Below are 144,179 nucleotides of genomic sequence, written 5' to 3' on the forward strand. Positions count from 1 at the left end.
TAAACTGAGGTCCCACATGCATGAGTTATTTGTAACTCAGGCTGATTTAAGATCCCATGGCACTTACTCATAAGAATAGGAACTTGTATTGTTATTAACCACAAGGGTGGCCATGGTGGTGCAGTGGTTAGCATTGCCACCTCACAGCAAGAGGTTCTTTGGTTTGATTCTCGGCTGGGGTGCCTTCTGTGCAGAGTCTGTATGTCCTCCCTGTGGTCGCGTGGGTTTTCTCCGGGTGCTCCGGTTTCCTCCCACATCCCAAAGATATGCAGTAGGTGGATTGGACACTCTAAATTGGCCCTAGGTGTGAGTGTGTGTGTGTGTGTGTGTGTGTGTGTGTGTGTGTGTGTGTGTGTGTGTGTGTGTGTGTGTGTGTGTGTGTGTGCCTTCTGTGGAAGGTTGGGCTGGCAACTCAACACCATAAAACTCCTCTGCCAATCATGAGCGGACAGATGATCCAATGTGGCGACCCCTAACTGGGAAAAGCCAAAAGAAGAAGATTGTTGTTAACCACAAGAGAAACAAATAATAAAAACAAAAAAACTGAATTGCAGCTATCATAGCTACCCAGTTACTAGATGAAAAGCATCACAGTGTCTAAATCATTACTACATAAACTTTTTATAAAGACAATTTGCAGTCACTTCCTTCTCCACTCTCTAAATCGGCCAGCCATGACGTCATCAAAGTAATTATGCTATGTCTACTCCATTACAAATTTATACAATACTTGTATTCCTAAAATACAGTACATAATTCAATAACGCCTACACTAAGTGTGCACCGTTCTGAGTGAACAGACAACACAGACATAAATTACACCCTCTTCCTCCTAAGTTTAGTTTTCCTACTCATATTTTAGCAACTTTAAATATTGACAGGGGATTATAAAGGTTAACACAAAGTATAGACTACATGTACACTTAGTGTAATCTTTCTGAGTGACTAGAAAGCACAAAAAATGTGATAAGAATGCTCTTGAATACATATCGTGTTCACTTAAAGTAAGCTTTATTGAATCTGGTCCACAGATAATATTCTTAGCTGTAATCTTTGTAGCCTGTTGAATACCTTATGCTTTTCCATCTGTTCCCAAAATGAGTATGAGCTTTTACATTGCTTTTACATTGCACAAAAATGTGTTTAGTGACTTCTTGTTTATTACATCCCTCACCTAAGCATAATCTTGGGATACACTGTTACCCTATCTTTTATTGGTAACATATAAAGAAGAGGCCACCAAATGAATCCCACATTGAATTTTTAGTAATAATTCTTGCTCATTTTAGATGTATCATTGCTTGTAAATCCTCATGCAATGACACCAGTTTTACAAAGACAACCATGGATAAATCCAGCATTACCCACACCCAGAAGTGGGTTATTGCTATTATACAATGACATTATTTAAGGAAAAAAAAATACTTTTCTTAAATAATGGCATTGTATAATGCCTCCTTGCTGCCCTTCCGCAGCTGTCTGTTATTCTGCGGCAGTTCTGATGTACAGCGCATGCGTATGCTTACGCAGTACACCAGAGCTGTGGGTGGAAGCAACGGAGAAAGGAAGATCTTCGTTACTTTTTTAAAAGCTGTCTCGCTATGTTAAACTCCTTTAACATAGTGAGACAGTGTGTAAAAAGCAACGGAGATCTTGCGTTCTCCGTTGCTGTAAAAAAAGACATACTAATGGAAAAAATCCGGGCCACCGGACCTTTTTCCATTAGTATAAGTCTGATTTATAACGTCCATACTGACCAATCAGCGTGCACAATTTGGAATATTAATGGGGGGGTCGTTGTATAATGAATACAGTGCTTCCAATCTATTCTGGCAGCTTTCAGTTTTAATCCAGTGACAATCCTCTTCAGGAACTTCTGGTGTCTTTCTAATTGTTTAGTGAGCCACATCCCATAGGGGACAATGTATTCAATAACCAATGCTGAATATAAGGGGGCAATGACCTCTTTAGATCTGGATGATATTGCTTTGGTAATTACTTGTGCAAAGTAGAACTTTCTCACAACTGTCATTATAAGATGATCAAATAAGTGAGAAGTATCAGCCACAGTTCCAAAGTTTTTACAAACATTCTCATTTTGGAGTGAGGTGTTGTCTATGTCGTGTGATGGGAGAAGGAGTTGCCTACCAAATGTGACAATATTGTGGCTAGCCAGAAATTTTAGTTCATGGTCTGGAGACCACACAAGTAAATTTCAAACAAAAGAAGTCCCAGGACTGAACCCTATGGGACACCACTGGTCACCCTTATAAACTCTGATGAAGCACCTGCTACCTGCACCACGTGGGCTCTGTCCTTTAGCGAGTTTGCTATCCACAGCTATGTGGGGTGACATTACTACTGCTTTTCCAGAAACCTCAGGGGCAAAGCCTGTTGATAAACTCAGGTTAAATAAACAAAGGAGTGTCTCTGACAAGGCTTACTTAGTACTGTTTGTTAAAGAGCCAAGTATATCATCAGGTCCCATAGAGAAAGTATTTTTAGTCTAATAAAGAACCTTCAATACATGTTTTAGTGATGTTGTTGTGGGAGGGGAACAAAGCACAGAGAAGTCAGCTTTGAAAAGTGATTTCTGGGGTAAAATTCATACTGAATTTGCTTGCTAGTATTTGATAAAAAGTAATGTTGGATGCTATTTCTTAATTTTTTATCATAGCTAAAGATAGATTTATAATTGCTGTTAGCTTCATATGCTAAGCTAAGTACATGGGCTACTTTTGTAGACCTACTAGTATTTATCAAGTTTTTATTTAATTTTCTGCTGCTACCATTGATATGAGTGTCTTGTGAATGACTGTGGGCAGGATTCACGAAGGCTTGCATGGAGTATAAGACTCCATGCAAGCCTCGCGATCCAGGAACAGCCCGAAACTCTGTGTAAGAGACCAGCTAAAACGTCTCTTAACCGGACTGGGCGTGGATATGCTAAATACCTCACTTGCAGCTGAAAGGCATGCAAATGAGGTAGAGTAGCGATCCAAGAAACAGAAAGCAGCCCATGTAAGAGCCGTTTCTGCAAAAATCACAATGGAGCCATGTCAGCTCCAAATAAAGGGTGCATATGTGTCAGGCAGCATACCAATGGCCAAATATGTGGCCATTGGCAAGGTACCCCGATGCAAATATGAGAAATAAATTTTTTTTTCGGCGATCGCCGGTGTTTAAATGCAGCGCAGCCCCGCGCAAACGGGTTGCGCTGTATAAAACATAAAAATGAAGGTTATAAACCCACAAATGTGGGTTTTATGCAATACATGGATTTACAATGCAGGGAACAGCAGAACAAAAACAACATGGCCACTGTTTAGTGGTTGCTAAGGGGGGAAGCTGAGTCTAAGACATGTAACTAAGCATTAGTAGGCAATCTGATGTAAATGAGGGTTAGGATACTGAATCCCACTGTCACATAGCAAATGAGCACATTCTGAGTAGTGTAAGAGATACATAAGGGGGAGGAATAGAGTAGGAGATAGGTGACATCACAGGGGGGAATGGTAGAAAGAAATGCAGTTCATTGGAGGTCAGTGTTACATGACAGATGTCAGACACAGATCATGGAAAGAGGAGTGCCACAAGATAAGCATGGGAAAGTCAAGAAATGGAAGGTGTACACTGTTACTTACACCAAAGTTTCTTGTTGGGCATCTTGCATGCGTGTGCACGCCATGAGGCGCGGGTAGGACAGTGTGCGCGCGTGTAAGGCAGACTGAGCATGTGGGAGTGTGTTGGTAGACTTGTAAGACTGTTTGTGCTAGTGTGCGAACATGTAGGGCAGACTGAGCATGTAGGAGCCTGTTGGCAGAGTTGTAACACTGTTTGCGCTGGTGTGCACGCGTTTTAACCCGAATAAGCAGATTCTGAACCGTGTAAGCATGTGTGCGCACGTGTAAGCCACTGTGAGCGTGTTTTTGCTGGTATGCACGTTGCTCCCCCCTGAGGAAACAGAAAGGAAAAAGGAAGCAACAGAATTAGTAGGAAGCTAGCAGGGAATACTGCTGGAGCTAGCAGGTGAAAACAATTAGAAGCAGGCAATTACACAGGCAGATTAGTAGCTCAGCCAAGCACTTAAAACTCTGCAAACAGCAGTGCAGGATGTATCTCTCAAGAGACACTGCCAGACAGGAGTAAGCTATTAGTAGTGAAAGCTGAAAAAGCTGAACTCAGAGCAAAAATGCTAGGGGCTGCCATAGCTGTCATAAGGAAACATAGGCAACTTGCTGAGGGTGGTGACAATGCAAATGGTGCCAGACAACCCACAGTGAAGAGACGGAGAAGAGTGTAAAAGCCCAGGGTCACCTACCACGGGTTACATGAGCTGGAGATAGCAGAGCGCTATAGAGTGGACAGAGACCTCCTGCAGCAAATTGTCGAGCTGTGCAGGCCACGCCTCACACACAGAACCAACAGAGGGGAAACCATCCCAGTGGAAACCAAGGTATGTGTTGGCCTAAGAATACAAGCAACAGGTACCTTCCAGAGACCAACTGGTGATATGATGGGGATATCACAGGCATCAGCCTCCAGGGTACTGCACCAGTTCCTGGATGCCATGTCAGCACATGTGGGTGATCATGTATATTTCCCCAATGCCCGTGAGGTATTGGCCAGCAATATGCATCTCTTCCAGCAAATAGCGGAATACCCTGAGGTAGTGGGTGCAATAGACTGCACGCACATACGCATCAAAGCACCAGCCGGTGAGCGGGGTAGGGCCTACATTAACCGCAAGGGCTTCCCCTCCATCAACTGCCAGGTCGTGTGCGATGCCCAGGGCATAATAATGAATGTGTGTGCTAGCTGCCCTGGGAGCTACCATGATTCCCATATCTGGCATTTGACACAGCTGTACCAGACATTTGCCAATGGGGACATCCCACACGGACACCTAGTGGGGGATGCAGGTTATGCACTGGAGCCGTGGCTGATGACACCCATCAGAAACGCACACACACCTGAACAGGAACGCCATAATGAGGCACACGCACAAACACATAATGTAATAGAGCGTGTGTTTGGGCTGCTCAAGTCACGGTTCTGGTGTCTGGACACATCTGGTGGAGCCTTGCAGTACTCACCAACTACATGTACTCAAATTGTCATGGTATGTGCTATGCTACATAATATGATCTTGGGAAAACAGCTGCAGCAGGACCAGCATAGGACCAGGCCAAACAGCCCCCCACCATTGCCAAGGCCATCACAGGCAGAGCGTGACTCAGAGGAGGAACAACCTGAGCCTGCCCCAGTAGGCAGAAGGAGGCATGCCCAGTATGCCCTGGCCTTGGCAAAGAGGCAACGCATAGCACATACACTGGCTCAGTAGGAACTCTGGGAATGATACCCCTCTCTGACTCGCTCATATAATAACATGGATGCCTAAAATGACATAACCTGCTCTCAAACATGTACAGGGAGTGTAATATGTGCATCCAACAGAGGCAGCCCTGCAGAACCACCTGAGGCATGAATGCCATGTGTTAAGTAATGTAACACCATGTAGTATATGCACACTTGAGGACCCTGACTAACATCCTACCCTTACCAAGCATGATGCCACAATATGATGATGGGATGATCAATTGCAATAATTGGCTGAATTATTGCAGTTAGTCAAAGGGGATCCAATGTGTGCCAGCCTGGGATGACATGCTGAGCATGACATGATGCTCCACCTGCTAGGGGTGGCATGTGCCTATCAGTCCAGGCCTCACGGATACTGGCAAAGGCTGTCATTACCCACAGCGTGCTCTGAATAGGTAAGGCTCAAAACACAAACCCACCTCCATAGGTACCACAAGGGATAAGAACCTAGATGTAATGCTACCCAATGCCAGAAGTCTAAACAGCAAGATGCGTGCAGTGTAAACTCACCCAGTATGGAGAATGTTGATATCTGTCCTGTAACAGAAAACTGGGTCAAGGCTCACAACAGCACCCTACCAATACCAGGTTACACCTCATACTGTGCTGTACAGCCTCAAAACATGGAACAAGCTACGAAAGGAGGGTGACTAGCAATAATAGTCAAGGATAACCACACCCCCATGTTGGTACCACAACAAGAAGCAGCATGGACTAGCCATGGTCAAGTAACCGTGGCTAAAACTGCTTCCCATTGTATAGCCTGCTACAGACTACCATCCTAACACCAGGAACTGCACCTGGCCTGTTGGAATACATGAATATATCAAGCCCCCAAAACCACATTATATTGGTTGACTGAAAATACCCAGACATAGACTGGGAGCATTATACCAGCTCCAACACTGTAGGAGAAAAGTTCCTAGAATCCATAAACCAAAATGCCCAGGGACAATGTACTACTCCCACAAGAGGGGTAAGCATACTGGATGTGATAATCAGCAACATGGGTACTGGATGGCAAGATGAGAAGTGTATCCCTCACTGGTAAGACCAGACCATAGAGTAATCACACTGGATATACACATCCTGACCACAGTCCCTGGCCAGAAAACCACAGTGAAAAACATGTGTAAAGCATAAGTTGTGCCCCTCCAAACTGATGTGGAATCCATTAAAGGCCCTGTGCAGGTGCAAAATATGGGCCACACCTCAGAACCTGTTATACAGGCATTCCATGAACACAGCCAGGAATGCTTGGATTATGCAATCACAAATAACAACAAGACACAATGCCATACACTCAGGCATCTGGCATGCTGGACTCCAGCCATTACCAAACCATGCAAGAGAATGAGGAAGCCACGACATGATAGAGCAAATATAAAAAGGGAAGTAATCACTGATCAGTAGTATGGCAATAAAATATGTCTACACATACAATCAACTAAGGCCAGCTACAACAAGTTGAATCTGTGAATCCTAAGGCAATGTTATACCTGCCCCAAGTACACAGACAACCCTCAACACCCCCCAAGAAATACAAATATATGTGAGAGATGCAACCATTTATCCCAACCGGAGGCTGAGCTCCCTCAACTCAGTACTGTCAAAACTAGTCAGGAGGAGAAGGTAACCACACACACCACAAACCCAGTCCCACATAGACTTATCACAACTGCAAACCAAACACATAAACACAGGAAAACATTCCCGGAGGCCCTAATTACAAGCACACCACACCAACAGAGGCCTCCAAAGCAGGCCCCCAAGCAACCACAACCTCCAAACATAGCACATGCAACACATAGTACACAAAGCTGGTGTGCCAAACAGTCACAGGCCAGAAGGAGAAACAACATGCCTGATACAGTTGTAATAGGTGACTCTATAGGCAGACACACTGCTGTCCCGCTCACCAGACTGAACAAGGGAAAGGGTACAGTAAGCTTCCTGTAGGCTGCTACAATGCGCCACATAACACAGGTACGCAGGTCACCCCAAAGCAAGTAAAAATATGATGCAGTCATTGTCCATGCTGGTGTGAATGACCTGAGATGTACCTCCCTGGACTACATGAAAAGAGACATAGATGAGCTCTCTGAGTATGTACTCCAGGCCGGTATGACACTGCCCATTTGCAGCATCCTACCCTCACCAAGAATAATGCCACAGTGCAAACACAGAATGATCAGCTTTAACAGGTGGCACAATTACTGCTGTCATTCCAAGAGGATCTAATGTCTGTCTGCTTGGGATGTCATGCATGAAAAGCCATGCTGCTGTTCCAGGGATGGCTTGCACCTGTTACCCCTGGGCATCTCGATATTGGATAAGGCACTTGCCACCTCCATAGAGCCTTACGTAGGCAAGGCTGAAAAGACTAACCCACCACCCTAGAAAACATAAGTGGTAAGACACATAAGGGTAATGCTGACCAATGCCAGATGTGTAAACCGCAATATGCATGCTCCTGAGGCCCTCCCCAGTATGGAGAACATTGATGTCTGTGCAGTGACAGAAACCTGCTGCAAGCCTACTGACAGCACACCAGCACTACCAGGTTATACCTCATATCATGCGTTATGGCCCCAAAACCTGGACCAAAACATAAAAGGAGGGGGAGTATCCATATTCAGCACAGACACCCATACGTCCAGGTAACTGACAATGCACAAAGCATCGGAGACCACCCATGTGCACCTAACCATAGGCAAAACTGCTGTACAGTCTGTAGCATGCTACAGACCACACTCTCACACACAGGTACCCCACCCAGATCTCCTGAAGACACTGGACAGTATGAATGTCCCACCAAATACCAAACAAGGTACTCACAAATTACCACATAGGTGTTAAACCATTATGTATGAAAGGAGTAATCAGGGACCTATGGACACAAGTGGACCGTAACCTGTTATGTGACACTCACATTGCCAATGTGGCTAGGAAGACTGTCTATATTGGACACCGTATCATGAAAGGATTCACATCTATGTCAACAGAGGTCATTGTGCCCCTGTACTGTTCTCTTATCAGACCCATAATCTAGTACAATGCCTCATTTGGGATGTACCTTACCTGACACCTGCAGCAGTTAGAAAGACCTCAAAGGTACCTCACCAAGAGGATAAAGGGTCTCAAATATATGTCATATGCTGCCTGGCTGTAGACACCCCAGCTGAATGCAGTCACATACTGCCTACACAGAGGCATTGTATGTCTGTTGTACAAGGCCATGTCCAACACAGGAGTAATGGACATGCTCCACCCCAGAAAACTCAAAGCCACTGGAGCTGTGAGAGTGAGAGATGTCATCCTCAACACATAATGAAATAGGATGTGCTGGAGGGACAGATACATAACCCAGAGGCTCCCCACACCCTGGAACAGAATCCCACTCCATGTTAGGCAGAGCCCCTCACTGACACTCTTCAACAGGAATATTGCCAAGTGGATGGATGATCGTAGATGTACACTGGGGCTCTTCACTGTGTCACATCCAGACAGAGGCACAGTAAAGTAAATAATAAATGGCCATAATATTCACATAGCAAGTGGTGGTGAAAGACACACACACTCTGGCTAGGCTTACAAATGCCCTAGGGTGGATAGCCTAGTATGAACCTATGAACCTATGAAGATACAAATTGTACAGGACACTAAGGATAATCCCAAGGCTTACTCAACTGATGGTAGGAACAGTGTTGGTAATTCACAGATATGCTCTGAATCACACAAATATTACAAACAACATACCAAACACCCACACATATTGCCAACATACAACCTGACAGGTGCAGTGCAAACCCCCCCCCCAGAATGCAAAATATCTATCCCAGCAGACTGCTGGCCCCCTGACATTGCAGATGTTGAGGTAACAGCCAGCATTTACAAAGCAAAACACACAGCAGCAATGGTATGAGATGGTGTCCTGGACTGAGTCCAACATGGACTCCAAGAAGAATGGAATGCAAAATCACACTACTGCTCAATGTCAGCCTTACCACAGGATATGTACCCAAAGAGCAGTGTACAACAACAGTGGTCCTTCTCAACAAAGGTGTTGCCTGAATGGATACTGCAAACTATCACCCCAGAATCCTGACAAGCATGGTCTGCACAGCTATGGAAAGGATCAGCATGTACCGCAGACATAAAGATATTGGGGACCTACTGGCACTGGACCCTACCCAGTGTGGCTTTCTGAAGTGCAGATCCTGTCCCTAAACATGTTTGACTCATTTGAAACAGTCATTAAGGCCATTGATGAGGGCAATGTGGTCCACACAGCGTAGCTGGACCTTGCAAATGCTTCCATACAATACCCTACGTGTTCATTATAGATATGCTCACCAGCTTAAATATAAACCCCTATGTCAGTAGAGGGGTTGCAAACCAGACCAAGGACAGAACTGACATGGTCAGACATGCTGCAGCCATGTCAGACTACAAACCAGATATAAGTGGCATCCCACAAGGCTTGGTCCTGGGACCTCCCTCGTTTGGTATATATGTCCCATAGGTACAGGCCAACATGGAAGGACTGTGTCTGAACATGTATGCAGAGGACTACAAACTGCCCACCATATCTGACCCTCCAACTGACACAAGCATCCCACAAAAGGGCCACATAGAAACAGACAACTGGTGCCATAGCCATGTCAGCAAGCTAATTGCAGAAAAGTGTATAGTCAACCCCCGTGGATATACAGTAAGTGCCCACCAATTACCACATAGGTGTTAACCCATTACGTACCTAACATGTAATGAGAGACCTGGGGACACAAGGTGATAGATATCCTGCATTGGATAAACATGTGGCTGTAGTGTTCACAGAAACATACCATATACCCACCTAATCATGAAGGTTGTCAGATCTAGATAAGGGGAGGTCATTGTGGCTCTGCAGTCATCCTTCATCAGCATTACAATTGACTACAATAGCCCCTGTGGGATGTACCTCAGCAGACACCTCCATCAACTGTAAAGTCACCAACAGTACCTCACCAGGAGTATCAAAGAGCTTGAACAGATGCCATGTGTTGCCTGATTAAACAAACTGCAGCTCCACACACTGCCATACTGCCCACCCAGAGGCAAGCTGTGCCTGATGTATAAAGCCATGTCCAAGCTGGAATCAATGAACATGCTGCACCTTGCACAATCTGAATGGCAGTGAGCTATGCACATGAGAGACCTGAACCCCAGCACTGACATACATAGGACAAGCTGTACTGCATGATCCATAACACAGAAGCCACCCCCACTCATGAGTAAACTCCCAGTACAGGTAATCCATAGAGTCACCCATCAATTCTCCTCAAGAGGAATCGTGATGAGTGGATGGGAGATGGTAGGTTTACCCTGGGTATCACTGTTATGTCACAGGTAGACGGAGGCACAGTATAGTAACCATGACATATGTCATGGCAAACTCCACTTACAATGTGTGTTGAAGGACAAACACACTCTCTGACTAGCATTAGAAATGGCCTAGGGCACATCGCTACTGTTTGCCAATGTACACCTATGTTGTGGAATACACTACCAATGTTGGGCAAGCCTGGTATAAGTAGTTCATATCTGAACATAATGCAACATGGTCAGATGTGCACAACTGGCCCCTAACCAGGCTGTTGTGCTCACTATGGAAATGTAAAGCAGTGATAGGACTAAAGCCCAGGATACTGTCCACCACAGTGAAAGTACTGAACCAGTACACTATAGGGTACTACAATGTTAGGTCAGTATGAAAGGATGCTGACAACTGTATGCAATGTATCCCATGCAAACCCTGCAGGCACAGTATAATCCCTGTTGTGTTCACACACAAAGCAGTTGGACAGTAACTACACAACATGACACACAACACACAACCATAAACGGGAGATATTGTTGAAGTTCACACTCATCCACAAATGTGGTGGGCTGCAGAGTTCAACATATGGAAAGCACACACTGGGCATGCTCGCACACTTTGATAAATGAGACATATGTCAGACAACATGCCATGGGAAGGCTGAACTGGGCATGCTCACACACTTAGGCCAAATCTCAGTTTAGCAGTTGGCCACACATATCTGGTATGTGTACGTGTTATTCCAGGAACCAACCACATTACAGCAATCTGCCCAGTGCACACAGTTAAATGACTACAGAGACATATGTGATATAGTGGATCCCACCCATATGCAAACATCTTCCACAGATACACACGTTGTTCATACAAACAGGGAATGCTATGGCAATAAAGACCTGCAAACAGTCTATCAGCAACAAATAATGTGCATCTGACAATCAAACATATGGGCGTAGAGGTCAACACTAGGCTGTTTGCCCTAGGGAATGACAGCTTAGCCAGAGTGTGCTTGGCTTCTGCCTCCCCAGTACAGTAGGCTACTGTGCCACTGTAAAGTAGGTCACATAACGCACCGTGTGAGGCTAGTGTGCTGTGCCTCTGTCAAGCAGAGACACAGTGGAGATCCCAGGGTTTGAATGTGCTAAGCCGCATCCATGTTGTTAGTGTGTGCTGGAAAAGGGTTGCTGAGGACCTCTAACAGTAAGTGGGCATCAATAACAGACTGAGGGGAGCCTTATCTGCATTGTCTGGACAATTTCACTGTCAACACTGTGTCGTGATGATTATGTGGGATTGAAGTGTCGTGCTGGTACTGTTCAGAGATGTCCTTCCTCTGTGGGCTACTGCTCTGCAATGTATTAGCTCACTTTGTCTGTTGAACAGCTCATATATGGCTGGTGTACACCTGACAGGTGTCCTGTTGTGGAGCAGTCATTGGTATATTTGGGATAGCATGAACAATGCAAACCTTCCACATGCTCATAGAATGCAATTGTCAAGGATTATGCAGAGTGGCCAGTATACTTCCCCAGCATGGGTACTTTGAAGCCTTCCACCCCGTCTTCACAAGTGTAAAGTCTGCTTGTGATAAATACAGTTTGTTTGCAGTGACAACCTTGCCTGGGGTTGGGGATGGGATATGGATGTCCAGGGAAAGGTGGGTATGGTCAGATATCAACAATGGTGGTCTACCTCTGGTGTGGAACAGTGAGTACCCATGTTGCAGATGGTCAGGTGAAATATGTATTCCCCTTGTGGCTGTGGTGAGTGGTCTGCCATAGCACATGGACTCACAAATTGTAGTGGCTGTAGGGTAATGTTGTAGAAGCCTGAGTAGTTCCCACACACAATATACCTGTACCTGACGCTAACAACTGGAATGGTGTATGTGAACACCTGCATATCCTGGCACTGTACCCAGGGAAGCAAAGTGTGTGTCCTGGATGTGGGAGGGGTGGTCTGGACTGGTTGTGTTGTGTGTTACAGGTCCTGTGGTCACGAAGCATGGTATAGAACATAACCTGCCAGTGCGATGTGCATATCTGACCCTGAAGTAGGTGGCTGCAAATGCATATATATGCTATCCCCCACCCTGACAGGTAGTACTAGATGTATATACCTCTGTAGAAATAATGATGTCAGCACCCTATAAATACTGCAGGTGCAGAACAGATGCCCAGTAATTTGGATAATGTGCTCTGCTAATGCGTCTCTCTCAAGTGTCAGAATATAGTTAGGCAGGGGGTTGACCCCTGCAAATGCTCAGTGTGTGTGTGTTGGTGAGCGGGGTTGTTGTGTGTGTGAGGGAAATGTCCCTTTTGGCAACTGGGAAAACACACTACAGGATGCACATTCCCCTTTCTAAACACTGATGATGATGTCAGCACCCTATAAGTACAGCAGGAGAAGGAAAACCTCCCAGTAATGCGAATAGCGCACTCCACTAATGCGTCCATCTGGAGTGTCAAAACATAGTTAGGTAGGGGTTTGAATCCTGTAAATGCCCAGTGTGTGTGGAGGGGGGTTAGTGTGTGTGCAAGTCTGTATGAAAGAAATGTCCCTTTTGGCAACTAGGAGAACACACTACATGATGCACATTCCCCTTTCTAAACACTGATGATGTCAGCACCCTATAAGTACAGCAGGAGAAGGGCAACCCCCAGTAATGCAAATAGCGTGCTCTGCTAATGCATCCATTTCAACTGTCATAACATAGTTAGGTAAGGGTTTGAATCCTGCAAATGCTCAGTGTGTGGGGAGGGGGGTTAGTGTGTGTGCAAGTCTATATGAAAGTTATGTCCCTTTTGGCAACTAGGAGAACACACTACAGGATGCACATTCCCCTTTCTAAACACTGATGATGTCAGCACCCTATAAGTACAGCAGGAGAAGGGAAACCTCCCAGTAATGCAAATAGCGCGCTCTGCTAATGCGTCCGTCTCGAGTGTCATAACATAGTTAGGTAGGGGTTTGAATCCTGCAAATGCCCAGTGTGTGTGGAGGGGGGTTAGTGTGTGTGCAAGTCTGTATTAAAGAAATGTCCCTTTTGGCAACTAGGAGAACACACTACAGGATGCACATTCCCCTTTCTAAACACTGATGATGTCAGCACCCTATAAATACAGCTGGAGAAGGGAAACCTCCCAGTAATTCGAATAGTGTGCTCCGCTAATGCGTCTCTCTCAAATGTCATAACATAGTTAGGTAGGGGTATGAATCCTGCAAGTGTGTGTGTGTGTGTGTGTGTGTGTGTGTGTGTGTGTGTGTGTGGGGTGGGGTGGAGTGGAGTGGAGTGGAGTGGGGTGGGGGGTAGTAGGGTGTGTGTAATTGCAAGTGTGAGACGGGGGGTAGTAGGGTGTGTGTAATTGCAAGTGTGAGGGTGGGGTGGAGGGGTAGTAGGGTGTGTGTAATTGCAAGTGTGAGGGTGGGGTTGGGGGGTAGTAGGGTGTGTGTAATTGCAAGTGTGAGAGTTGGGGGGTTAGTAGGGTGTGTGTAATTGCAAGTGTGAGAAAACAGTTCCTTTTGGCAACTACTACAATACACCAGATGCTGCATATTCCCCCAGTAAACACAGGTGATGTCACCACACTATCAGTACAGCCAAACAGGGCTAATCACCCAGTAATGCAAATAGTGCGCTCCGCTACTGGGTCTATTACTACTGTCAGAGCACAGATAGGTATGTTTTGGAAACCCACAACTGCCACGTGTGTTTGTGTCACACAAAATGCCCATGTGTGGGTTGTTGTTCATAACAATGCATGACATTGCTTAAACCAGCAATGGCAATGCACACATGATGTATGTGTGTGACACATACACATATATACCTGTGACCTTCAATAGTTCCCATGTCTGACACGTGCCTCAAGTGAATAAATGGTATTTGCACTGCATAACATTATGACTGTGTCTTACTGTGCAGGGGCTGCATGCGGTATGTGTATATACAGTGTATGTTGTATATGGTATCATCCTAACAGCGGGGGATACACATCTGGACTACTGGGCCATATAGTCTACATGTAGTCGATGAACAGGTGCTGCATGTTCCCACCTGTTGTGGGAGTGGTAACATGTTGTTCCACTGCTATTCAGTGACTACATGCTGGGAACCTTTCAGCTAGTGTGTTGTTGCTACAGTAATGCTCACACACAATGTTCGGCTGGAAGCAATCCAGCCATATAAAGACATATCTAGAGACCATCATATTCCCAGTGTTAGGGAGAACAGGTGGGTTTCCTGTGTATGGGGGGGTTGTGTGTGCCAGGCTATGAATCAGAAGGCAGTCCAACACACTGTTAGCTGCACATGGATAGGCCCTGATGCTTTGTGCTGGGCCAACAACCGGGAGGTGTGTGTATCTGTGGTGCCTTGAGATACCTCTCCCCTGTTCATGTGTGGTACATGTGTAGAGGACGACAGGCATGGTATGAGGTATAACCTGGCAGTGATGGGTTGCACCTGTGAGCCATGAATCAGGAGTCTGTTACTGCACAGATATTGCAGTTTACCATGCTGAGGACAGTGTCCAGTGCATGCATCTTGCGGTGTACACTGTTGGTGTTGTGTAGCATTACTGTTAGTGTCCTATCCCGTGTGATACCCGCGGAGGTGGCTATGTAATCTGTGCCCTGCAGCAAAAGGCACTATGTGTTTATCAAGAGGCTTCGCCAATATACAATGGCCCATGGGTGACACGTGCAAGCTGCTCCTCGCAAATCATTGTGGCTTCCCTAGCATGTAAGCACACGCTGACGGCCATTGGATACCCTATGAATGACATTGGAGATTGAGCAGAATGTAGACATAGAACACCCTTCCTACATATTGTAGTAGCATACCTGGTGAGGGTATGATGGCAACCAAGGTCAGGCTCATACCAGCTCGTGCCACATGCTGAGAGAGCCTTTCTATGTTCCCTATCATGTAGTCCAGGGAGGTACGTCTCAGGTCATCCATAGTGGCATGGACAATGACTGCATCATATGTGTCCATGCCTCTGACTGACCTGTATGCATGTGTTATGTGGTGGACCATAGTGCCCCACGGGCATATCACTGTGACCTTCACCATGTACAGCCTGTTGAGCGGGACCCCACTGCACTGGCCAAGAGAGGTACCTGACACATCTGTAGCAGGTGTGTTATGTAGCCCTATAGGCTGTGAGTGTTTGGCACACGAGATGTGTGTGCCATGTGTGGCATGTGCTCTGTTCCAATTTAATGTATGCCTGTGTGCCAGCTGCGGAGGTGTGTGATGCTCAGGCAGGATCCTATTCTGAGGCTCAAAGTATGCCCCAGTGTGTTCATGTGTTTGGATTGCTGTCAGTGCAGGTCTATGTCAGACTGGTATTGTAGTCACTGTAGTATGTCATGCCACCTGACAGGGTATGGCAGTACTGGGTTCAGAGTGCTCAGTCCCCAGATTGGCTATGTGGTTGCATCAAACACATGTGTTGTACGTTCCTGGCCAGGGGAGAGGGTTGACTGCATACATGTGGCAGCTGTGACATTGCCACATGACTCACATATACCACAACTGGACCATAGAAATGATTCACAGGTTACCTTTGCACATGCTACCATAGTAGTGTGATTGCCATGGTGATTACCAACACATAGGGCCAATGGGGAACAACATACTGAAGGTGAGTATGTGTGGGTGTACTGCTTCTGATTTCATAGAGCTGGCATTTATGACTGCATACATGGGCAAATGCCAGGTAAGTGATATGCAATGTGTCACAGGTAATGTACATGCAAACAGGACAGACAGTGACGTTCTGTCAAGTGAGACATTGACATACGTATAGTACGCTATGCAGATGTCACTAGGAATCCACAGAAGCTCTGTAAATCTGCATTGCAGGTGGAATCAGTGTTCCAGGGAACCTCAAGCAAACATGCATGCAAACAAAGCTACAGTAAGCAGGGCTGGAAGTAGTCCATTGTACAACAAAGAAGGGGTACCACTTCCAGTAGGTAACAGTGCAAATATGCAGGCACTATAAACATGTACCCAGGAATGCACAGCTCAGATGTCCATGGTAAAACTGATAATATTTAATATTTAATTTAATTTAAATTAAATTGGTACTGCACACATATCAACATGCGCAAATATCCACATTGCATAGTCGTTGTGGGCAACATGCCACCATTAGTGTACATGTCCATCATTGCGTATCACTACTTGCATTACCTTCTCCCCTCTGCTACCTATGTATGTGGCTATCTGTTGACATCCTTACCACTGGTATGCAATAATGTGCAGCTGTTACACTATGGTACTTACTATGGGTGTAGATAACAATTCAGGACAGTCATACAGTTACTGCATCAGGCATGCTGGGATATACACACAATCATATCAGCACACTGTACTGTTACCAACATGATACTAGTAATACACTTCTATGTAGTCACCCTGTGCATCAGCAACATGTTAACCTGTTCCTGCACTGATGCTGGAGATTGCAGGAGGTGGCACAGTTTCATCATATGCACAGGGTGTGAACTAGGCATGCCTGAGTCTGCCACTGATACCACCAATTGACATGTATGTGTATGTGTGTTGGTGAGGGACAGCAGTACAGGGTGGGGCACTGTTGGTGCAGTGTGTGCATGTGTGTGGTAGCCCTAGGTGTTAACATTTCGCATGTGTGTATGCATGCACACAGTTCCACCTCATGGCTGCCATATACTGGAGTTTGTGGACAGCCACAGACTGCAACTGGCAGGTCATACAGATCAGTGTCTGTGGCCACGGACACAGTACCTGTGCCTGACAGGGGTGCTATGGACCATATCCGGTACTAAGCCAGACTGGGTACTGTCATCAGAAGCGGGTGTTCATTGACTGGACACAGGTCTCTGTTGGTTCTGTCCAGAGCCACGTGCACATGGTCTCCTGGGACGGTCTGATGACACCACAGACCTAGCATTGCTGGGGCTGCTGCTGGCACTATGGGGGTGTCCGCGGGCCTGTTGTCATCCGCGCCGACTGCCAGCTGCTGCTGTTGCTGGCATACAGCCACGTCGACGCCGCAACCGTCCACCATTGCCCTGGCTCATGGACATGTAGTTGTGGAACTGCTGTAATATGTCCCCACAACGTCTGTCTATAACATCGGTGAAATTACGGATAGCATCTGTGATGTCATGCATACTGTCAGTCATGGATGTGCGACATGCTCTCAGCTCCCTCAGACCTGTCTGGTGTACCTTTCCATACGTGACTGTGTCTGCATGACAGCCCGAAATATAGCTCTGCATGACAGACCTCTTTGGGCACATCTGCCAGAGGCAGTACGCCCACGGATACTCCCACGAGAACCCATGGGCAACTGTCTGTGTGGTACCATCTCAGGACCCTGCCTATGGCTGCTGTGTGGGGAAGCATGTGCCACAGATACCACATTACCCTGGTCAATGCCCACTGTATCCTGTCCATCACCTAGGGACATTGGTGACATAGCATGTACTGGCAGGATGACTGTGTGCAATGATGGGGTTGACAGCTGTGTACTGTCAATTGGCTGACCAATGACGGACCCTGACACACCTTCCTGTACCATTACACAGATATCATCATTATCAGTACCTGTGGCACCAGATTCAGGTTCCCTGCTGCAGGACACCAGAGCAGCACCAGAACCTGTGGGAGGAAGACAGGAAACACAGTTTACAATGTCTACACAATGTTACCGGTGATGCACATATGCACACATGCACATGTGGACACATGCACACATGCACACATGCACACGTGGACACAGGCACACATGCACACATGCACACATGCACACGTGGACACAGGCACACATGCACACATGCACACATGCACACGTGGACACAGGCACACATGCAGATGTGGACACAGGCACACATGCACACATGCACACATGCACACGTGTACACGTGGACACACGCACACATGCACACATGCACACCCCGCAGTATACACACATAGCACTACTGAGTTACACTAGTATTACTAGCACTCTCTGGACTATTATAGGTATTGTTAAAACACACTCACCAGCATGGACGGACTGCCTTGCTGTAACACCGGAGGGAACTGCAGATATGAGGGGATTAATGTCAGTGGGCACAACTGTGCCATTGATACTGCGTATGATATAGTTCAGTAGTACAACAGTTGCCTTTCACATGTCAGCTGCTGATATTGGCAATATCACACCTGCACAATTACATACTATGTTGACAGCTACATACCAAGGACACACCTTACACATGCATAAACTAACAGTGTACAGAACAATCAAGTGTACATGTGGCATATTACCTGCACGCTCCATGTCGTGTTGCTGTGTGGCTCCAGCCTCCATCATAATGCAGGTGGGTTGCTGTTGATGTTCCTGGGCTGGAGCCACAACACGTAGGAGTAGCCACTCCAGTCTGGTGAGGGGGGGATGTGTGGCCACCCCACCTCCTGTGGCGACCTGTTGCCTGTGGATATCCGACACACGCTGATGGACATTTCTGATTAAATCACTGCAGTGATGTCGTACCTGCTCATATGTCCTATTATGCGTGCCAATGTCATTTACCCTACGGACAAGGTCTTGCCACAGTGCAGCCCTCTCCTGCTGATTCTGACTGGTGTGGGAAAACAGTATGTCATAATCCCGCACCAGGCTCTGGTGTATCTCTTCATCTTCTGCAGCAGAGTAGGCAGGATTTCGCTGACGCGCCATGTCCCTGAAAGAGAACACAAACAAGATATCAGCAAACTATGTCAGCAAAATATGGCACACATACTATACATGATACTCAACTGTAGTGATATACTACTACTCCCATATGTAGCACATGTGTGTCTCTTGGTGGATACACATGTACATGGCCAGATATCAGTTCTCAGCCAACACCTGTGCAACAATACCTGCCACATTCCATACAACATAGTACCAAGCCCTATCAGTCAGCACACTGAGGCAGGTCCAAAGCACCACCTCACTCTGGGGGTTCATAACAAGGTACTGTATGTGGAACGTCATCCACTAGTGTGATCTGGACCAAAATAATCGGCCTGGTTATGCATATCCCACCACCACCACCAGCACAGTAGACTACTTTGATATATATGTGAATAGACAGATTTTCACTTGTTAGGACTGAGATGGTATCCATGCAGCCCACTGGGCCAGTGGAAGCCACAACCCACAATGCTGACTCCTTTGCAAATGCTTCCCATGGACATCCCAAAGAATGCATGGAACATGCACACACAATTCTAACCCAGACCCTATGCACAAAGGTTAAGCATCCTGTCTGGTGGACCCCAGCCAAAGACAAATTGTATAATGATAGAAGGAGGCTACTGCAGGACAGAGCAGAATCACATAAAGGGAAGGCATCTGTGGTCGGCACTAGTAATAAGCTACGTTCTCTCATAACAACATCCATGGCCAACTCTGAGAGGTAAATGGCCAAGGACACTATAGATAACCATGAGGCCTTCTTCAGTTTTGTTAGACACATGGACCAAAAGCCTCAGATATGCTCAGAGTTAGTACACAACTACATAAAATTCACTGAACCCACAGATATTGGCAACATTCTGGCAGACAGGTTCAGTGCAAATATCCCCCCTCCCTCTCCCCCAAAATAAGAAATACTTATCACAGCTGAATGTAACCTCCCTGTCATCTCAGATGTCCAGGTGAGGGCCGCCCTCAGCAAAGCAGAACACACAGCATCAATGTGACCTGATGGTATCCCTGGATGTGTGCTATGTGAACTCCAAGAGGAGCTACAACCGCATATAAAACTGATATTTAACCTTAGCCTTACTACGGGATATGTACCTGGACACTGGCATACAGCAACAGTGGCCCCACTCCACAAAGGAGGCACCTCTACTGACCCTGGGAACTACCGCCCCATAAGCTTAACCAGCCTGGTCTGCAAAGCTATGGAAAGACTCATTATGGGACTCATATACAGCGATATTGGGTACCTACAGAAACTTGATCCCACCCAGTTTGCCTTTGTGAAGGGCTGATCCTGCCTTTTGAACCTGGTTGACTTTATCAAAACAGTCACTACAGCCATTGATGAGAGCAAAGCAGTCCATACAGCCTACCTGGACTTGCCTAAGGCCTTCAACACAATACTCCACTCAGGCATCATAGACAAGCTCATCAGCTTAAATGTTAATACATATGTCACAAGATGGGTTGCAAACTGGTTGGACAACAGAATCCATAAAGTCAAATTTGCGGGAGCCATGTCAGACTCAAAGCCAGTCACATGTGGTATCCCACAGGGCTCTGTCCTAGGACCCCTCTTGTTTGGCATTTACTTCTCAGATGTGAAAGCAAACATGGGCGGGTTGTGGGTGACAAAGTTCCCAGATGACTGCAAACTAAGTGCCATAGTCGTTACACCAGCTGACACACACATCCTACAGACAGGCCTCACTGAAATGGACAACTGGTGCCAGAATCATGGCCTAACACTGAATGGCATGTAATGTATAGTCATCCCCTTTGGGTAAAACAACGTACACACAACTTATCACATAGACATACATATAGATACAGACCAATAACACATATGGAGGGTTCACAGTGTGTAGACTATTAAATTGTTACTTTACATTACCTGTGTTTGTCGCAGCTGGTTGCGTTACCGTTAGTATAGGTTCCTGCTGCTGCTAGCCCAGCTTGATACTGACACTGATGACAGCTTCAACTTAGTTTGTCTTCAGTGTGGTTTTTGTTTGTGTTTTTATTTTCTTTTTTTCTTTCTTTTTTCCTCTCTCTCTCTCTCTCTCTCTCTGCCTGCAGACGGTGCAATGAAAGTATTGCATGCATGGACTGGGAGTACAGGATGCTTTTGTAGGTATCTGCATGTGTCCATGTGATGGCCTCTGCACCAATTGTAAGCCAGCATTTGCTAATTGCATGCAGCCAGTTGTGTACTGATTGCAGTTCTCACTGTGATTTCAGGACAGTGCTATAAAAGGGTATGTGAGATAGGCGTTGCCCTTTCAGATTGTAAGGGCGGGGACCATGCTGGTATGCTGTGGACACTGTTCTGTGAGTGTAAAGGTTAGTATCTCTCTCATAATTCAGGCTGTGTTGTAGATTAACATTTCTCCATTCATCTCTCCTGTTTCCTGTACTAAGTGTGTATGTACACTGACACCTACAACTATATATATATATATATATATATATATATATATATATATATACATATATACATATATTTATATATGTATAATAACTGACATTATTACCTACTAGCTACCAACTAGAATAGCTGTTTCTGTTCACACACTACTATTATAGAAATCCACTAGATTTGACAGTAAATATACATGACATGCTTTGTGTACTACACATCCTATATTCCCTTTACATTCATTCCTACTATTACATGATATATTTATTGTAGCACAATGTTCTTATATAACAGTCATGACTTAGTGGTAAGTCATGCAGACTACTGTTTCCAAGGTCCTGGGCTCGGGACTGACAGTGGGATTTTATTTTGCTTTTGAACAGACTACAGGACCTGTCATTCAGAGTGACTAAGGCACTTTTAAGCAGTTGTAACTGGGTTAGTGCTGGTTTGCGCAGAGCTCCCGCATGTGCACTGGCATTCAGCTCCACGCACACCCGCTTACAACCGCTTAACAGTGCTTACTCTGGCGCACACCCGCGCTATTTTCTTTGAAAGAAATGAAAATGGGGAGACAGGAAAGTGGTGAAAAAGGGGTCACAAAGAGGGTAAGACAGTAGGGAAACAAGCTTGGGTTTTGCAGGAGGGATGTAGGTAAGGCCCATAGCTGCCCATTTCTTCATCGGCAACAGCTGTGCATATGTTTGTAATTTGGTGTGACATTTGAAACCTTCCACCCCTGAGAGAGGTGTCATGACAACAATAATACTTATTGTACAGCCAATTGTAATTGACAGTTTCCATGTCCAGCAGATATGTGTGTGAAATGGGCAGCTATGTATGGGGCATAATTTTTTTGTGGGTACAGAGTGCCCTTTTTTTTTTTTTCCAGGTGAGAGTGGTATGTCAGGTAAAGGAAGTCAGTATAGCTGGGGAGGTAGGTTGGATAGGTCAACAGACAAGACAAACAAGACGCATACAGGGGTGGTGTATGACACGTGTGGGGGGGTTACACAATTGACGGGGACAGATGATTGGATATCCAGAGCCCATGAGCCCACAGATGGCAACAGTGGAACTGATATCCCCACCCATGGGCAGTTGCCACTGTTCCTTCACTGCCCAGGACAGGGCTGTTTTGGGGGCTGTGTAGGCCGGGCAACAGGCATGCCCGTTAGTTGTGCCACCTGTGCCTCAAGCTGGCGTAGGGGCCCAAGAACAGATTCCTGGATCTCCCTATGCACCACAGTCCGGACGCTACGGAGGGTGAGTGGTGGTTCTCCTCCGGCCACACTTGCAGAGGGGAGATGAGCCCCATCCCCTGCAGTGGTTCCACCCGCAGGTGCCACAGGGCCACCGGAGGAGGGTCTGGACTGGGCACTACTGCCAGGTGCACTCGCCAGCTGAGGTGGGAGAGGTGGGTCCGCTGGAACCCGCCTTCCCTGTCGTCCTATGTTTTGCATTATGTCATGACAGTTTGGGTTAGTAACATACAATACCATTCACAATTAGTTGTAACAGCATGCATTTGTATTCCCATTAACCAAACACCCAGATATTCACACCATTGAACAGCAAGCATAACACATGCATAATTTGAACAGCAGTACACAGTCCAATAACATGCAGGGTTGATTGATGGCAACAGGCCATCAGGTTTGGATGTATGAACAGAGCAGATGCATCAACGTACATGCAAATATGTATGACCCAACAGGACAAATGTCCAGGAGTGTTAATTGTGATTGCACATACCAATTTCACGTGGAATGGATTATATGTGGTTATAGGGTAGGGTGAAGAAAATATAATTAACACCTTCAAATACCAATACATATGCTGTACATTTCTAATAGCTGCAGATATATGCACACTACTGTTCTACCTACAGTTTCCTATGTGATAACTACTTCAGGTTGGTGATAGGACTGTTACTGCTACATCAATATACATTTTATTGTTATTCATAAACATTCATATCTGGCTTTGTTCAGCTACATCATCCTGCTACATTTGCTTTACATAGCTATAGACAACTGTGGATGTTTGGCATTTCAGACAATCATACTATCTGCATATTGCAGACTGAGAGCAACATATCCAGATTTTGGGATACACATTCCAGCTGCAGGAACATTTTGAACACATTTCTCAGTTTGGTTCTGCTTGTCACATTCATTTCATTCTGTACTAACTGCAGTATACTTTATTCAGGGGTTATTACTACTTTATTGGTGGATTCATAACTCTTTCTCACACTCTCTCACTTGTAATTTTACAATTCAGGATGGTACTTACTTCTAGGCTTTATTGAAATGTTTTACCTATAGTTATTACAATCCTTTCCAACAGTCTCACTTCTGTCATATTTCAGTATTTCAACAGGGATATATTTCACACATGTGATTTGCTCATCTTCTGCAGCTGTACGTTTCAGCCTGCTGCAGGTTGTGTACTATTATATTACAGGTGGGGCATCTTTATTTCAGACTTTATTTCAGACATTTTCATTTTTCTGTTTGGATTACAGACTGCAACACACTTTTGTAATCAAGCAATACTTGCAAACACTCTTACACTGTTACTTGCACATTTTATTACTTAGTGACTACACTACACTCTTTTGCTAACTGTCATACTTTTATATTTATTTACAGTTACAGGGAGAGCATTACTGACCTGCCTGGTGGCGCAACTGCACCAGCCTATCGCCATAGGCTCTGCGGTTCACAGAACAGACACCTGCAGCTGTAATATAAATAAAGTAATATTGGAATACACATCTCCATAATATCAGCTAGTTTAATTTCTTACATACATAATTAAATGTAACTTACTCAGTAGTGGGGCGTTGGGCATTTGCCGGGCCTCCTGGATCTAAAAGTTCAGTTGGTCCTGCTTACGTCTCTTCAGGTCTGCATGGTGGTGATGGACCTGCTCACCAGTCCTTGGAATCCCTGTGGCACTGGTGAGATCATGAGCCAACCGGTCCCACGCCTCAGCCCTATATGCTCACCACAGGACCTGGCCCTGCATGAGTTGGGCCTCATGATTGTGGACAAGGAGCCAGACCATATATCTGGACTCCTCAATGCCCCACCTCTGTGCTCGGAAGCAACTACCCTCACCTACTCCTGACATTCTGGCTGTAAGTTAGTTCTACAATCGGTTATGCTGTGTATTCCCGCCTCTGGGGCTTATATATGCCATTTTTTCCCGCACTTATCTGTGATTGGCCATTTTGGAATTGTATCAGCTTCACAAAACCTGCTTTTTCATGCTCCTCTTTCTATTCATTCCTATATATTTGCGATTACTGCATTTCTAAGTACAGCTGTCATGGCTTAGTGGTTCAGTACCTTGACTATGGTGCATGGTATCCTGGGTTTGAACCTGGCCACTGCTTTTTATATTTTATGACTGTCTAGACAGGCTAGGGGGTGTGTCTGTGTAAAGGCAGCTTTGTTACAGCTTGCTCAACGTTGCCCGTCGGTTAGCTTGTTGGCACGGTGCGCAGCTCCGCGCAAGCAGGTTACGCTGGTTTATGCTTCATTTGGCTGTCAGCATGCATATTATGCTCAGCTCAGCTAGGGGCACACAGTTTCAGCGTGTTAAACCACGGCTCACCTACGGGCACTCATTTTGCACCTGTTGAACCATTGCTCACCTATGGGCACTCATTTTGCACCTGTTAAACCACTGCTCACCTATGGGCAGATGCACTCAACTTGTTAAACTATAGCTCAGCTATGGGCACATCTGGCATTTTTTATTATTTTGTTATCTCACATTTCTTCAAAATAAATGGCCTATTTCATTACATTTTACATAAAATATAATTTTATATGTGTACATATATGTCAGGGACTTGTTTCGTGCTTATTTCACTAAAAATAAAAATTGATGTTGAGGGGGCTCGAACCATGACTGCCTGCTTTTCAGCCGACATCTCTACTGCTACGCTATTGCTTTTTGGCTTACTTTGCATAGTTAGTTCTTATATGCTTTTCCACTTACTGCTAACCGTGGGTGAGCTACGGGCACACCCGCGCAAACGAGCGCACTCACGGGCAAACATCTTTATAGTTAAAAAATATATAACATGTTCATTTATATAATTTTATGTTCATAGTCTGTGGGGGCATGTGTTGTGTTGGGTTTTTTCACATTTCCATTACTCTGTCGTGGGGGTTTACTTTGGGCACTTTTACTCTTCTGGGGGTGTGTCCGCTTACAGGGCTCGGCCTACGGACACGCCCCCTACTGTCTTCCACGGACCGTGTTAGCCTTAGGTGTGATTCAGCATGTCCTCATGCATATGCATGACATGCTGACGTCACACCGTTTAACTGCAGCCTCCGTGTAAGCCTTGTATCTCTTACACGGAGGCTTCATGAATCCTGCCCTGTATATTTTAAAGAATTATTTTCTTTTGTTGTAAAGTCAATTTATGTTGGTGGACCACCAGGATGGTTGATTTTTAAATTTAACATATATATATATATATATATATATATATATATATATATATATATATATATAAAACATATAACTGACTGGGACTGCCAGTTCTAGACATTTACTTTTGTTGGTAAAGAATGCCTTTTTGAAGCTTTCTGCTGTGGCAGTGTCTGGAGTAATGCTGCTATAGGTGAATTTTTAAATGTTGTCATAGAATTAGATGAGATTCATACTTTAAAATCCTTGAAGTCTGAGTTATTAATTTCAGTGGGTTTATAGATTTTGAAAAATAAAGTTTACTAGTTTATGATCCAACTTAACAGAGGAAGGCGGTGCCCAGGGAGAAGTACATAGATAAGCTATATTTGTAAGGATCAGGTCAAGAATATCTTCTAGTGGGTTTGTTAACAATTTGTCAAAAAACAGAGATTTTCACCAACTAATAAAACAACCGGTGCACAAAATCAGTATAGACCAAACGAAAAGAAATACCAGCTTTACCACAGCAACATAATTTATTGGTATAGTAAGCACTTTCAGGGATCTAACCCCTTCATCAGACAACATGTGAATGAACATTACAAGGTTTGAATAGTGCCATCAATTAGAGACAATCAACCTTTAAAAATGCAGTAGCCTCAATACACTTAAAACCAATCAAACTTACTCTCTAAAAACAACTATAATAAATGCAATACAAAATAAATGCTCACTTATATACACATATATATACACACACATAAACATGCAAATGTATCCACACTTATGCACACATATGCATATCCATATTATATACACAAATATGTGCAAACTCTGCATATAAAAAGCTAAGCTAAACATAAAAATATCTAATAGAAAATATCTAAAGAACAATTTAATGTTTCAATGGATTAGCCTTTAAAAAAGGTTTCAAAGACATCTTATTATTCAGACCAGGAGATTTATCAGGTTTTAATGGTTGATTGTCTAATTGATGGCACTATTTAAACCTTGTAATGTTCATTCACATGTTGTCTGATGAAGGGGTTGGATCACTGAAAGGGCTTACTATACCAATAAATTACGTTGCTGTGGTACAGCTGGTATTTCTTTTTGTTTGGTCTATACTGATTTTGTGCACCGGCTGTTGTATTAGTTGGAGAAAATCTCAGTTTTTTGCCTATTTTTTATGGCAGAAGGAAGCATGGAAATTCTCCAACTGGAGTTAGCCTATAATCCCAATAAAAATGGTAATAATGAGCTTAACAAACACTCCTTTGAATGCTTCAATGACCTACTGACTGCTACTAACAATCCACTACTGACTGTTGGTTTGCAAACATCTGGCATTGCAGTAAGTAATGATTCAGAACTCTATGATGGCTTTCTTACTAAATACAAAGACTTAGAAAACAAGCTATATAAATTTAAGCTCCTCCAGTGGCAACAGTTTCATTTTGAGGCTTCACTCAAACACAATCTTGTACCGAGAGTTCTGAGAGTGTTAACTATGCCCACGTATGAGCAGAACTATCTGGAATTGCTAAGGCAATGGCAAATCATCAACCTAGAATGTAGTGCAAGATATCTACAACTTCCGATTGATTTTTTTCTGGCCATATGAGGAAGAGCTTGCCAGAGAGACCAACACTCTACATAATGAGATATATGATCGCTACCCCCCAGAGCTGCTTGGTGTTAAGAGACACTACAAGAAAATATACAGGGGTATCAGAAGAGACTATTGAATATCAAAACACATAATCTAAACAGAGATTTCAATGACTTTCAAGCATGGAACTTGTTTTCCTGGGTTAGAGAACAGTCTACTACGAATAACGTATAGCATGCAGCTACAGCTGATCCTACTACAGCTATCGGCATGGAGAGGTGTGACCAGACTGATCAAATTAATCAGACACCTTTCACTTCCACATCTGTGGGTGTACAAGTGAATTCCCTATTAACGGAGTCTACGGCTGAGAAGCAGGGCATGCACAAAACAGTTTCTGAACAAAGTTCTACTAGTAAATCATCTGTGAAGCCTATGAACAATTGGGAAGATTTAGTTGTTAAACCTAAAGAGCAAAGGAACCAGCATTTGCCTGTTAATGGCTCCAGGAGAGCTGATGAAGCTCAATCTTCGAATAATCTGAGCCATTTTTTATTAGAGAATCCTCTTCTTATCAGAGGACGCTCAAAGAATCGGAAGCCACAGCGACCACTGAGTGCAGAAGGGCAGAGTCGAAGTGGAAAGAGGTTCAAACAGGTTTAATTTTTAATATTTCCTCATATGATTTAACTGAGACTCAAATGTCACTACTTAATAAAGGCTTGAACTTTATACCGGCAAAGAGAGCTGTTCTTACAGATGTCTTAAAAGACTTGAGACTTTTTGGTAGGAATTTGACTTTACGTGCTATATTTTCTTCATCCACCCAGATAGATAAATGTGTTTTTAAAAGATGAGTGTTTATGTTCCCCCTAGTAATTCTGCCATTGATACTTTTATTGATGTTTGCAATAGACAGATTAGAGAAGTTTTTGCCTCGAATAATTGCTCCAAACAGTTTTTTTAATTTATCTAATGTAGAACACATTGCCTTAAATGACGTGAACGCTTTAGCTTCGGTAGAGATTCGACCTCCTGATAAGGAAGGGGGCATTGTTGTTCTGGATAAAGATTTATACTTTAAACAAATGTATGTTTTGCTGAATGACATGAGAATATATCAATGTATCTCACTGACAGTGGCTAAAGGTATTAAGGATAAGATATCTTTTTTTGATTTTTGATTTACTGATTACTGGAATAATAAATTAATCACTTTTTGAGTATTTTTCAGTTGACTGCCCTGTTATTCCTATTGTTTATGGATTACCCAAGGTACATAAGTGTCTGTATACTCCTCCAATGCATCCAATAGTGTCCAGCAGGGGATGGGCCACTGAACCCCTATCCATATACGTTGAAAAGAATCTACATCCTGTACTTGATGGCTGTGATAATGTTCTTAAAGACAGCAAAACTTTCTTAGAGACAATTAGTTTGAAGTGGGCCCTTGTACATACTGATTGTTTTTTTGTAACCTTGGATATAGAATCATTGTTTACGGTTATTCCGAATCAATGGGGCATAGACAATGTGAGAGAGGTGTTAAATAATGCAGGTATCACACCTAACAAAAGTGGTTTAATTTGCACCCTACTGGATATTGTTTTGAATAACAACATTTTTATTTTTGGTAGTGATTACTACATTCAGAAGGTTGGTGTGGCTATGGGCACAGCTTGTGCCAATAGCTACATCAACCTTTCTTTGGTACATCGGGAACGCTCTCTCATTTTTTCCAATGAGTCATATAGTAAGTACATAGTTTGGTATACTAGGTTTGTGGATGATATTTTTTGTTGTGACCGGGTAGTGAATTGGAGTTAAATGAATTTATTCGCTATTTAAATGAGACCACTGAATTTTTTAGATTCACGTTCAAGTACTCTATTCATGAAATTGAGTTCTTGGATGTGAAGGTGAGTAAAGACCAATTGAATAATGTTAAGATTAGCCTCTCTAGATAGTCTGTTAGAAAGAATAATTTCTTGCAGAATACAAGTATGCATCCAAATCATACTAAATGCAATGTGATTAAAGGGCAAGTATTTAGAGTAATGCGGCTCTATAATGATGATAAAGAGTTACAAGTAGCACTTCAGAAATTAAAATCTGACTTCTTAGAGAGAGGATATGATGCTGAATGATTGACAGGCATATAGACAAAGCTTGGAAGATTAGGGGTGACCGCTGTAAACCTTATTTTAGAGATAGAGTTGTCTCGAGTTCTACCAATGATATAGAAGTCAATAGTGCAAGTGCATACAAAAATGTGAGTGGCAACAAATTAAGGATGCCACTGACTTTTGCCAGCAATATCAGTACAGTTTGTGAGGTTATTAATAGGAATTGGGGCATTCTTTCCACAGCTGATGGATTAAAGGACGTGATTGATGCTAGACCAAATTTTACATTTCGAAACAATAGAACTTTAAAAAGCCACTTATTTTATAGGTCTGATACATCCAATATTTAGTGTAAGTCAGACAGGATAGGCACATATGTGTGCAGACGTTGTATAGCCTGTACACATATTCACACAGGCAGCACCTTTACACATCCACATATAGGTTTTAGTTTTAATAGTATGCAGATTGTAAAACATTGAATGTTTTTTACTTTGCATATTGCGTGATATGTTTTTCATTTTATATTGGTAAAACTAACAGACATTTTAAAGATAAAATATTGGAACACTATTGTGACATTAGAAATTGTAAAGAGAGCAGCGCTCTTGCTATGCATAATATGTAAGAAGGAACTAACCATATATTTACATTTTTAGTTTTGGAAATTTTATTCAGTCACATGAGATGAGGTGATTTAGTGAACCATACAGAAGCTGCTGAACAGAGATGGATTATGCTATTCAGTGCTGATAAACCTCCTGGTCTGAAAAATAAGGTGTCTTTGAAACCTTTTTTAAAAGCTAAGCCATTGAAACATTAAATTGTTCTTTAGATATTTTCTATTAGATATTTTTATGTTTAGGTTTGCTTTTATATATGCAGAGTTTGCACATATTTGTTTGTGTGTATAATATGGATATGCATATGCCTGCATAAGTGTGTATACATTTGTATGTTTATGTGTGTGTTTATATGTGTATATATGTGAGCATTTATTTTGTACTGCATTTATTATAGTTGTTTTTAGAGAGTAAGTTTCATTGGTTTTAAGTGTATTGATGCTGCTGTATTTTTAAAGGTTGAGTGTCTCTAATTGATGGCACTATTTAAACCTTGTAATGTTCATTCACATGTTGCCTGATGAATGAGTTGGATCCCTGAAAGTGCTTACTATACCAAAAAATTACGTTGCTGTGGTACAGCTGGTATTTCTTTTCGTTTGTTAACAATTTGGCCCAGGGAGTTTTTATCAAATCTATGAACTTCTTGAATATCCCATATTGGTGCAGGTACTCAAGTTTATTGAGGGGTAGATGAAGTCTCCCAAAGTAATGGAAATCTTGTTTATAAGGAGGTCATTAACTATATTTAGCAATCTTGCATGATTTTCTGGGAACATAGAAGGGAAACTGTTACAAGCTATAAACTGATAGCTGGTCATGTTTAGTGTATTTTGTAGCTCAATGAATTCCATATGTGGGTCTCTGAGAATGTGTCTAGAGGTGATATGGTTCCTAACAAATATGGAGATACCACCAGAGTTACCATTAGATCTGGAGACAAGGTTGGTACCAAACAAAGCTGTTGAGGGAGTGCTTTCTGAACATTTAATCCAAGTTTCATTCATTTTACAGATATTAATATGTTCTAAATGTAGGTGATACTCAACATGGCAGTTTAATGAGGCTTCTGACAATGAGCAGAGCAACTTTAATGGACCTCGTTTGTATTGATTATGTTAGTTATGCTGGGATGTTCATTAGATGTTTTTTACCTAAAAATGGAAATATAGGTCAGTAAAGGTTTTAGGCAGTATGCAGAAATGTTGGAATGAGAGGTGCAGGCCATCATTTGAAAAGCAAGTATGACTATCAATCATCTCATTCCATGCAGACAAATACTGGATCCCCTTGGAATGAAATCAAATATTCTGTCAATTGTTGAAGGTAATTATGTTTTTTTTGTACTTAGGTATCATGAATGAGAAGGAAGGATATAGGTTTCAGGACAACTATATCCCTGAAACTCATCTCAGGATATATGACATGCATAGAAAGTTCTAACATGTCTCCCCGCATATCCCTTCAAATTTTGCATCCCACATGGAATACTACGATGTTGCAGACATGTTTATTAGGTGAAAGGATATTAACATCCCTTGAGATATCCAGGACCTGGCACCTGAAGGACAAATCACTGTTATCCTCTTTTATCAAGCCTAGTGAAAGGAGAATTAGTGTGCTTGACAACAGAGTCACTGATTACTGAAACATGTTTATTTGTTGTGTGGTCTAGTGTGTCAGATTTAAGATAATTTAAGTGTTGGTAACTCTTTGTTGAAAGTGTTCCTGAGGTGTTGTGGCCCTGAAATTTCACTGAGACCTAGCCTTCATGGGTTTAGGAGGCTTTGACAATTATTTGGTAATGATTTTTATACAGCTTCAGTGTAAGACATTTTAGTTTGAGTTGGTGTAGACTGTAGTGTGTTTTTTTTGATTAAATAAATGCATTGAAAACATTTTCTTTAACAACAAAAAAGACCCAATAACAATAGAATATATGCTTTAAAACATAAATTCAGTAATGAAAAAATAACTATTTACAATATGTATAAAGGCCTGAAATAAATATAAAATGTCAAGCAAATAAAATAAAACATTTATATAAAGGAAAGAAAAATAAGTTTAGAAAGCATTAATGTCCATTTGGAATGTCTCAATAAATTATGAAACCATTATCCAAGGACTGTTGAGAGCAATCTTCTGATTCAGTCTGATCTCTTTAATTCCAGTTTCTTTGGATATTATTTTTTTAACAAGGTTAGGAAATCTTTAAAGCTTGTAGAGGTAACAGAATTCCATTTTAAGTGATACATTTTCTAGCTATAGCTAGGATAGTCCATATTAGATAAGAATTATTTTTATTCAAAGTGTAGCCCTCATTCACCTTAAGAAAAACAATAGTTTTAGTCAACGAAAAAGTGTCATTAAATAATGCTTTAACAAAATTATCAACATTTTCCCAATACAGAGTTCAATTGGTGCGATCATACAAAATGTGACACCAGTCTGCTTTACACTGTCACAAACATCTCCAAAATGTAAATTTTCAGTTTTATTAAATTTTCCTATTTTATCTGGAGATGAAAAAAGCTCTGTGGAGAAACTTCCAAGTATAAATTCTCCAGTATTGACTCCAAGATGTATATTTAACAGAGAATAATATTTTAGCTTTCTCAACTTAGGTGTAACTAGAAGAGACCTTTAATAAAGAAATTACAATGTTTAGAGGTTAATGTGGTCTTTTATTTATTAAGATACTATATAATTTAGATGTGATGTTATCACTTTTAAAGTAATATAAGATTTCAGATAGACTACTAGAGAATGTTGATCTAAGAAAGATGAGTTTTTAATGATTCTACAAAGGTCTTGTAAGTTATTATGCTCTGTAATAATAGCCAATCCTTTGATGACAGATTATACACCTTAATAAGTTGTTGGATATTCAGTGAGTTCATGTCTTTCAGACAATGCTGCCAACAAATGAAATTCTTAGTTTTCTATATATCTAATATATTAGTGTGTTGTTTAGCTGGAAAAATTCTTTGTCATTTTAAAAGTTGTTGATAAATCTAACCAGATTTTAACATCTATATTAGAGTTAACAAACTTCCTAAAATTAGTAATGATGTGATTTAAAGAATTTAGCTTTGTGGTTTTCTTATATTGCACTGTATAATATGATAAAGAAAGTACCAGAATTTATTAGAGTCACTACTTAGAGAAGTTTTTTCTAGCAGGTTATTTTTATTTAGTAAAATAATAATAGGTAAAGATTACCAATTAGATTTATATTTAGGGTCAATCCAATTTATAAAATCTTTAAATATCAAAGCTTTAATATATATATATATATATATATATATATATATATATATATATATATATATATATGTGTGTGTGTGTGTGTGTGTGTGTGTGTGTGTGTGTGTGTCTGGTAGCTTTATACCCCCTTGGTCCCAAGTCCTGATAGGATGTAAATGTGCAATTATTTTCTTATTAAGATACCATAAACATTTTATTAATAATTTATTTATAACTTTAATATATTTATTCACAGGAAAAACATTTAATGCTAAAGCTATATATAAATCTTTGGCCAGAGTTTCATTTTTAACAGCTGAAGTCCGTCTTCAAAGGCGAATAATTAATTATTCCATTTATCTATGTGAGTATTAATTAAAGAAATAATATTTTCATAGTTAATTTCAATTGTTTTATTTATTGAGCTGAATAAAACTATACCCAAATAATTCAGAACATTAATTTGTTCTCCAATTATATTATGTTGATTAGATTGATTTTTAAACTTATTATTAAGTATTATATACTTGGATTTTTCTTTATTAAAGCAAAGACCAGATATGCTTTGAAAGTAATTTATTATAGGATTTAGTTCATTTAAATCTGTATCAGAATTGGGCAAAGTAAGTAGGAACTCATCATCAGTGGCACAGGAAAATAATTTTCTTGGGTGGCAAAAGCCAGGATATTTTTTTGGCTGGGCTTGTATAGGCCCCAGGGCCGATAGCCTAGTACCTACCTATGAACCTATGAACCTATGAAGAGAGCTATTTTAGAATTATAGTGATTATAAATATTTATGCCTTTAATGTTTGTGTTATTTCTTATTAGATAAGCAAGAACTTCAATTGCAAGAACAAATAAAGTGGGGGATAACGGGCAAACTTGCTTGGTTCCTTTAGTTATTGGAATACATTTTGAAGTGAAAGGTCCTAATTTGACATAGGCTAGGTTATTACAATATATATATTTTAACATGGAAGTGAAAGATTGAGGAAATGCTAATTTATTCAGTATGCCAAAAAGACAATCCAAGTTGACTGAATCAAAGGCCTTTTCTATATTTGAACTAATTAATAAAGCTTCTTCATTTTATCTGTTTCAAAACTCAATGGGTGTGAGAATTCTTTTAATATTATCATGAGTATGCCTTATGTATGAATCTTGTTTGATCATTGTATATTAATTCTGATAATGGCACTTTCATTCTGTCAACAAAGATGGACATTAACATTTTGTAATCATTATTTAAAAGAGAAATGGATCTATAAGAGCTACAGTGCTGCAGATCTTTATTAGTTTTAAGTATAGGATTATTAAGTGAATATCTCCATGAGGGAGGTATTATATTATAGGTCTCCACTTCAATCAATGTTTTATGAAACAAAGATACAATAGTTGAAGGAAATAATTTGTAAATTTCGATAATAATACCATACATGCAATGAGTTTTGTTAGGTTTAACATTTCTAATTTTATCTTTGACTTCACTTAAAAATATTTATTTTTCAAGATCTAATTTGAGTTTCTCTGAACTTACCTCTAAATTAATAGAAGGCAACTCTGTATCAAGGTCCCTGTTTATTAGATTGTTTGAGTTATAATGTTTATCATAATGAAATATAAAGACATCAAGAATATCACCTATATCAGAGACTGATTTATTGATGCCATCATGTAATAATGTTGAAATATTGTTAGACTTAGTTTGAATTCTGTATCTCACTGATAGATTATGCATATGTTTTGGTGTAATTGCATAATAATTTATTTTCAGCCTTTCCAATGCTAAATACGTTTTATGGGTTAGGATATCTAGGTATTTTTGTGCAATTCATCTACTTTCTATTATTTAATGTTAAAAGTGTAGCTCTAGTCTTAATTATTGAAAATTTTTATTGTAATTTTGCATTTTTGTGTCCCATTCCTTTAGTTTGTTTTTATACCAAGTGACAGTTTTACCATAAATATATGCTTTCATGGCATCCAAGACCATTATTATATTTCTATCAGAAGTATGATTAACTTCCATAAAGGACTGTAGCTCTGCTAGAAGCCATGTTTTAAAGTCTTTGATTTTAGTAACATATGCTGGTATTCTAGTTATAGAGGTTAGTTTAGTAAAGTTAATTTGTAGCTTAAGTGAGAGATAGTCATGATCAGAACTAGGAAAAGACAGTATAGAAAAAAGATGATATTTTTAACGTTAAGTCATAGGATACTAAAATTCTGCCCATTCTTGTTTGTGCTTTAAATCTATTATCTGAATGAGAGAAACATAAAGAGTTATTATGTTTAGAAGAAAATGTATCATGTAATTTAAGAAATTCAATCCAATTTTTGAGAAGTTTTGCTGTGATAGTAAGTCTAAGTGGGTAATTATTTATAGTGTCAGAAGTATCTAACATACAGTTGAACTCTCCCCACAGTATAAGATTACCTTTGTGGGTATTAGTTATATGATCAAGGAGATGTTTTGTAGTTGTTACTCCAAGTCTTGGAAACCAATAACAGTTAACTAATGCCCAAATTCTATTATTAAGCTTAAAATAATGATAGCTAATAATCCCTCTGGATCTTCGTATTTGTGTATAATTTGTTGATTTATAACACATTTCTTCCATGAAATCATGACACCTCTCCCCTTTGATTTATATGAGGAGTGCACTAGTATTGAATAATTATCCAAATATTTGTTTTCTGTAGATTTAAAATGTGCTTCTTGTAAAACAACTTGTGTTTTATTAACATCCAACTATTTTAATATGTTAGACCTCTTCCTTGGATTATTCAAACCATTTAGATTTAGAGAAGTCATAGTTAATGACATAAATGTATATGAAAGGTATTTTAAATATGATAAAGAATAATAATGATTGCTAGCTTGTTACTAAAACTCTTTCTAATATACAAAAATGTATAAGAATTGTAAATAAACATAGTGAATTGACAAGATAGCATTAGTAATTAAAAAAATAGAGCCACATATATTCAGGCCTATATATAAAATGAAAAATGTGAATAATATATTCCAAAATCAAATATGGAATCTTAAAGATTCCCAGTATGAAAGATGCCCTAAGATCAGTCAGTCTGTTTTCCTTAACTGTCATAACCCTATCTTATAGCTTTCATAAGTCTTATGTGTGAGATTTTTTTAACTAAGTTAAAATAATCTGAACAGTTCTAGGTAATGTAATTAATAAATATTCAAAGCAAATGTTTCTCAGGCAGTAAAAAGTTGCTTCCATTTTTTGTAAATATGTGGTTAAATAAATATTAAATGTACCTTTATAAGTACAAACAATAGAAATATTAAGGATATAAGCCTAGAAGACATCAATACTTTACAACATGCAACATAAAGATGTATCTCATTAACATGAAGCAATTTATGTAGTTAAGCTAAATGAACTGCTTTAACACTAAAAGTGACTCTTGTGAGGCATATAATAATCTAACAGTATGAAATAATTAAGATTTAAAAAAATATTTAGTGAAGCAATATCTTTTTTAAATGTATTCACTGAATTATGCAGTGGTTGCCTCAGAGAGAGGAAAAAATTATGATCTCTAGACAAATCTTTTATATTTAGAGTGCCAAGTAAGAATTAAATTTATTATTTAATCATGTGTGTTGAATAAAACAAATACCAAGTTTCATACGGAAGCATATTATACTGATATGTGAAGCTAAAATCAGAGGAAAATAGCATTAATACTTTAGTCCTCAGTGACAAAATAAGCAGATTAGTGCAAATGGGTGTGGTGGTGGTGGTGGTGGTGCTGCGGTAGCATTGTCGCCTCACAGTTAGACGTTACCCGTTCGATTCTCAGTGAGAGCATCTTCTGTGTGGCGACATGCGTGAATGGATGTTCCTTCGTTGAAGGTTGTGCATTAGGCCTGGCAAACCAGCACGTAAAAATCTACTGCCAATCATTAGCGGACCGGAGTTCTGCTGTGGCAACCCCTAACCGGGAAAAGCCGAAAGACACAACAAGTGCAAATGGGTGTAATTATCACATATTTAAAAAAATAATCATTTAATAACATTACTAGTGAAATATGAACTCTGTTTACTAATAGCTGCCATTCCTGGCATTCACAGCTTAAAACAGGAAGTTTAAAGGGAGGGTTGTGTTTCTGAAATGCTTCCCAACATTTCCTGTGTATTACAACATAAAAAATGGCCAAAGAATCTGGGTCTATGTTATTTAAACAACCGTCAAGATGTTCGAAGACTAGAAGTTCGAATGGGGAAGTTTGAAAAATGAAAACATCGAAGCAGCGGAAATACGAATTCTTTCCCAGGGAAAGAATTCGGTTGGCTGTTTCCTCGGCTTTGACATTTTCTCTACTGTGGTGTGAAAGTTATGGACTGGGTTAAGGTAAGTGTGCGAGTGTGATGGGTTAGGGTGCGAGTAAGGTAAGTGTGTGATAGTGACAGTCTTTAGGGTTAGGGTGCGGGTAAAATAAGTGTGCAATACTGACGGACCTTAGAGTTAGGGTTTGGGTTAAGGTTAGTGCATAGATACTTGTGTATGTAAAGTTTAATGTCGTTTTATTAGGTTTTTGGTGTGCTTGTGCTGTCTGTGTGTTTTTCAGAACAGCAATTTTTTTTTTTCCCTGGGAAAAAATTTGTTGTTCTGAGGTTTCAGTGTTGTCATATTTCGAACGTCCAAGTTAGAACATATTGTGTTTGAAATTTCGGAAGTTCGTTTATATGACATAGACCCAAGAATCTCACAGTCATTTTAATGAATCTGTGTGGTTTAAAATGGCTCATGAGGCTCCTTGAGATGAGTAAAGCTTCACTTTATAGAAGAGATTTTAAGTGCAATAGTTTTAATTAAGCATGGAAAATGAAAAAAAATGTCTTGGAGCCTTACAAACATTTTCTAAGTAAATACAGTAACTGTATCACAAGAAACAAACCCACTGACAGTCTCTAGGTTGTTTTTACTTGTAAAAGTATAAATAAATTAAAATAAGCTATTTTTATATAAGCTAAGGTATATTTATCTTAGTTATTAAAATGAAATATGTGTAACATACAGCAGTAGTAAAAAAGGTATTTTAACAGTAAGAAAACCCCACCATGTTACAGTGATATCAGACAGTTTCATAAACTCATAACTTAATTAAATATAAATGAATAAAAGGTCATCTTTCCAAAGGTTAACTGGATAGTTTTTTAAAAATTCCAAGAATCTTTAACTAACCCTGATGCATCCTATTATTTCGATTTATGACAAATCAATTACAAAACAAATATACCAATTACAGAATAATATTAGTGGTAAAAGAATAAAATTCAATCTTTCTAAGGAAGAATACAAGACTTTACAAGATTTGAGGAATGATAAAAGAATTTGGGTTATGAAACCGACAAAGGGGGAGGCATAGTAATATACGACAGCATTGAATATGCCTCCAAAATGCATGATCTATTACATATGTCGGGCAATTATGAGATAGTTTCTTTGAACTAAATTAATATTGCCTATAGAAGTATAGACATGTATGTGGAAGAATTTTTGATTGACAAAAGAATTACAGAAGATACATACAATTTTTTGAAGGTTGAATACCCTTTACTTGCATCCCTCATCGGGATCCCCAAAGTACATAAAAATGTTGACAATCCACTCTTTAGACCTATTATTTCTGGCAGTAGATTTAAAACTTTTCCTGTGAGGGTAGCAGTAGACACCATGCTTAAACATATTTATGAAAAAATCCCCCACTTAATTAAAGATTCTTGGGAATTTTAAAAAACTATCCAGTTAACCTTTGGAAAGATGACCGTTTATTTGTCACAATATATGTCATAGACCTTTTCTCCTGCATTCCCAAAGATGAAGGGTTAGAAGCATTTGCTAACAGTATTAGGATGTACGTGGAATTAGATTGGGATAAAGCCTGTCTTATCCTAGACATGATGTCATTAAGTTTGGAACACAATTATATTTATTACAAGGGAGAGTATTTTAGCAAACCAGAGGAGTAGTTATGGGGGCAGCTTGTGCCCCCATATTTGTGAATCTGGTTATGCTTGATTGGGAGGAAACTACAGTTTTCCAGAGTGACTTTATGAAACATATCAAATACTACTCACGTTTTCGTTGAAAACATTATTGGAATATCTTAACCAAAGTAATGACTTCTTGAAGTTTACATCATCTAGCAGTCATGAAGGAATTGCCTATTTAGATACGTTTATTTCTAAAGGAGAAAGATATTTCAAGCCTCAAATATATAGGAAAAATACATTTTCCAATAGCTACTTGGAATTTTCAAGTAGCCATCCTAGGAAATTATTAACTAACATATATAAAGGACAAGTTATATAAGCTATTAGAATGACATCATCATACTCTGAGATTTTTAGAAGTGTTATATATCACCACTTTATTTGGAGACAGAGGCTATGATATGAATATGATGAAGAGAGTGAGTAAGCTTGTCATTAAAGAGTGGGGACGCATATATATTCCCTTGTTAGGTTATAATTTTTATAACAAAGACATTGTTCTTAAAGATCAGGAGAGGCTTATTAGTATAGGTACAAAATTCAATAGAGCATGTGCATTAGAGTATGGACCACATTACAAAAATAAAGAACATAATGGTTAATAATTGGAATATAATATTAGAGGACCAAGATATTGCCAACGTATTAGGGTCCCAACCTCTATTTGTTAACAAAATGGGACGGAATATCAAGAACTATCTTGAAAGAGGTCAAATAGTTAAGGCCCCAATCAATAGATATACCAAAAAATGTGGAAGCTGTAATCAGTGTTATGTTATAAACGAGGAAGGAGCTATTACTTTGGATAATGTTAACAGGACTAATATTACTTTTCAACAGGGCAACTGTAATTATAAATTGATTATATATTTAGCTAAATGTACTGTTTGTCCAGGAATTTATATAGGAAAGACAGAGAGGAAGTTCAAAAAGCATATTTATGCACATTTGTACAGTATAAGGATAAATGATGTAAATAATGCTTTATATAGACATGTGAATATGTGTGGAGACAGACACAACTTCAAATTTGCTATACTGGATAGTATTCAAATTGATCCTAGAGGGGGTAATTATAAAGGTATGTTATCCTATAAGGAAATATGGTGGCAATTATACACTGACGCCTCCACACCACCAGGGCTTAACGATTACATCACCATTAAGCCTTTTTTGATCATTGCTTGTTAGTTTACATCTAAAGTTTAATTGTAGTTGAACAGAATTAAATACAACTTACTGAGGCCAGTGTTGTAGAATTTGTTGTATTAGGTGATTTTTAATCATGAAGTCACACTATTGTTTTCTATATATAATTTTAGTACCAACACAATTTTTTTATAGAATTTTTACTACATTGATGTTTTTTAAATTAACAATGTTTTTAAATCAATGATGTTTATTTAGATATGTGTATGATTCTCATTGCATTGACAAATTAGGAAGAGTTTATAAATTTTGCCCTTAAATGGGTATGTGTTGCTTTAAAATCTTAGTACTATTGGTGCCAAAACATTTATTTAAACCCCAATAGTTTTTTTGCAGTGTTGTTCTGAAGAAGCCCGTAATATAGCGGGTGAAAGCGCTTAACTATATTGGATATTAAACTGATGTTTTAACGGTACTGGAATAGTCAGTAGTTTTTTGAGTTTGACAAACTCTGTTTTAGCATTTTTGCTATTGTGATTTATTGCATTTGGAAGCTGCTACTGGCATCTCAAGATACCGTGGAATTGGCGTTCTTTATTTTCTGTTGGTTGTTAACTAGAGATCTCAAGATGAGCAACTCGAAGAACCCACACCAGGAGAGTGCAGTGAAGAAAGAACTACATGTTATAATAACAAACATCCAAGAACTGTCACTAAAAATGGACAAATTTGAAAACAAAATCGATATTATCAAAGAAGAATGCAGTAAACAACTGGAACTTCTAAATGGAATAGTAAAAAAGCAATCTGAACAGATTCTTGCTTTAGAAGAAAGATAAACTGACCTAGATACTAGAGTGACAGAGAATGAACATCACAATGAATTTCTTCTGAAACAAAACTCTAGGCTGATTGAGAAACTGGAAGACCTTGAAAGTAGATTAAGAAGGAATAACATAAGAATATATGGAATTCCTGAGAAAGAAGAGGGTGCTGACATGATTCAATTCCTCAGTAAGTGGTTTTCATCAGCACTAAACATGGCTGAATCCCTCTCTTTTGGAATTGAGAGGGCTCATCGGTCCCTGGCAAATCCAGCTTTATCTCTGAGTTCATCTAACCCCATGTCTATGATAGTCAGATTTCTTTACTTGCAAGACAAGGACTTTGTTTTGACAATGATTACATCTCTACAGTCATATCCAGAAGAAAGGAGTGTATTCCTCTAATTAAGTCCTTGAAAAAAAAGCCAATATTAAACCTCAAATTCTTTTTCCTGCAAGAATAAAAATCACCTTGCCAGAAGGAGTGAAAATCTTTGATTCCCTACAAGAAGCAGTAAAATTTATCCAAAAGAAGAAATACTGTCAGGTATAGAAGAAATGGAATGGTCATCCCAGAGTTTGAAGGGACAGGCAACAAAAAATGGATGGTCTGTGAAGGAAGGAGCAAACAAAACTAAGGAACTAAAGGACAAATGAATACATTCCTTCTAATTTTAAATGGTTTGTTTTATGAATCATAATATATTTGATACTGGAAAGTCTCTATGCTGTAAGGTAATGTGAATAATTTTTATTATTAACTTTCTCTTTTCCTTTCTATATCTACTTCTTCTAATTACATATAGTACTAAGTATTTAAATAACCCACGGTGGTGGTGCTGCGGTATCGTTATCGCCTCAAAGTAAGACGCTGTCCGGTTCGATTCTCAGCAAGAGCGTATTCTGCGTGGAGACATGAGTGAATGGGCGTACCTTCATTGAAGGTTCTGCATCAGGGCTGGTAAGTTGGCATGTAAAAATCAACTACCAATCATTAGCGGACCAGAGTTCTGCTGTGGCAACCCCTAACCGGGAAAAGCTGGAAGACACAACAACAACTAAGTATTTAAATAACATTCTCTCTCTCTCTTTCTTCATATTGTTTTTTGTGACCAGTGTTCCTTTTCTCTCTTTTCCTCATTATAAGTACTTTACATACTTTTCCCTTTTAAATAACTACAAATTATGTATGCATTCTAATTCTTCAGTAATAGTATAATTTGACTTAACACCAAAGTGCATTTTTCTAGTGGGTCATTGGTGGGGTAACAAGGTGTTTCTGATTAGTGTTTCTAACTAGATGTTTTAGACTCTTTGTTTAGATACATTTAAACATTAATGCAGTGCATTAATGGTGTTTTATAGATAGCTAAATATAAGATATATATATATATATATATATATATATATATATATATATATATATATATATATATATATATATATATACACTAGGTTCCCTTCTTTTCTCTCTCTCTGGCCTGGTTAACTGGTAAATGATTGAAATGTTATAATATGACTTCTGATTTGAGGCAGCTGTTGTTACTTCTAAATAGCTGTTTTTATATGAAAGAGTTAATTTTTTCATGATGTTGATGTTTTTTGAGGAAACTGGTGGTCTGTGTGACTGTTCTCATTGCAGAGATTCATGACATGCACTGACAAGGCAGCTTGAGTGTTTTTTTTTTTTTGCTTTCCTGTAAACTCTAAAAGCTTCAAGATCTGAATCTCCCACCAAAAATGCTTTTTTCTTCACTAGAGACAACTTCAGTTGTGCATGAGCCTATTTTGATACTTTTTATCAAGTTTATGAAGCTGCAGCTTAAGGAAACAACAGTGATGACATCATTTAACCTTTTGAACTTGTTAAGTGGTTGTACATAGAATTCTTTTCTCTTGAAATCCTGTTATCCTTCACTAGATACTTTAAATGGTAAATAATTAGTTCTGATAAAAGTGTTTGACTCCTTTGAAAATACCTATGTTTTCTTATAGATGCATACATTCTGCAGATTCAATGGCACTATTAGTAACTAAATGACATCAAGTAAACTAGGAGCTGATTAGAAAACTTATTATGCATATTAACATCAGACTTATGTTATATAACTAAACCTTTATTAACTAAACTGACGGTTGTGAGGCTCCTCCCCCCCGATGAAAGACATCAACATAGATATTGTTAATAGATATGAGTAATATGTGTATACTTGTAAAATATAATAGTTATGCTATAGTAAGTGTTATATATATATTCAACAGTTCCTTACATGAAATGTTAGATAGATTACTGACAAAATGGTTAAATTATCTGAAGTTTCTTGAAAAGTCTTGGAAATTATGACAATCTTCTTAACATTCAGCTTCTAATGTTCATACGTACTTTGATCTGATGTGTATTTCTGACATATCTATGTATTAGAGGTGCTATTATCATATGTGACATATTCATATAGCTTCAGATACATTTTACACTCTTATTCTAATGTATATTTCATTGATTCAGATTTCTTTAGTTGCTTTAATGCTTTTCTTTTTTGTTTTTATACTATATTCTTATTTACTTATTTATTTATTGCATTTGTTTTCCGGGAAAGTCCACTGGGCCTGAGGAGAGCCCATTTTCAGTGGAGGCCTGGGGAGAAAAGCTCCACATATAGTTACTTAGACATATAGTTACAGACAGATAACATATTAACACATTGTATACAGTATATAATGCAGTAGTATTGCATACTTAAAGCATAATTATACAAAAAAATTAGAATAGATAGAATCATTTGAAGAAATAGAGTTATTTTTACTTACGTGCATGTGAAAGTGAAAAGGTGTATGAGAGTGAGATGTAAGTAGAAAGATAGTTGAGGGTATTACAGAGAAAAAGAGAGATTGAGGCAGAAGGGTTAAAGTGGGTATAGCAGAGGTTAAAGTGACAGCAGAAGGAGTAGATTTTGAAAGTAAAATGTGGGGTGGGCTAGTTATACAGTGGGAGAGAGTAAGTATTCTGAGAAAGGTTAGGTTATGGGGTAGACTATAGGGGTGCAGGTGCATATCCATTGTGAGGAGAGATGCAGTTTAAGGGATTTTTTAAAAATTGGTATGATTGCTGATAGCTCTGAGAGAGGCAGGGAGGTTGTTCCATATTTTGGAGACAGCATAAGAGTATAGCATTTGTCCATCTGAGAGCCTAGGTATATCAATATTCAGCAGCATTTCATTTTCAGATCTTAGGACTCATTTTGGTTGGTATGCACTCAGAATGTGAGAGAGGGCTGGGCAGGCTGCTGGACTGTAGATAAGTGTATAGACAATAATTGTTTGTGCATAAGTGCATTGATGAGGGAGCTCCAGCGAATTTAGTTGGTGTAGAGGAGCAGTGGTGGGTGGAGTATTTTGCATTTGTGGCAAATTTTAAAATTTTGTTATATTTTTTATATTTAAATTTTGCTGCTGGATTGTAGATAAGTGTATGGACAATAATAGTTTGTGCATAAGTGCATTGATGAGGGAGCTCCAGCCAATTTAGTTGGTGTAGAGGAGCAGTGGTGGGTGGAGTATTTTGCATTTGTGGCAAATTTTGAAATTTTGTTATAGCATGAGTTGAGTTTTAGTTTTAGGGAGGACTGGATGTTGATGAGGATGGAGGGTCCATATAAAAGAGTTGGAAGTAGGAAAGATAAGGCAAGGGACTTTTTTTGCCGAGTTACAGAGGAAATAGTTGTGCCTGTAAAAGGCTCCCAGTTTTTGATGTTTTTTTTTGTGTTACTGTGAATATGGAGGTCAAAGGTTAAGTCATCATCAGTGATGACACCAAGTAATTTAGTACTAGGAATGACATCTATAATAGTATTGTCTTGTGACTGGATAAAGAGTTTAGATTTGTCAATTTGACTGAATTTTTTGGGGGCAAATATTAGTTTTATTGGGATTAAGTGCAAGATGGTTTTATGACATCCAGGATTCAGTTATGGTGAATGCTTTTTGGGTTGTTGTACAGAGGCTGATTTAGAGGAACAAATTATTGCTGAGTCATCTGAATATTGGATGACGGTACTGTATGTGAGAGAATTAATGAATATACTGAAAACAAGGACACCCAGTATAGAACCCTGGTGTACTCCAGTATTAGTATTGATAAAGGAGGGGGGGGGTGCTGCCAGATACATGATTGTTGCCTATTACTGAGATAGTTTTGGAACCATTGAAGGGTGGGTGGAGCGATGCCAAGGTTGGAGAGTTTAGTGAGTAGGAGGGTATGGGAGATTGTATCGAATACTTTTGACAGATAAAGAAAAAGTGCAGAGATGATAAATCCTTCATCCCGAGCTCTATTTATTATGTCTAGGAAAGAAATGAGGTACTATGTTCTTTGCGTGATGTTATAAATACCTTAAGCAAGTTTGAAAGAATTTCAGGGATTAAATTTAATCATAATAAATCCAAAACATTACTAATTAACGAAAACATCAACAAAAACCAAAGAGAGAATAGCCTGCTTAAAAGGGAGAATGATTTATTAGCATATTTGGGTGTCAGTATAAAGAGTATATGGAAAGAGTTTGTTAAATTAAACTACAATAATTGAATAACCACCATTAGTGAACTAATCAAAAGATGGAATAAAATGTCCTTCACAATGGAGGATAGACTCTCTTTAATTAAAATAATAATTTTACCTAAAATGTTGTTTTATATACAGTCATTGATACTACCCCCTCCCAAAAACTTATTTAAAAAATTAGATTCCATGCTACTTAAATTTTTATGGTTCCTCTTAAAACCTATGATTACATATAAATGGCAGATTAGAGTTTGGAACAGTAATCAAATAGAATTCTCTAACTTAGATCTTTATTCCAAATCAGTTATAATTAATGTAATATTACATTGGATCACACCCACCTATATATCTGTCTGGAAAACAATACACGAGATTCATATAACTGATGTCAGAACTATAGAAAATCAATTTAAGGAACAATATGGAATAATTAGAGTTCATTGTTTTTTACATGAATTTTGTTTATTTAATAAGAAGTTTGATCATTTTTCTTATGGCATTAATCAAATATTTAATAACTTTAAAAATATAATTGATTGTAATTACAACATTAAACAAATTCTATTTCTTATATTCCCTATAGCATACTCCACTGATTCCCTAGATTCTTTCAACATCAATGTGATGCAAAAAAATTAAAGGAAAATAACTTGATATTCTGCCATCAGTTTATTGAAAATAAGAGGATTAAACCACTAAACTCTCTTTTATTTAGTTTTGATAATAGTCAAGACAGTTGTCTATACACTCATTACGGCAGTTTATAGAAAACAAAATTACAGTATCAATCAACCTAGAGACTGAATCTATAACTAGCTTGATTCAGCTTTCTATAAGGGGTCTTGAAAAGACAGATAATCAAAAATTAAGTACCTCACCTATCTATAAAATACTAAGAGAAGAAACTCTAAAGTTTGACTTAGATTTTTGGAATTACTATGTAAAGATTAATGGAGAACAAATATCTGATGAATCCAAAAAATTGTTATTGAATTCTACGTATGGTACCTCTTCTTAATTATATTGGAGATTGTATACATGGAAATTTATGAATAGCAGTTTCTATACTCCACATAAAATAAATTGTTTACTCAAAAACAGTGAAAGTAAATGTTGGAAATGTGATGAATTGCTAGAGGCCAACTGGGTTCACATGTTCATTGAATGTAGAAATGTTGTTCAATACTGGAAAGACTTCAGATATTTTGTAAATGCTTGATGGTCTGATAACTGTCATATTTCTAACTCACTAATCCTATTCAGTGTTCTTATAACTAATGTGATACCTAAATCTCAGATTCAGTTACTCTAGTCAATTCTTGCTATTGCCAGAAAATTATTACTTTGAACTGGAAAAGTAAGCAAGATTTGATGTTTAAAGATTTTATTAATTTAGCAAACATTGTTTGTAAAAAAGAACTGCAAACCATTTGTTTTAGAATTCATAACATTGCTCATAAAAATAGCCTGGCAAAAATTGGAAAACCTTTCGAACAAATACTGATAACTTCTCATGGATAAAATGGTTGTTTATCATGGATGAATGTAAGTCTTGTAAATAGTTTTATCGCTTTATTGTATTTGTTATATGTATATTTGTGTATGTTTATAATGAAAACAAAATAAAAATGTTTTGGAAAAAAAAGAAACGTTTTAGAGCATTAACCATACCACTCCACTCCCTGCTAATTCTTCTATACATGAGATGTCAATATGTACTATGTGGCTGTATTTCTTAGAACTGGTGATAGATAACACATGCAATTCTAACTAGCTCAGGTTATTGGTGATTTTATGTCTTTAAACTCTGAATGTTTCTATAATTATTCTCCTTTGCATTTTCCCTTATTTTCTTACTTCTGGATTTGTCCTCACTCTTGGCTACTTAAGTATTTTCTCCATGTCTACTCTTCTTACTAGTGGATACATTACTGGTCGTATTTTCAATCAAAATATTCATATATAGTTCATGTAAAGTTTATCTACCATGTTCACAACTGTTATAATGCATTTTATTATGTTTTGTACTGTACTTCATTGCATTGTTTTTTTCCAGGTGTCTTTTCTCCATTCAACTTGTTAATCTGAATGCATCTTTCTCTAATTAGCAAATTCTTTTAATTGAACTGCATTAATATCTGTTTGTTGATGTTTTATATTGACAGTTATTAAATAAAACATTTAAAAAAACAATGACAAAAGATGAAAGGATCAGACAAGCACACTAGCCAATAGGAGATGATAAGCTACAAGTTTCTACACCAATCACTGACATAGAAATGGCTTGGTTTACCCTCTACTCACTACTCTCATTAGAGGAAACCAGAAGCAATTCTTAGGTAGATTACTAAAAGCACAAAAAATGTACAGCTATCATAATAATTCAGGAGAAAATAAAACACAGACCTCTGATTATATAGGGCTATAGGGCTAATATTTTACCCAGTCTCATAGAATTAGACAATAAAATACAAGTCCATATAAAATCACTTTAGTTAGCAGATGTTGGAAATTCTCTCTCTGATACCCCTTCTGTGGGAGGAATAAAGATGCCTTGTTAAAGATTCCAGTATTTTATTCATTAAGTAGGTGGATGGCTGAGTGTTCTTGTTCTAATACATTACCTTCAACAGGTCAGTTATTTAAAGGCAGTTACAGACAATGGTTGGAAGATCCATGGGAGCTGATTGAAGGAAAATCTAGGAGATGGAAAAACAAGGAGCCAATCTCAAAGCTTAGAGGTTAGTCCCTTATTTAAATATTCCTGAAAGACTCATGAGGGTTTACCAGCTTAGCAGCCTATGCAACCTCATTCTTAGTTAAATGGTTTTATTTTTATTTTTAAATTCTAACCAACAAAACATGACAAAACATTATGAACTACAACTATAGAGCTATATTTAAGAAAACACTTTTGCTTGAGCTTCATCAGGTCCTTCTAATAGAGTGGTTTACACTTTGAACATTGAAAATGCCTACTTTTATAAGGCTATCACCAGACTTTATTACTCTGTTTTGTAGCACATGTAAAATGAGAGGCAGTGTCTGCATCAGCGGGGCTCATATTCCTCGGAACCAAGTATGAAAGCTTTATTACAGAACTTTTTCCAGTCTATCACATGTAATATGAGCGTCTGTGCCCACTTTTATCAGGCACATTATCTCCTGACGTATAATATCACAGGCTAATATCTTCTCGTATAACAAAGATTTATAGTGCCTGCTTATAAGAGGCTCATATGCATGATTAATGTGACCATTCCCCATTCTTCTTCCTCTTGATTAAGATAAACTTTTCTACATGCAGGGGAAGTAGACACTTAAAGCACTAGGTGATTCCCATTTTTGAACAGTACATACATCCAGAGAAACAGCATACAGTAGAAAACAAGCCACAGTGCTCATTTTTACAGAGTTCATGGATGTACACAAGTAGGAGGAAAAAAATTAAAAAGTAAGTAAAGTTTGAGACTACAGAACCTTTTGTGTAGGCTTTTTGTGCCCATGGAATAAAAATCCATTCCTCTCAACTGTTACATTTTTAAAACTGTGTACAATTTCTGGACAACTTGTCTTTTTAGGAGAATGTAAAAGTCTACCTTAGATCAAATTCATATTATATGACTTAAAATTGCAAGTAGAATATGTGAGGAAGAGAGGAAAGCAGATTCTACAAAGGAGTTGTATAACTAGGTTGCAGAAAGTACCTGACGCCCCCACCCCTGAAAGAGACAAGCTGTACAGAGACACAAAAATGTAACAACTGGAAGGAAGTCATGTTGTCCTTGCAGTTCAATTATCATTGAAGAAGAAATACTGACTAGGACAGATGGGTTAGGTACAATAAATGCATAACATTCTGTGCTTTGTTGTTTTTCTGCTTACTGAAAGCATAATGCAAAACTCAATAGAAATATGTGAATAAATAAGCACATATCCTTAGCAAATGCAAGAACATCAGGGCCTTGCTGGATAGTAAACATAGTCATATCAGAAATATTGTAAAACAGACATCTCAGATACTTAAACAATCATCTATGTGTTCTCTATACAGCAGAGGAGATTTCCTATAAGAGAGTCAAGTAGGAAAGCAGAATAAAAAGGCGTACTGAGGAAGTGTGTGAGTATGCAAAAAATATATATCTGTGTGTGTGTGTGTGTGTGTGTGTGTGTGTGTGTGTGTGTGTGTGTGTGTGTGTGTGTGCACGTGTGCGTGCATGTGTGTGTGTGTGCATACATAGATGGATAGAGTTACATTTAAAAATAATTTTTATGTAATAAACTTATTTTTTCTAGTTTTTATTTATTTTATAAATATAAATGCAGAAGTAATTCATACACAAAGATAAAAGATGTAAAGTGCCTTCAGTACACTATTGCAACATGACCCATATAAGCCAAACATTTCAACTGCATTACATTTAAGGGAGTTGAGGCCTGGCATAATTTTAAGGTGTTTACTTCACAGACACAAGGTACAGAGTTTGATTCTTACCTCTGAAAAATTGGCTAGGCTTCAAATGGCCCACACTGGCAGGTAGCCCTGTACTTACTTATGAACATATGTTTTTATGTTATACCATTAGTATCATTAGTATCAGTAGACTGCAAATGTAAAATGCACAACTACTTGATAGCAATACACTGATTGTTGCCTTGTTTCAAGAATAATTTCCCATATTTTTTTATTTGAATGAAGTTTTAATATGAATAAAGAATAACTGTTAAGAAACATTACACTGATGTATTGCATTAAGAATGAATTTATCTACATTTCTTTTTTGTCTTCCTACCCTGCCTCTCTCTTTTTCTTATGTTAATTATGCATTCCTTTGTCCTTCTTTATTTTCATTCTCTACAACTCTGTTCAAGTTTCTACAGTCCAGAATCCTTAGGACTAGCCCAACAGGGACAGGGATATCCTCACATGGTCAGGGCAGTAGCAATGGTCCTGTAGGTACCCTGGGATATGGCAGTCTGGTAAGCTTAACAGACCATGGACTTTGAGACTTGTTTGAGAATTTGGTGAAGCTGGTAGTGAAGAGACACCTTCAGTCAGTCTGGGGTGGTCTTCAGTGGGTTGAAGACTCTCTGACCCATTCGGTGTTGACCACCATACCACCACAAGCCCCCCCCCAACATTAAGGTCTTCCACTGCAACACCATCAGGGACTGAGACCCTATGGACTGGAGGCTCCTCTTGAGCTCAACTTTTTATTCCTTCCTTCCCTATTCGTCTCCACTACACCTTCTAACCTACTTTATTCTCAAACTACCTTCTTAAATACAAATATTTTAAAAGCAGGGGGTCAACCCCACTAAAAATATAGTACCCCCTTCTCACCTACTTCCTTCAGCACAACCCTTTTGATGTTTTTCTTCTGTGTTTCCGTGTTTGTTATGCCTCCCATTTCTCAGCCTTTCCTATAGTTCTCTTCCTCTCTTAAAAAAAAAAATATATGCTGTCCATATATAAACATATAAAACTTATTTATATTTTGTAAAATTTCCCAATAAAAGCTGTGCTGCATGCCACATGCCTTAAACATTTCAAATGTACTTGTGCATAACCACATTCATTCATAATACCCAAAAACTTCCATAATTAAACAAGCACATATGTTTTCATGTAATACTTTATATTCTTAAGGATTAACTTCAACTACTTTATGGTTTTGCTACAAGGGGTCAATTTTCTTAAAAATGCCTTCATGTTTACTTATTCAACATGAATAACTTGCAGTTACTGAATTTACATATCGGTGTAGTAGCATCATTTGTGAATAACCTCTATGAGCTTTCAGACTATAAATTCCAACCATATTTTAAAAATAAGGTTAAATAGAAAACAAATTCTCACCCCATACTGCTTAAAAAAGATATAATGAAAAACCTGCAGACATATATGCTAACTACCAGGTGTATAAATGCATTTTATAGCACTATCTTTTATCTAGAAAATGAATCACTTTAAGTTTTGTGAAACAGCTGCTACACGAGTCTTGTGGCATTTATGCTATATTTAGTACTGTGTCCTTATGTTGTCACCACTGGATCTAAGGAAGGATTTTTAGACATGTAGACAGTAAAGATAATGGTAGAGAGATCTTTAAATGAATTGTTATTGTTATTTAAAATAGAAGAAAAAAAAGTTGCAAAATGCATGTCCTGTAAAGAATATGTCATACAGAGGTGTGTTAAAAATGTGACATATGTTAAGACTTATTCTGGTCTTATGACATAACAGAGATTTTCTCCTGTGTTTGTATGCTTAACAGAATGACACATTCCTTTCAAATGACCCCTATTTTGTATCACATTTCTGGTTTTGTCTCATATTTTTGCACTGTCTTTCATAAAATATTTGATTTTATGGTAAATCACTGAGGATCAGTCATTAATGCCAGTCGAGATTCACACTTCTTAATTTTTCTGAAAATGCAATTTAATATGACGTGTGTTGTTCTATTAACTTTTTAAGTGTACTACAGTATTATCTAAAAAATGTCCCAGATTTAGATAATTTGTACCCACATTATTTTGCTATTCTACAGAATTCATGAGCCAGGAAGTTGAAAAGTATACGAAACAGCCTGGACAAAGTTTAAAACTGTTGGTAAAGTTAAGTGCACTTTCACTTCTGACATTGTCTGTCTTAAAATGCTGGTGCATTTTTATAAGAGATTTACATAAACAAATGAGTTCAGGGGTATAGTGAACCCTGCTACAGGCACTGTTCTATAATATTTGATACTTAAAGCCACAATAAATATTATTAATAAAATATTCTTAAACTGGTTATCTGATAAATGTTATACGTTATTATCTTAATTTACTTCTGCAAAAGTAACCACTAGTTTATAATCTAAGTAACAATGGTTATGCTGGTGATGAAGCCATGAGCTCTTTTAAAATTTTATTATGCATTATGTAATTTTATTATGAATGGATCTTTTAAATCTGAGGTAGTATATGAGATACTATATGTAAATGAACAGAGATTTGTCAGTGACACTATTAACTTTATATTAATGAACTGGTATAGTCTTTATGTATCTGCTTATGTAAAAAAATAGTTGAATGTGAGCTTAACTTATTTTTAAGAAAAATAAATGTATTAAGAATGTTGTGTTTAAGAATTTAAAATGTCTCACTTTTGTATCCTTAATAGGTTCGAGAAAATATATAGAAAAAATATCTCAGGATGGGCACATGATCATTGATGATGTAATCAAAACATCACTACAGATAGTAGAGAAGAGGCTACAAAAGAGGAAGGAGTCCAACTAGGCATTCCTCGTCTTAGAGAAAGCATATGAAAAGGTCCCAAGAAAGCTGATTCAGGCAGTCCTGTGATAGTCTGAATTCCTAAAAACATTGGTAGAATTAGTGCAGGCTATACACAAGGACCCAATGACCCAAGCAGAAAGAGTGTTCAGATTCACAAGGAGTCCCCAGTGGGAGTGGGTGTACATAAGGGTTCAGCTCTGAGCCCACTGCTGTTCATACTGGTAAAAGACTACATTAACAAACAGATTGGAAGGGACAGTTTACCTTCATAATAGCGAAACACAGTGGTGCGATTGCTCATATGAGTGAATCGTAACCATATAACTTACAACAGTGACAGTTGTAAATGTTCGAAAATCAGCAAGTCGAAAAGCCGTACTGCGGTGGTGTTGCTGCGGTAGCAATGTCGCCTCACAGTAAAATGTCCTGTTCGATTCTCAGCTAGAGCGTCTTCTGTGTGGAGACATGCGTGAATGGGTGTACCTTCGTTGAAGGTTGTGCGTCAGGGCCGGCAACTCGGCAAGTAAAAATCGACTGCCAATCATGAGTGGACCAGAATTCCACTGTGGCGACTCCTAACCGGGAAAAGCAAGCCCCCCTGCACCCCCCACATCCCCCTATTTTATTATTCTAACTCCGAGATAGCACTACAGTGGGGAAAGGAACCATTTTCTGATCCCCACTATAGTGCAATCTGCCCCAGTATGTCGAATGTGCAATGAGCGAATCTCATTGTACATTCCCTCATTGCACATTCAAACATTTCTCCGTTTGGCGTTTGCAAACTTTGCAAACTGCCTTTTGGAAAATTGCTGTTCACCCTTGTGCAATACCATATGTAAAGGTAAACCGGAAGGGCCAGATCAACAAAGTTGCTATATGCAGATGATGTAACATTACAGGCAGTTTCTGAACAAGAACTTCAGCAAATGACGGTAGAATGGAATGCAAACCCAACAGCATGAGATGAAAATGAGTACAGATAAGACAGCTGTAATTGCAACAAATGGGGAAATCAGGTGAAGCTGAAATTTGAGAGAGAAGGGAAAATAATGGAACAGATTAACTTCAAGTATCTGGGAAAGGTAGTTGCAGAAAGGGAAGGCTGAATGAGGAGGTCAAAGCTAAATACAGAGGTACTGTAGCCAACTGGCACAGAGTGCCAGGGATAGTACATGACAGAAGAATGTTAAAGAAGCTAAAACATCAGATGCACAAACAGTGGTATGACCAGTATGACCAGTACTACCCATACTACTGTATGGTATAGAAACCTAAGCAGTGAAGGCAAAGCAGTTAAGCAAGCTAGAGGTGCTGGAGATGAAGTGATTAGAACTGTGGTAGGATGAACACTGTGGGATAGATGAAGAAATGGGGACATCAGAGCAAAGGCCTGAGTACCTCCATTTGCAGAAAAAGTCAAAGAGAATAGCTAACAGTGGTTCAGGTACATCTGCAGAAAACCAAAAAATAATCTGGTGAAGGAAATTTGTGACAGCAGGAAGACGTCAAGAGGTAACAAGGACATCTAGCAAGGAGATAGGTGGATTGTGTGCAAATTTAATATATAATTACAAGAAATAATGTGTTTTTTAAGAATAATTTACAAGAAGGGTGGCAGAGTCTGGCAGATATTCTATGACTTAAATAATAGGTTGACTAAAATCTTTTTTCAACCCTTTAATTTAGAATCACTCTGTAACTAGTGATCTCAGTTATATGCATAATGGTGTATGATTTGAAGTAGCTAACACATTTAAGTGTTAAAAGAATGTGTTGAAAGTATGAATAAGTAATAGCTAATTAGTTTTATAGGTAGCCATCTGAAATGTAGGAACTCGCATGAGTAAGTTCCAAAACAGAGAGACTGAATGACTGACATAAAGGACTTATATGTCCAAAGTCCAAGATGGACATTTTCAGAATATTCCCTTTTCTCTGAAGTATGATAATCTCAGAGTTGGGAGATATAAGTTGGGGGGGGGGGCGGTGAAAGCAGGCTTGCATTCCCACTTTGAGGGTGCAGGGGTGTTGTACACCATGCAAAAAAAAACACATTTAAAGGAGAAGTGCAATGTTTTATTTTAATTCCTTTCATGCATTTCAGTCTTTTTTTCATTGTGCTGACACTCAGCATTGAGAGTGCTAACATTTCAATGGGGCAAGTTTTATGTTTTTATCAAAATTCTGCAAGACTTCCTGAACAGTTCTATTTTTCTAGAACAGTGCGATGGCACAGAATGCAAAGTTTTTATATTTCTCAATTTCTAACCAGGAATAACACATATGTTTGAGTGAAATAAAGTAAAGGTGCTTAAAAATGCTTTCTTACTTTTATAACTATGTACTTTAATTTGACAGCCTAAATGCAAGTTTAAGAAAGGAACGTACATGACATAGTGACAGTGCAGTGCAGTACTGATGAATCAGCTCAGTCCATCATCTAATAACGTGCTTGATAAATAAGTTAGATATATACATCTGGGGAGTAGACAATCAATGTAAATACAACAATGGACTGGTTCAACTAGCAGACCAATGTTTTAATGTTTCAGTTGTATGAATAACTTGAAAATTTCTCAAAATAATGTATGTTTGCCTAGCAGCATGTTCATTACTCGTACATAGAACAACTGCACTTCAGCATGCATTCATAAAATCAGCAGCAATGAAGGTATTTATTTGCAATTTATTTGCAATTTAGCAAAAGAAACAGAGTTCAGGCTAGATAAATACAATTAACTAACTCAGGAAATGCCACAACAAACAAACTTGTAGAGATGAGCAAACAGCAGGAAAAGCCAAAGTTCTTCTCCAAAGTGAACAGAAAAAACAAACTTTAATTAAAATAAAATGAAATAAAATACAAGTTGAGCACTTTCATACCAAATCTTGTGGGACTTCTTCAGAACCAATGTTGAATTAAAATCTCCCATATTATACTGCTTCCAAATTTGTACAACCAGTAAAAAATCATGAGTAATCAAAACATTAATTGAAAGTTATAAAACTATTTTTACTAAAACCCCTCAAATTTCTTAGCTTCAACAACCTATTGCAAAAAATATGTCAGTATAAATACAGACTGGGTAGCTTCTGGCCCCATTATGGCCATATAAATGATTGCATTAGGATATTCCCTGATAATATTCTAAGTGATTATTTCTACATACTTTCATGTTTACTTATTTATAGGCATATAGCATGGAGTACAGAATATGATGTAGAAACCAGTCAAGGTCAGTTATTAAAATATGTCAGTTATTTTCTTCTGATTTTTTTAAGTATTAATTAAACTACACTAGAGCAGGTCCAGTATTAACTACAGTAAGAAGATAAAAGAAACATTGAGAGTTTTATAAATGGAAAATGAATTGTGGCAATGTATAATATTGTAAATGCAATGAAGATTGGGGTCTACATTATAACATCTATATTATAACGTCTAAAAACATTGAATGTTATAATATCGAACCCATTCAATCGAAACACCAGAAAACCAGTCAGAATAGCGAATTTTTTTCCCAGGGAAAAAATTTGCTGTTCCGACAAACATACACACAACTCAAGCACACCAAAATAAATAATTCACACATATACACTTCACAAAACCCTACACTAAACCAGACATACACCACTAGCTATCCACTTATCTTAACCCAACCCTAACCCTAAGGTTCCTAACTATCGCACACTCTCCTTATCCACTCCCTAACCCTAACTCACCTACCCCACCCTAACCCTCACGTCCATACAATCTCACATTTACCTGACCCGCACCCTAGCCCTAACTCACCTAACCCATACCCAATCGCACACTCACCTTCATTCACACACTTACCTTAACCTGGTCCTTAACCTTCGCTCCACAGTTGAGGAAATAGCAAAGCTACAGAAACGGCCCACTGAATACTTTCCCTAGGAAAGTATTCATTGTTCTGCAGCTTCGCTATTTCAAGTGTTTGCTCTACTGGGTTTGATATAAGCTTCTTTTCTTAAAAAGCTCAACATTAAAAAAGAAAATACTCTATCCTTGAAACTCTCCTCTCTGGAAAAAAGTCAGAGACTATCCCCTGACTCACAAACTGTAGAACTGATCAATGCAACGCGCAAAGATTTATTTGAACTTCATTCACAGAATTATTCCTTACAGGAACAAAAATTTATTGCAACATATTCTGAATGGGCACAAATGCCCTCAAGAACCTTAGCAAGAATATTAAAAAATAATAATGGTGCTCCTAGAATATCTACCCTTCAATACCAAGGGAAAATTTACAAATCAGATCCTGAAATAATACACTTGTTTTTTGAACTTTTTTCAGATATCTATAGTAGTCATAAATGTAATACTCTAAAGCCTCAGATGGAGTCTTTTCTTAATTCCATTAAATTCCCCTCTCTTAAAACTAATCAAATCTCCCTCTTATCTGCCCCGTTCGACATTCAAGAAGTCCAGGACATCATAAAAAATCTAAAAATAGGCAAAGCCCCGGGCCCTGACGGCTTTACTACTAACTTCTTCAAAGCTTTCTGCCCAAAAATCTCCCCCATACTATTGAAAGTCTGTAACTATATTATTAAAGAGGGTATTACTGATATACATTGGAATAATTCGAAAACTATTTTACTATTAAAAAATAAACAAGACAAAGCAGATCCACACAATTACAGACCAATCTCGTTAATAAATGTTGTCATTAAGATTTTTGCTGCTATATTAACAAATAGATTAAAAAAGGTTCTTCCGTCCTTAATTTCCCCTGACCAAGCTGGTTTTATGAGTAATAGGCACACGTGGGATAATACGTTAACCTTGGATTCCCTAATACAATTTACCAAAAAAGGAAGAAACCCAATATATGCCTTAACTTTAGATGCCTCCAAGGCTTTCGACAGAGTTAACTGGGAATTTCTGTTTGCTACCTTGTCCCATTTCAATGTACCTAAATCCTTTTCGGATATGATTAGAATACTTTATACAAATTCTCAAACCTACCTTTATATAAATAAACAGAGATCCGAGCCAATTTTGATCACTAATGGAACAAGGCAGGGGTGCCCACTTTCACCCTTCCTTTTTAACATTTTCATCGAGCCTTTCTTTCTTTATATTACCCAGAATACCTATCACAATATACCTAAAATCCTAAATACACAGGTTGCACTATCAGCTTTTGCTGATGATCTCAATTTATATTTTCAGTCACCCAATTCAGACTTACCCAAAATTCTGGATGCCATAAGGAACTTCTCTATCGCATCAGATTACCAAATTAACAACAAAAAATCTCATATATTCCCAATAAACCCCAATTCCCATAAATCCTTTTATTTCCCTGAGTCCTCTTTCTGAATAACATATAGCCTTAAATATTTAGGTATCCATTTTGTACATAATCAAGCCTCTATGCTTCAAAATAACCTACTTAAAACATGGTCTACTATACAGCAAGATCTACAAAGATGGAAGCATATGAATTTAGCTTTCCTGTCCAAAGCAGCAATTGTGAAAATGAATATCCTACCTAGACTTCTATTTCAACTCAATGCTTTGGATGTGTTAGTTTATAATAAGTTTTTCTCCAAAATCAACAAAGAACTAGCTGGATTCATTTGGTTCCCTAAATCAGTTAGGATCGCTTACCCCAAATTAACTTACCCTAAGGAAAAAGGGGGGCTAAGTCTTCCAAACTTCCAACTATACTACAAGATTATCTGCTCAATTAGGGTTTGGTCTATCTCAAATTTTAGCATCAAAACGCAAACGCACTCTCCAGCCTGGGTTAGAATTTGGTATCAACATATTATAACTAACAAAATTAACCCCCAGGCTATTCCTTTTCTATCCATTATTTCTATGAACAACTGTAATCTAGCTCAATCTCTGAAACATAAAATCAGGCTTTTCCAAAACCTTATTAAAGATATCAAACTGGAAAAGGTTCTACCTCTTCTCCAACCTTTGCATCAGAATCCAAACCTTAAAATTAATAATGTAATGATTGACCTTACTAAATTCCCTCTTACCAAGGATCTCAATGTATGGGATATTCTCAAATATAGGTCTAAACAATACCCGAGTTATGGTTAATCTTAGGAACTAATAAGAAATACACAGTTATTCTTCGACAACTAAGAGAAATTATACTGGCACAACCTTTTAACCTTTCTCCCAATACTCAGGAAATAAACAAACTAGTTGAAGTTATTTCTGCAATCTCGAGCACTAAAAAAACAGTATCATCCTCTTACAAGCTATTGATTAACATGATTTACGATTCAAATTGTCTTTTCTCCAACTACTGGAATACCGTTGGACCTACCATTACAGAGGATCAAAAACTCTCAGCTATAAAATCTACTTTAGAGCTCTCCCTTTTCAAAAAGCTCCTATATACACAAATGATGCTAAACAACAAGGCTTATTATACTCCTGTAATTCTTAATAAATTTAACGCCAACTCATCTTCCTCCTGCACCTGTTGTTCTTATCCGAAAGCGGACTTGCTACACATTATGTGGTATTGTAAGCATTCTTACAAACTCTGGTGTTCTCTGAAAGTTCGCCTGGAAAAAATGGGTTATTACACTTCCACTCTCTCGTGGGAAACAGCCATTCTCCACATTCCTACATCCAAAGTATCTAAAGTGCAACTTCACATTTTAATTATTCTCTGTTCACTTATTAAGCTATACATCACTAACAATTGGTTGGATTGCACCAAACTTAGTTGGGGAAAATTCAAAGAAATGGCTCACAAACATATTTCAGCTCATAAATTCATTATAAAGGGTCCAAAAAAAAGAGCTTATTTTAGTAAATTATGGAAGAAACTTTTAGATTTAATTCTTAGTGAATAACCCCCCATTAGTACATTTAGTGCAACATATATTCTTATCCTTGTTAACTTATGGAGAACCACTGTTAATTTTAATTCTATTAATATTATTTCCTGTTTTTTGTTCTTACTACTTCATGCATTATTATTGTAGTGGAAGTGCAGCACATTATGTTGTAAATACTGTATATAATAGTTTGTTTGGTTACACCGCTGACAATGCTTTCCTTATGTTTTATCCTCTCTCTCACTTATATTTATGTTAAATTGTTTGGGTACTTATTATATTCTGTAACTATTCAACGCTTCATTTTAATGTTCATTACTACAATGTTTTTCATTCTTGCTGTATGCATTGTTTCATATTATGGAAAATAAAAGAATTATTGGAAAAAAAAAAAAAAAAAAACATTCAAAGTTTTTAGACTTTGATGTAATAATATAGACCTGAAGATTGTATAAAAAATGCCCTATTAGATAAGACGTATCTGTATTGGTTCCCCTACTACTTTCCTGCTCTCGCATTTTTCCATAACATTTCCTATCCCTTCTTCTGTCTGTTTGGATGAATTAATAATAAATTAATGACAAATGAGTAAGACAACCAAGGAATTCAAGAGGATTTTTTTTCTCACAGAAAAAGTAGGTAATGATACCTATTGCCTTCCTAAGGAAGTACTAGACTCAGAAAGATTGAACAAATGCATTGAAAAGACATAATAAAATTCTTATATGGTTTGGTGTACAATAAAGGATAGACACTTTCTTATTTAATATCTGCTGTTTGTCCATTCTACCAGAGAAATCTCTGCAAAATCATTCCAAAAAACTACTTGAAACATTACACAGCCCTAACCCCAATATCATCTCTCCCACATTATAGGCTCATAAGTTCATAGGTGGGTGCTAGGCTATTCACCCTAGGGCCTATATAAGCCTAGCCAAACAGTACCCTGGCTTTTGCCACCCAAGAAAATTATTTTCCTGTGTCCCTGTCAAGCAGAGCCACAGAAGTTATCCCTGGGGTGAATTTCCTATATCCCATCCAATCATCAAGATTTTTCTTGAAGAGTGCTAATGAGTAGCTTTGTTTGATACAGATAGGTAGTTGGTTCCAGAATATGGAAAGTCTCTGGGACAGGAATCTATCCCTCCAGCATGTTTTTTTTATTGTGGTGACAAGGTTTAGGTCCCTAGAGCATGTAGCTCAGAGGGATTGGGATTTCTTTAAGTGGAGCATGTCCAACAGCTCTGGGTTTGACATAGCTTTGTATGTTAGGCAGAGATCACCTCTAAGTAGGTGATATGCGACAGAGTAAAGCTGGTGTTTTTTGAAACGGTCTGCATAGGGCATCTGTTTGAGGCCAGTAATCCTCTTTGTGAGGTATTTCTATGGCCTTTCCAGTTGTTGTAGATGTCTTGTGAGGTACATACCAAAAGGGGCATTGTACTCTATAATGGGTCTAATGAGTGATGAGTAGAGGGGAACAATTACCTCTTTTTTCCTGGATGAGAAACCTTTTGTGATGAGGTGTGCCATGTAAAAGGATTTCCTGACTACTGTGGAGATGTGATTATCAAAGGACAGACTACTGTCCACCTGTGTCCCAAGGTCTCTTATCACACTTTTGGTGTTAAGTAGACTACTGCATATGTGGTAGTTCATGGGTACAGAGTTTTTACCAAAAGGGATGACAATGCACTTTTTGGCATTGAGCTTGAGGCCATGGCTTTGACAGCAGGCATCTGTCTCAGTGAGGCCCTTTTGTAGGATGTTCACATCATTAGGAGTTTTGATTATGGCTCCTAGTTTGCAGTCATCTGGGAATTTTGTTAGCCAAAGACCTTCTGTGTTAGCCTGTACTTCAGAGAAGTAGATACCAAATAGGAGAGGACCTAGTTCTGAACCCTGTGGTACTCAACTTGTCACTGGTCTGAAGTTGGATTTAGAGTCTGCTACTTTCACAGTGTAGGTTTGCTCAGTGAGCCAGTTGGCAACCCATCTTGTGACATAGGGATTTATACCTAGTTTAGTGAGTTTATCTATAATTCCAGAGTGGGGAACAGTGTTGAAAGCCTTGGCGATATCTAGATAGGCTGTGTGAACCACCTTACCCTCATCTACGGCTTTGGTGACTGCTTCAAAGAAGTCTATCAGGTTTAGGAGACATGATCTGCCTTTTACAAACCCAAATTGGGTGGGGTCCAGAGTTTGAAGATTACCAATGTCATTGTTTATAAGTTCCATGTTGATACTTTCCATAGCCTTGCAGACCAGGCTTGTCAGGCTAATGGGGGTGGTAGTTCCCAGAGTCTGTGGTGGCTCCCCCTTTGTGGAGTGTGATAACCGTTGCTGTGCACCATTCAGTGGGCACAAAACCTGAGGTGAGGCTATGATTGAACATGGTACTTAGGTGGGGTACCAGTTCGTTCTGTAGTTCATGTAGAATGCAGCCTGGGATGTTGTCAGGTCCCATGGATGCTGTGTTCTTGGCTTTGGAGAGTGTGATTTTTACCTGTGCAGCCGTGATTACAGGAACTTTGCATTCTTCTGGTATAGAGATGGGCCCTTTAGTGGGTGAGAAAGGGGTAAAATTAGCACTGAACCTATCTGCCAGGATGTTGGCAATATCAGTTGGTTCTGTATATTTAGTGCCATTGTGCTGTAACTCAGAGCAGATCTGAGTGTTGCCATTGAGATTCCTGACATAGCAATAGAATGCTTTGTGGTTGTCTTTAGAATCAGTGGCAGTTTTTTTTCATAACTAGTTTTGGAGGATTTTATGAGGGATCTCAGCTTCTTACTGAGGCTGACCATGGAGTTCCTCCAATCATGAGATTTTTACTCTTTTTTTGCAACAATTTCTTTCTTCTGTTGTAGAGTTTGTTTATGGCAGGGGACCACCAGATTTGCTTCCTTTTTTTGGAGGATAGCATCTTGTTTTTGTTAGGGATTGCAAGATCTATGCACTCGTGTAAGTGATTATAAAGTGCATTTGTATAGGATTCAGCAGTTGTACCTCTATTGTCCATCAGCGTGGGTGTCATGAAGTTTTCCACTTCTGTCTTAAGAAGCATGAAGTTGGCTTTGGAGAAATTTTTACGATGGTTTCCCTAATGGGGGGTGGGGGTGGGATGTGTATGTCTAGGGTGATTAGCTTGTGGTCAGATCTGACCAATGAGGAATTAACCTCTGCTGTGGAACACCGGTTGCCCATGTTAGCAATGACCAGGTCTAGGATACTGCTGCCCTTGGTGGGGGTGTGGATAAGTTGATCCAAGGCATTGGAATTTATGAAGTCCAGAAAATGTTGAGCACAAGAGTTGGTACATGAGTAGATTTCCCAGTTAATGGTGGGGTAGTTGAAATCACCCATTATTAAGGTGTTAGGTTGTACCCTAATATTTTCCAATGTATCATGAAATAAGGAGTGGGAATCCTGGGGCATGATGGGGGATCTGTAGCAAGCTACAATTTGGATTGCAGTCTTGCCCAGAGTTAGTTGCACTTGGATAATCTTGGATGCATTATGCTGAGCAACTAGCCTGGAGGTGTGGATATCCTTAATGAATATGGACATGCCTCCACCTTTAGTGTTTCAGTCAAGGTTAGGTGACCGAAGGGTGTGGTATGAATTATAGCCTGGTAATGCAGGGGTGCTCTCTGGAGCCTTGAACCAGGTCTCTGTCACTGCACAGATGTCGATGTTCTCCATTTTAAGGAGTGCCTCGAGTGAGTGCATTTTCAGGTTTTTAAGTAGCATTACCCTCAGATTTTGCTTGCTTGTACCTGTTATGGTGGTGAATTTGTCATTTGAACCTTGCCTAAAAAAGGCACTATAGGGGTGTCAAGAGCCTTAGCCAATATCCAGAATCCCAAGGGTGCAGGCCATCTCTAGCAAAGCATTGTGATTTGTCGATCATGTCATCCCAGTCAGGCAGATACTGGATCCCCTTAGAATGACACCAGACACTTAGCCAATTGCTGAAGTCAATCATTTTGTCCTTGTACTGTGGTATCATTCTGGGTGATGGCAGGATGCTACTCAGGGCTAGGGTCATATCTGCCTGGGCTACATGATCGGACATCTCCTCAATGTCTCTTTTCATGTAGTCCAGGGAGGTATGTCTCAGGTCATTCACACCAACATGGACAATGACAGAGTCATATTTGTACTTGTTGTGGAGTGACCTGAGTGAGTGCATTATGTGGTGCATCCTGGCACCTGACAGGCAGCTGACAGTAACTTTCTCCTTGTTTAGCTTGGTGAGTGGAACATCAGTGTGCCTGACTATAGAGTCACCTATGACTGGAGTGTTGGGTACATTGTTATGCCTTATGGGCTGTGGTTGAGTGGCACACTGAGTTTGTGGACTATGTGTCATTTGGGTTGTGTTGAGGGGTGGAGGTTGTTTGTGTTTCTGCTTTGGATATCCCTGTTGCTTGGGTAGATTTTTATTGAGAGCCTCCATGAATGTAGGTGTGTGTTTTGTGTTTCTATGCATGTGTTTTGGTAGTGTAGGTTTTGAGGGACTATGTGATGAGTGTGGTGTGGTGCAAGTGTTTACCTTCTACTCTTGACTGTCTAGTCCAGTCTTGGGTGAAGAGAGCTTTGCTTCCAGTTTGGCTATATAAGTGCATCTCTCACAGGTTGTAGTGTTGGGTGGTAGGAGGAGAGGGTTGTCTGTGTACATGGTAATCCATTAAGTACAGAAGAAGTAATTAGGGACCTGGGGACCCAAGTTGATAGCAATCTCTCATTTGACAACCACATGGCCAAAGTGGTTAGAAAAACATTTTATATAGCCCACCTAATCATGAAAGGATTCACATCTAGATCAGGGGAGGTCATCGTGCCTCTTTACTCATCCCTCATCAGGCCCATAATTGAGTACAATGCCCCTTTTGGGATGTACCTTACCAGACACCTGCAGCAACTGGAAAGACCCCAAAAGTACCTCACCAAGAGGATCAAAGGGCTCAAACAGATGCCATATGCTGCCTGGTTAAAGAAACTCCAGCTCTACTCAGTGGCATACCGCCTGTTCAGAGGTGGTCTGTGCCAGATGTATATAAAGCCATGTCCAACCTGGAATTAATGGACATGCTGCACCTCAGAAAATCCAAATCCTATCGAGCTACACGCTCGAGAGACTTGAACCTCAGCACTGAAATAAATAGGACATGCTGGAGGGACAGATTCATAACCCAGAGGCTTCCTTCACTCTGGAATAAAATCCCAGTCCAGGTTAGGCAGAGTCCCTCATTGACTCTCTTCAAGAGGAATCTTGATGAGTGGATGGGAGATCGTAGGTTTACCCCGGGTATCACTTCTGTGTCACTGTTAGACAGAGGCACAGTATACTAACCTCAAAAAAGGGCATAGCAAAATTAATTTAAAATGGGTGGCGAAAGCCAAACACATTCTGGCTAGGCTTATAAATGCCCTAGGGCAGATAGCCTAGTATGAACCTATGAACCTATGAGGCAATAGCTGCATTGCCCCAAGATGCCCAGATTCATCAGGTAGACAGGAGAAAACACCAGGAGCTGACCCTTAGGCATGCCTGGATAGGTGCTTATTTATTAAGTACTAAAAACTGTTTTCCTCTAGACAAGTGAGGAAAGTTGTGTGCTGTAGTAATTTGTAGCTTATTTAGTGCTTACAATGAGTTCTGAACAAGTGCTGAGCTCAAAGAAACAGATTTGAGTGATGAAACTAGAAAACTGGCTAGTACTAAGAAACAAAATTAAGCTAGAAGGCTTCCCTCCAACACAGAAAGGCCTGGGGACTCAGAAGCTTACAAACACTCCTGGATACAGCAAATCTGTATCTGGACTAGACAACTTACAGGAAAGGCAGGAAACAAGTGTAAAAAAAAAAAGTATATATATATATATATATATATATATATATATATTTTTTTTTTTTTTTTTTTTTATGAAGTGGAAAGGAGAAAGGAGGAGCAGAAACTAACTGGGTTGGCCTTCTCAAATGTTCTCCCTGGATTAGGTAAAATGAGGTAATGACACTAGACAGGGAGGAGTGTCCCAGATCAAATTTACAGTAGGGGTGGGCAACTGCAAAGCCACCAAGTATAAAAACAGGATAGCAAGAGGGAGGGAGAGTGGGAAACAAAAATCAGAACAAACATTTCCAACCAGATACTTAACAATTGTAGAAAATTTCTAGTTAATACCTCACACACAGTGAAACTAGCTAGAAAAGTATATGCAGACAATAAAAGTGCTATAAATAACATTACTCAGAATTTGCACTAAACAACTTTCTGAATCTCTGGCACACACCTTTAAACCTTTGTTCACCACAGGAAACATAATTCTCCAGCTCAGTCCTTCACTTCTAATTCTATTTTCCAAAACCCATGCAACCGACTCCTGTCAAGAATACTAACCTACACCAGTCCTCTACCTAATCACAAAAACATTTGGAAAAAATCCCTAACAATTAGAGTCTTCTAACCTAGTCACAACATGGCCTTTTAAGTGAACCCAGAACATTAAATAGCACATGTATTGTAATCAATGCAAAACTGACATCTATGAAGAATGGGTGGTTGATGGTAGCTATCGTCATTGACATTTCTTGGCCTTTGAATGTATAGACCTCTCAATGGCAGCAAATACATTTAAAACCATTAAGATTCACTGATATTGTAGTCAAGTAGTTAAAAATATTTAACTGACATTATCTTTGTGGTGCAGAAAAGTATAGTATCCATTAGCACAGGCATGTACCTTCTCTGCTGGAGTCACTCAAGGCTCTATCCTTGTCCGATACTATTGTCTCTATTTATAAATGGTGAAACAATACCCATCTCACCTTTTAACATTACCCTTTAACCTGATGATATAATCCTTTGCAGAATTGGTCCATCCTCCTCAGGTAGCTAAACTTTCCCAAAATGATTTCTCCTCTATCAATAGCTTGCTGATAACCATTTTACTTTAAATATGATTGAAATATTAACTGTGCTCTTCAGCATCCAGCATAAGCTAAGGCGATGCCCCCTTAAGATACATGCACTGAAAAATGAGACCATTTCTTCATTGACAAATATGTATATATATATATATATATATATATATATATATATATATATATATATATATATATGGTGTTTGTGCATGAATGTGTGTGTGTGTGTGTGTGTGTGTGTGTGTGTGTGTGTGTGTGTGTGTGTGTGTGTGTGTGTGTCTGTGTGTGTGTGTGTTGAGGAGGAGTGGCTTGTGGAATGTATGCCCCCCTCAATTTTGACATCAGTTGTTAGTTTAGACATCTGTAAAGAAGCACTGTGATCTCTTTACTCTATTCCTGTAATACACCTCTTTAAATGCATTCCACTGCAGATTCATTACAGAGCTCTGGTATGTATTACAGCTGTTCCTGAACTGTGTTACTGCTGTCATCCATGGTGTGTAATTCGCTTCCTTAGGTTTTGCACAGCAGCTCCCCTCTCGGTATGTAGAAGATACATCTGCAGCCCTGCTGTACAATTGTCTCTTTATCAGGAAGGGACCTGGTTCTATCATTTCTCTGCACATTGTCAACAGATACCTTTTTCCACAGATTACCTAGTGATCATGTGTTAGATATTTATTTTTACATAATGGAAAATGTACGTGAATGCCCTACTGAAGAATATATGTTTTCCAATGGGATGCAAATGTACATATATCACCCAGTAGAAAAAAACAAGATCACAGATTAACGGCAGGATATTAAGCTGCCGTGAAGTGAAAACTGAAATAAAGCAAATGGCCAACATCTAGTTTATGTTTATCAAATGTGGCTTTTTTCTTTAGCAAGCATAATATAAGAAAAACAAACAAAAAGAAAAATTAAATAAATAAAAAAACTCAAGTAACAAAAGTAACTGCATCAGCAGTTACAAGGACTTTACATTTTACCTTCTCCTTGCTAAGCATGGCTTAGAAAGTTGCTTTTACTGAGGCATGAAAAAAAGTAATGCAATTATGTGTGTGAGTGTGTGTGTGTGTGTGTGTGTGTGTGTGTGTGTGTGTGTGTGTGTGTGTGTGTGTGTGTGTCCGTACATGCGTGTGTGTGTGTGTGTGTGTGTGTGTGTGTGTGTGTATGTGAGAGAGAGAGAGCACATTTCTCTCGTCAACTTTACTGAATGTGGGACAAAGTCAACAATAATAGTTGAGGAAGCCATAAACCTGGAGTCAATTCTCTTGAAAAGGAAATAGAGAAGAAGCTTTCCATCGACTAAGGCTTCTCCAGAGCCTTCCAATTTGCAAGTATCACACAATCCTCTAAATACAAAAAAAATGTGTATGTCCTACAACCTGCAATAGCAAACACATGAGTGAGCCAATTTGTAAACACTCTTGAAGCTTTAGATAAGCCAAAATGGAAAACAAGAAAATATAAAATATGAGTAAGTGACAGAAAAATGCAAAAAGGTATCTGAAATCTTTGAGGACTAGGATGCTATGATAAACATGTTGTAAATCCAAGGTTACTAGAATACTACAAGATGGAATGAGAGCTAACAAAGCCTGAAAAGAAAGCATTTTAAATATTGGAATATTGATGTAAAGGTTTAGAAAAGAAAGGTTTAGAACAGGTCTCTAAGTTCCTTCTTTCTTTGGCACCAAAATATCCTTGAATAAAATTATGTTCCTTTTAAGTATAGGAGAACAGGTTCTGTTACCTCACTGAGGCAACATCTGATTTAGAACAGGAGGGCATGGTGAGAACTGATTTAGTGAATGTGGAGGAACCCTTTGAAGGTAGGAAGGAAATCCTACTGACAGTTGTAACTTTTTTCAATAATTCTCAGAATATGCTATCAAAGAAGAAGGTGAAGGCTTAGATTCAGGGATAGCTTTACAAGAATGCCAGAGATGGGAGGGGAACCACTTGAAGTTGAAAATAGTCAGTTTTCTTAACTTTTCCTTGGTTTATACTGCATTTCTTCTGCATGGCAATGTTTAGGGTGTGTTGAAGTTGCCTTAAAGCTTTGGAAGCTGGAAGGCTGGTCTGGTCCTCAGCAGGATGTCTGATATAGCTTAAGCTACTGCAACAATGATCTAATAATGAACATCTCAGACTGCAAAGACAGATATCTGACATTTATAAAGGTATTTTTACTACTTTCAGAATTTCAGCATTATGTACTAAACTACAATATGCCTACCTTAAAATTATCCTTATGACACTGAACATATTGCCAGGGTATGTGCCTCCTTCTTTCCAAACAGGGATACTTACACAATAAAACGAAGAAACAGAATGTGTTTATAGTAGCATTATATAAAAATATTGAAATTGCTATTGAAATGTACACGTAAGTTTAACAAGTTTTGCAGAGTCAGTCTCTGTAGTGCAACCAGTCTTCAAGACATGTAGTTATTATTTATTGGTTCCCAAACCAGTTTTACAAAATCTGTTAATTGGCGTCACACCGAATAAAAGAGAATCTTCATCATTGCTTTTGATGAATGAAAGATCTTGTGCAAACTCTAAGCTCTGTGTCCTTCACCCTTGCACCCTTGGAATATGGGTCATTGCACATTTCTACAAAAGCTGTGTCCAGAACACAGTTATTCTGGTCAGTAAATGTTTGGTTAAGTCAGTTATGATTCACCAGTTTGCATTATCATCTATCTGACCATCATGAAACTGTCCAGAGGTTGGGGTTATCACCTTTGGACCATTTGAGACAGCAGAAATGACTTTGAAGATTTTATGATCCATCTTAACAAAGTAATATTTGTCTTTCATAATTGAAGTCATTTGATATTTGTTGTGTCCCATTTGATAGTCTACATAAGTCATTTTATTCAAATAAACACACACACATGCGCGCGCGCACACACACACACACACACACACACACACACACACACACACACACACACACACACACAAATATTACCATTGGCAATGTCATCGGTATTGCATAGTGTCCTGATGTCTACAAAGAAATGCCAGCAACCAGCAGTAGAGGTCACCTGCTATCTGGCATTCATGGAGGGGATTTCTCCAAAGTGCTTCCATTCGTAAAAAATAACCTAACCATGCTACCTGAAAATATGTTGCATATTACTGGGATCAAAGCTGAAATAATATTTCCAGCAGTCTTTCCACATACCAGTTATAGGATTATTTAATTCTCATGCTGTTAACATTCCCAGTATTTGTGTTTCCAAAAACATAAAAATGGATTTTGTAAATTATTTGTCAGTCATAGAACCATTTTGCTTGTCTCATTGCAAAAATATATCTCAATGCTATTTTTTCTGAAAATTCATGAGGCTTATGGGCTTTTGTCAAAGATACAGGAAAAGGAAATGCTTATTCTAAATGATTCTGTTACTGTTTGCATCCTCCCTTTTTTATATAGAGTATTGATGGTGAGTTCCTTATTCAAGAGCAGAACATGTTTTTGAAGTGGTAGATTTATCTTGTCAAATCATGAAAGGCCCGGATTTCCTGTTAAGAAACTTGTTGTATAACATGGGAGATTTCCAAATTGTCCAACAGACAACATAAATCGCATTATCTTAGCTCCTATATAATGTTATGGTTGGATTCTTGCTGACTATTTAAAATGTGTAAAAATAAGAATGATGACAACATTACAGTTTTCTTCATGAAGGATATTAACTGAGCTTTCAAACTAGATTTAGATTGTCTTTATGTGCTAACAACTAAGAAATTATTTTTGAAAAGAAAAAAAAACATATATTGGATTCTGTCCATCAAGCATTTTGGGTTGCAAAGTGACGAACAGTAGCCTGAACTGGTTAATCATCTTGTGATGTGATTTTAGAATATTAAAAAAGGAGTAGAATTTATAAATCAATTTATGCAGGGAAAGAAGAGGGATTGTTGTTTGCACCTTAAATGCATAACTACTCCGGGTATCAAAAATGCAAAACTAATAACCAAAATGATTACTGGGGCTTCACATAATTCAAGATGTTACGTTAACTTGCCCAATATCTTATGGTACAGGCTGTCTGTTAGTCCCAGCAATGGCACCCTAAATACATCTAGGATCATGGCAGCCCATGTAACCAAAACTGAGTGTGAAGGTATGGGACCAGTCACTGCCTTTCCGCAGACACAGTGTGATGGCAGATCTCAGTCAGCCATTTCTGTACACAATACAAGATAAGTGCTGTTACTGGCACTGTAATGCCAGCCTACGTATTACCTGTGCTATGTTGTACCCTTACACAACATACCACTATCATAATGATCTAGTTGAGAGCATGTTCCATAAATCACTAGTCTGTGCAGTGGTATAACTTGTATAAAGTAATTAGTGTGGTTGACAATAGTCATAACACATTATTTTCACAAAACATCACTAAAGAGGTCAGACCTATTGTGCAAAAGATTCTGTCATTATATTTAAATTTATATACGTGCTGGGAAATGGGCTGCTTTGGAGAACAGGCATGTTGGGTGTTGTCCTCATTATGGTACCAGTGACATTTGATCACCATCTTCTGTGGGGCCACTGATCAAAAGTATACTCTGATTGATTATGCATACTGGTCAAATATATATATATTCATAACATTCAGGGACAAATCACTTACTGTGCCCCAGACAAGCCAGGTTCGACTACTGGAATGGGTGCTGGAAGCACCAAATGGAGGAACAATTGATACTGGCTTGCCTGTCCTAATAGGAGGGAGGTGCCTAGGTCTGCTGTAATAGCAACATTAAGAGCCAGAAGATGATTTGTGCTGTAAGCAGAGCACCACTTGGTCACTTGATCAGGAACTTGGGACCTCACATGGACTTGGTGTGGGTGAACCCAGGAGATGCTAAGGTGGGTCAGGGTCACAGAGTAAACAAGGAGAGGAGCATGTGACAGTTGATGAGGACTAAAAAATTGTCCGTGGGATGTGTCTTATATAGTAACTCATCATGACCTATCTTGTATAGTAACTGATTGTTGCTATGTTAGACAGATGGTGTGTTTGTATTTGTCATTAAGTATGTTAGTGTGCATATACTTTAAGTCTTGTGAGGGTATTTTCATGTACCTAAGGTTTGTAGATAGAGGGACCAAAAGCATGTGCTTTGTGGGGGGTTTGTTTGCGCGAGTTGGTGGTCGAAAGGTAAAAGTTAGTAATGTGTGTGGTCCAGTGATTCTGTATGTGTGTGTGTGTGTGTGTGTGTGTGTGTGTGTGTGTGTGTGTGTGTGTGTGTGGTCCAGTGATTTTGTGTGTGCGTGTGTGTGTGTGTGTGTGTGTGTGTGTGTGTGTGTGTGTCTTTGCAAGTCAAGGTTCCAATATCACAACAGAAATATAGTGAGTAATTGTGAGCTACTAGATCTGTGATCATAAGCTTGTGATGTGTTTGGGTTTGTATGTAGCAGTACATATGTCTAGGTGGGGAACACAGTTTGTGTTTCCTTTGTGCTGTGTGGAAGCTCAATGCAGGCTGTTCAGCTCTGTATCCTACATGGCACCCTTGGCCCCTATCTGAAGGTAAATATGATCTCAGAGCTGGCTATATTAAGTTTAGGAAGTATTCTCTATGTTTTTGTGTGTTTGAAGGTATGGATAATGTTATCTAGTGAGCAGGTTTAATATGTGTGTGTGTGTGTGTGTGTGTGTGTGTGTGTGTGTGTGTGTGTGTGTGTGTGTGTGTGTGTGTGTGTGTGTGTGTGTGAGACAGAGTGCATGCACCTGCATTGGTGTAAATGTGATAAGGATGGATATCAATGTTTAAACAGTCAGTGAACTTGCTTAAACATTTCTTTTTTCTTGATGAAATTGCTCTTGGCGAGTTTAACATCAACATTTCCGAACAAATCGAGTTGTCATTATTTTTACTTATTTGCTGGAGATGAGACTCTTGAGCCGAGTCCAGATGTCATATAATAATGTACTCTGCTTGTGAGAAACAGTCAGGGTAGATCTAATTAAATGTTTGCATTCCCTAGCCACTTCAGTGGCTTAGAGTAATAAATCTCTGACTACTGCCCGGTAACCCTAGTGATTTGGGCAACTAACAGTGTGGTATGATTTAATGGGGTCTCCTGTGACAATTCCAGGTGAAGGCTGTGGATATTGTAACCAAGAGGCTTGGCTCAAAGGGGTAAATCAGGTGAGTGACAAGGCTGAGTTGCTGCAAAGATGGAGAGAGATGTTGCATGTCCACACTGCATGCCTGCACCTTAGAAGCTACCAAAAGGACAGAGGGATGAGGGAAGTAACATGGGTAGGTCATTAATATAACCTCCCCATTAATGTCAATGACCAGACCGACAGGATGCACTAAAGATCCATGTTAGCCCCTGTAGATAGTCTTGGGTAAGGACCCAGAGGATAATGCAGTTGGAAGAGAACCCCCTTCCCCGCCCCCAAAAAATAGAAATGTTATGAATTTCCTGTATGTATGTACTAGTGCTGATTGTAAAGACAGAGAAGGATATCATGTATGTTATTTATGTGCTAGAGATGATCATTTGCTTTCTTCTTTCTTATGTATTCATTTACTTATTTATTTATGCATGTATGGTTGCTTTCCTCTTTGTTCACTAGGGAAGTGCACCGATGAAAAATGAACAATTGCAGACTCAGCCTGGGTAAATTCAATGAAAGATACACATTTAATTGCAAATAGTAATAGCAAAGCATCAGAAAAATGTGCAGCATAAAAATATTACAGCAACTCAAGATAAAGTACCTAATGCAAAGAGCGTATAATGCCTTCTACTTGTTCAAAACAGGCATATGCAGTGGCAGGATGGATGTTACTTCTCTTGTATTTTTCTAGGGATGAGTGTACGGGAGGAAACAAGTCATTTAGTCCTTGTCATTACTACAAGCTAGACATCAACACTTTCACTATGCCATCCATAATTTAGGCTATATTTTTGAAAGTGGCAGCAGGTACCACTTAAATTTAGGATTTGTCATGTATCAGTGACAAAGATAGTGAGGGAACAGCTCAAACTAACTGGCCATAAAACATATGTGAAAAACAAGTTGTTGATATATACCTGCTGAAAGTCCACAGTGGTTAGTATCAACCTGATAGCATCACTCAGTGTCAATGCAAAGCAAAGAGCTGAGGAAAGTAGAAATCAGTAGATGTGTGCATGTGTGAACATCTGTACACATATTCACACACACACATGCATATAAATGTGTATATTCTTACACTTGGTGGAAAGTGCTATGATTTATGTTGTTTAAACTCAGTATATGTATGATATATATTTCAGTGTTTTGAATTTTCAAGATTTTGACATTTCAGTGTTTTGGTTTCAGTGTTTTGAGTTTCAGTGTTTTGAGCTTTCAGTGTTATGAAGTGAATATATATATATATATATATATATATATATATATATATACTTACACACACATATATATATATATATATATATATATTTATTTATATATTATATATATATATATATATATATATATATATATATATATATATATATAAAAACACTATATATATATATATATATATATATATATATATATATATATACATATATATATATATGTATATACACACACACACACACACACACACACACACACACACACACACACACACATAGGTATTATATATATGTATATATATATATATATAGATAGATAGATATAGATATGCAAAAAGCACATTCACATCTGTGAGTGGGTGTATGCAAACATTGATCAGGTAAGTCAGTTGTGAGTTATTTGATGCAGGGTTGTCTGACTCTCAAGAAATTTGAAATAGAGGGCCTCCCCAGTAGAAGGTAAAGGAGGAACTTTTGTTTTATGGTGGTGTATGTTTGATTGACACAAAAAGGCTGAACCAAGAAAAAAGTGCAAAAAAAGGAAGTACTCACTGAACTGTGGGTTTGTTACATAACAATGTGCACATCTGTGGCAGTATTAACTGTCACCTTAGTTTTTCTCTGCAAATTGCATAATACTCTGCAGTAGTGTAAACTGTGTCTAGACAACAGTCTACACTTATTTTACATACTGTGTAAATTATTTATAGTTTTTAAAGAGATTGTTGCCAATGAATCTAAATGTATATTTACTGTTTTCCTTAATTTGTTAAAACTACATTGCATTCATCTGGATTAAATTATATTCCATCATGTTTCCCACATAGTTGATCTATATAAAGTGCTCACATGTTTCTATACTGCCACCTGGCTTTGCAGAATATTTTGAAAATTCAACAAAATTTTGTGAGAAGCTTTGCCATTTTGTTTTTAATGGATCCAGTATTATTCTGAGCTATGCTGAGTTATACCTATTTGTAACCAATTGACTGGATTTCTTTGCAGTAGCTGCTGTCTTGACACATGGTGTATAATTGCTACCCACACCCCATTTATGTGTTCCTGCAGGCCATCAGCTGCCTGGCTGCACCATCTTAGCGTAAGTGTCCTCATCCTGTGTGCTGTCTTTGGCAGTTTGCTGTCAATTGCCATTTAGCATTGCTTAGTTTCATTTACTAACTTTATTATTTATCACTTGGTTTGTTTTTAATTTGCATGTTTCTCACTTTGCATGCTATAATCACATCTTAGAGTCATTTCCAATTATGAAATTTATCTGTATGTTTTCTTTTTATTTTTGTGCTGTGCTCTCATATTTATTTTTCATTATACAAGCTGCAGTTTAGCATGAATCTAGTCAAGAAAAATTGTCTATAAAAGGCTGTACTGACTATCTGGCTAAACCAGGAAAAAGTAGCAAACCAAACAGTCTAGTTATATTCTGACCGTGAGGAACTGTGGAAACATTTAGTGCAGTGTTTTTCAACTGCTGGTCCACGTACTTAGTTCAGTCCAGCAGACATTTCCTACTCTGTGAAAGACTAGGGCCCAACTGGCTGGGAGAGGGCCCCCACTGGCTGGGAAGGGGCCACAGGAGACTTATTTTAATTTAAAAAAAATATTTTTTTTTAAGAGCACTCTTCTTTTAAATAGAACACTCTTTGTATTCAGTCGCACAGACTTCACAGGTATGTGTGACCTGTTTTCTTCTTCTGCATCTGTGCAACCTGCTCTTTATGTCTTCATTCTCCAGGGGAGTGGAATTTGAATGCCAGAAGACATTTGAATTGCAGACTACGAATGGACAAGTGAGAAGTAGGTATGTGTGTGTGTGTTTAAGTGGTAGGTAGATAGTATGTGTGTATGTAAGAAGTAGGTAAGTAGGCATGTATATGTGTGTGTGTGTGTGTGTGTGTGTGTGTGTGTGCGCAAAAAGTAGGTAGGTATGGATATGTGTGTGTGTGTGTGTGTGTGTGTGTGTGTGTGTGTGTGTGTGTGTGTGTGTGTGTGTGTGTAAAAAGAGGGGGGAGGTGTATCTCAACTGTCCAGGTTTTTGCAGAATGTCCAAATTTTTGCCTCATATTTTTAGTTTGTTCCTCATAAAATTTGTGTTTTTTGGGGGTTTATTGTGGCAAATTGGTGAGGACAGAATTCACTAAATAATGACAGGCTTTCGAGTTTCCGACTTCATATCCTTCAGAAAATTCACAATAGCAAAACATCTTTTATTCTAGCAACTTTATGTTTGTGAGAGCAATATTCAAAGTTTGTCTCTATTTTTGGGGCTTTGTCCCACCATTATTTTTGGCTTTGCCCATATTTTTTGTGCTAAGAGGTTGAGAGGTATGGGTGTGTGTGTGTAAGAGGGAAGGAGGTGTGTGTGTGCGTGTGTCTGCGTGTGTGTGTGTGTGTGTGTGTGTGTGTGCGTGTGTGTGTGTGTGTGTGTGTGTGTGTGTGTGTGTGTGTGTGTGTATATGTGTGTTTGTGTAAGATGGAGGTAAATAGGTAGGTAGGTGTGTATCTCTTAACTGTTGCTGATTTTTGACTGAAAGTTTAGCTCTGTCCCTCTTAATCCCACCTAAAAGCAGTGAATTCTGGAGAAAAGATGATGACTTACACTTTAATAAATAATGGCAATAATTAGAGTTACAGACTTCCTTTACTTTAGAAAAATGCATACTCACTCATGTTCTGTTATTTTGTCAATGTCTATAGTTATTATACTAATATATGAAAAGTGTCCCTAAGTATTTCTGGATTTGTCCCTGATTCTGTTGGGATTTCTCCCTTTTGGTTGAGAGCTATGGGTTGGTGTGTTTGTGTGTGTGTGTGTGTGTGTGTGTGTGTGTGTGTGTGTGTGTGTGTGTGTGTGTGTGTGTGTGTGAGAGGTAGGTAGGTAGCATACCGCTCAACTGTCCAGATTTTTGCCCCATATTTTTGGTCTGTTCCTCATAAAAACAACTGTAGTTTCAGACTGCATATCCTTTGGCATACAATTCTCAACCAGTGATTGTTTTAATTGGTTCCTTATAAATAATATTTTTTTTATTTCTGCCTTACCAGTCCCTAAGTGTAAAATGGATGAAAACCAGTTTAGTGCACCATTTTGAGCATTGTCCATACTAAATCATCGTAACACTTTATTTTTTTTTTAATTTTGCAAATTGCACAAGAATCCCTATTCTGAAAACTTAGTGTCCATTGAATAGTACCAAGTTGTTTCCTTTCTCTAATTATGATTTATTTTATTCACAATAATGTATACACCACTCTGATTAAAAAGTATACTTTAATGAAATGTGTATGTAAACGGAGACGTGAATTGACTTTGGTAGATAAGTAGACTTGTCTTTGACAATGATAACAGTTACATTATTTCATTTATGTATGGAAATTGCATACATTAACTTGGTGTTTATAATGGAGAGCTCATTTACTCTCTGCACTGAAGAATATATTTGTTTTTTAATAAAAGGAAAAGGACTGTAATGAACAAAAGGCCTAGATCAGGAAAAGCTACAATGCAAGAAGGGAATGGTGGGGTTATTGTATTTAAGTGACTACAGCATTTTTGTTTGTGATCATACAAAATAACTACTTCATTTATCTGTGTCAGCAAATTGAAAAGCACTCTGAACTGAAAGTACCATGGGCATGCTCCAGCTGGCACTTCTTCAATGCGTTTTTCTAACCATTTGAACTTTTAAAACAGTAGGGCCTGTCCTGAATAAATAAGCTTAATCAGGAAAAGGAAGGTGGAAGAAGAGAAACAGTCTGAATGTGTTTCTTGAGGCACAAGTGAATGTATCTTTCTCAGGCATGGAAGTAATTGGCACCTTGCATTTTACATCTTCAAATGTCATCACACTCAAAGTGCAAACTGGATATCCCCATTTTTTATTTGTCTATGCTGGGAACTTCCTCAATTAAATAAAATATGCCCAGCTCAGAATAATTGGACTTCATCAGAAAAAGGAGGGCCAGATATGACTAATGCTGAATGCATTTTCCTTATTTATGAAATAGTTACCTGAAAGCTAAAGTCTGATGCCTGTACTTTGAATCATGTTTGCTTGCAGTATTTGTTTTTCTGCTTAATATTTCACTGTAGTGAAATGTCTTCTACTGTTCACAGTAATTTGATTCAAAAAGTTCTGTGATAAAAATCATACCTTTATGTTTTTATTTATGAGAACAAGCTGAATATGAACATTACTTTTTCTTTGGGCATTGCAACAGATTTTGAAATATGCTATTTTCATAGTTCTTTGTATTATTGTGAAGTTGATAGCTTCTGTTTCATTTTGCTATTCATTATTATTTTATTTTATAAACCATGTAAATCTTGTCCTAAGTAGACAACATTATGTTTGGAAAACATCTTCCTGAAGACAACATTACTAGCCACATGCAGATCAAGATTAATGTAATGTTTGTATACATCAAACCTTCTAGTCAGCTATTCTGTCTTCGACTAGATAGGTATCTGCATTGGATGGTAGAGGCTGAATATGAAACAATAAGGTATAAAGTGATATGCTTGATACAGATAATAGGTATCACACACCCACAAGTGCTGACAGGCATAAGCATGCAGGGTAAGTGCTTCAGAATGCCCAGTCATGGAGAAACAGCTGTACCAAACACACCTCTCTAAGTACCTTATTGCACTTTGTTAAATTGATATCTGGTCTTTTATATACATTAAACATTAACTAGTTTAGTGTGAAATGGATATCTTTTTTATATACTTTAATTTTTAACTAGTCTAGGTAACAAAATCATGTATTTGCTATTGTACTTCGTGTGAAATGGTAATTATATCAAATGTTGGTCATGCTTTTGAGGAAATAAAAACAGTTCTGTAAAATTTTTTAAACACAGGTGCATCTGCACTGATGATGTTTTTCTAAAGAAATTACTATTTCTATGGTATACATCAAATACTAGAGCATGCTAAAGATATTATCCATGTATTCAATAATATAAATTGATTTATGTCAAATACACAATTGCAAATAATTTAATAATTTTCTAAACATTTTCAGCATACTTATTGTATCACTTGATAAACTATGATAGCTTACTGTGACTGTACAATTTTGAGAGAACAAATCATTTTGATAAGCCATTTGGAGATTTTGCAGTTGTTTTTGATATCGCCTTTCAAGAGGGAATGGTGCAATAACAATGTAGCAGGTCACATGTTTTGTCCCAATAGATGGCACAATGAAAAATGTATTCACTAAATGTTTAGAATTACTAAAGTTACAGATAAACATTTGACAAACATCTGGAGAATGTGGAAGCACTAAATAATGAGTTATATGGGATCTAAGTATACACGTAACTGAGATGCTCAGAACAGTAACAATATAAGGGTGTTTACATGAATATACTTCCTGACTCCAAAACTGTTGTAATTCGGAGGATTTCAGCTACTCCAAAGTATAGGAATCTCAGATTATGTGTGTATGTGTATGTATATATATATATATATATATATATATATATATATATATATATATATATATATATATATATAACATAACAGGAGATGGTGCTTTAGCTACCTTACATGGAAGTGTGTAAGGGGTTTACACCAATTCAAAAAAATGTACATGATTATACATTTCAACAATGGACTATACCATTGACAAAAATATTGCCAAAAGACACTTTCAGTGAGTAATTAAAATAAGCTTTTTTTGGAAGGGGGCAAACCCCATGCACCTCCATGTGGGGAGAGACCCCTGCATATTGTTAAGTTATGTATACCAAAACATGCATGATCACACAGCAGCGCAGTAAAATAAAAAGGCCATTGATTGCTGTAAGTAGCGATATCGCCTTTGTAGTGTTGTACATTGGACAAATTACCATCAAAATGTGCCATGTTCCCTTCAAAAGAAAATGCCTTTTTAAATGTAACATTGAGTTTTCTTTTTGTTGTTATCTCCTGATAATTGAACTTACTTTTTCAGGGTTTCATGACTTGCAAGAGTTTAAAAATTCTGATAGGCACTCATTTAAGGCAATGAGCTGCCAGCAAGTTTTATCTTATAGTTCTAAGTTCGACTACCCCATGCTCCACCTGCATATTTTGTGACACTGAAAAAGTCATTTAACCAGCCTTCTCCCTCAGGCTGCCCCTGAAAAAGAAGCACTCATGTCATATTTGTCTTATTTGTTTAAAAAAATAAAGAATCCATTAAGTACAGTCTCATAGCTTGGGCAGTTACCAAAAGCTCTGCATTAAACTTTCAGTGATGTAAAACCATATTCCTTCAAAAGGTGAAAAATGATTTTCATGGTTGTAAAAATACACTGAAATTAACATTATCTTAATTAAGGCTACTTTGCATTTCAAATAATTAGTTATAATTTTAATGGAGATTTAATTAACATTTTTAAAAATGTTTAACTTGTCCATTTTCCTGATTTTTGCCCATATTCCCTGTCAGTCATCAGTTCTCTTCCTACCAATGGACCCCCTTTCATTCCTCATGACTGGAACAAGAGCTGTCTGGGAGAGGCCAATATTTAGATGTTTGTCAGGGGTGCTTTGAGTTTCTCTTGTATGTCCTGTTATGGTGCTTGTGACCAGCACATCAATGGAGGTTGTCATACAATGGACTGACCACAGAGGCCATCCACTTAATTCCAGAAAACTCTGAGCAACTCTGCTTTTCCATGGGAACCATGAGCAGTGTTTTCCCTCGGTGTCCACCAGGTATATTACATTGGTTATGTGTGCACAATACCTTCCCCACTCCCCTGTAAAAGATGAGCAGGCCACCTCATTTCACTCCTCTACCTCTTTGTGTGTCAATTCAACTACTAAGCACACTAATCAAACCTGAGTCCCCTGGGTTACTGTAAGACATGCATTCCCCTGTGCCATGGAGTCAGGCAAATTGCCTTTTTAGTGGTAAAAGCTTCTCCTTAAGTGCTTATAAATGATGCAATTCATTTGCTTTGTAAATAAGTGAGTTTTGCGTGTATCTCTACTTTTTGTGTAGATTTCTTATAAAGGATTACTGTCATGCTTTTTTTCTTATAGTTCATTTTAACCATTAGTCGGAACATGAAATGTGGCATATAGAAGATATCTTTTAAGTTCTGCAACAAGAACTTTGTTATTCAGATTTTGACACCCAATGAGTATAAATGCTTTTAGGACCGCCTGGGACTCAGTTATGTTAACTACAATGGCAAGCAAGAGATGTGTGTGTGTGTGTGTGTGTGTGTGTGTGTGTGTGTGTGTGTGTGTGTGTGTGTGTGTGTGTGTGTGTGTGTGTGTGTGTGTGTAATGAAAAAGTGCATTTATTGAGAGAATTTCCCAGCAAACAGTTATGACTAAAACTATGAACAGCTATGAGACAGCTAAATGTATAATTTTTCTCAGGGAACTGTGACACTGACACTTCTGGTTACAGATCTGAAAGGGGGACAGAAACTGTCAACTGTTTAATAATAATAATAATAATTATTATTATTATTGTTAGTATTATTATTATTATTATCATTGTTGTTGTAGTTGTTATTATTATTATTATTATTATTATTATTATTATTAGTGTTGTTATCATGCTGCATCAGTATTTTGTAATGGTATGATGGAATTCTGGTCTGCAGTCTCTACTGGATTTTGAAAATGTGAATAAACACACATGCCCTAGCAATCCAGTTCCTTGGATATGTAGTATCATTATTAAAGAGAAAGCTATCAGCAGCTGATGTTTTGCTTTCAATGTGGAAAGGTGTATAAGTATGTTTACAGGTATCATTACATGGACATGAGCTTTCAATGTACACGTGGAGGAAAAAATAATGTAGCCACCAAAGACAATATCGCAAATAAGGTGGGAACAAGTGCAGTGATGGTCTTTCTTAGAATACCATCTGGGCTTGGAAAACTTGCAATGGTGCATCCAACCAAACATACATGCATTTTCACTAAAACCACAACTTCAGCTGCAGAGTGCATTCTGATTCACTATGATGCCTTGTATTAGAGGAAATAGATTGGCTAGGACATGCATCAGTCATAAACCAGATTCATTCATTGGCTGTCTCCTTTAATGTCCAAAATGCTGTCTATAATTTATATTTATTGTCATATTATCATCCAGCAATGCTAGGAATACTAGGAGATAAAAAATAAATGCTTTCTTTTGTTTCACTATTGCCCGCTCCACCTTCCCATTTCCCAGCACTAGTGATTAAAGGTCTGTTATCTTTGGGATACAGTTCTTACACAGGGTAAGCATTGATAAGCTTCACTTCATTCTCTCACAACTGCATCTTCTGCATTCTGGGCATCTCTGTAAAATAGCTGACTTACTCATGCTTTGTTGACAGCTCAATATATGATAAGTGCAGTCTGGCTGGCAAGTTCTCAAAGGTCAAAAAGTTTCAAAGTGGCATCCTGTGCAGTTTTGAGCAAGAGATATGTCAATTAGATTTTAAACCCACTCTCATGTTTGTTTAGTGAACAGGAAACTTCAGTTTCAGGCTATAATTTACTGTGTATGTGATAAATGTTGTTTGGGTTCAGAAACATCCTGAGACAGCCAAAGCTTTTGTGCACAAGGGAAATTGCTTTTTCAAGTCACAACTTTAGAGAAGGATAGGAAATATGGCTTTGTGTTCAGTTAGATTGTGAGACACCCATATTGTTGAAGGCTTATCAGAAAATATACATTTTCTACTCTGGATATTTGTACACACAGAAAAATATCATTAAATAACATTTGGGATTATGCTTTGTTATTCATCTTTGAAGCAGATATTCAGATACACGGAAATAACTGAACAACTTCATCAGAGTTTTTATATTACACCATAACAGGTGCATGCAAATGACAAATACATATGAGGCAATTATTTTTTTCTTGATTTATAGAAACATTTTCATGGAAATTCACTGGCTTATGTGCATAAATAACTGAGTTTGCATTTTTCATATGCTAGTAGAAATGTATATATTCTTTCTGAATTTCAATCAAAGATTTGTCTAGATGTATTTAGAATGCCATCATTTCTATCATTGTCTGTGTGCAGAATAAAGAATGAACCATTTGATGAAAATGGACTCTTTACGAGAAATGTGTTCTACAACCTCAGAAAAATTAAATCACAAATATATATTAATTATTTGACAAGAATACTGAGTAATGGATTTCCTACTGTAATATCATATACCCAGGCAGATATTTCCCAGCTTTGTTGTACTAATAGCAGGAATTCATTTTCATTCAGCACAGTTGTATACAGTTTGTGTAACAGCATTGTTGCCTCACAGCTCTTGGTTATATGGCTACTAGATGATATCCTTTTTGTACAGCCTAAATTGTCTGCAGGTTATTTTACCTGAAGATTTGATTCTACTGCAGCTGAAAGACATGCTTTAGGTGAATTGGCAGTCCTTCATTTTGTCAGTAAGTGTATTTTTTATTTGTGTTTTTAATTTATTTGCCTTTTTAAATGTGCACATCCTGCAGTGCATTGACACATAATCCAAGATTGTTTTTTTGCCTCACTGAATGCCACAACAGGATTTGGCTCCCCTGTGAACCTAAATTAGATTGTAGTTTCATAGATCCATAGTTCAATAGTAGACTGTCCACTCACAGGACCATTAGTACTACCCACAATACCCTAAATTGTAGGTTTCCATTGAGATGACTAATTTATCCTTGTTTTGAGGCCTGTCAAGAGGGTCTGAAGGGCCACACCTAAGGTGTATTTATGATTGCCAATCTATTCATCCAGGTTAAACTTAAGTCTATTCCATAAAACAGGGTTTCTTTGGGACATAGAGCAGTCTCGCAATCAGGTTCTATCCATATTTCAGTCACAGTTTAGATCTGTTGAGCAAGTGTTGAAGGTGTTTCTGCAGACGTGCAGGATGTTTCACAGGACTGGATTCTTCACAGATTTGAAAGTTAGACAAAGGTCACATCTCAGAGTCTACAGGAAACAGAAAAGAGAGAAATCACTTTAAGGCAGTCTAGATAGCTCAAGGAAGTCATGCTCTTGATTATATTATAGAGAAAATACTGGAGTCACTCAAGCTGAACTATATGCTTAGAGAAGTACATAGCAAAGTGGTCATTATACTCTATTACGGGCCTTACGTGGGAGGAGTAAAGACTGTTGATAACTTCCTTAGATCTGGAAAAAATGCCCCTGGTGATTAGTCTGGCAAGGCAAAAGGATTTAAATTTCAATAAAAGTGCCCAAGTCCGTAATGCTGAGTCAACTTTCACAGTGTTATCACATGTATTAGGTACATGGGGGCCCATTTTTGCCTAAGGACACAATGCTGTATTTCTTGGCATTTAGCTTTAGGTAGTGGTCCAGGCACTGCATTCTCTCCTGAAGAATCTGGAAGGCAGATGAGGAGTTAATGACATGTCTTTGTTTACAGTCATCTGTAGGCATGTCAGCAGCAGACCCTTGATATCAGCCTTAACATCACAGAAGTAAATGCCACAGGGAAGTGGTCCTAGGACTGATCCCTGGAGGACAATGTCAGTAAGTACTCTTTTAAAGAGAGCATATCTCCAAAAGTAACACACTGCATTTCGTCAGTTAGCCAGTTTGCTTATCAATGGATAGTATAACATGTTTACATTTACTCTGATTATCATGCCAATAATGCCAGAACTTGGGATTGTATCAAAGCCCTTGTCCTCATCCAGTGAGAACTTATTTGTCTGAGTCTAATGCATTAATAACATCTGCAGAGAAGACACCCAGTTTCAGGAGGCAGGATCTGCCTTTAAAAAACCCAGAGTAGCCAGGCTGCCCCTGCCCTTGTTAATAAGATCCATAATGACGTGCTGCATTTCTCTGCAGAGAATGCTGGTGAGGCTGATAGGTTTATAGTTTGCTGGATTAGTAGTGGATCTCCCCTTGTGGAGTAGAATGACTACAAGAGTTCTCCAATCCTCTAACACAAATCCAGTGTAGTGGATGAGGATAAATAGACTTACTAGTGAGTTTACCAGACTGTCCGTGTTTGGTGCTGACAAGAAAGCAACCTGACTCATTATAAGGACCCATGAATCAAGTGTTTTTGACATTACAAACAGCAGTCAGGACTGAGTCAGAGGAGGAAGTGCAAGTGCACTAATAAGATGGGGAAGTTAAGGGGAGATAGAGGAGTAAAGTTAGAACTGAACTTGTCCACTAATTTGTTGACTATGTTCACAGAGGACAAGTACTTTCATTATGTATTAGCTCTGAGACTTGCTGGGCATTATCTCTAAGCTTTCTGACACAGCTGAGAATGTCTCTGTGGTAGTCCTCAGTAGAGATAGCAATTCTCAATTCATATTTGCTTTCAGAGGATTTAATTTTGTTTCTGAGTTCTTTGTTGATCTTTTACATTCATCTGTAGATGATGGGACATTAAGCTGTTTTTATGAGCTATGGGTTTCTTTCTCTTAATGTATAGATTGTTTTTTATTAGGGTTCCAACATAATATTTTTTTCCTGAATTTCACATTGTATATAAATATGTTTTAAGAAAATAGATGCATTGATGCATTCTTTGAGGGGGGCATGGAATTATTGATAAATGTGGCGGCATGCAAAATGGAATCATCAAGGTGAGGAAGTTACTTAAATTTCAGCAGGTTATCTGTTGGATTAGGTTTGCTTTGACTAGTCTATAATGACAGAAGGGTTTTGTGGTAAGTCAGGTTTTAGCCTCATAGTGAATGTTACTAAATGATAGTCACATTTGACCAATGACGCAGTACCTGTAGGTATTGCATAGAGGGGGCTGTACTAATGAGAATTTGGTCCAATATTTTTGAAATCATAGTTGGAACTTGAACCAGTTGGTTTAGGTAACTAGCATTAATGAAGTCCAGGAGTCTTTGTGGGTATTTATTTGAAATGGTGTAGGTTTTTGAGTTATTGGAGGGATAGTTAAGTCTCCCAAGAGAACAGTGTTGGACTTGATAGGGTAGAATGCCAGTTTGTTTAGATATGCCTCATGGACTACAGTTGATGTGGGGGTATTGCAGTTGGCTGTGATTGGATAAAGACTTCTATTTACCAGCCAATGGACATGGAGAAATGCAAGGTCATTGCTCTGGTAAAAGAGTATGACAGTGAGATGGCTACCATTTAGCAGAGTATGAAGGTGAGATGGCTACCATTTAGCAGTGTTACCTTTATACTGGTTTGATTTTTGATTAACTGTGTAGGTAATTTGAGAAGACTAACCTTGCCTAAAAAAACATTATGGGGAGGAAAAGATCCTGTCCAATATACAGAAGCCATAAGGAGTGAGGTGCAGGCCAATATATATATATATATATATATATATATATATATATATATATATATATATATATATATATATATATATATATATATAGATATATATATATATATATATATATATATATATATATATATATATATATATATAATATACTAGATTACTTAGAATGGCACCAATAGCTAAGCCAATATTTGAAGTCAATTATCTTTTGTTTGTATTATGACATCATTCCTGGTAAGGACACTTGAGAGCCTGTGTGGGAATGCAGATCCTAGCATGTGAGAGACAGCTAACCATCACTTTGTCTTTGCTCAGCCTGGTAATGTGCATGTGTGTCTGACTATAGAGTTACCTAAGACTATAACTTCAAAAGATATGCCCTGTTATATATAGGTGTATAATGGCTACAGAGATTTGCATGTTATGTGATGCATATTTTATGTAGGGAATTCTCAGAATATTGGCCTCATGGTTGTTTAACGACATCTAATTGGTCTGAAGGCTATTTGTTAAACCTTCTGCCACGAGAGGCTCTGGCTCCACTGTAATGTTAGGGGCACTATCTCAACAGGTGGTACATTCACTTTTATGCTGAAAAGATAATATGGCAGTGAGTTCAAATTTCGCACTACCTGCCTGTATTCATATTGCAGAGATGACTTTAGTGCAGCATTGGATACTACCAATTAATGTGTCATGTTTTGGATAAGGTGTTAAATGTAGTTCCATATGCTTGAGTTGGTAGTAGCATAGGTGAATCCAAAACCTCTCCTGATGCTTACAGAAAAGAACAAGGGTATTTTTTTAAAAAGTCTGAAAATATATAAGCATTTTACATACTTGTATACAACATAGAAACATAAAAAACAATTTTGCAATAATTCTCATTTCTACACACTTTCACTTTTCATAAAATGTCTTTTGAAAACATTACTTTTTCCTCAAACCATATATTCTTAGGTTTTGACTGTATTTCACATTTCTTGTTCGCAATAATTCTGCACATTGTCTGAACCATTCATTCCTTATATTGTTTCACAATATTGATTTTTGCAAAATCCACACTAAATGTGTATTTCTATACAAGGTGTGCTAAATTATATTGAGGTTGTAATTGTTTTCACGCAAAAGTCTTGTAATCATTTGCATTCTTGTATAATTATTAAATCTACCATGCATATATTGTATAATCTTTTTCTAGCATTTTGTTTTTCACATTCTCTTTAACTGAAATACATTCATAAGGAAGGTATCCAGGAAAAAAAACATATCATGCAGTATGGATGATGCTTCATCCTTTTCATTTTATCATCTCTTTCCATCGTCTTGTAAGTTATTTCACTCCTACAGAAGAGAACACAGTTGTTTTACTTTGTATTATTGTTTCCTCTAACCTCCACATTTGGTTTCTATACTTTTCACAGCCCATTTAATAACAAATCTATAGTGGTTTTTGTTCAGGTTTTCTCATTTTCTCCCCTATTATCCAATAGTTCTTTTCAGTTTTCCATTAATATACCTTCTAATAAACATTTCTATTCTTGCATTATTAAATTACCATTATAATGAGCCTTATGCCTATCCTGAATACCAAGTTTGTCATGCCCTGCTTTATGTACTGAAATGTAAACCAGAAATATTGCCTTCTTCCTCTTGTCAATGTTTGAATTCATCACATTAACCAGGTCTCAGATTACATGTTTCATGGTTTGCTGCACACAGATAAGAGGTAGAAGGTTGTTGTTGTTGTTGTTGTTGTGTCTTTCAGCTTTTCCCAGTTAGGGGTCGCCACAGCGGAACTCCAGTCCGCTAATGATTGGCAGTAGATTTTTACGTGCTGAGTTGCTGGCCCTGACGCACAACCTTCAATGAAGGTTCACCCATTCATGCATATCTCCACACAGAAGATGCTCTAGCTGAGAATCGAACAGGACAATGTCTTACTGTGAGGCGACAACGCTACCACAGCACCACCACCGCAGCTTCTTTTCACTTTCTCTCTTTTCTTTAAGTTTGTGTAACCTAAGGGTGTATGGAAGTTTTTCGCCATATTATGGGTCCTGCAAAAATTACTTTTATGTTTATACAACCTTGATTGTGTGAATATATTAAGTTTGCAACCTCCCAAGATTTAAATTGTTTTGTTTTTCTTAATCTTGTACCTAATAAAAAGTTGCATAATATCCCTCTTTATTTGGTTAAGATTAGATTGCTCCAAAATAAGAAAAAAATGAAAGTAGTTCAACGTCTAATGATTCCATTTGTACCCCTTCCACCAAGTTGTTGAGTATAGTAGCACTATATTCAATAATTATAATTTCTTTCAAAATGGCATTTCACAATGTATTCATACAGTCTTATTGTCTTTCATTTTTGTTTTTCACCATTTTCCATTTTCTTAATGCTGTCATTCTGTCCTTATATTTTGTTTCTAAAATCATAATGTCATTGCACTAGAATATATAATACCTTTTCTGTGTTTTCTCAGCCATTACTCTTTTATAGATTCCTATTCTAACCAAGTTTTCCTGCATGTATGAGCAGTAATACATATGCCACAGGCTTAACATGTTGCACAAAAATCAGCAAATCATTTGTATTACTAAAAATATGGGTAATGTAATATCTTGGGCCATCTCCTATCTTGATATTAAAAACACAGATGATGTAGTATCTTGGGCCATCTCCTATCTCAATATTAAAAACACAGGTAATTTAATACCTTGGGCCATCTCCTATCTCAGTTTTAAAAACACATGTAATACCTTGGACCATCTCCTATCTCAATTTTAAAAATATGGGTAATGTTAATACCTTGGGCCATCTCCTATCTCAATTTTAAAAACACAGGTAATGTAATACCTTGGACTATCCCCTATCTCAATTTTAAAAGCACGGGTAATGTTAATACATTGGGCTATCTCCTATCTCAATTTTAAAAACAAGGATAATGTAACACCTTCGACTATCTCCTATCTCAATTTTAAAAACACGGATAATGTTAATACCTTGGGCTATCTCCTATCTCAGTTTTAAAACCACAGGTAATGTAACACCTTGGACTATCTCCTGTCTCAGTTTTAAAAACACAGGTAATGTTAAAAACCTTGGGCCATCTCCTATCTCAATTTTAAAAACACAGGTAATGGTAATACTTTGGGCCATCTCATATCTCAGTTTTAGAAACATGGGTGATGTAATACCTTGGACCATCTCCTATCTCAATTTTACCTAATTTTCTTTAAATTTTTATATTGCCATTTATAACTAAACCAAATGAAATATGGCTTTTTAGATATCAATGCTTTACAGCATTTACCATCTTTAACCTATCACCTTCTTTCCCTTAATTAAAAGAGTTCACTATATGCATGCTGCAAACTCTCTGGATAACTCCTCAGATTTTTCTTAAAAAAAAAACTTATTTCCACAAAAATCTTATCAATTGAACTTATCACCATTTTCACACGCTTTTGATATGAAACTTGCCACCGACCTACATTGTTTCTTATATGTGACAATATCATTTATTTCTCTAAATATGTCTTTATCTCTCCATTTGCTAACTTCATATACACTTTCTGTAATTAAATCTTTGAAGAGTTCCTTCATTCTTAATCGTATTATCTTAATATTCTGTAGTTATTCTGTTTCACTGTTGTTGGCCTCCACTTGCCTATATCAAACCCATCTAATTTACTTTAAACTAACATAACATGATTAAGGTTTATTTCATTATATATTGTCCCATTTAAATCCAGTTATTTAGAATACTACCCAAAATTTGTAGCAGTTCCGATTTAGACCCTGACACGATTTGCAAGTGAGACTTATAATAATTTAATTCCTTATCATTATTTTTATTCTCACTTTCCAGATTATTGCATTCTTGTGGTTAGAGGGTTTGTGTATGTCAGTGAAGTCACAAGTTATACCACATAAATGACCCAAGATGGGCAAGATGTGACAGAGGGTAATGACAACACCTCCAATATTTTTTCAAGAAAACCCTACCGACAAAAGCAACTAGAGAATGTCAAGATGAGACACTCAGGTCTGAAGGTAATCTGGCATACTTCTTTGCAAGTTATAACCCCCCCCCCCCATGACCCAGGAAACCCATAATACACTCATCATCCAACCTAATGCTATATTCATGAGTGACTTTAATTACCCAACTAGTAAACTGGGAATCCAATATGATACCAAAAATGCAGACACAGAGATTTGTGGACATTGTAAATAAAATTCCCTGGACCAGATGGTCAATATGCCCAAAAGGGGATGCCAGCAAGCTGGGTCTGGTTCTCACTATTAAGGGAGATGGCATCACACCCCATATTGTAGTGTCATCTCTGATAAATTCAGAACAAACAAAACAGTTGCATTTGAAGTAAAAATAAAACCTAGAGTCCCAGTTAACCCAGAATGTTGACAAAGTCTAAGGCTAACTTCCTACTATTAAGTGATAGCCTGGAAAATGTTCAAGCCTTCCCAAGCTATGGGAACACTGCTGCTTATATGGAACTGTTCACAGAAACTTTAGATAAGCATATTAATAGCTGCATAGAGGCAGCTCTACCCATCAGGAATAAGTACAGAACGTATTCAATAAACAAAGCCACACTGGTGGAATCACAACAGCAATATGATGTTTAACAGAAGGAAGAAAATCATGGCAAAAGATGTAGCACTCAGCAGGATAAAAGTGCTTTCATCAAACAAACCAAACAACTCAGAGAACAAATAATGTCAGCTAAAGCCAAATTTGAGGTAAATCTACCCTTCCTGGCCAAGTACAACCACGGGAAATTCTTTAGCTATGTCTGCAACCTCAAAAGCAATACACAGTTGTGTGCAGAACTCATTGTTAATGGAGCCACCTACACTGAGCTAGGAGATATGGCAAACTTACTGGCAGAAACATTCATCTCTAACTAAACCCCCTGCCTCCCTTCAGCAAATACCATCAAGTTTAACTCACCAAGCTATTATTAAGGAACCTCAGTGCACTCTGTAAGACCACAAACACTACATTGATGGACCCTGACAGTATCCCAGGCTGCCTTCAAAATAACATAATTTATCAGGCCATCTGGAATCACTACTTAACCTATAGCATTCAAACAGACTTCATGCCTCTCAAATGGAGAATGGCAACCATCATCTCTCTACACAAAGGAAGACCATCTTGCATCCTGGAAACTACAGGCCCATAAATCTTACTAGTCTCATATGCAAAGCTAAGGAAAGAATTATCATGGAAATGATCAATAATCACATAAGGAATTTCCTGACACTGGAATCAACCCAGTTTGGTTTTGTCAAGGGCAGGTCATGCCTTCTCATCATGTTGGACTTCTTTGTGAAGGTCACCAAAGCAATAGATGAGGGCAAACTGGTTCACATTACCCACCTTGACCTGGCCAAAGCATTTGACACAATACCCCACTTGAGTATTGGTGACAAATTCAAGAAGTTAGGTATAAGCCCTTATGCCACCCAATAGATAGCCAGTTGTCTCAGAGACAAGACCCAAGAAGTTAGAATTGGGGAATCTACTCCTGCAAAGAGGCCAGTCACCAGTGGAGTCCATCAAGGGTTGGTACTGGGACCTCTCCTATTTGGCATCTACTTCTCTGAAGTCAAGACCAATGTCATGGCTCTTTGGCTGACCAAATTTGCAGACAATTGCAAATGAGGATAAGTCATAGAATACCCCACTGACCCTAATAACTGGTGTCAGAGCCAAGGACTAAAACTAAATGAGAAGAAATGCGTGATAATATCCTTTGAGAAGTCAACAACCTCTGATAAACACCACATTGACATCACACCCCTCAGAGTTGACTCAGGAGTCTGGAACGTGGGGCATAGTAATCTAGGCTTTAACCATCACATGTCTAAGGTAGTAAGGAAATTGCTCTATGTTGCACAGCTTATAAACACAACTTTGGTATCTAGGTCCAAGGAGGTCATTTCCACTGCATTCAGCACTCATCAGACCTATCATTGAGTACAGTGCCCATTTGGTATTTACCTAACCAGACATATCCAACAATTAGAATGTCCGCAAAGGTTACTCACTAAAAGAATACAAGGAGTAAATAATTTTTCCTATGCAGACCCCCTCAAAGCCCTATCCCTGCAATCCATCTCTTGCAAGTTGCTGCATGGAGATATATGTCTGGCTTAAAATGAATTGTCCGACCCCACTCTGATGGACCTCTTCCATATCCATAATAAGCATTGGAATTGCCCACTCTAAAGACTTAAACCTTGCATGTGACATAAAAAGGAATTGCTGGAGAGGCAGGTATGTAGACAAGATTAAACACGGACATCACAGGAAGTAGTGAAATCAAATGGTCTATAATGGGCCATGTTACAGGAGATAATCATCAGGTTTCTCACTTTGGACTAGAATCTTGCAAAAAAAATGGAGTAGCCCTCATAATTAAAACAAAAAAGTGTCAAAAATCATTGGTCAGTTATAAGCCAAAAATGGTAGAGTGATCTCAGAGTACTTGTATTTAGCTATGATGAAGTTTAAATGAATAGAACAAAATCACTTAGCAGCTTGCAAGCAGTGGTTTGTGTTTTTTTCTGGAGGTTTTTTGTATGTCAGTTTGCTTGGTCACTTATATTGTAATGCTTGGAATTAGCAATTACTGTTTTTGGTTCTGAAGAATTTGATCATTGCCTTTCGCCTTTTTGTTTGTTGGAGTTATTTGGTTACTGGCGTTATGGATACAAGCAGTCATGTAGAGTGCACTAGCTTTTTCAATGAAGGAAATGAGGAAAATCTAAACCTTTCCCCACATCCTGTGCCCTACATACTACTTGACCTCACACAAAGTCGTTCCGGTTTGGTTACACAGCTGCAGGGTGTTTTATCTACCAATAAAGATTCCGGAACTTGGGATTCAACTTCAGCTTCCTTTCAAGCTTCTAAATCAACCAGTGCTTGTGTTTTGAGTGAAACAGCTCAAAACTGCCAACATATGAGAGAAAAAGAGAATAGTTCTGCTGAGTTTGTGGAATTAGACATCAACAGTCTATTAGCTAACTATGGCAACCCATTCGGAGCACTTTCTTTAATGTCCGCTTCCACTTCTAAAGGCACTGTTGAGAGTGAAAAGATGAATTATTTTGTGCAGTGCAAAAATATTATTTTTTAACATGAAAAAGATGTTATAAAAGCCAAGACAATTGAAACAGAGATTTTTTTAATCTGTAACATTGTATATTAATTAAGCAAGTTCCTATGGGGTTACGGTTATTTAAATTTCTCAACAGAGTCAGTCATACTGATGATTTATGCAAAAAACTTGTTGGGATTTATAATGAGGCAGGTCTGAATGTGTTTAAGTGTCTAATTTCTTATTACAGTAAACTCTCAATTATCCAGAACTCAAGCAACCAGCTTTCTCAAGCAACCAGCAAAAAAAAAAATAAAAAATCGAAGAAATACAGTACAGTATGAACAATTCAATTAAATTGTTATATGTTGCACTTTCTGTTTTTCCCCCCAGCCAGGCTTTTAATTACTGTATTTCAATATTAGAATCAAATCAATAAAGTGTTTATGGTATGGTATGGTATGGTATAGTATAGGGTACAGTATTAGTCAGGCCTGTTTTTAATAGTAACTCTCAAGCAACCAGAAACTACAGTTATCTGGCATCTACCAACCCCATGGGTGCCGGTTAACTGATAGTTTACTGTATAAGCTGAAACTTGAATTATTGAGAGAGATTATTATAAAGCAGGACAAGAACATCAGAAACAACATTTTTTTTAAATGCTAACATTTTTATAGTGGTATTGTTATAAAAATAGAAAGGCATGCAACAATCATTATTCAAAGAACAAAGAAAAAGCTCATTAGGGACACTGAAATGTATGACAATGGCACAGCATACCTTATTAAAGTGTTTCTTGATAGCACACAAAAGGAAATTTGCAACCAATACAGGGAATAGTGAACTAAATAATACTGGTCATGTTTTACATGATAACAAAAGTCTGATAATAATTTTATAAGGGTGCAGGGAAATACTATTGAAACATCTAGCAGCAATTCAAGACAGGATTTTAGTCCTATATTTACAGTTAGCCCTTTCACTTTTCAGAACATTTCTCAGAACAATAGAAAAGACAATTACACATATCAGAAAGGGAAACAGAATGAGAAAGCCAAGGGGAAGAGCAAGAAAATTTAGCTGCTAAATATGCTGTTATCAACTTGAATCATTTTGAATTGAATACTTTTCGTATAGAAGTTCTTAAAAAAGCGTTACAGAACAAACCCAGTTACAGTTTTAAAAGATGTAAAGCTTTTTGTACGTAATTTAAGCTTGCATTTTATTTTAAATATTGTTGAACATTTTGCTGACTTGTCTAGTTTATGTCTTAAAAAAAGAAACTCTTATAACCTTGTCTTAAATCACACTTTACAATGAACACATTTTGCATATAATGAAGGCAGATAATGGTTGTGGAACTGTTTTAATGAACATAGAGGATTATAATAGAAAACTTAATGAAATTTTAAGTGATTCAAATTTTTATGAATGTGTTTCTGTTAATGTTATTAATGAAAGTTTTAAGAGGATTGATGTAGAGTTATTAGCACTTTTACATCAAAGACAAATTGATCTGTCAGTTTTTGATTTTTCAATGCAGAACACCCAAAAATGTCATGCCTGTTTGGAATCCCCAAAATTCATAACATTTTTTAGATAAAAAACAGTTAAAAGTTTGACCTATTATTGCTGCAGACTTTCTAAATCTGAGACAATTTCAGTGTACTTAGGTTCAGTTTTAAACCTACATGTACAAAAATCAAACTTTTTCTTAAAAGATTCTTGGACATTGTTAGCCATGTTACATGAATACAAGTTTTGTGAGGATTTACAATTTATGGTTACTTTAGATATAGTCTCACTGTACACTAGTATTTTGCAAGATACAGGTTTAGATTATCTTAGATACTATTTGGGAAAGTTTACAGACTTTTGCAACAGTTATGTTAATGCAGTATGTACATTCACTTATTTAGCATTAGACAATTTTTTTTTATTTTTTTATAACAAATATTACAAGCAGAAATGTGGTGTTGCTATTGGGGCCAGGGTCGCCCCATCTTTTGAAACTCTCGTAATGAGCTGGTGGGAGGAAACAGTGCTAAGGACTCACAATTTATTTAACAAAATAACTTTTTATAAACATTACATTGATGATTTATTTTTTATTTGGAAAGGTAGTTCAACAGAATTGGAAAATCTTTTCACAGATTTAAACAATAGCACAAACTTCCTTAATTTTGCTAAAACAGTGGCTTTTTTGGATGTTGAAATTGAAATGGATGTTAGTTCACAAAAGTTTAGTAGTTCTATTTACCAAAACCCATTTTTATTAACAATTATTTGTGTTCTAACAAAAACATCCAAACTTTATGAAGAAAAATGTTATAAGGGAGCAGTTTATCTGCTTGAGCCTTCTAACTAGTAATGCCGTTATATTTAAATGTGAAGTTACTAGTCTTAAGAAGTTATTTTTAGAAAAAGGCTACTTAGTTGAAGAGTTGGAAAAAAATATTTCTGAAGTTGTTAGTTTAAGAGACACCAAATTTTCTCCCATTATTACAGCAGGACTCAACATTAGCACACATGACAAAAAGAGCAGGTAAATTATATAGCTTTTCCACTCCCTATTTTGATGCCCCTAGTAGTCAGTAAGTAATAATTGGAAAATCATATTAGGCAACAAGGACTTAGCTTCTGTTATAGGTTCTGAGCCTAAGTTTACTTACAAGAAACCTTAAGACTTTGTTCAAAAGAACATCAGTTGAGTTGAATGTAAGCAAATATGGAATGTTTAAGTGCCAAAATTGTAAGTTCTGTAGATACATAAATGAGGGGTCGAATATTATATTAAAACATTAAAAAAAAAAACAATTTTGGCTAGAGGGAGATTTACCTGTAATTCATATATGGTTGCTTACCTTCCTATCTGTGAATCCTGTGACAGCTTTTACGTAGGAAAAAAACACAAAAAAGTTATCAAAGAAAATTTATGAGCATATTTTGGCTGCAAAAACAGAGACTTTACAAATGCATTAGGTAAATGTGCTATCTATTGCCAAGGTCATGTAGTTAATTGTTTATATTGGCTTATATATTATTATATTATTGGCTTACCAACTCTCAGCTAATGCTAAACCCCAATAAAACCAAACTTTTCATATTCCAACCGACTAACCACACCACTCCTACATCCTCATTTACTATCATATCTAACAATAAAACAACTATCTCTCCTGCAATTCATACCAGACTTCTAGGAGGTGAGATAGACTGCATCGTGAAATGTGATGCTCACATACCTCTCACCATTAAAAAAGCACATACAAAACTAAGGGGTCTATATTGAAATAAACAATTCCTTACAAACAGCACTAGGGCAAAAATAGCACAAACACATCTTATGTCCACACTCCTATATGCCTCCCCTATCCTCACCAATCTTAGAAAATCAGATATAACTAAACTTGAAGCCTGTTATAACAAGACTATAAAATTGGCCTCCAGTAGCTCACATGCTACACATCATTGCTCAGCTCTTATGCAACTCAACTGGCTTGAACTTCCACATCTCCTCCTCTACAACCAACTTATAGTAACCCATAAAATTCTTTATCACACTGGAAAAATCCTAGCATTACAAAATCTAATACATCCCTACAGCAGTACTAGAGTCCTATGCTCCAATAACAAACCTCTCCTTCAAGTCACTAAAGCCAACAACTCTGCAGGAGCCTCCCAGGTCCCTATTATTTCCTCAAAGATGCGTTCCATCGAACGCCTTTTCATCAACCCTGACCACCATAAAATTTGAAAAAATCGAACGTCCGCATAAGTGATTTATTTCCTTGGGAAAGAAATTGCTTGATCATCCTCGTTAGTTTACCATTTTCCTCACTGTAGTACGATCTCAGAGTTGGCATATTTAGTTAGGGGGGTGTGGGGAGCACAGCCCCCATGTTGTTGTTTGGGGTGAGAAGCCCCCCACTTTGTAGTGTTTGTGGTTATTTGTTGGTGTTTTTAGGGCAAGATATTTCTTTCCAAGGGAAAGAAATCACTTATGTGGAGGTTCGATATTTTGAAAGTTTGCAGTTTCGGGGTCGATGAAGAGACATTCAATGGAATGCTTCTTTGAGCAAATAATATAGAACCAGCCTCACTCTGTTCACACTATATAGCTAGCAACTGGAACATTATGCCCACAAACTTAGCAGCCACACACCCCTAACTCAGTTTAAAAAAAAACTTTAAAATCACACAAGCCAATGGGATTTGTAACTGTGACTCCCCAGGCTAGTCTACCTCCATCTTCCACTGGGTCACTCAGGGTTACCACCCTCCCTTACTCTTAAGGCAGTAAACCTCTCTTCATTGTTGCATGATTCCTTATCCATACCCCTCTCTTCCTCTCAACTACTACTTATTCTTCCAACTACAGACATGAGAAATATACCTTATACTACTACAATACCATTGCATACTGATTGTCATTTAATTGTACAACTTAAGGTGCTTCAACCCTCTGCCTGAATTCATTTTCTTTTTCACCTTAATCATAGCTATTGTCATCTAAAATTATTATCATAATTTGATTTGTATTGTCATTTAAAATGTATTGCTATCATAATTTGATGTGATGCAAAATGTCATAATACTGCTCCTGCAAAATTGTATTTTTAATCTCCCCGGGCCTCTGCTGAAAGCGAACTTCTGTCCAGTCGGACTTTCCTGATAACCAAATGTAAAATAAATGATATAAATAAATAAATATATCATCGGGATTTAATACTAATAAATTAGAAGTCAAAGAAGTTGATTGACAAATCAAGCTGCAGGCAACACAAGTCCTGGCTTGAATGAAAGTATAAATATTAAATGTTTATTAAAATTTGCATGTATTTAATTTCCTTTATAAGCATCAGGTATTGCTTTTAAATATATTTGTTTCTTTAAAATAACAGGGTGATTAAATTGTGAAGTCATGTGTTTAATTATTTAATTGTTCAATTATTTGGATTATTTATATAAATACTGATTTTAAACTGGTTCTACTAGCTCTTATGAAGTTTGAATAAATAGAATGAAAGAAAGTGATTAGCAGCTTACAAACAGTGGTTTGTGTTTTTTCTGGAGGCTTATTGTATGTCAGTTTGCTGGGTCACTTATATTGTACTGCTTGGTATCAGCAATTGCTGTTTTGTTTTTAATAGGAAAAATATGTCATACTAAATGTGAGGATTCAGGAATTAGCAAGAAGAGTTAAGAATGCATATCTAAATGAACCCTGCAAAGAATATGAAGAAGACAATAGAACAGGAAAGCCTCTTTTTCTTTCTTTTTATATTGTTATCTTCCCTGTATTTCCTGTCCAATAAGACAGGTGATGTTAAGAGAAACGTTTAGGTACAAATGGGCATGAGAAAAGACACAGATGAGAAGGCCCTTACAGGAGAAGAACTGGTGGAATTCCAATTGCATAGTTTAAAATCCTGCAAAGTGATGACAGCAAATTTGGAAAACCCAACAGAGGCCACTGAAATGGAAAGTCTTGATTTATATTCCCATGGTAAAAAGTGGCAATACTAAAGTGTGCTTAAATTATCACACACCTGTGATTACTTCACATGCTAGTAAGTTAGTGCTCATGATCCTGAAAGCTAAACTCCACCAATATATGGTCCAATAATTGGCCAATGTACAAGCTGGATTTAGAAGGAGCAGAGGTACCAAGGACCAAAGATCAAATTCTAAACATTCCATGGATGAGTGAGAAAGCAAAAGGGATATTTTAATGCTTAGAGTTACTTTAATAAAAACAAAATTAACATGTAGGCTGGTGACATACATGCTAAACAGTATTTCAGATGACTAGGTAGTAGATGTGAATAACATATTTAAGGCATTAGACATTATTGGTGTTTGGAACACCCGAAGAACTATGGACTGAAGTCCAACTAAATGTCTGCTGGACTGTAACTAAGGCTGTAAATTAGAAAATTAATACTTTTGAACTGTGGTGATGTGAATTCCATGGACTGGAAGAAGAGCAGATCGGTCAGTACTTAAATTAACCCCAGAGTGTTTAATGGAAAGTCTGACAGTAAAACAGAAGCCTAAATACTTTGGTCATATAATGCAAAGCCAGAATTCCTTAGAGAAGGCATTTATACTATGAAAAAAGGCAAAAATTAAATGGTTGTCAAAGGATAGGTGGATAGAACACACCATTATGGAAGTAATAAATATGAATTTATAAGAATTTAAAGAAGCAGCTCTTAACACACAGCCCTGGTATGCTAAAGTTTTGAGGTCTCAAAGATTCTGACTTGTCTAATTGACATAAAGATAACAGTAATCTTCACTTAATTATTTTATGCCCACGTGCAATCTTTTTATTCAAGTTCTCCTCTATAAATACATTTTATGTACTTGTTTGCTACTTTCAGTTCTTCTATGCTATCTATACCTTGGCTTCCATGTTATTAGGGATCCAGTGATTCTGGTTCTGGATTTCTTGTGTCTTCACAAATCAAATACTTCCACTAATACCAAAAACAGTGCCCTGATCCTCTCCCAACACACGAATAGAATGTGATGAAGTGACAAGTTCATTACAGAACACCTCCCCCACCTCTGGAAGAGACTCCCCTGCAAATTAAGCAGGGTGCCACACTATCCTCCTCCTTATGGGACCTGGATGATTAAAGTGGTAACCACAAATTCTCCCCAGGCTTGACTACCCTTGCCCTCCTCAAGACGGGGTGTGGTCTAAGTGTTGGGACTGGCAAGGCATGAATGGTTGCAAGACTCTGTTACCTTGAAATTTCTGTTATACTATTTCGTTCTGTTATCTAATTTCATCTATTAGGCCTGCAGTGCAACATTGTTTTTGCAGTTCTCAGTTAACTGAAACTGGTGATGGTTACTATTTTATGCCTTTCTGATCACACTTTGAGCCATTCTCCATTTGGTCATTTTTTTCTGCATTTATTTTATAAATGTATTCCTCATCTTCATGCTATTCTATTTTTCATTAGACTATTGACAAATAACTTTCAATAATGCTGCATTCTCTTCCCAAGTGACTTTTTCCTTCTTAAAAATGTAAGTTAAAGCTTTATCTTTATCTTTTAAAACTAAAAATTTGACTCTAGAGTTATGAAAAGATGACATTCCTAAGTTGATGGTCCCAGTGCTTCAATTGTGAATGAAAACACACAGAAACACTTGTAGATCAACTACACCTATCAACCTTTTATTGCAATAATTCTGGGTAAAGCAAAAATAATGGGGGCAAATGCAAAAAGTCAGAGATGGATTTTAAATACCGAACTTATAAATTTTGAAAGCTAATAGAAGAGCAGTTTTTGCACTGGCATGCATTTTCTGAAGGATAAGAAGTCTGAAACTGAAATTTCTGACTTAATTAACTGACTGCAAATCTCATTGATTTGGCAGTAAACCACATGTGTTAAGATGAACATATCAATAACATGAAGCAGGGAAGCAATCAGTAAGGAACTGTGGCAGCTCTATTTGGGGGCAAGCTGTACATACATACATATATATATATATATATATATATATATATATATATATATATATATATATATATATATGGGTCTACTGCTCTACATCAAAAATACAATTCTTTGAAATAGAGCAGTAGACCCTGTACTTCAGCGAAAGTGCACTTAAACGAAAGTGCACTTTCGCTGAAGTCTAGTTCCCCGGGCTACCCAAAAAAAACCTCCACTAAAACATGTGCCCCCCACACCCCCCCTACTTAAATATACCAACTCCGAGATCACACTACAGTGGGGAAAAGGGAATATACCCATTCCGCACTGTAGTGTGACTGCCGAAGTCAATGTTCGAAGTTTCACTACTTTGAACAAGTGGACTCAGTGAAGTGGGGTTCGAAGTAGTGAAACTTCAAACATATTGACGGATCCCATATATATATATATATATATATATATATATATATATATATATATATATATATGTGTGTGTGTGTGTGTGTGTGTGTGTGTGTGTGTGTGTGTGTGATATATATATATATATATATATATATATATATATATGTGTGTGTGTGTGTGTGTGTGTGTGTGTGTGTGTGTGTGTGTGTGTGTGCATGCACACATATACACACACTAACTTCATGGATACAAAACACCAAGAAAGAGAGGAACGCCCAAAAAAAAAAAAAAACACATAGCAGCCTCACACAAATAGAGATACTGCTATCACCCAGACTCATTGCTAATGGAGAAAAAAATTACCAGTTATGATCAGAGAAAAAGCAGTGTAGAAAACTTGCCACTGTCCTTTCATTTTTATTTATTTGTTATTTCTACAACACCTAGACACTGTCGCTCCATTGCACAAAATCAAGGTTAGAACCTCTACAAACCCCTGGCTCAGTAAAGAAACCAAACAAATCCTCAAGTCCAGAGACACTGTCTGGCTTTACTATCAAAAAAATTAAGAAACACAAAGCGTAACTAAGTACCAAGAACTGCGCAACCGTGCAAAAAAAATGCATTAGGCTGGACATAAAATCCTACTACACAACATTACAAACTAAATACCAACACAACCTGCAAAAATTTTGGAAAAATGTAAACCAGCTACTAAAATCCACCCAAAAGGCTACCCCCAAACCAACCACTCCTGACACAAAAGTTCCCATCGAAACACAATTCAACTCCCACTTTGTGAACTCAATTCTATCCTTAGTATCACAGGACAGTTCCTTCCTCACTGTCCTCTAACACAAATAACACTAATACAAGCTTTACCCTCAAAACAGTTTCCACCACTTCAATCAAAAGCATGCTGTCCAAACTAAAAACCTCATCAACAGCAGTCGACCTTCTCCCCAGCTATTTCTTGAAACTCACAGCAGATGCTATTGCTATCCCAGTCTCCACTCTCATAAACAGATCAATTGTTGAAAACTATGTGCCCAAACTCTGGAAAATATCCTATGTTATACCCATACATAAAGGCAGGACCTCCACTGAACTTAATAACTACAGACCCATTGCTTTACTCTCCCCCCTGGCCAAAATCCTAGAAAAATGCATCCATACCCAGATGCTAAACTATCTCATAGACAGCAACATCCTGTTACCTACTCAGCATGGTTTCAGACCTGCCCATAGTAACACTACAGCCCTCCTCTGCTTCACAGGCACAGTAAACCATCTCAAAAATGAACGCCTACAAGTGTCAACTCTTTTTTTGGATATGTCCAAAGTATTTGACACAGTCTCACACCAAATCCTGCTAAACAAACTAAACCAATGTCATCTATCAAATTCCACTCTTACCTGGTTCCAAAGCTACTTAACGGACAGGTACCAAGCTGTGAAATGGGAAAATTCTCTCTCTCCTCAGCTTCCCATAGCAACAGGAGTCCCACAGGGTTCTATCTTAGGACCACTACTATTCACAGTCTTCACAGATGACCTCCATACCTCCACACAGCATGCATCTATAATTCAGTATGCAGATGACACTACCTTAATCTGTGCTCCACAAAACATTCCCACCCTCCTGCAAACAACTCAACTAGCATTCTCTGATGTTGAAAACTACCTTACCAAAGCCCAACTTATCCTCAATCCAAAGAAAACTCATCTTATGATTATAACCAGTTCTAACAAAAACACTAACAGTCAATTCACTATCTACTCCACAAATGCTACTCCAATTGCTCCAGTGGCACAGGCTAAGCTATTGGGAATAACCATAGACTCCCACCTAAAATTTGATAGTCATCTCAACTTAACTACTAAAAAAGTACATGCCAAACTGAGTTCACTCTACTGTATCAAACCATTTCTTACCAGCAACACAATATCAGTCATTGCTCGCTCCAAACTTCTATCCACCCTTCTCAATGCATCTCCCATTCTGACTAATCTCAACAAAACTGAACTAAGCAAAATAGAAGCCTGCTATAACAGAATTGCCTGCTTTGCTGCAAATTGCTCATATAGAACTCATCACTGTACTGCTTTGAGACAGCTCCACTGGCTTGAACTGCCCAACCTCCTAACCTCCTAACCTACAATCAGCTCTGCCTCTGTCATTCTATCTATTTCCTCCCCAATAAGTGTCCTGCCCTCAAAAACCTAGTACATCACTCAGTCAAAAGGCCTCTTAGATCATCAAGCATACTACTACTAGAAGACACCAACAGCTACAATAGCTTTGGAGATGCACTATATAATAGTTCAGTGGCTAAAAAATGGAACTCTGTCCCTACTAGCATTCAAAATACATCATCAAAAGCCTCCTTTAAAGACCTCATCAGGCAACATCTCAAGCAAAGTTGGCAGTGCCATGATTGCTCCCCAGGCTAGTGAAAGTGGATAACATATACATACTAAATCTAGTGCACTTGATAATAGTTTTCAGTCTTACTCACAAACACTGGCTAATTTACAATGTATCTACTGTACCTGTGTACTATGTAAGTATTCTACCTATGTTCCAAATTTCAGCTGTACACCACAAATCTATTAATTACCTTTGTTTTTAAAATTAATATTTTTTGTTTGTTCTCTCCACTGTAACTGTTTATGTGCCACATACCACTGTAAAAACATGTCTCTTGTAAGTTGTGTGTATACTGATCATGTCTAAATAACTAAATGTGTCTGTAATTTTTCTTTGTGGAGCTTTTCTCCCCGGGCCTCTGCTGAAAAAGGGCCTTTTCGGCTCAGTCAGACACCCCCGGTTAACAAATGTAAAATAAAATAAAATAAAAATAAATTTGCATTTTAAGCCCAATATGAAATGTCAGACTTTAGCTTTAGTTGCCCTGGTCATTTTTTCCCAGACTTTTTCGTTTTTGCCCAGCAGTACTCCATACAGTCAAGAGATCCATACATCCAATATGTTTAACTTCCCTTGATAACTTTTATAAGTTCCTGTTGTAAAATAATACAGCTAAAGTATAGTTTAGTTCTTTTTGTATAGTTCCACTATCATGCATGTAAAACTTTGCTCTTTCAGTAATCATTTTTATTTTAAAACGTTTGTGACTCATTAAATGAGTTCCTATTTTCTGCCCTTCTCTAATGTCTTCTTTTCTGTGACAATTAAAGTCATCTAGTCATATCTTGTAACCCAGATGTGATATGCTTCCTATTTCTTTCTTTCTTTCTTTCTTTTAAATCAGTGGTGTATATATCACACCCGAATATATGACTTTTCTATCTATATATCAGTATGTCATTAATAGTCAATCTTATATTACACCCACGTCAGTTTCATAGACAATAGAATACTTACTACATGACAATTTGAAAAAAAATAGTAAACCAATTGTAAAAGGAAAACATAACTTCCTTTTGTGTCACAAAGACACATTTTATATGAGAAGCTCTGTCCACTGCACCCCCCCCCAATAAGTAGACTCTACCCACATACCTCAATAACTTGTTGATCCAAACTCCATGGTCACATAACTGTGACCACTATGGAAACACAATTAAAACAGGCAAAATCACTGTTGCATGACTCATTAAATCCTGCACTTTATAATGACTGCATTCAATACATAACAGCTAAAATAGGTCTCTGTAAGCTACACCTTTAAAAACTGCTCGTAAACCATTGAGTGATATTAATGTATTTACTGTGTTAATTGTAGTATAATCTAAGTTTTTTCTATCTCATGTCTTAGTAACTGACAGAGCCACTCCAGAAAATTGTTTTCAATCTAAATTTCACAATATCGTTTACCCATCAAAGTTCAAAAAATGTATTATCACTTTGTTTTAAATAGCATCATGGAGACATGTGATACATAGATCACAGTCTATGACCCTCTATAGTTAATCTTCTGCCTTTATTATTTTTAGGCTATTAACATTTATTGTTCATACCTTAATTGTATCTGTTATACTTCAATCTGTATAATGTATTGCATTATTTATTTATTTATGTTAGTTTTCTACTGCCTTTCCTGTTGAAACTGTATTATTTGAAAACCCCATTTCTGTTGTGCTTTCCTCTGCTTGTAATCCTTCAACCTGGTCCTTTAATTTATTTCTTTTAATGTATGTTTAATCATTTTTCTTACACATTTGAAATACAGATGGTGTATCCCCTGTGATGGCTCCAGTAAGGAAATTTTCCTGCTCTGCAAAACTGTTCACATTCTATTATTTCAGTATCTGACATGTCCTGGCCTCTGTTTTTGAAATATCTTCCTTAGCCTGCTGTGTACAATCCAACAGAAAATGTTCTTCATTGCTACACTTATTAGTCACTGGTTTACAGTCTTTATTAGTGTGACCTCTCTGGCCACTTTGCCCATACATTCTTTTTGGGACATACTTTGATTAAGTGACTTGCTTCTCCACAAAGTTGATGAATAAAAACAGTTTCATTGCCCATTGTAATGAATAATTTTCCTGTGTATTTATACAGAAATAATATTTTGCAGTGCATAATTCAGGTCATTTCACCATTCATATCAATAAAACATATTCACCATTTAGTACATATATGCAGAGCATCCATTGTTTTCTTTAACTTCTAATGAACTACCATAATCAAAACTGCCGTAAACTGTAATAGCTTTTTTCTTGTCTTATTATTGCAAAATTTTATCATGGTTTTTACTTTCAAAAAAGTAAAACTATTCAATAATTGCAGAGTTTCAAAGACATTAAAAAGACTCAGTTTATAAATGTAAAATAGTCATTGCATCTTGCACAGATGTACTCATTGGTCTGTTTTCTTCCAAAATAAATATCTATCTGGAGTCTTTGTTGGTCTACAAAATCATATACCCACAACGTTTCTCTATATAGTCTAAGGGACTCCACCATGTATATCATAACTAATGCAATGTTTTTCCCCTTGACTATCCTGCAGATATCTTTGTTCATTTGGCAACTTCTTGATACATACTACTGTATACTGACATATTTGTCAAAACCACACTGGTTTTATGCTTTCACTCTGGACATTAGTGGTAATCACAACAAATCCCTCAACAACTGCATCTCTCACAGCATCCCATGACAAATTAGATTCAGAAATCTCATGCTACAAATTGAAGTTTATTTCCATTTCTATCGACAGTCCATCATCTTTCAGATCAATATCCACTGTTTCATTATGTTTAACCTTGAAAGTTATATCCAGTACTTAAGCTACTTTCTACAAACATGTCTGTTCCCTCCCAGTTATGTCTCCTCTCTCTTCCATTCCACTCACAGGAAACACTAAAATAAACACATTTTAACAGACATCTTTTCCATCATTTAAGTATATGCCATATAGTTTAAAAAACTTTGTATCATCTTTTTGAGGACAACCTTGGGATGTGTACAACAATCTTTTTGAGTGTTTTTACATGAAGAGATTAGCATTGCCCTATACATAGCAAACACTCAGTGGGTACATTTTCTATAAAACTACCCTTACAGCTGAAACCTGTTACTTAGTGTGGCTAAAACAAATCCATTGCACAGTGACAAGCATAGTGCATCTAGTTTGCACTTTAAACAACACTACTATCACATTTTAAAACAAACTAGCCTAGTCTAGTGCCACACTAGAATCTACACAAGGAGACTTCTATGTAACCTAGTCCACAACCTACAGTATCCCACCCAAATACAGGTCCAGAGAACATGAATATTTAACTTCCAAATATTTCTGTAGCCAGTTTGATAGATATGGACATTCTGAGAAAATGTGGCATTTGTCACATGTTCAAAGACAACCATTTAATCCTTAAATAAACAAACACAGTATGAAAGAGATGCACATGCACAATTTCACTGGAGGCACCAATCTTGCATACAAACAAGGTTATCAAGAACACACACACACACACTACATCCACCACACAGTGTTCATTAGACACATAAACCAACCTATGGTGAGGCACTAAAAATCAATCTTCCTAAACTCAAATACCTCCTAGGCCTTTAAATGGCAGCACCTATCCTCAGTAATCTCTAAAGCACTCACCAAAAGTAACATCGAACACCATACATTTGATTATTCCCAATGCAGCCCTAATAGCAAAGCCCATAAGGCAAGAAAACATATTACTCAGAACTCATGCCATAGGGGACTCCATTGTACAGCACACAGATGGCCCACTCACCAGACAAAACAAGAAGATAATGATTAGTTGCTTATCTGGAGCAGAATGGTCCAAGTTATGCAGACACTAAAATCACTACACAGTCCATCAGGGAAGTAATGACTGAGACATACTTCCATGGACTATATGAAAAGAGCTATTATATTTTCTCTGAATACATCTCTAGAGCAGGTGTGTTCCTTGCATTGAGCAGTATTCTGCCTTCAGCAAGGATGATGCCACAGTATGAACAAAAGATAACTGACTTCAATAATTGCCTTAGTTTCTGGCATCTTTCCAGTGAAATTCAATATTTGTCAGCATGGGGGGATATCGGTAACAAACCTTGTTGCCTTGCAAAGGATGGTCTGGACCTGTCTCCGCTAGACTTCCAAATGCTGGCTAAAATTTTAGCCATCCCTTAGAGCCTTTTCTTAGGTAATGCCAAATTGACAACCCTACCAACATAACAACATAACAAATAAAGCCCAAAGAAACTTCATGATGTTAATTACTTCTGAATGCTAGGAGCTTAAACAAGAAATTCCACATCCTACAAGGTCTGCTCTCTCTGGAGAATATAGACACCTGTGATGTTAATGAGACAGTGCAAGTCTTCAGTGCCTTGCACACATTTAGACCATCAGCTGCACAGACACAGACAAAAGGTGTAGGAGTCTCACTCTATATAGCAACAAGTATAACTCTAAATTGGTTAAACAGGATGATGCCCTGGAATTCATCCATGTGCAAATCACCACAGATAAAGTCCCATACCATTACCTAACAAGCTGTAGGTCATCTTCTATGTCCCTTGAATCCCATAGCTTGTACCTAGACCTACTGAAGACACTCACCATTAAACCAAATACTCTATTCAAGGGAGAATTTAACTACAACTCTATAGACAAGAAAACATACACTGCATGGACTTCACAGGCAGAATGATTCCTGGACTTCATTAACACAAATACCATTGACCAGATAGTGTGTACACCCAGCAGAGGTTCAAACATACAGGATCTGTTACTCACCAATATGGAAGAATGCTGTATCCCCCCACCTCCTCACCCCTGTGTCACATCCTCAGTGGTGAGGTTGGACCAAAAAGTTGTCTTATTCAAAATAAAAATTTGCTTGGTAGCCCCCAGCAAACCCTGTAACAGTCAACTATTCCAAAGTAAACTACATCCTATTAAGAGATAGTTTGTCAAAATTCAATGCCCCTCCCAACCCTGAGTTCACAGCAACCTATGTGAAATTGTTCACAGATACCTTGTAAAACCATTTAGAAGTAAGCCCAAAACAAATTCTAAAAAAAAAAAAACACACTGATGGAGAATAGAATCCTAACCTTAATAGGGTATACAACAAAAGGAAAAAAAGGCATGGGTAAAAACAGGAAGCGCAATTCCCTTAAATATAGGTGGTCTGTAATTAAACTAAGCAGGAAACTAATAGGACTAATTAAGTCCAACAAGGCCAATTATGAGGTCACCTTCACTGAGCAGTACTACATAGCAAATTTTCTAGCTGACAAATTAATTTCAAACTTAAGACTGCCTGTTCCCTCTTGCCTTCCCCATGACAAACCTACTAGCATAACCCCCCAAACAATTAACAGGGAGAAGGTCCTGGTATTGCTCGCTAAGGCCAAAAACACAGCCTTAATGGGGTCCAACAATATACTGGGATACCTCCTGAAGAGGTTGAAACATGACCTATCAGGAGTATTTGAGTCAATTTTCAACTATAGCTTCAAAATAAGCTTTGTACAATGAGAATGGAGGACTACAACAGTTATCTAACTTTACAAACATGAATCATTAACAGACCCAAGAAACAACAGACCCATTAGTCTGACTATTCTAATATGCAAAGCCATGGAATGAATCATCAAGGAAATGATCAAAAAGACATAGGCAGCCTTCAAACACTGGTACCAAACCAGTTTGGCTTTGTCAAGGGAAGGTCATGCCTTCTAAAGCTGCTGGACTTCTTTGAGAAGGTCACCAGGACAATATATGAGGGGAAAATGGTGCATGCCCTCACCTGACTAAGGAGTTTGATACCATACCCCACTTGAGTATAGTTGATGAACTCAATGAACTGGGCATAAGCCACTACATACCTCACTGGATTGCCAGGTAGCTGCCAGACAACCCAGGAAGTCAGGATTGGTAAGACCACCTCCATTAAGAAACCAGTCACCAGCAGGGTACCTCAGGGCTCAATGCTGGGCAGTTCCTATTTGGCACCTACTTCTCAGAGGTAAAGGCTAATGTCAAGAGTCTGTGACTGACCAAGTATGCAGATGCCTGCAAACTGGGTGGCATCATAGGTTCCCTCCATGACAAAAACGTCTTACATGAAGGTCTAACACAAACAAATGACTGGTTCCAAAGTCACTGATTAAAACTCATTGCCAATAAATGCATTATAGTGCCTTTTGGGAAAATTGCTAAATGTGCTAATTACTATGTATAGTATATATGTAGACAGTAATTTGGCCTTTGACCAACATGTGACCAAGTTAGTAAGAAAATAATTCTATATTGCCAAAGTTATAAGTAATGGAATGGTATCCAGGTCCAACAAAGTCATAGTGCTACTTTATTTGTCTCTTATTAGACCCATCATTGAGTATAATGCCCCCTTTGGCATGTACCTCATTAGACAAATACGCAGTTAGAATGCCCGCAAAGGTTCATTACAGGAGAATCCAGGGTATAAATACATTAACCTGTATGGATCACCTGGAAGCTCTGTCTCTGTAGTGAAAGGCGATCTATGCCAGGCATACAAGGCATCATCAGATTCAGTTCTGATGGAACTTTCGCACATTCACAAAATGAACAGCATCAGATTTACTAGATCTAAGGATTTAGATTTTGCTTGTGACAACAATAAGGCATGTTGGCATGACAGATATATGTGTCTCAAAGGATTCTCATGCTCTGAATCAGGTTCCCCATTCATGTGAAGCAGAGTCCATCTCTAACCCTATTTAAGTGTAACCTTGATCAATGGATGGGAAATTAGAATTTCACCGCTGGTCTAGCCCCCATGTCTCTGATAGACAAAGACAGGCAATAATGCTCAAACTAACATACCCCCACATAAACTCCAGTAACTTGCTAACTAATATATCCCTTCCTAATAACTGCCCGTGACACACAGGAATAGAAGTGGGTTGGATTGGGTTGCACGGCTAGCCTTATAAAGACCCTGGTGGTCATTAGCCTAGTATATACCTAGGTTCATAGATTCATAGGATGATGCTTGGCTATTGGCCAGAAGGCCCTTATAAGCCTAGCCAAGAATTTTACCCATGTTACCTCAAAGTCAGTACCTGTTTCCCCTGTCCAGCAGAGGCACATGTGGTATCCTAGTTCCCTATTAGCTGATCGAATGCATCTTGATTGAACTTTATAGCATGAAACAGAAAAATACCGAAGCAGCATATAAGCAAATTCTTTCCCTGGGAAAGAAATCGCTTGGCTGCCTTCAGTATTTTGCCTTCTTCGTTACTGTAGTACGGTCTTGGAGTTGGTATATTTAAGTAGGGGGGTGTGGGGGTGAAGCCCCCCACATTAGAAATAGTTTGTGGTGTACGTGTGTTGTGTGTGTGTGCTTCTCAGAACAGCGATTTTTTTCTCTGGGAAAAAAATTGCTGTTCTGAGTGTTTGAGACTGTAAGCTTTCACTTACATGGGGCCGATGAATCAGCATTCAGTTTTCTAAGCATTCTGTGATTCAATATAGACCCGGTATCCCAGGGGTGTATTTTCTGTTTCTCATCCAGTTGTCCAGGTTCCTCTTCAAGAGGGCTAGAGAGGTACTCTGTTTGGCATGGAGAGGGAGTTTATTCCACAGATGGAGGAGTCTTTGGGACACAAATCTATCCCACCAATAAGTTCTATTAATGTCCCAGACCAGATTAAGGCCTTGCTGTGGGTTGTGAGAGTGGAGTTTGACTTATGGATATGTAGCAACTCCATCAAGGCTGGGTCTGAGATGGCCTTATATGCCAGACACAGGTCTCCTCGAAGCAGTCTGTATGAGACTGAGTAGAGGGACAGGAATTTTAGCCTATCTGTATAGGATAGGTGTTTGAGATGCTGCATTTTCCTGGTCAGGAACCTCTGTGGTCTCTCCAGCTGCTGCATGTGCTTGGCAAGGTACATGCCAAAGGGGCATTTACTTGATAATGGTTTTGAAATGGGAGGAGTATAGGGATGTTATGACATCCTTGTTCCTGGATGAAATACCCTTATTTATGAGGTGGACCATGTAAAAAGTCTTCCATAGAACAGAGGCAACTTGTTGGTCAAAACTCAGGTTGCTATCAACCTGGGTGGCTAAGTCCCTCACAACTGATTATATGTTTAGTACATTGTTATTAATGTGATAATCAGTGGGGATGCCATTTCCTCCAAAGTGAATAATGATGCATTTCTTGGCATTCATTTTGAGGCCATGCTTCTGGCACCAGTCATTAGTTTGGGTAAGACCCTCTTGGAGGATGTTCACATTACTAGGAGAATTTAAGACAGTGCCCAGCTTGCAGTCATCTGCAAAGGTGGTCAGCCACAGACCACTGGTTTTGGCTTGCACCTCAGAAAAGTATATCCCAAACAGTAGAGACCCCAAGACCAATCCTTGGGGTACACCACTTGTTACAGGTCTACTACTGGAGGTGGCTTCCCCTATTTTGACTGAGTGGGTTCTATCAGTGAGCCAGTTAGCTACCCATCTGATGACATACAGGTTGATGCCTAGCTGGGGGAGTTTATTTATTATGCCAAGTGGGGAATAGTGTCGAAGGCTTTGGCTAGGTCAAGGTAGGCGATATGCACTGTCTTCCCCTCGTCTATGGCTTTGGTGAGTGTTTCAAAAAAGTAAACCAAGTTTAACAGGCATGATCTCCCTTTGACAAAACCAAACTGTGTGGGGTCATATGTTTGGAGGTTGCCAACGTCCTTGTTTATAAGTTCCATGATAATCCATTCCATGGTCTTACAGATCAGGCTAGTTAAGCTGATGGGCCTTTAATTGCCTGGGTCAGTGGATGCTCCACCTTTGTGTAGAGGGATGACAGTGGCTGTCCTCAATTCAGCTGGGATTAAGCCAGTGCTCAGGTTTTGGTTGAATAGGGTGCCTAATGGAGCTGAGAGCTCATGCCCGAGTTCATGTAGGATACAGCCAGGGATGTTATTGTGTCCCATGGAGACTGTAATTTTTGCCTTTGAGAGGGCATGAAAGACCTGCTCCCTGATGATGAGTAGAGGGGGGCTGGTGCTGGTGATGTCCTGGTTTACTGATGGGGGGACAGAGGGGTGAAGTTTTCACTGAACCTGTCTGCCAGCAGGTTGGCTATATCTATGACATTTGTGAATGTCTTGTCATTGACCACCAGTTCAGAGCAGATTTAGGTGTTACCTTTGAGACTGCAGACATATGTGAAGTAGGCCTTGTGATTCTCCTTAGTGGATGTGGCCAATATGGACTCAAAGTTAGCCTTAAAGGATTTCACCTGTGACCTTATTTGATTGTTCAGACAAAAGAGAGATTGCTTCCAATTTGGTACTTGCTCATCCTTGGTCTTGGACAACATTTTTTTCCTTTTATTACAGAGTTTGTTGGTTGCTGCTGTCCACCAGACAGGTTTACTCTTCCTTGAGGAAGATGATTTCATCCTGTCAGGTACTGCTGAGTCCATACAGCTATGTGGGTGCTCATATAGTTTTTGGTGTAGGCTTGGTTATTAGTGCTAGTTACAACTGAAGGGACAGTGTCTGTGAAGTTGCTTATACCTGCTCTGAGGAGATAGTAGTCAGCTTTGGAAATGTTTTTTGTTTGAACCTGACAAGGGGGGTGGTCAGGGGTGATGGTGACTTCAAAAGTGATTGCCTTATGGTCTGATCTTACCAAGGAGTATGACATTGTAGGGGTGCTACACTGGCTACTCATGTTGGTTAGTATCAGGTCCAGGATATTTTCACCTCTCATAGGAGTGTCAACCAGCTGATCCAATGCATTGGCATTGACAAAGTCAAGGAATCTCTGGGTGTTCATGTTTGGGCTAGAATAGGTCTTCCACTCTATGGTTGGGTAGTTAAAGTCACCCAGGATCAGGGTAGAGGGTTGAATTTTGATGGATTCAAGTAAGTCCAGATAGGTGGTGTGGGTGCCCTGAGTCATAGGTTCATAGGTTCATAGATAGGTACTAGGCTATCTGCCCGAAGGCATTTATAAGCCTAGCCAGAATGTGTTGGCTTTTGCTGCCCCCTTAGATTAGTTTCCTGTGCCTCTGTCCAGCAGAGCCATTGAAGTGATCCCTGGGGTAAACTTTCTGTTTCCCATCCACTCGTCAAGGATTTTCTTGAAGAGGGTTAGCGAGGAGCTCTGCCTAATGTAGAATGGAATCTTGTTCCAGAGCATGGGAAGTCTCTGGGACAGGAATCTATCCCTCCAGCACATCCTATTTATTGTTGTGGTGAGGTTTAGATCCCTTGAATGTGTGGCTCGAGGGGATATGGTTTTCTTTAGATGGAGCATGTCCATCAATTCTGGGTTGGACATGGCCTTGTATGTCAGACAGAGATCACCTCTGAGTAGGCGGTATGCAACTGGGTACAGCTGGAGTTTCTTCAATCGAGCTGCATAGGGCATATGCTTGAGGCCAGTGATCCTCTTGGTGAAGTACTTCTGTGGTCTTTCCAGTTTTTGCAGGTATCTTGTAAGGTACATCCCAAATGGGGCATTGTACTCTATGATGGGTCTGATGAGTGATGCATAGAGGGGCCCAATGACCTCTTTTGATCTGGATGCAAACCCTTTTGTGATTAGGTGGGCCACATAGAATGATTTTCTAACCACTTTGGCAATGTGATTATCAAAGGAGAGGTTACTATCTACTTGGGTCCCCTGATCCCTTATTATGTCTTCCTTATTTAGGGGGCCTATGTGGTAGTTTATGGGTGCTTTGTTGGAGGTCTGTAGCTAGCTATGATTTGAAGAGGTGTTTTGTCAACAGTTAACTGCACTTGTAGTGTCTCCTGTGTGTCATACCATTTGACCAGCCTGGAGGTGTGTATGTCTTTGATAAATATTGAAACTCCACCTCCTTTGGCATTGTAGCTCTCCATTTGGGGTCTGAAAGTATGGTAGGAAGAGTAACCTAGTAAGGCTGGTGTGCTCTTAACAGCTTTGAACCAGGTTTCAGTGACTGCACAAATGTCAGCATCCCCCAGGGCAAGGAATGCTTGCAAAGAGTGCAGTTTCATGCTAAGACTCCTAGCGTTTAGCAGCATGACCTTTACATTTCATTAAGAAGAATTTTTCATGTTGATAATTTTGTGTTCATGACTTTGCCTAAAAAAGTCACTATGGGGGAGGTAAGAGCCTTTGCCAGAAGCCTGAAGCCCAGGGAGACAGATGAAGGCCAATTCTGGCAAAGTATCATGGTTTGTCAATTGTGTCCTCCCAGGCTGTCAGGTACCAGATTCTCTTGGAATGACACCAGAAACTAAGTCAATTATTAAAGTCATTCATTTTCTGTTTGTATTGAGGCATCATTCTGGGTGATAGTAGAATGCTGCTTAAGGCTAGGGACATACCTGCCTGGGATACATATTCAGTGAGCTCAATCATGTCTTTCTTCATATAGTCCAGAGAGGTATGTCTCAAGTTATTCACACCAACATAGGCTATGGCAGTCATAACAGTATCTGTTGTTAAGAGACTTGAGTGCATGATATGGGGGATTCTATCACCTGATAAGCAACTTACTGTGAATTTCTTCTTGTCTAGCCTGGTGAGAGGCACATCTGTGTGTCTCATGATAGAGTCTCCTATGAAATAGTATGTTGGGTTCGTGGCTGGGTCTTAGAGGCTGTGAGACACAGGCATGTGTACTATGTGTGATGCTTGGTGCTGTGGGTTGTGATTGTGTGTGTTTTTTTTTTTTTGAAGGTCTCTTTTGTTTAGGTATGTTTTTGTTGAGAACCATATGTAGGAGTGTATTGTACAGATGTGGGTGGTGTTAGAGGTGTGGTGTTCGTAGTGTTTGTGCAGACAGCCTTCTCAGTGTCAGATGTACTGGGTTGTGACTGAGACAGCAAGAATTCTAGGTTCTTAATGTAATTGCATCTCTCACATATGGTGTCCACAGGTGGTAGTACTAGAGGGTTGTCTGTGTACATAAGGCAGTCACTACACTGTCTCAGGATGCCCATATCAAATAGACTAGGAGGAGAAACCATAGGAAGTTGTCTATCCATGGTTATCAGAATCTGTGGAAGAGAGGTCAGGGATACTAGAGTAGGTACTATCTGAGGAGAGTACCTATAGGTGTGAGTACAGCTGGAAAAAAATCAGTACAGTAGCTGCTGGCGAGGGCCTCACTTACACATGAGTGCTGGTAAGGGAAACAATGTAACTGAGATACCTCACAAAGGGTTAAAACAGCAAAGTGGTGGTGCACAATGGGCAAACATGCAAATGCTGGGTTTAAATGCCACAAAAATGAAAGTAAAATAGAAATACAGGAATTGACCAATCAACCCTTGTCCTTGAGCTCTTAGCTCAACACCCTATGCCAGACCAGTTCAAACCAGTTCACGTACTCCCACTAAGTGCACTCAGGCCCTGGCCAAAAAAAGATGGTGCAGCAGGAAAGACAGGAATCACACACAGATCTGGATACAGCAAAACCTGTAACCAGACTATGCTAAAAGATATTTAAACTCTGTTTAGGTTGATTTAATGCAGGAGAACATATATACACTTAAATATAACAGTAGCAAACAAGAACAAACTGATTAAAAAAATAGCCAATTAACCAATAAAAAATCTCAAAACGGAGCCTTGTTCCAGCAGTCTTCAATCAGACAAGTTCTAACTGCACACTCCTGCCTCTATGGTGCAGGGGAACCCTCTCCGAAAAAAGATGGCCTGGAATAGTGCTCAAGTTATACAAACAGAGCTAGATTCAGCAGGTCTGAATCTAGTCTATGCTACAGCAAACAAGGTGCACCAATTTCAGAAAGAAACAGTTCAAATAAGCAGGCACAATAAACCTTCAACCAGCAATTCCCAGTTCAGAAGGGCAGAATCTACCCTCTCCTCCCACAAGAGTGTAGACCACAAACCTTCTTAATGTAAAATAACTGCCCTTAAGCCCAAGTGCTTAAATTAGAACTAAGACACTTTTAGAATAATAGACACTAAGCCCTCAATCAGCAATACCCAACTTAGAAGGATGTAAGCTACCTCTCCTGCCACAAGAGTGTAGACCACAAACCTTCTTAATGTAAAATAACCTATGACCCTAAACGTAGAACCATCAACAGTTCAGAGGTAATGAACCTCTTCCAACTACTATGAATCACCAGGACAAACAAGCTTTTCCTAGTAACCAGAACTTTTAGTATTCAAGGCAAATGGACTTTAAATACATACAGAAATCAAACAAAATATCAATATGAGCAATACAGACCAAGAAATATACCTTTTACACACACACACACACACACACACACACACACACACACACACACACACACACACACACACACACACACACACACATCCTCCATCTCGAGACCACATATAACTTTATTGCATGCCCATCATGTGGAATGCTGTCACGAAAAGCTGCTTACAGTAATCAAAAAAATCAGTATCTTTCCTAAAGCACAGGAACCAGATCACCAAATACCTTCTGGGAATATGCACCTCTCCAGTAGAATGCTCCCCGGCAAAGCTGTTGCAGTAATAAAAAAGTAAATGTAGGAGATGTTAATTCTGATCCTGGATGAACTAAGAACTGTTCTAGTTCATCAAAGTAAATCCTATTATTCTATTCTAAATACTTGTCCTCAAGAGCAAAAGACAAACTCTAGGCATTGTGTAAAATCAGTGCACTTACCAAGACTGCTGTTCACAACTGATATTTCTTTAACCATCTTGTAGGGGGTTTAGGAGTGTGTTACATCCTCGCTCCCCATGTGCACATAAGTCCCATGTCAGGTATTACAGTCAGTTATTCTCATCCTGGGGACCATTTTCAAAATTTCACATTAGGCATAGGTACTGGGATATCCTTCAGCTATAGACCGCATATGTAAGTAACTAAACAGCTTGTAGTGATGACTGCCTTAAATGTTATGTATCAGAACTTGTACATAATAGTCTACTTTTGTTAGCGAATATTTTTTTGTACTAGAAGTGCTATATTAGCTGCTAGAATAGCATTTTTCACTCTAATTCTGAATGCTGTAACATACTGTAAATAAAAGCTGTGAGTGCTGTTTCCACCTTGGATAACAGTGATGCCCCTATGCCATAAATATGAAAATGTTTACAGCTAACAGCTTAAAAACCTCAGAGCCATATACATACCTAAGGCTACCATTTTAAGGTATTTATATACTGTGGTTCCAGTAAACATATCAAATATTAATGGTGTAAAAATAAATGCTCTGGCAAATGAACTCTGCAGACTGACATATATTTCAATAACCTCTAAAGTACAGTTGTTTAAGTAAACTTACTATAATAGTAGATGCTTGAATGATCACTGCTGCTGTAGTTTTATCTGAATGGGTTATATCCTGTCAAGGATATAACAGCTGTCCAGCTTTCAAAGCTTAAACTGACTAAAAGACAAGTTTGGGCTCCAAGCCCTTCAGAGCTTTCCTGCCAACAAAGAAAGGGAGGTAGAGCCCTGAAAGGACAATACTAGAAAGGACAAAATAAAATAATAACCATGCCTAACATAAACAGCACACCAAAAAACAAGGAAGTTGGAGGCAGGGAGTGTCTACTGGAGCAGTAGTGATCATTGGAGCATCTACTGTTATACTAAGTTCAACTTACACATCTGTACTATGTTCTTCATATTGATTACTGCTGCAGTAACCTTAGCTATATGGATAGATTATCATAACTAACTATATTTGGGAGGTGGAAAGAAAAGGGTCCAGAAGCCCCTAGAGAATGGCCCTAGCAAAGTCTTATCTAGACCTAGAGAAGGAATCCAGCTTATAGTGCTTTGTAAAATGATATACAGAAGACCAAGTAGTATCTTTTAGAATACTTCTAGAATCCAGTTCTTTCCAAAAAGCCATAGATGAAGCTAAGGCCCTGGTAGAGTGGGCCTTGACCATGCCTGAAATAGTTTTGTTATGGTAAGTTTAACAAAAGGTAATAACTTTAGACAGATATTTGGACATAATCTGTTTTGACACAACTTGTCCATTCTTCATATGTTCACAATAAATGAACAATTGATCTGAAGATCTTAATTAATTAGTTCTGTCAGGGTAGTACCCAAATTGTCTGTGGACATCCAAAGTATGGTGTATCCTTTCTTCCTCATTTGTCAGTTCCGAAAAGAAAATGGGGAGCTGGATACTTTGGCTTAAAATAAACTCGGATACTATTTTAGGCATAAAAGAAGGATTTTTCTCAAATAAACCTTGTCACTGTGGAAAATGAAATAGGGTTAACTCGCGATAAGGTTTGCAACTCAGATACTCTTTATGCAGAGGTCAGAGCAATCAGTAAAACAGTTTTACATGTTAATATTCTCAAGTCAGCTAGATTAGCCAGTTCAAATGAAGCAAGTATTAGCTTTTCTAACACAAACTTTAGATCCTAAGGAGGGGCCGCCAGTTTTCATGGAAGCCTCGTATGTAAAACCCTTTCAAAAACATTTTGATATGAGAGAGCATTGAAAGGGGAGGATATGTGGGCATACATGCTGAAATGGCTAATAAATGAATGAAAGGCCATAGAATAGTAGCTCACACAAATATTGTTAAACCAGAGAACACCTAGCCCTGAATTGGTGCAGGTAATGTCATTGCCACCAAATAGAAAACCTTTTCCATTTGCTAATATATGATTTTCTAGTAGCGGACTTTCTTGCCTCCATTTGTACTTCCTGCACATCCACAGTAAAAAGGTGCTTAAAAGGAATTAGCGCCCTATCATTCAGTCAATTAAAGTTGATTGATGTTGCTGTGTATCAAACACCCCTGTTCTTGTGTAAGTAGATCCAGTCTGTGAGGAAGCTTGTGGTAACTGCCACTGGCCATTTCCAAAAGGATTGAGAACCATGGTTGCCTGGGCTAGAGAGGAGTCACCACATTAATTGTGGGGGATCCCTTCTGAATCTTCAGAGGTACCCTGGATATTAGTGGAAAGGGTAGAAAAACATGCAGGAATATTCCTGTCCAAGGGAAAAATGGCATCTGTCTTCTAGGCCTTTTGCATGGAGTCCTGTAGGAGAATTTTGCCACCTGATTGTTTACAGAGCAAGCAAAGAGGTCTACTTCAGGACCTCCCCATTGATGGTGTGACATCCATATAATATTCCACCAGACTGCCAACAATAATGTGACATCCCCTACTATCCTGAGTCAGTAACTAAGGAGCTTCAATCCTCACTACTGACTCCACTATGACACTGTCACTTAAACAAGAGCACAATTTCACAGTTTCCCATAGGAGCACAACAGGAACACCCTCTATAACCTGGAACTGGATTGTATACATCTGTCTACCCCTAATGTAACTCATTATTACACAATTCAGAGCAATGTGTCCCAGTTTAAGACCTCTGATACACTCACACTTAAATAAATTAAATCTCACACATCCAAACACTTCTGGGAAAGCCTGACACAGATCTCCAGCAGTATCCATTCTCCCAAATAATACAGTAACATGCTGCACCAATCAGAGCATCTGCATACCCTTTTAAAGGGGTGTTCAATTATTAAAAATAGATATTAAAACAAATGATAGCAAATGACCTAAAGCAGCCAGGCATTCAAAGTGTTCCAAGGAATTATCAAAGCAGGCATAAGCACTCTCAAATCATTAAAGAAAACACTGATTGACCAGTCACAATGTAAGTTAATAAATATATTTAATAATGAGCAAAATGATAATATAAAATAAGTAATTTCCAATAAACAAACAAAATTCAATCACCAGAAAAATTAAATCATTAGTGAAGGATAGAATTCCAACATTTAGAAAAACGAACTGACTAGTTATAATTTTCCTATCTGACTAAACAACATGGTCCCTGATCTAAACTAGATTATTACAATAGAGCAAAGGTGGGTTTACAGTTCTTGGTGAGTCCTTTTGGGTATCCACTGCACAGCACAACTGTAACCAACTGACAACTGCAACTGGCAAGTATAACTGGCTGTTAACTGACAACAACTGCTTCAGCAGGCTCTTTTATAGACTAGCTTTACTAACACATCTGTTCCAGTTCTAATTTCCATTTCATATTTTGAAAATCAATGAGCAGCTGTTTACTAAAGTTCCTTCCTGTCTTTCAGCCTCTGGAAGTAACACATAGCAATTGTCAACATTCAAATGACATCATTTGCTGATCAGCTGATTCTGAGACAGTCTGCATTTAGAATCTTCTTCACAAGTACGTGCAATTAGAAATGTAAATTATCACTGTTCAAGACTTTAAAACATTCTGTACAAACAGATTATAAATCAATATGTAAGAAGCTACTTACAGTATCATAGCTAGTCATACTGACATATAATACATAGGTTAATCTGAAATTATGTACAAAACCTCAGCAAAACATGTTAGCAGAAATAACAGTGTCTAATTTCTTCACATTTCTACCCTCCCATGGTTCAAGCACAGTTTTCAAATGTCCCTTGAAAAAGGAAACTTGAGAAAAATGGGTCTGTCTGGGAATATCAACCCACTCCTCTCCTGGGCAATCCATTTGCATTGGCATTATTAACCCTACTGCAGCATTCTTCTCCTTCTAGGGAAACTTGGCTGAGTACAGCCTCCATCTCATAATTCAAAGCATCTACTTGCACAACAAATTATTTGCTATCATCTGGGCTAACAGAGGGGGTCCTCCCAAAATCTCTTTAAGTTTTTGGAATGCCTGTTTGCAATCTGTGGTCCACATTACGTTATCCAGTTTATTTTTCCTAGTTATGTCAGTAAAAGATGCAGCTATTGTACTATAACTGGGCACAAAGTTTCTATACTACCCCAACTAACCCTAGAAATGCTCTCACTGTATTTTTAGTAATAGGAACTGGCCACACTTGAATAGCTTTGACGTTGATAGGTTCTGGAGTAATCTTACCACTCCCCACTCTGTGTCCTAAGTAAGTGACCTTTGCCATACCCACCTGACACTTACTGTGTTTAATGGTTAACTTTTCCCTGTTAAACTGATCGGCCAATGCCCATAGCAGAGTCTTTAATGAAGAGTTTAACCACTCCACAAGACTATTGGTCTGGGTATGGTAGTGGATGGTCTCTAAATGTTTCACCCCACAGCAATTCCACAAACAAGCCATCAGGTCTGACATGAAGTTGGCACCTTGGTCAGTCAGTATCTCCCTTGGAAAAGCTAACCTGTTGAAAATTTCTAGTAAGACATTTGCCACCTTTTCTACATCCATATCACCTGCAAAAGGAATATTAGAAACTATAGCTAGAAGTACAAGATGGTAGGCTCTAGGCACTACCAACTGTCATACTACCTCACCTTCCAGCCGTACCTTAGGAGCCCACTTTCTGTACAACAAACATTTGTTCCCATCTACAGACTCCCCTCTTCCTTGAGTCTCAGGTGTTTTCTTAGCCATCTCACTCAAGCTTTGTAATGTTGGGTCCATAAGTTGAGGCTGTCTCAACTCTACTTTTGTCACCCTCCCCAGCTCCACATCCACAGGAAGCCTAGTAACATGACTCCCGGCACTAAGTTAAATCAGTGCACTTACAGTGTGTGCTGCTTTGCAACTGATGGTTTTGCTTAGGCATCTTGCAGGGGGTGAAATCTGGTCCATTCACCATCTCTCCACTTGGGTTCACTCTGCTCCCCTACCCTACCCACAATTCCTACCCACCCCTCCTCCTGAGCACAGTGATGGGGGGACTAGCACAGCGGCACACTGGATAGCATTGTTGCCTCAGAGCAAGCAGTTCTCTTGTTCGATTCTCAGCTCGGGAGCCTTCTGTGCAGAGTCTGCATATTCTCGCTATGCTCATATAGGTTTCCTCTGGGTGCTCCAATTTCCTCCCATATTCCAAGAACATACAGTAGGTGGCCTGGACACACTTTGTTGGATATAGGTGTGTGTGTGCATGCAAATGTGGGGTATGGAAGAACAATAGTGGCAGGGCTAGCCACCTGGTTGTGTGAACTTTGGATCTAGATAATTGCCACGGTTGAAGAAACTTCCCAACCCCATGTGTAAAAATGAGAAAAGGAGCTGTGCATGGCCAGATTAACTATGCCCTCATATATCTCACATCCCAACTAACTCATTAATCTTCATAGCTCCTCCTTCAGACACTTCATTATTAGTCCTCATGTCACAATTTACAATTTATCACCACATGTGTAAAAACTCACTTATACCAGGTGTTACAATACGAGGTATTGCCAGCTATGCCAGGATAAGTAGGGCAGTAGATGCGTAACATATGCCAGCACAGCTAGCTGAACTTTTGTAAATAAGTATATGTCATTTGTATATCAAATTGATTTGTACAGATACTTGTGTTAAAAAATGCATTTGTAAAGCTGCTTGTATTAAAAATGTACCAACAATGTGCTCTGCTAGACACAAAAAGAAATATACATGCATTATTGTAACTGTTTAAATGTATATGTTTTAGCAGAGGATACTGGAAGAGAATAGGTAACTGTCAACCCACCTAACTTTGAAAATAGTTTGAAATTAAATCACCTGGAGTAGGCCATAAAGATTATATCTTACAGTTTTCAATGCATCCAGAGACAAAACATCTGTACTAGAAAGATTTCTGCATTGTCTTTGGGGTGAACTAATTGCTACTGTGGAAGGGTGGAGGTTTGAAATTGTTTTATGACTTCCAGGAGCTGCAGCAGATCTTAGCAAGACTCTGTGTGTGTGTGTATTATTGGCACATATGTGCTAAATTCTGACAGCTTCTAGCCAAGGCGGGTAGCATGGGAACCAAGAGTCAGATGACCAGATGTGTTTGATGTCCTTCTGTAATCCATCACGTAAAGGATATTTAATATTAGGTGAGAGTGAAGTTTCATTGCAGTCTGTTTTTGGAACCTGGCAGAGAAGGGCCCCTTACCTACTTCATCTTGCCTTGCTCTTGTAAGTTACCAGGGAATAGTAATTCTTTAGATCAGTCAGGAATATATAGTAAGATTAGTTAAGTACTGTTTTTCTGTATCTGTGTGAACCTATTTGTCTGTATTATTTTAATATTTCCTTTATTGTAAATATATATTTAATATTTTCATGTTTTTATCGTAAATAGATATTTGGTATTTTCATGTTCTTTTATTATTTATTATTAAATATATTTAAACTTGTCATTGTGTCTGGTCCTTTAGAAAATATTTTTAACCTTTGGGAGTACTTATATTTATTTGGTGACACTGCAGCCACTCCTGAAGGCCTTGTTGTTTGGTCAACATTACCATTTGTATCAATATTAATTTCACTCAGTATAATTGGGTACCCTTGCAAGAACCTTAGAGTAGCTGGCTTTGGAGTGTCTGGTGGTGGTGTAACTACCTTATAGTCTGTGCAGCAGGAGGCATTGCTAGAAATTCTGTGCCAGCCTTCCCCTGTGTGTGCGCGCGCGTGTATGTGTTTGTGTGTGCGTGTGTGTGTGTGTGTCAGCTGCTTGGAGCAGGGGCCGAAAGCGCATTAGTTTCACAAAGAGAGTGGTGGAGAACTTGGCTTGGACATTTGGCTGAGGTCTCAACTCTATAACTGTGCCAGTGGGGAGTCTTACAGGGGACCTGGAGGGAGACAGATAGAGAAATCTAGACCCCAGACTAAGTGTATTCCCTCTGTGCTCTTAAAGGAATTTGTGCTTGATGCAGAGCGCTGTATCTGGAAATACTGATTGTGTCCATTTTTTGTTCCAAGTGAACATCTGTTTCCAGTGTCACTGGTAAGGATTCAGGTTCCTTGATTACTGGCCCAGAGTGGGGATGTCTCACCAGGATCCATCACATCTATCACCCACTTACAGCAAAAATATACAATTTTAGACTAGAACCAAATCTATATCAAGCTGCCTCAATTGATTTATTTAATTACTTTAATGTCATCCCTATTATCAAAAAAGCTTTCCATTAATTCTATAACCAGAAATAGAATTAGCCATGCCAGCTTTCCAAAAAAACCTTAAATGTAAAAGGCAATATTCACCCTAACCCATGACCAACTAAAACAGCAGCATCTAAACCTACAACTCCATCATCCCCCACAAACAGCCAGCACAACTTCTCATCAATAAAAATACTCTACTGAAATCTGCAAAGCGTATGTAATGCCTGGATAAAAATACATACTGCAGACATTTTAGTTGCCACAGAAACATGGATAAAACAAGAAATAAAAAATGAAGACATTCTACCACCTGGCTATAGTATATTACAACTATACAAATAACTCAATGAGGTAGGACGAGTAGCAGTACTTTACAACAACAAAAATGAAATAACTCACTATTATAGTACCATACCTCAATTTCAAACAGCAGAACTAATGATTGCATCACTAAAATTAAACTCTCACAAGTGGCCTATATATTCCCCTTGAAACAATGCTGCAATTCTAGAAGATATCCGTTACTAGATTTCTTCCAACATAGACCAAGAAACAATAATCCCAGGCATTGTTAACATAGACTAGAGCTCCATAACATCCAGTAACCAGCCAAATAACATACAACTATATGTTTTCAATCATCTTATTAACAGCCGTACAAAATACAATAAAAACTTTGCAGAAGAGAGTATTCTAGACTGGATTCTTACATCCCACTCCAACTTTACTCAGTGACCATCTATCAACCTATGGATTCAGATATCAAGCCCTTCTATCTATTAAACACCAATACAAATATGTAAGAAACCTACCTAAATTCTAAGCTGAAACCTTTATTAGAACACTGCAGACTTATAACTGGTACACATTGAAAAATTTGTCCCTAGATGATACTGTTTCTGATTTCATTGGAAAATTTGTGTACTCACTCATCAAACTAGCTCCAATCAGGACAAAAAGGATTAAAGTTAAATCTGCTCCATGCCTATCAAGACACACTAAACAACTTGTGAAAGACAGACACAAAGCATGAAAAACATGTCAATTAGGTGAGACAGCCTCAAACCTACAACAAATCAGACATCTGAAAAAACAAGTTGAATATCAGACTAGAAATGATATAAATAATCTTACAGTAATCAAGATAAACATAAGACAAATCCAAAACTGTTCTGGGCATCAATGAACAGCATTTTAAATCCAAACAAAACCACTCAACCTAATCCAACTACTCCAAACTAAAACAACAGTGTAGCTTCTCAATTCAGTTGTCATATATTGAAGCTGTGGCATCTCGAATGAACAACACCACCACACAAAACCCTCCTCTTCCTACTTAGTTAAACTCTCAAGATAACTCAATTTTCTCCTCTATCAAAATCTTCTACAAAAACTAAAACCTACCACCATAGATCTTAATAACTTCTCACCAGAATACCTGAAAATGACTGGTGAAGCAACAGCATGCCCCATGTCTATCTTAATCTAATGCTCAATACAGAAAAGCTCCCTCATGTCTGGAAAAAATGCTTTGCAATACCTTTAAATAAAATAAGTTCGTCCACTGATTAACTATAAGCCCATTGTCATCTTGTCACCAGTGTCAAAATCTCAAAAAAATGCATCTACTGCCATCTCCTAAAATATATACCATGAAGCCAAACTACTTTCTCCAACACAACATGGCTTCAGACAAATCATAACACCACTACAGTGCTGTTAAACTTCATCAACATGATTAACAGGAATAGGAAGTTAACATAGCATCCACTCTCTTCCCGCATTTGTTAAAACCGTTCAGTACTGCTTGTCATACCAAACTCCTATAGAAACTTTCCTTCCTAGGCCTTTCAAATCCTGTCATCCAATGGTACCACAGATAAATTGGCAGCAGGCTGCCAAATGGGACAATAAGTACTCTTCCTTCCTAAAGGTATCTGTCATTGTACCCTGAGAATCTTTAATAGGCCATTACTATACATCCTGTTTATAAACAATCTTTATACTGCCTCTAAACATGTCACAATAGCTCAATATCATGATGACTACACTCATCTGTACAGCAAAAACTCTATCAGCTTTACAGCAACTCATCCAAGAATCTTTGACATCCTTTGAAAACTGTCTTTCTTTCAACTTCACCTTAACTCCAAAAAACAAAAGTAACGTCATTCACCATAAAACAGCATAACACCTCAAATTAGTTTTTTCAACATAACTTCTAAGAACAATACAAAATTGCAAAGGTAGTGCAATTACATTTTCTAGGGGTTATAACAATTAATCAAATAAAATTTGACCACAATATATCACACGTTCTTAAAAAAACGCATAAAAAACTTGGTAGTCTGTATAGGGCTAAACAATTCCTTACCGATACAATTATGAAAAGTGTTGCTAAAACCTTCCTTCTTCCTACCTTGCTCTATGCCTCTCCAGTTTTAACTAGCTTAACTTTTTCTACAATCCAGAAGTTCATCAGTGCTAAAGTAAAATAGCCAAATTTGCTACAAATCTGTCACACACAACTCATCACTGCCTAGTTCTCAAAACCATAAATTGACTTGAAGCCACACAGACTCTTACATATGCACAACTGCTTACAGTGGATAAAATTGTTCATAAACCACAACAATGGCCAAGTCTTTCATTCTCCCATACTCCACAAACAGAACATTACAATCTACTGACAAAGTAAAATCCAATAACTCTGCAGGTAGTTACATTTCATGAACATGGAACTCAAATTCACACTTCTTCTGGCTTTTCCCATTAGAGTTTGTCACAGCAGAATAACGGTCTGCAGAATGATTGGAAGTGGAGTTTTACAGTGTGGATTTGCCAGCCCAGTGCCAAACCTTACACAGGAGGCACACACACTCACACCTATGGCCAATTTAGAGTGTCCAATCCACCTGCAGCATGTCTTTGGGATATGGGAGGAAACCAGAGTGAACCCACACAACTGCATGGAGGACAAGCAGACTCCACACAGAAGGCACTCAAGCTGAGAATCAAACCAGAGAACCTCTTGCTGTGAGGCAGCAATGTTAACCACTGCACTACTGCAGCCACCCAGAACTCAAATTCACTCTCCTTGAGTCTTACTAATGTTCTACACAAATAATTTCTTTCAAAAACTAAATGGAGATGAGTGATTATCTCCAAAGCATGCCTACAGGGTTTGATATGAGTATGTATTTATTGGAATGTTTTTTTTTTTTTAAATAGGGGATCAATTTCTATGTTTTCTTCTTTTTCTTTAGTGTATGGACAGTGCCAATATTTTTCTACCAGTGAGTAAGCTATGCCATATTGTGCTATACTTACAGTGAGCTTGTTTTATCTTCATTATTTTAGTAACAAGAACATAGAAACAATACCAGGTAAGTGATTACTTGCCAGATGATCCACCTTAGTAATGTCTGCTCACCCTAACCAGAATATTGCCCCTGTACCTAACGCTGTGTACCCTAACTTCAAAATCCCTTTCTATACACTCTCTCTCCAACATAACAATAAATCTATCTCCTTACATGAACTTAACTCTAACCCTATCCCCCCACATTCACAAACACAGACACACACACACACAGACACACACACACACACAGACACACACAATTACACACACAATTACACACACAATTACACACACAATTACACACACAATTACACACACACACACACACACACACACACACACACACACACACTCTTATAAAAGCACTAAATCTATCCCATTGCTTAACCCTTATCCTGTTACCCGAAAACACACACACACACACACACACACACACACACACACACACACACACACACACACACACACACACACAAACATTCACACAAAATTCCATCTTCAGTCACATAAATGAGTGTTCATCAAGTGAACTGTGACTATATATGTGTGTGTGGATGTGGATGTGGTGGGAATACAGACCTTTCAATGAAATGTCACTTTATCCCAATACATCCATATCTATATCTATATCTATATCTATATAGCTAGATATACATAGACACACACACACACACACACCCACACACACACACACACACACACACACACACACACACACACACACATGTGACACAGACATTTCAACAAAATTTCATTTTATCGAAGCAAAGAAAACCAGTACAGCTGATCAAAATATCAGCTTATTGAAGTGTACCGGCCTTTCCTAGGCAAGATTGTGGTATAGCGGAGAGTGGAAAATTTGCCCATTCACCACTTTAGCCAGATCTCACAGCTGGTATATATATTTAGCAGGAGCTTTGGAGGCACGGGGGTGGGGGTGCTTTCCCCTGCTGCAAAAAACAGATTTTTTTGTAAGTGGTTTTCATTGTTTTAGTAATCGAACATTTGAGTTTAATGATGCATGGTTCAGTGTTATGATTTTTTGCAGAAATGTCATACACCCATATATGTGTGTGTATATCTGTGTATATAGACACGCACACAGACGCACACAGACGCACACAGATGCACACAGACGCACACACACACACACGTGTGTGTGTGTGTGTGTATTTGTGTGTGTATATACATTTTTTTTCAGTCAGCCAGCTGTGCTTTTGATTGACTGCATGTACATGATACATTAGATATTGATATATATATATAGAGCGATAGATTGATATAGATATTTTGTGTGCATGTGTGTGTATGTAAATGTATTGACAGACAACCTATTTGTGAAGTTTGTACTGATAAGTATATCTACATACTTATTTATTGTTTTTGTGTGCAGCATGGGCTTACCTGAACATGCATATTGCTGTTTAATATGATGGTAAATTACTACTGTCTATGACTTACTATCTCAATTTTAAATAACTATTATGTGTATAACCTTCAGTATAATTATTAACAGTTGCCTAGTCACATTTTTAACTTATATTGACACTGTAGATGGTCACATTAAACCAAGCCACTTACCTGGTTATCAAATTTGAAAATCATAAACACACACACACACACACACACACACACACACACACACACACACACACACACACACACACACACACACACACACACACACACACACACACACACACACACACACTAACAAATCTTTTTTTTTTACATATCCTGAAGTTTCAGAGTAGTTTTATCATATCAGAGCTGTACATTTTTTTCACAAATCAAATAATTAGGTGTGCCACACAATGAATCTTGTTTTATATTGCTACCTCAGACAGCATTAGAAAGGCACCCCACAAACCTATTCCCAGAATACCATATCCCAACCTCTTTAACTTCCTTTATGCATATAATGTCTAATAAACACCTGCAAAGTAATATAATTAATAGAAGCCGGTACATAATAGTGAACCATGGGATTACGTACAAAATCTTTTTAGCTTGGTTATTGACCAATATTTTGGGAATTCCTGAATCACAACACCTCTATGCATAGACCTATTTTTCTCCATTATATGTCTGCACTTGTATATTCTGTACACCTTGCTTAAACTTTTGTACTGTTGCTTTGTCATTTTTATAAATGCAATTTAGTTTACAAAAAGTGCCCACTATTTGATTCAATGCTTCATACCTATTAAAGAGCAGTGAAGATACATAAATATATGTTTTATAAGTCAAACATTGGTTATAACACAAAGCAGGAAAATCATATACATAGTCTATGTCACATAAAAAATTCACTCTGGATTGACTGAATGTTCATATCCTGCCCAGCAGTTAATGGCTTGCATATTTGTTAAAGATGAAACACAAGAAAAATAAATAGCAGCTACAACATGACCATCACATGTAATGTGCTAACAGGCAATTATTGGAGAAAAAAAATCAGTACTGCTAACACTGCAGTTCAGACTAAGATGGATGCAACTTATTTACACATATTGAGGTAGGAACGCATGCATTCTAAATAATATATGTTGTATATAACTATTATAGTAATGCCCTTATTTACTGAGATTTGATTTCTTAGCTTCACTTCTTACATGTTTACGTTTATACATTTAATAGTATAATTTCATATGGCTTGTGACAGGGAAAAGTTTTAGATCTGGTCTTTAATGTTTCTTACTTGGAGATGAATGCTTTGAATAAACCAATCTATTACAGGTAATTTTTGCAATAGAATATGAACAGGATGTTGCATTATATATAAACTACTCTAACAGGAATGTATAGAGACACATAATCTCAATTTAAATTTTCCTTTCTCCACCTGTTTAACTAATTCTAGTTCAATTCATTTTAATTAAGGCATTTATTGTTTAATAACAAAATAATGCTTAGCAGAATACATTCACCTGGCTCTAGGGAAAGCCATGAAGCTTTGGTGAGGGTAGTAACCTATGCAAATGGAGACTACATGAATGAAATGTGAATATGCAGGACAAAGTTACATGTAAATCATTCCCTTAACCAGACACACATGCTGTGAATGATTCCCTTAACCACACATACATGCTGTATATGTTGTATCATACTCATGAAGAATAAATTGTGAGTAGTCTACCTTTACAGATTTTTAAACCTCTGCTGTTTTTCCCAACCATCTTAAGTTCTGCTCTACATTTTTGTCAATGAAATACAAGGTATTCTGTTCAAAGTGGCCACTTGTGATATTTTTCATGATAAATCCCATTAAAATCAGTTTTCCAAAGACATTGCTAGAATGATAAAATCAGTAAATGTTTCTTTCACTTGACAGCATTAATTTCCACACCCAGTGCAATCTAAACAGTTTTCCAAAACATTACTCTGAAGTGTTCATTTCAAGCTTTGTTTTTTCAGAACTGCAATTTTCTATGCCCATTTTGGCAAACAGTGAAGATTAGAAACTGTGTGATATTTTGCTTGTCTTTAGAATGGTGTAGCCTCAGAGATTATTGTATAATTCTGTTGTGGTTATATTTTTGCATGTAGAGGTGGGGGTCATCTTGCCTCGTGCACATACATATTTTCCTGTAACTGTCTTTACTTGATTAGGTGATCAGAATTTGATACATTCACACAGACGTATTCATGTTTTTGCCCAAGACCAGCCCAAATAACACACATCTCATTTAATCAACATTTGCATTAGAATATCAAATGAAAGATCACAACTGATTAGAAGGTCATGGATAATGTTCGTTTTGCCTGTCATTACATATAATCACTTTGTTTTTATATTGTAGTGAGGAAAATAAGTCTTAACAGATTGCCATAAACTTTCCAGAGCATATAATAGCTGCTGGCCAAATATACAGAAGCAGTAGGACTTGAGATTTCTTGATCAGCTAAGCTACCGCATCAATGGATTCAATTTCAAATGATTGTCTGGGCACATTTGTGAAAAATACTTTAAGGTTACCATCTGTGCCAATTATAAGAGAAGTGTTGTGCTGATCTGGGCAGTTATATGCAATGGTGATAAATAGTAAAATGGCAAATGTGTTGATAATTTAATGAAACATCCTTCTTCCCCCAAAATATAATAAAAACTATAACAATGCATTTAAAATACATTTATATAATATAAACAATTGAAGCAACCTGAGTTCTAAAACTAGGACTTCATGATGAAGTGAAAACTGTTATTTTGCACTAGCCAAAAGTATTGGCTGTCTTGCAAAGTTACTGTTAGTGAGAAATAATCCACTTCGGCCATCTGAAAAGATGGCAAGCCAAGTCTACCATGTATCTGTCTGTCTGCATATTTTGTAGAGATCAAACAATGTGTCAATTGAAACCTACAAGTTTATGTACTTGTGTCTTTCTAATTAGACAAACTCTAGTTTTAGCAAGTTTTACAAGTTTTAGTACCGTTTCATTTCAATAGCTATATTCATTCTGCATTAAGTTGTTTGTTATCGAGTTTTATTTAAGCATTTGCTTGTTTTTAAGACCTTTGCATTTCTATGCATTTTTAAAAAGATCTTTTTAATGGAGTTTTTGAAAGGAATTTTTTTAGAGGTCATAGAATTAGTCAGGCTGAAGTGATGCTGGTGATGTGCTTGGATCTGTATATAAGAAAACTTCTGTATAGTACCTTCCTTTCTCCTCTCCCCTGCAAAGTTTATGAATGTGCTGTGTCTCTCTAATTAGACAAACTATAGTGATTGCAAGTTCTACAACTTTTCGTAACATTTAGTTTCAATAATTTTCTTCCTTTCTCCTCAGTAACTAGTTTTTATGAATTACAGGTATGACTATTTGTACCTTATCAGGCCTTCTAATAGCAATGTATGATTTCTTTTATGTGTCTAATATGTTGATCAGCTTACAGAAGTGTAGCTTTTCTTGTGAATATTATGAGACAGTCATCATAGTTATAGTATATTAGCAACAATTTAACTCACAATGGACTTTTGTGTGCAATACATTACAAGAAATCCGGTAAAATTTATTTTTTCTTTCCTTTATTTTCTAAGCACTTTGTGTAACCCATTAGGTAAAGTATGCCCTTGTTGAGAAGTGATTCACATGACTTATCACTAAAAGCAAAGCAGATGAATAATAACTAAATGAAATGTGTGGAAACTATTCTGCAGTACAAAGTTGAATCTATAACTGTCAAAATATTACCAATAAATAAGATACACACCTTAGTATATAAGCCAAAACAGGCAGTTGGTGTTAATTGTAATGCATCACTCTAGATGAAATAAATTGTGTTCTTTTTGTATGCATATATGAATATACTGAAAGCAGATACACTGTTATATAATTCATCTTTAGTATAGTAGGTTAAAAATAGCAATGCCATATCTGTTCACTGTTATTCCAAATGTTAAAAGTAAGCTAAAAAGCAAGCATGTAACTATTTCTATTAATTGTTTGAAATGTTCTGTGAACTTTCTGAAATAGGTCAACTGTCTGTTTTAATAAAAAGGAAGCTTGCAAAAATGAAAGACATTTACAATCAGAGTTAAATAATGTAATGATAGCACTGAAAAACTACAGATAAACATTCTGATGAAAATGAATGTCTAACTTTTCTGACTGTCTTAGTTATCCATATGAAGTTTTGAATTTTTATATGGCAATGCATGCCTCAAAAGTTATTTTTACAGTGAGCAGTTTCTTAACAATAATAAAACATGAATTACATTCAAATAAAAGCTGCAATTATTATTTACTTTCTAGATTGCAGCAGAAAAGTTGTAAATTAACATAAAATAAATTCATTTTTGTTTTGTAAGACAAAAATATTTTAAAGTTAGTTACTGCTACAGAGTTTATCAGCTTTCAAAATGTTATATTTAAATTATTTGTGTCATATAGCACAAAATAATACATCCTATTATGCATGCTAAATACTTCTTCTGATGTCAGTTTTCAAAGATTGGTGCTTTCAGTCTGCATTAACTTACCTTACAGATTTTCAATTGTACAACTAAATTTCCATGTTGATTTACAGGCACATGGTGTGGACTGATTTGGGAAAATTAATGCATTAAAACATAGGTAAAACTTTTACAATTTTTCATAACAATATGAGCTTGTAGATCTGCTTTTTATGATAAATTATTTCAGTATTACTACATCTGCAAATAATATTACTGCTATGAATACATTGTAGTATAATTTTCCATGAACACAGAATGCCTTAAGTACTAATCTAACCATGAAAAAGAATTAAAAAAAGGAATATTGGTACATGCATGATTTGCACTTCAGCCTATGTTTAAGTAACAATAGATAAAAAGGAAGAAGTACAAAAATAAAAGAAAAATTCAAATATAATATAATAAAGGGCATGTGGCTGCATTTGAACAGTCTAAGACTAAAAGAAATATATCATGGTGATAATACAAATAATTCTTCATCCTTGAAGTACATTTAAAAAATATCCTGGCCTCAGAGCAAATGCAACAAAACATGTTTTTTTTTTCCCTTTAATGCAGTGTTAAAGCAATACTTCTGGATGGTCAAACTGTGTAAAACTACATTTATCAGTAAAATGTGCCATCTCAGAATGCGATAGTTAACCAAGTTTCAAAATAACCAGTATTTAGTTATCTTTTTTAAAATACTGCCTGGTACTACTTTGACACGTCTGGTTCTGATGATTGTATTAACGTGTTACTTGTAGAATTTCCATTAAGAAGAGAAAATTACTTTATTAAGCTGTGCATTAGCTTTCCCATATGATTTTCTCCACTTTTTAAAAAATGTTATCCCAGAAAAAAAGAGTTTCCCATTAACATTAAATCTTGATATATATATATATATATATATATATATATATATATATATATATATATATATATATATATATATATATATATATATGTGTGTGTGTGTGTGTGTGTGTGTGTGTGTGTGTGTATATATAATTTCACTGCAAAAATGTCATACCAAATAATGAACAAATAAATAATTACCTGGAAAATTGTATAATTTCTGATGAATTTTTTAAACATGTTCTCAGAACAATAAGTTGAAGCAAAAGTGCAGGTCAGTCAATTTCACCTGTAAATTTCAAGTGCCATCTTCTGGGCAAAATAAGAAGTGCTTGCTGTGGACAAATGTTCACTTGTATCCGTTTATTATCAATATTTTCCACAGTAAACACAGTTTGCTGTTATTTTATTCTAGGGAATATGAAGAAATTCTATGTATTATTTGTATGAAATGTAGAATAAGACATGAACAAAGGCAGCCTGTATAGAAATAATGCAGGTGAGCCTTATGAGAAAACAAACAGCAGTTACTGTGACTTCTTGCAAATATTTTTATAGTTTTGTCCTTTAGCGGTTCAGTAGCCCAAAAGTGCTCATTTTATTTAACAAAATATTACTTCTCATCAGTACAAAAGAAAAAAGTAACCTGATTAAGTGAAGCACTGTAATCTAGAACACTTGTTTTCTAACAATAAATACATAAAATATTTCATTAGAGAGCTTACTGTAATTCTGATTTTAACAAAAGTCCTTGTTTTTTTGCATTTTTCAGACAATTTTCTTTCCTTTTTAATACCGTTGTTGTGGCCCTTCACATTCCCAGTGCTGTGTTTTCACTGAGATTACAAAAAGAGCAGTCATGACAAAATCTGGTTACTTATCTCAACCCTGCTAAACAGTATATATCTGATTATTTTTTAAAGATGCTACCAGATCCTTTTACTGCCATAATATGAAAATATTAAGCATTTTTTCCTAAATAAATACATTTCCTGTGTAGGGAAATTGCTTTGAAAGTCCCACTGTTTCATGAAGTACTTGCTTTAATTTTGTATTGTTTTAATTAGTTTAACTGAGTTGGTCTAACAGATTCATTTCTATTTTTTTAACCTCCATTGTTGCAACTTGTTTATGTTAAATCACCCAGGTTGTATCTGCAAATGGCCATGCTTGATCAGTGTATTATCCTTGTAAACAAATAAAAACTTAATGAGACAATAGTTGGATTTCTCACTAATTTGATTTAAGATAAAAATAAATGAATGGCTTTTTTAGCTTTATTTGCTGAATCCATTGACAGAATACATTTCTTCTCAGTAATTCTGGTATTTACTGAGACATTATATACAGGAACTGGATCTGTAGCTAACAGCAGTGTTTCTGATTAGACTGAAGCCAGAGTGAAGCCTGGTCTTATTTACAAAGCCATGGAAAGAATTGCCATGGAAATTATCACCAAGGGCATAGAAGACCTCCATACTCTAGACCCATAACGATTGCCTTTGTCAAAGGAAGATCATGTTTACTGAATCTGGTGGACATCTCTGAAAGGTCACTAAGGCAATGGATGAGGAGAACATGGTGCATACTGCCTACCTCGATATGGCTAAAGCATTTGGCAAAATGCCTCACTCGGGCATTGTCAACAAACTTACAGAACTAGATATAAGCCCCTTTATAACACTGTGGCTATCTAGCTGGCTCACCGACAGAACTCAGGAAGTTAGAGTCAGTGAGGCCACCTGCACAAAGAGGCTGGTCACTAGTGAATTCACCCAGGGCCCTGTGTTTGGTCCACTTCTCTTTGGCATTTACTTATTGGATGTCAAAACCAATATCAAAAGCCTCTAGCTAACCAAGTTCACTGATGATTGCAAACTGGGAGTAGTCATTGAATCTCCCCAAGATGAGGACACCCATCAGGTACATCTAACACAGACAAATGATTGGTGCTAAAGCCATGGCTTAAAACTCAATATCAAGAAATGCATTATAGTACCTTTTGGGAAGTCGGGCACCACAAAAAATCACTAAAATACCCTAAAAAGTTGATTCATTAATCATTGATCTCTGAAATCATTTAGATAGTAACCTAGCCTTTGACCATAGTATGTCCAAGGCAGTAAGAACATTTTTCTTCGTTATTGAATTTATAAGCAAGGGCATGGCATTCATGTTCAGAGAGGTCACTGGCCCTCATCAGAACCATCATAGAGTATAATGCCCCCTTCGGTATGTACCTGACCAGACACATGCAGCAAATGGCTATGCCCCTGCACTAACCCAGACTAACCATGTTTTTCTTTCCCTGTCTTCCTTCCTCTCTAATCCAACTACATCCAATAACTCAGTAGGGGACTCTCAGCTGCTCAACTTTACACTAAGATTTGGAATAAAAGACCCACTGCCTACTTACCCTAATGTCTCTCCCTCTCCTTCATAAGAGTAACCTTGTCTCTCTTTCATAACAGTAACTATTCTACTTCCTCTATGAAAATAATCTAATCCTTAAACTCAACCTATACTATCTCTGATACCTTTCCCATCTTTCCTTCATCTCCGTTCACACTTATTATCATTTCATATAATGTGTTTTTTATAAAGAGGATTGTGCTAAGCACATCACACAGTAAGTGATTTTCTATATTTCACATGTGTGTAAAGAGTATTTGTGTTATGAACATCACATAGCCTGTTACTTTTACTTATTTAAAAAGTAATCTCTCAAAAAAAAAAAAAAAAAAAAATTTTTGCTGTTACCATTATATCTGCTATTATTTTTATTGTTACACTTTATTAATCGATGTACTAATAATTTGGAGCTTTTCTCTCCGGGCCTCTACTGAAAATGGACATATATCCAGCTAGACTAGCCCGGTCAACAAATGTAAAATAAATAAAATAAATAAATAAATAAACTGGAATGTCCACAAAGATTCCTTACAAAAATAATACAGGGAATAAACACAATGTCCTACACTGATTGCATCAAAGCCCTGTCTATGCAGTATCATACAGACATCTAAAAGGTCGTCTTTGCCTGGTATATGAGGCATTACTGGACCCTGTTTTGATGAACCTTTTGCTCATCTGCAAAATTAAACAGCATCAGAACTACTAGATTAAAAGACTTAAATTTTGCTTGTGGAATAAATAGGGCATGATAGAGACAGGTATGCTTCTCAGAGAATTCCCAGTCTCTGGAATAGGCTTCTTATCCATTTGAAACAGTGCTCCTCCCTATAACTTTTTGAGTGCAAAATGGACCAATGGATGGGTAATTAGACATTCACCCGTGGTCTGGTGCCTATGTCTCTAATGGACAGAGGCAGTCAGTAAATTACCCCTATATAAATCTAATTTGTCAGCCACATTTTGGTTGCATGGCTAGGCTTATTAGGACCTCAGTGGTTGTTAGTCTAGTATACACCTATGAACCTATAAAAATGTTGATGTTCCGTACTTGAAACATTAACCATACACTGTTAATTTTATATGGCATAATGCTAACTGTAGAAGGATAACAGTGTATGATTAGATGTCTCAACTTCAAATCTGTAATTCAAGAGTAATACCCTAAACCAAATCTTTGTGTGTGTATGTGTGTGTGTTCATAGGTTCATAGGTAGGTAGTAGACTATTGGCCCAAGGGCCTAAATAAGCCTAGCCAACAAGGTTCCCTGGGTTATGCCACCCAAGAAAGTTAATTTCCTGTGCCCCTGTCGAGCAGAGCCACAGAAGTGATCCCCGGGGTGTATTTCCTATTTCCCATCCACTCATCAAGATATTTTTTGAAGAGTGTTAATGAGGAGCTTTGCTTGACATAGATGGGTAGCTTATTCCAGAGTATAGGAAGTCTCTGGGACAGGAATCTATGCCTCCAGCATGTCCTATTTATTGTGGTTTACAAGGTTTAAGTCTCTAGAGCATGTAGCTCGGAGGGATTGGGATTTCTTAAGGTGTAGCATGTCCAACAGCTCTGGGTTTAGCATAGCTTTATATGTTAGGCAGAGATATCCTTGGAGTAGGTGATATGCTACAGAGTAAAGCTGGAGTTTTTGAGACGGTCAGTGTAGGGCATCTGTTTGAAGCCAGTAATCCTCCTTGTGAGGTACGTCTGTGGCCTTTCCAGCTGCTGCAGATGTCTTGCGAGGTACAATCCAAAAGGGTCACTGTACTCTATAATGGGTCTAATCATGCTAAGTAGAGGGGAACAATGACCTCTTTTTTCCTGGATGAGAACCCTTTTGTCATGAGGTGTGCCGCATAGAAGGATTTCCTGACTACTGTGATGATGTGATTATCAAAGGAGAGACTACTGTCCACCTGGGACCCATGGTCTCTTATCACACATTCAGTGTTAAGTAGACTGCCGTTTATGGTTTATGGTAGTTCATGGGTACAGAGCTTTTAACCAAAGGGGATGACAATGCACTTTTTGGCAATGAGCTTGAGGCCATGCCTCTGACACCAGGCATCTGTCTCAGTGAGGCCCTACTGTAGGATGTCCACATCATTTGGGGACTCGACTATGGCTCCTAGTTTGCAGTCATCTGCGAACTTCAGTAGCCAGAGACCTACAGTGTTAGCCTGTACTTCAGAGAAGTAGATACCAAACAGGCGAGGTCCCAGGACTGAACCCTGTGGTACTCCACTTGTCACTGGTTTGAAGTCAGATTTGGAGTCTGCAACTTTTACATTGTGGGTTCTGTCAGTTAGCCAGTTGGCAACCCATCTTGTGACATAGGGATTTATACCTAGTTTAGTGAGTTTAGCTATAATTCCAGAATGGGGGATGGTGTTGAAAGCCTTGGCGAGGCTGTGTGAACCACCTTACCCTCATCTACGGCTTTGGTGACTGCCTCAAAGAAGTCAATCAGTTTCAGAAGGCATGATCTGCCTTTCACAAAGCCAAACTGGGTGGGGTCCAGAGTTTGGAGGTTACCAATGTCTTTGTTTATGAGTTCCATCATGATACTTTCCATGGCCTTGCAGAACAGGCTCGTCAGGCTAATAGGGTGTAAATTCTCGGGATCAGTGGTGGCTCCCCCTTTGTGAAGTGGGATAACTGTTGCTGTGTGCCATTCAGTGGGAATAAAACCTGACATGAGACTATGATTGAACATGGTGCTTAGCTGGGGAGCCAGTTTGTTCTGAAGTTCATGTAAAACGCAGCCTGGGATGTTGTCCAGTCCCATGGATGCTGTGTTTTTGGTTTTAGAGAGTGCAGCTTTTACCTGCATAGATGTGATTACAGGGACTCTGCATTCCTCCTGTATAGATATGGGCCCTTTAGGGGGTGAGAGGGGGGTTAAGTTAGCACTGAACCTATCTGTCAGGATGTTGGCAATATCAGTTGGTTCTGTAATTTTCATGCCGTTGTGCTGTGTGTGTGTTTGTTGGAGGGGGGTGTTCTTTGACTATAAAGTGCAACATATACTTTTTTTTTTAATGTGTGGTCCAGAATACTTTGTTCAGTGATATCTAGGTCATGCTGAAGAACCTTTCTGTGCTTTGGTGGTGGATGAATGTGACAAAGTTCAACCATCTGTGTCTTTGAGAAAATTATAGAATGGCATAGCTATTTTCTCATATTATAAAGAAATCTCTGTCTTCCACCTTGTATTCAAATGCAGGGTGACATCTGCACTATGTCTCACCTGACCTTCAGTGTCTTCAGTTCAGTGTGTGTGTGTGTGTGTGTGTGTGTGTGTGTGTGTGTGTGTGTGTGTGTGTGTGTGTGTGTGTGTGTGTGTGTGTGTGTGTGTGTGGCGCACCTTCTGAGGAGGGCTGGGCCTTGGGCTAGCAACCTGAACCTGTAAAACTTGTAATTGCTACAGAAACAATGAGCACTGAAAGGTGTTTGTTGTGGGTTCCTATCACATAGTCAAACTTGTACAAGTTCAAACCTTACATGATCAAGACCATAAGTTCAAACTTGTACAAGTTCAAGCGTTTCAATGGAAATCTCCATAAGGGGAGGTTTCTGTTCTGTTGAATGAGGTGTGATCTCGGAGTTGGTATATTTAAGTAGTGGGGGTGTGCAGGGGCTTGTTTTCCTTCTTTTTTATTCATAGGCAACGTTTTGTAACTTCGAATGGAATGGTTCGTACATTTCATGTTCGAAGTTATAAAACTTTGACTATGTGATATAGACCTGTTAGTTGCCCAATGTACCACATGGTGCATAAATGGGAGAGAGGGAAATATTATTATACTTGTGTTCTGCATTAAGTTGCATTGACTAACATCACTGTGTGCTAGACATCACCTTACCTACATATGTTGGACTAGTGTGTGTTGGGTACAGTCAGCATCATTTGCACAGGTGGGACTGGGTACAGTGACAGGTGATAATGTTATCATAGGTGTATAATCTCAGGAAGTGCTTTTGTTAGGGACTCTGAGAAGTAGCAGGTTGAAGGTGGAGCTTTTCTAAGACATTGGCTAGTTGTCACATTGGATTTGTTCTTCATGATGGATAGTGTAACTTTGGGCATGTGTATGGGTAAACCCAGTATGACACCACATTTTGGGAATCAAAAAATGTAAAAACTTCTATAACTCTGAGGATGGACACAGCTAGTTATTGTACTCTGACAGCCAACATGGGATAGGAATTGTGTGAAACTGTAGGAAACAGAGTGCCTGGTCCATTGAGGCATCACAGAGGTGGAGCCATATGAAGACCCTTGTTTACAACCATGAAATTGGCCATGACCACATGCAGTAGTTTATATGGCAGGGAATGACAGTGATGCAGTCTCTCAGGCAGTGTACTCCATGCATTTAAATCTTTGTTTGCTCATTGGAGATATGGAGTGTAGAGGCACAATAGAAGGTGTTGGCCACAAGCTTCACGGATACATTAATGTAGGCAATGCAGGCTACCAATGACTTCATCAAGCATGTTAATTCTATATGCCATGTCACTCTGCATGCACTGCACATCTTTCTACAGTCAGTGTAACAGCTGTACATCTTAACACAGGCCACGCAGCATGCTCACCACTCTGCCATGGCATGTTTAACAGCTGTCTATGCCTGGATCACTGATGTACACATCTGTGACTGGTATGTCATACATTGACAGACTAGGGACACTGTCACTGTACTCAGTAGCATACAGTCTACATAGAGGAGACTTGTGCCTGGCCTACAGAACAATCTCGGTCCCAAACCTAACGGAAATGCTGTACATTTGCAAGTCAAATGGGACAAGGGTCACTCGCTCCAGGGACCTTAACCTGGCTTGCAACATAAATAGGACCTGCTGAAGAGACAGATATGTCTCTAAGAGGTTGCCACTCCTCTGGAACAGGCTACCAATTCACATCAAATAGACCCCTTCTATGACCTTATTTACGCATAGCCCGGATGACTGGATGGGAAACCATAAATTCTTTCCAGGGATTTCACTTATGACCCTCCTAGATATGGGCAGTCATCACTAACTAAGATCTCGAGTTTAGGCATTATCCTTATATTTGGTTTCTGTAGTATTATACTGGCTACATACAGCTAGGCTTATAAAGACCTTCAGGTCAATAGCCTAGTAACCACATATGAACCTATGAATTCTAATAATGAGTTTATAAATAATGCTGTTTCTCTATCTTAACTGAAGAAAGCAGATAGAGAAATAATTGTCTTTTGTCCAAAAATTAAATAAATTTCCACTTCTCTGAGTAACAGCATTTTGGAGGTGTTAAGCAGCATGGGAGTTGGAAGGTGCAGCCACTCTTTTATGAGGCGGGGGTGTCATCCTTTTCCTGCATAATATATTTATTCAAATGGCATGTCCATTCAAGAAATACAATGAATTCCACAAAACCAACTGTAAGTTATTGAATTTTCCTAATATGGATAGCTTCATGGCTTACAAATAGGACATGGCAAGTGTCATACAGTAACTGGACCAGTGAAATCCTTGGATACAGTCAGGGTGTCCCACAGGGTTCTGCCCTAGGCCCTTACTTGTTTAGATTGTATCTTTCAGACCTAACTTCTTCATCTGAGGTGTTCCACAGTCTGTATGCAGAAGGCCTGAAATTGGGGTAAACTGATTACATGTGTTACAGATAAGGCATATCTGCAAAATAATTCTACTAAATTAACCATTTGGGCACAGGAGAATAATATGCTGATAAATACATCAAAAACTAAGCATATGAGATTTGGGAGACATAAAGTGAAAGGTGAATATTTAATATAGCACACAGTGATTGAAACTGTAGACTCATTTATGGACCTGGGTATAATGGTAGATTCAGCTATGAGTTTCTCTAATCATATCAACCAATTGGTTAATGGCAGTTATAGAACTATAGGTTGTACAAAAGATTTATTAAGTCTAGGAAATCAAATATGATGAAGTCAT

This window comes from Protopterus annectens, chromosome 4.part1 (genome assembly GCF_019279795.1).
Source record: "Protopterus annectens isolate FY-2018-M chromosome 4.part1, PAN1.0, whole genome shotgun sequence".
Taxonomy (NCBI): Eukaryota; Metazoa; Chordata; order Ceratodontiformes; family Protopteridae; genus Protopterus; species Protopterus annectens.